This window comes from Diorhabda carinulata, chromosome 10 (genome assembly GCF_026250575.1).
Source record: "Diorhabda carinulata isolate Delta chromosome 10, icDioCari1.1, whole genome shotgun sequence".
Lineage (NCBI taxonomy): Eukaryota > Metazoa > Arthropoda > Insecta > Coleoptera > Chrysomelidae > Diorhabda > Diorhabda carinulata.
In genome coordinates, this window is record NC_079469.1 from 4119200 (window position 1) to 4223860 (window position 104661).

Consider the following 104661-nt stretch of genomic DNA (forward strand, 5'->3'; position numbering starts at 1 on the left):
TTCACTATATTTAATTATAGTAAAGACGATTGTTTTCTAAATATTTTGATTTATTTTGAAGTATACTTTAAGCAATATACAATTAATTATATTTCTCGTAAGAGTCTTATACTTTTTGAAGAATTTGGCAACGTGCTGCTACAAAAGTATTCTTCTTCTCTGCGTTGCTGGGCTAAATTCGTAGACTATCTACCCAGGTAAGTAACAAAAGTATTAATAGTTGAAATTGGTTTTAATATATAACAATTAACTAGATAAAATTTATTGATAATGAACACATGAAATTTTTAATTTTAATAAATAATGATTTGCCGCCTCCACACTGTATAGACCATTATTTTAAATCGTTATTTTATGCTCACCAATCCCTAGCAGTACAACTCTGACCCCAATAATTTAAATTAATGCTTCGATTCGACACAAAATTGTAAACTATTATGAAAAAAGGCGATTGTTCAATAATATGGTAATAAATAGCATTTGTACTGAATTACATCTTAAGCATATTAAAATTATTGTTGCATTATAAAAGTAATTTTGTGAATGTCTATCGTACACTATAGGCAACCAGTAATACAATACCAAACTACCTGCTACTTTTAAGGTCTAGACCAAATTTATTATAAAAAAAAGACGAAGAAAAAACGCATCGTTTACTTCCAAAGAAAGACGTTAACAACTTTGTTAAAAACTAAAAATGGTAAAACTAACTGCAGAAATTATTCAAAATTCTATGCAATACATAAATCCAGTTAAAGATAGAGAACTAGATTTAAGAGGTAAGTTTAGATGTTACTATATCTTTTTAAGGTTATAAATTCGTAAATTCGTATTTGCTTGTTTTAGGATACAGAATACCTGAAATTGAAAATTTAGGTGCTACTGGTGATCAATATGATACAATAGATTTTTCCGATAATGATATCAGGAAATTAGATGGTTTTCCTTTTCTACAACGATTAAAGTGTTTACTTTTGAACAATAACCGCATTGTGTAAGTTATTCCAGTTTTTTCTGTAAATTATGGTATTGTTGACTTTTTTTTGTAAATTTCGGTATTGTTGGCCTTTTTTTTGTAAAATATACTGTTGCCTATTTCTGGATATTCGGAGTTCAGTATTTAATAGATTCATTATCACATATATACAGGTTTTTTGATTTTTTGCATTTCTAATATATGTATTTTCAATGTAAAGTGGTTTCCACAATAAGTTATTGTCAAACTATCAATTTTAGTCGTATAGGGGAACATCTAGAAGAGTATATACCAAATTTGGAAAGTTTAATATTGACTGGAAATCAAATTGAAGATTTGGGTGATATTGATCCTTTAGTTACTTTAGAGCAACTTTCTACCTTAAGTTTAATGTTCAACCCTATTACATCTAAGCAGCACTATAGGTCATATGTCATATACAAACTTCCTCAGTTAAAATTGCTTGATTTTCGAAAAATTAAATTGAAAGAAAGAGAAGAAGCTAAAGCTTTGTTTAAAAGTAAAAAAGGAAAGGATATACAGAAAGAGATTGCTAAAAAAGCAAAAACATTTGTACCTGGAGGTTCTGTTAACAATGTAGCTAGGAATAAAGGTGAGTTATATTATCAAAAATAATTTATGTATCATTTTAATTAGATTTTTCGGGATTAAGGTAAGAGCACCAGTGGCAGATACTTTAATGAGGTTCTTTAAAAAAATTTCAAATAAAAAAAAGAAGAATAACTTCCATTTTGAATGAAGGGCTATTAGGTAGTTTTTATTTCTTTCGATATGCATTTTTTATTTACAAGTGCAAATGGACCTATACTAGAATTAGGGTGGGCAAAAAAACTATTTTTATGCTACTATGAAAATGTTCAAGATGATGAAAAAAATTCTGGTAAAGTTTGAGCTCTTAATATCAATATTTAAGGTGCCGCGTCGTGTTTTTTGATTCCCCATTTAGATTACACAAGAATTTTTTATTTTTTTTGGATTTTTAATGTATTTCAAGGAATTATTGTGTAGTAAAAAGAAATAGATATTTTTGTAAGAAATTGAATGGCCTACAAAAAATGTCTTAAATTTGTTGCTAAGTCAACTTGATTAAAAGTTATTTGCAGCTAACGATATGTTCTACTCTACAAGCCTAAATTTTAGGCATTTTTCAAACTAACGTAAAAAAAATTAAAAAATCAGAATTTCAACAAATTACAGTCTGGTAAAGTGGGAACTACAAAAATATGGTTGTCATGATTTTTAACTCGAATAGCAAAATAAAATTGATTTTTTAAAAGATTAGCGTTGATTTTGAATTTGTATTTAGGTTTGAATGATGAAGAAATCAAAATGATAAGAGAAGCTATCAATAAAGCCAGTTCGTTACAAGAAGTAGAAAGGTTACAGAAAATACTACAATCTGGTCAAATTCCTGGAAACATTTTTGATTCACGTAAGATAACCGAAATACATTTTTTTTTAATATAAATACCAACCCTTTCAGACATATAGCATACATATAATTTTAAATATTCCTTTCTCTCAGTCTATCATTAGTTTGAATGTCCGGGTACTAAACACACCAACCAGGATATAATGTGACGGAGGTATGTTAGTTTAGCGTTTTCAAGATTGTTGAATCCATTTCAAGTATTAGTCAGATTATCTGACATTATGTAGGGAGACCCTCTCAAAAGGCAAATTTCAACTCTGAATCAATGATATGTGGAAATATTGAAAACTATTCAATATTTCTACATATTGTGCTCTGTACTTAAACTTTCATAAGGAACTGCTTGATCCTTAATTTTGGATATAAACCAGTGATCTGTGATATGCGTGGAAAGACTCAATAGTGTAGTTGTTGTAATAGTGAAAAACTAGTTTTGATTTCAACGTACCTCGTATATTTCAACTTGGGAAGTAGTATGTGTCTGAAATGGTTCGGAAGTAAAAATTTGTGTTAAGATAGAAGTTACGTTTTGATAAATTTCCAGGAAATCAAAATGGAGGGACCTCGATGGATTACGAATAATTATTTTTTTTCTAGGATTTACTGATTCAATTTTTGTTTGGTATTCAAACTGATAAGAACTTTGTACACACTGCGGCGATAAAATAAAACAAATTATAACAAAAAAGGTTGAGAAGCGATTTTTTTTTTCAATTTTTCCACAGATATAATTTTTCTACTTCATCTGTCACAACATATGACAAAATTAACAAATCCATATATTTTAGGTTTATTAATGTCAAATGACATTTAAAACATAACCTCTAATATCACTTCAACTTCTATAACTACAATTCCCCCCACTGTTAATACTTCTGTCATTTTTCCCATATATTATAATGTATTTATGTCATGTACTTCTTTTCAAACTTTGCATTTTTTCTTATTTTCCTCATATTTTTATCCTATAATTGGGATTAAATGCGATTTTTCTGGAATTCTTCTTTTTCATTACGTTTGATATTTACAGTCATTAACCTAACTTTATTTTTTTAAATGGAATAGTACCACATTTTGTTTGTTAAGGGTCGTAACAATATTTGAAAATAGTTTCTTTTGTAGGTTAATATTTCTTCTTCTTTTCCTCCTAATTTTCATCCAATAAATATGACGGCGATTTTTTTGCATTTCCTATTTATTATTACGTTTCACGTTGACAGCTATACAGTTATATAACTTCTGTTATAAATGTGATTATGTTTAATTAGGGTCGTAACATATTTTGTGTGATTAAAAAAGCTTTCAGAAACATCAAAATTTTTGATTGGTATTTTAATTACCAAAGTAAACATTTGATTTGGTATGAGTATAAATCGAGTGAATATTTAGATAGTTCGTAAAATATTAACAAGGTTTTTTACAACAATTCTGAATAGAGATATAAAGAATAATCTAGATTATAACAATTTAAGTGTTTTTCTTCTTCCTTTTCCTTTTACTCCTAAAACTTATTTGATACTTTAAACTGTTTCCAACATTTTTAGGGTCACTGATTTGAATTTGATATCGAAATTAAAAAACCTTCCCCTTTACCCTCATAAAAACCACCATCTTGGGGGTTGGAAACAATCAAGTTACGTATCAATCAATCAATCAAGGTTTTTGATATTACGAATTTGATGTCTAATTTACAAAAACTCAACCCTTTAATCTCCCAATAACTTTTCCCTTACATTTTAACCCAAAACTTCAAAAAGAAATAAAGTCATATATTAATATTGAGGTTTTCGGGGTAGCTGATTACGAATTTCATATCAAATTTACGAAAACTTACCCCTTTCAGTCTGATGGATTTATTTTAGTAGTAGTATGCTTTGTCGAAAAGTCCTTGAATGAAAGTGACGTACGGCTATAGATAATCTTAAAGTACGGAGTGACTAGTTCTCGTGGTAATGGTGAATTTTTAAGATTTTTTTTTGTCATTTTGGCAACATCTCACGAGAACCGATAAATAAAAAAATTTCAGTATCAACAATGACATCACTTATTGTTATAGTCTTCATTTTTTGGCAACGAAAACGTTGTAAACCCGACACGAATACAAAGGTGATGACCAACATACTTCGGATAAAGTTAACAGGTGTATATTTCGGAATATAAACATAAATAACAATTCAATCAATCATAAATGATTAAAAAGTAAAATTACGAATATTGATAGAAAATATACAATCGTTATAGAAATAATTCATTTCAAACGTTGATTTTTATAAAAAAATCATCAACCGCACATATTGTTACGTTTTTCTTTTCATGATAACTGATAATAATCCATATATTTGCCCATGTACGTCTTGTATTTTCGTATTTGGATGTTGGTATTCCCAACTAAAAATAAATAATATAAAAGTTAACGTTCAGTCAGTTTCTAAATGATGAAATAAAAGTTTTTAGTAGATCGAGTTTCAAATTTGAAATTTCCACCGAAAATTGAACGCGTTGTTCAGAACCTTTGATATAAACCTCGTTATGGTTCAGCATTCAAAATTAGGTGATAAGACTCAAGATTATAATTTTTTAAAAGCTCTTATGACTTTTATATTGTTCAAAATGAAAAAGAAAACAAAAATATGAAATATAATCCTTCTAAAAAACAGATTTTATAATTTGAATTGTTGATTTCGGGATGTGGATACCAATTTATACTTATTTCTAAGTCAAGCACTAAATAATTTAATTATTTCTTAAAATAGATCTATAACTCTTGAATTTATATTGTGGTTGAAAATTTTAAAATCCATAATTTCATCTAGAATTTTACTTTTATTGTTCTTTTAAAGAATTAATCAATTCAAATGTTTGTGCTTAGTTCAATTAATATAATTGAAGTTGGTTTGAACATGGCCCATTAGCTCAGTTGGTTAGAGCGTCGTGCTAATAACGCGAAGGTCGCGGGTTCGATCCCCCCATGGGCCAATTTTTTTAACAATTAAAAACTTTAATAAAATCCAAATGTGTGTTCATATTATTATACTACGAAGTATGATAAAAAAAACGTCTTAACTTTTCAAATTACGGTCTGGTAACGAGAGTATTGGGGTGTTTTCATTTCTCGGGTGCTAAGTTACCTCACTCCTTGTAAGAGCAAATGTCAGAGTCAAGTTAAATTTTGATAAAAAACGGAAATGTTGATATTTTTACCTTTTATGAATAAATTAATTTTTTAACAAAAGAGACCTATCATTGAGATAATTTATCATTAAAAACGTACAAAAAAATTTAATAAATTTATAAATGAAATATTCAATTGATTGAAGAAACTTCTAAATTTTATGTGTATGTATAATATAATCCGATATGGTCTAGTGGCTAGGATACCTGGCTTTCACCCAGGAGGCTCGGGTTCGATTCCCGGTATCGGAATTATTTTTTAACCTTAAAAAACACTTTTTAACCCAAAAATCTATAATTTCAAACGTATTTTGTTAAAATGTATTCTTACTAACAACTAATTTGGACAAACTTGTGTATGATTATTCACATTTTTATGAAGTATAAGAAATCTAAATTGAGAAATTATAATCAAAACACAAATATTTCAATTATATCATCATATTATAACCACATCGAGGCTCAATTATTTATTAATATATATAAAAAATTAACATAAAACTTTCTATTTCAAATGTTTTCTAAAATGAATTTATCAATTCTCTTTACCCCTTGTTGTATGTTGCTTATATAATCAATCCGAGCCTCTATACTCCTCAAAAACGTTTTATATTGCAATACTCACTTCAAAATATTCAATAACTGTGCAACTATATAGGCGAAGACCACGTTACGAAAAAAAGAATAACCTATTCATCCTCGTGATATCGTTTCATAAATATAACATTATTTCTTGGTAGATAATTCGTTTTGATTTCCTGCCTCTTCTGATTAAGATTTACTTTTTGAAAATGGTGAAAATATTTTAGTTTTTCTAAATAAATTAAAAGATAAGTTGAAGTTTTGCATCTATATTCGCTACATTTTATTAATCCGGTATGGTCTAGTGGCTAGGATACCTGGCTCTCACCCAGGAGGCTCGGGTTCGATTCCCGGTACCGGAAGTTTTTTTATTACATATACTTACCTGTTACCGTACATGTCCCGTACTATAACATTATTAAAAAATATTTTTGGCACATTTTTAGTATCATTATTCGACATTTCATATTCTTCCAAATTTAAATAACTGAATCTAGCCATAATTTCGTTTACATTTTTATTTAGAGTATTATGTTCCGCTACACCAAGGCCATATATGATTTTTTCATAAATATCTGTCGTTTTGTATCTACAAAAAAGGCTAAATGTATTATATATATGATAAACATATATAAATTCATTCTTTTTTATTATATTATTAAAGATAGAGAGAGTGAAGTATCGAAGCCCGTTCAATAGACAACCGGAACGTGACGTCACGGCCGTCATATTGTTATAGTTCACTTTCCAAACAAAATTTGTAATGAAAATACGAAAAAATCACCAAACATATACATAAACGATCGTCAATGCTGTTAAAACTTTCTAAAATGATCACTGACCTGTCTCGGTGTGTGACATTAGCATTTCTATATCCAATTGGGCCCGAAGTGCTGATAGAAAGAGAAAGGGCATCGATATATAACGTAAAACAAGGATAGCTACCAACTATATACATTTAAAAGTGCAACGGAAGTAGCATTCTTAAAAACCTAAATATATGATTTTATTTTGGTTGTTCGGGAGCACGGTTTGTTTTTGTGAATTTTAATTATTTTCAAAGTTGTGTGACAATTGACATTTTTGACATTAGAACCTACTCTATTCTGGTATCCTGATTGGATAACCATGACGTCAAAGCTTCGAGTGGTGGGAAAACCAGAAGAGGAAAATAATAAGTTTTGATTTTATAAGCGAATAGGATAAAGGTAAACCGTTACTCTCTCTTCCAATAGTATAATTATCACTCTGTCTATCTTTAGTATTAACATTTTGAGATTGAGTCATCTGGCAGGCGACCATTGAGAACCCGGAATTAAAACGGATACGGATACTACTTACTCGCAATTGAATTGAAATACCACGGAATTGTTTTCATAATTGAGCTGTAATTGGAGTATACCTTTTAATACTTCATTTTTATTAGATAACTCTATTTGGGCTTGAAGTTGAGTTCCTATAATAATTGTAAAGAATATTCTTTTTTATTTAATAACCCTAGAAATGTTAGACAACTAGAAGTACTTATAATACTAGTCACTTGAATAGGCAGTAATAGATTTGTGAGGTTATATTAATTACATACCGCAATATTGACTCTCACTTCTAGTAGACAAGAACATAACTCCTTCTCCTTTTGCCTCTTCACCGATATTACCTATATCGGTTCTATACGATGGATCTAAAGTTGTAGAATTTCTATCGTGAGATATTTGCGGAAAACAACTCCCTTCTTCGAAGGATATTCTTCCTCTGGGGCAATAGTAAGCTGTCATTTCGCAGATATTCGTATTTCCCTTTTTTCTCTCTACCATGTTTTCAATAGATTCTCTAAATAGATGGAAAGCCCTTATGTGACTACATACTAATTCCGAAGAAAGTCCTCTTTCTAAACGGAAATAAAATATTTTTTAAATATTAATATGTACCCAAAAAGCAATAAAATGTTCAATACGTTAAGTGACTGTTTCATATCAAATCCTCGGTAGTATAGTGGTAAGTATCCCCGCCTGTCACGCGGGAGACCGGGGTTCGATTCCCCGCCGGGGAGATACATTTTTCGTTTTTTTTTTATTTTCTCTTTTATATTCAATTTATTTGAGAAAAAAGTTTTTACACACACTATAAAATTCAAATAAATAAATTATTTGGTACATTCTATTTTTTAATTTACTTTTATTAATTTCGTAATTTATAGTAGGGGTGGCCAGGGAACATTTAATTATGAAGTTTTTTGCAAAAAAATATCACAAATTCCTTATTGCAACGGCTAAAATGGTTTGGTGGTCGAAGATTTTTTGAGGAGTTTGACGATTATTATTATAAAAAGATAAATATATATTTTTCCAAAATTTTTGTGTTTTTTTGTTGGATAACGTACATCTGGGGCAATCCTCGTAAAACTGTAACTACTAAAACAAAATGTTTTCGAAGAGATGTCTAATGTGTGTTTTGTGTTAATTTTGATATTTGTGGTTCCCAAAATGAAGTCTAATGGGCAGTAATTAATGAATTTACACATAGGCCCGTGAGGCCAAGAGTAACAATTTTTTTGAAGTGTAAAAATATTTGAGACGAAAAAAAAAATTAAGATAATCTATTCTATTAGTTCAAATTAGTTTTAAAAAATTCTTTAGAATATACACTGGAAAAACAGTTAACTCCACTCAAGAAAAAAACTGAATTAAAAAAATTATTCCTTTGAGTAAATTTTTTAGATCAAATATTTTTTAAAAAAGTGATTTTTGTGAGTTTAATAATTCAATCATTCAAAAAAAGTTTAAAAAGTAAACCTCCCCGGCGGGGAATCGAACCCCGGTCTCCCGCGTGACAGGCGGGGATACTTACCACTATACTACCGAGGAATATACAAATCAGCCTTTAATACCACTTTACATGTAATTTCCACTCTATTGAAAATCTAAAAAATTTTTTTTTCATAGAAAATCAATTTAAATTGACAAGTGAAAATTGACAATTTCACCTATTTTGGTCTTTATCAAAAAATTACTAGACATTTTGATAAGTGGAAACGCCAAATTTTGCTTGCTAGTTTAAAAATTTTATTTACCAAAATGAGAAACGACAATAGAATCTTTGACGTCATTACATCCCGGCTGATCTTGTCCGCCATTAGGAAAAAAATCGACATGCCCTATTGGATCCCATAATCCAAACCCGTCAGTCAAATACTGAAAATATAATTGAAGAAAATTGTAAATTCAACACAAAATACTAAATTCACCCTCAAAACTTTCAATCATATGATAACTCACAGGACTCGAATCGGTATGAACGACATCAACAAATTCAGCGTCACTCCTATCTAATTTTTTGTACTTTTCTCTTAAATAATTGTTCCTAAAAAGGGGACTAGCTGGATCAAGACCTAAAATAAAAAGTATACCCTGTTTCTTAAATTTACAATTAAATGATCCAATATATCGTACCTAACCTAATATTCTCTACTACATACCGGTAATACGACCAATTAGGTGACCCTCATTCTTCAAACTCTCCGATGCAGTACCACAAACGTGCGCCCCCAATGAAAATCCAATTAAATGAATTTTCCTTGGTTCCAAACCATTTTTTACCATATTAGTTAATAGAATACCCAATTGTCGTCCTACTACTTCGGTATTTGCTGCTGCCACTGGATACTGAGGTCCCCTTGCTCCGATATGCCAATCCATCAATATCACATTATAATCAAACTAAAGTAAAACGTAATAAACAAATAGAAATCGTTTTTTTTTAGATATACAACAACGTAAATTCCTTTTCGTTTGGAGTGGGTTGTAACCTCTGACTAGTTTCGACGTTTTCGCGTCTCATCAGAGCGCGTAACAGCCTCCAATTCGAAGACCACACCCGCCAGCGCTGCTATTTGGTTCAATCCTCTCAGTTAGAAGTGAGGATGGCGCCAGAAAGCGTCTACTACACGAACCAAATAGCAGCTCTGGCTGGTGTTGTCTTCAATTTACAATTTGTTACACCGCTCGGATAAGGCGCAATAACGTCGAAACTAGTAGTCACCTCTCCTCCTCTTATTGCAGTTTCCAACCAGAAAAGTAGTTGTTTTCTTCTTTGTATAACCTTATTTTAAAAATATTCAATTTCGAAAGTGGGACAAACAAAAAACGGTTGCAAGTCAGTGTATTACATAACATAATTTGGATGATGTCAGAATCTTCGTTCTTACGACTGGAATTTATGCATTCAGATGGAAGGCAAGGTTTATTTATGTGTATTTAGCACAGTTATATCTATTTGAAATAATAAAAATAAAATTGACTAATTAATTTGTTCATCTCAATTTGACCTCGACAAAATAATCGGTTTTAAAAAATTATGTAATTGATGAAATCGTTCTTCTAATCATGCATATAAAACTTTCTCTTAATATATATCAAAATATATAGATAATATATCAAAAACTCTGTTTTAGAAGTCCATTTTGGTTACCGAACAAAAAATAAAGCTATACAAAAAAGTTTTTAGTTAAACCTATTTTTTTGGTTGTTATAACCCAAAATATACCAAGAAGTCAAATTAGAAACCATTTGGAGTCGCTCACTCACATACTTCGAGGAAATTAGGTTAGATATTTTGTGTCGTATAAAAATTTATATAACCTTTTTCGTAGAGATTTATATGAGCCGTATTTTTTGTACCAAACTTTTTTTGTAAAATCAATATTTTCCGAAATATTAAGTAAAACTTTGGAGAGAACTGGAGGACAAACGAAGCTTCCAAGAAAGTAATTAGAAGGAGTTTGCAATTGAATTTTGTTAATTAAAATTATAACGCAACATTTAGGGCCATGTCGGTCCTGCCCGCTTTGTATCCACATATGTAATACGGAAAAAAACGTTACGGTGCCGACAATATTCATTTTCTCTCTCGTTCGAGACACTTTATCTTTACTGCGCGTGCTTGAGATTGCGCAGAACCGAGCTGAAACCTCGGAGGATAGGGAAATCGTTATCATTCTGTCTTTTTTAGTCGGAACAGCTTCCACTTACGGAAACACCTCTCCTCCCGTCTTTCTCACTAGGAGTACAGAGCAGGCAGGACCGGCATGGCTCTAAATGATAGATGTGTTATGAATTATTGAATATTTATGAAAATCGATGTAACCTAGATGTCGTTCTGGTAACAACAACAATTCTTACCATTTTCAAATAGGATTTCATAATAATCAATGATCCTTTCTCGTTCCATTTACTCACGTACCCGTGCACGATAACTTTCAAAGGATTAGATAAATTAAACGAAGATCTTTTCAATGATTCACCCCCATCGTCGTAAAATAAAATTTCTGGTTTTGCTAAATCAGTTGATCTAGTGAATAAATAAAATTTCGTATCAAGCATTTTAGGATCTTCTGGATGTTTTTGTAAAGGAGAATTTTTATGGGGGAGTTTGAAACATCCCACAATATCTGAAACAAAAATTGTGCTACTTTATTTAAATATAAATATAAATGTTATAGAAACGTGTAGGAAGCCCCAATTTAGATCAGGTTGGCTGAAAGATTCGTTTGTAGTGACACATAGATGGGGATACTAGTATTAAATATGAATTCTTCAGTTAGCCCCAATCTTCGAAGGATACGTGTAGTAATTTGACGGTTGTACAATTTGCACTAGGAAAATCCACCATCAAGGCGTGGTTTGTTAAGTTTAAACGAGACTGAATGATTACCGAGGACGATGCACTCAGCGAACTCTTCAAAGAGACTATCTCCGACGAAAACATCGAACAAGTCTACAAATTAATTGTGAAGCGGAGCTGATTGAGATGATTAAGTCCTCGAAGGAATGTGTTGGACATATCGTAACATCTCACACCGGAGTTCAATTGACAGTAATATGAATGGACCGAGTAGAGAGACTCAAAAGTCGGCTGTCGAAAGTTATGGCATTGGTATTTTAGAATGCGCATGGTATAATAACCATCGAATATCTTAAAGAATGGAAAACCATAAACGGCTTCTTTTCAAAATGTACCATATTACTATTCAATGGAAATGTTAACAAAATTGCAAGGATTTGACTTTGAATCGCTTCCATACCCACCATATTCTCCAGATCTGAGCCTCAGCTACTTTTGCCTGTTCTCATAGTATACTCGCTGGACAAGATTAAGAAGTTAAACCTATTTTTAGGCTAAAGAAAAATCGTATTATTAAAAAGGTTTTTTTATTGAAAAAGATTTTTTTTTATGATAATTAACGAACTTTTTGACTTTTTTCCAAGAAAATGGAATATCTCAAAAACGACTAAAGCTAGTATATGAAACCTCATTTTAAATTTTTGATGTAGAATTGAAAAATGCGATCAAATACAGGGCGTTTCATTTATTTAACTACTTTTACGACATCTTGTATGGTTGGAAATAATTCACCCTATATATTAAATAAGGAATCTGAGTAAATCTCTAGCTATTTAATATACTTTTCTAATTTTATTCCTAGGGGTTGAAAATGGAATAAACAAAAATATAATTAAACTTTCTCTTATAACCTACCATAACACACAGACTGCGTATTTCTCTCCCTGAAGCGCTTGATTCTCTCTGAAATACTATTCTTTAAATTAATAGCAGTTTTTATATTCATAATTTGTTCTTGAAGTCGTTTCCTCAAGCGTATTTTTGACCAAATTTGTGCCTCAACCGTAATGCTTAACAAAACTATAACAATAAAACACTTCATTAACCACATTATTTACATATTTATGTTCACAACTGTTTCAAACTGGTGAATGCGTGCCGGCATAAACAAAATATTCTTAAAACTTTCACTTTTTATATCGTAACCATAAAAATGTGGCAAACGAATGAAGAGTATAAGACAAGAAAAAGTAGGGATTTATTTTATTATTTTGCTTTAACTAGGAAGAAAACTAGACAAACAGCCACCGAATCGGACTAAATAAGAATTCTCACTTGTACAAATTCTTTTAGAGTAACAATCTAAACATGAAATTAATCAGCAACATTATGCGTGAAAACATTCTACGAGATTAGGTAAAAATTAGGAATTCAAACTAAACAGAAACTGTACAACATTTAAGAAGATCGGCGAACTCATCAAATGGTTCCAGAACCCATTCTTGTTGTAGTTAAAAGTGTTACTATCACGTGTCTCAACGGTCTGCTTACAAGACGGGCATGGCGGAAAACGTTGACATATAAATATGCTCGAAATCTGACTAGTGACTGGACTTTTAACCAAAAACGGTCTGCTGAAACGCCATCTTCAAACGAAGGCCATCAAAGATGATCCGAAGTGACGCTGGTACATGGAAGAGGATGAAAATGTAGACCACGTCATCCGTGAACACGAGCGCGGCTCAAACACTTGACTAAGCCTCACGGCTTGCCTAATGACATCAAACGGTTGAAGCCAATGCACGTGGGAGCCTATCAGAAGACCTATGGGCTTAAAGGCACTTGACCGTCCACAAATCTTCTATGAACTATAAACATTTAAAAGATATTTCCACAAATGGAAGCATCAAGTGGTTGTGGAAATATTATAAGAGTGATATAGTCCTAGATTTGGACAGTGTCCGTTGAAAATACCACTAACTTTTCTTATCTCATCTTTTCTAAATGTGATGGACCAATTGGTGGTATAATATTGGATTCTTCCAAACCTGGGGTCTCTCTCCATGTTTCTGTTATTTTTTTGTTTACTTTTCATGACTATTACTTTTTGAGAAACCTATAAAAAGTTGCGGTCCTATCAATGGAGCCAGCTCACCTTTTTTCGTTAAGTGATAAGCTTATTCATTACCGTGCCCTCCTTTGTAATCAGGTACCTACGTTAGAGTAACTTTGTTGTCCATTTCCATACTTTGACTCAATTTTATACGTATCAAGTGCTTGGAAGGAAGCTCAATGAGCTGAGCCCACAGATTTCGGGCCATATATTCCTGATCCTACTAATCCATATATACGAACCTCGTGGGACCCCTTGATTTCAATTTGTAGCGGCGACTTCATAGTTTCTGATAAGACATGGCATCCTTGATTGATGGACTCCTTGCATTCTTTTAGAATCCTTAGAAGCCTAGTCAATTGGTCGGTCTTCATGTTCTGTTACTTGTGTGCTTTTATTGCATATATCATCATCAAGTCTAAGACGTCGTGGGGCTTGATCATGAAGCAAAGCACGCAGTTTATCTAGAGTTGTTTCCCCAATGTGAATTTTTGTTTTTGTACATCATATGAAATGATGACACTGCTCATGATAGGTCGTACAACGGATTTGTACATTCAGTTCATTAATTTTGGGTTCTACGTTCACAAATCACCATTCGGCAGCAGTTCTAGTCCTAGTATGATTTCTGCATTAAAAGTTCAGATTTCCATATGTTTCTTTATGGTTTAAGTTTAAATCGCGTTGATTTCAACATTAAGGAAATAGGTTAGAAAATGAAACTGAATATTATCTCTCAACTGAATATTTTATTCGTAATTTCAAGTACATATTAGGAGGGTCTAGCCATTTGAAAAGCTATCTTAAATACTGACATTTTTAACATCTATATCTTTTTATATTTTCAAGAAATATTTTCACAAAATTTTACTACTAAACAAAATTAATTTTTTAATCATATTTACTTTTATACTTCACATCTTTTGTGATTATTGTCTTTTAAAAATTGCTGGATATTCCAAGCCGTAAATTAAATGCTTCAAGGATATCCAAAGTTTGTTGAAAAAAGTAATGAAATTCAACCGAAATCTATTACGAGAAGATTCTAAATAATTTTATTTTGACATCTGTCATATTCTAATTTAGTTTGGAAGCTCAGAATTCAAATGAATAATTCATCTAACATTAAAAAAGATAAAGTGGATTTAAATATGCCAGCAAACGTTTCCTGGGATAATAATCTGACGTATCAACTATTGTTTATACACATTTCAAATGTATGTTAATTTGAACTTATATTAAAAAATACAGGTTTGATATTTGGTCTCTACATAGACCGTGAAGCCGGTCATGTCCTTATACGAGAGTTGCCGTTCAAGTTTTTACAACCGAGCAAAATGTGGCGTTAATGACGACGTGGCATCACTGTATTTATGAACATTGATTTTTGTTATTTCCAAACCACTTGACTTAAGTAGTTGTTGATGGCGAACGTTTAAAAGAAGCTTATGTGTGTAAAAATGGAAATCAACAGTCAAGGCTTATTTTTTTAAATAAAGAAAAGGCTTTAATTAACAAGATGTAATTAACAGATAGATACAAAAGTCTCTAAGGATATTGTAGACTGCAATACAATCAATTTTATACATTTAAATGTGAGAAATCAAATCATCGCCCGTATTATTGTTTTTCAAAACCATGTTTCTACGATATAAGCTTCAGAGTGGAAAATTTTGGTTGGAGCCTGTGCAAAAATGTATAGACCTTAATGGTGAATATTTCGAAAAGAAATACTTTGTTTCTAACCTGTTCATTGCACTTTCACTTTGTAAAAATTGAAAAGGCAACCCTCTTGGCGTTGAATCAACTCATCCAAGTAAACATATTATCATTTTATCGAAATTAAAGAGGCTATCACGAGATTTCAAGAATTCGAATGTTCGAGAAGGTGGTTTTATATATAAAGCGTCTAGCAGCCGTTATTCAACAATTTGATGGCATAGTGGATGGGTCAGGACAGTGTCAAGTGAATATTTACACACCATTTAGTATTTAAAATAAATTAAATTCTGTTGCCATCCAAATACTTCGTCAAAATTTGATAATTTTCATTCTATGGTATGAAAAAAAACTTTTCTCGCATGTTTACTTTTCGTTACGAGCAATTGAAAAATATTTATACAAAAAAAAACTCAGATTTTGTTAAAATGGGAACTGAATAAAATTTTGTGATAATATTGAAAAAAAAAATATGTATACATAACAATTTAATAGTCTATACAGGGGAAGGAATTGATATAAATTAACATTGTAAAATATTGGAAACTTTAAATTGGAATATTAAAATAGTCAATAAATTTTTAATTTAAAACAGTTTTGGAAATATTTGACTCTATTCATAATACTATTCCGGACTCGTCCACCAATATAGACCGTGAAACCGGTCCTGTTCGAATAAGTTGTCGAAGCTAAAGTTTGGTGGACGCGCGGGGTATTTCTTGCTTATTTTTTGTGACCAATCCACACGTTTATGTTTTCGTGACAATTTCTAAGAAGGTCTTTTTGTTGGTTTACGGTATAGTAGAGATTTCGAGGAAACTAAGATTCAAGAATGTGATGATAGTACATAAAACGAATCTCTAGCTGCCAACGGAGTCAGTCAACAATTAACTCAAGGTGATAACGTGTGACGAATCAAACTGCAATAAAAGAAACAAAATTTGAGTCTGTTGAAAATTCTGAAAACAGACAGAAAAAGACTTCCTGCATTGTCTCGAACAATGGAAGATTCGTAGATATAAGGACAGATGAGGATATAAAAGTCGGAAATCAAAAATGTAACAAGACTTAGAAATTCCAGACGAAATTACAGAAAAAGTTGAAAAAGCAATTAAAGGCAGAAACTTATATGGCAAAGAATAAGAAGTGGTTGAAAATATGGTAACAATTAATGAAAACAATAACCCCTCAAAATTTTTATATTGTTCTGAGATTGACAGAAATTGATAGAGCAGATGGAGCCAGCTGGTATACAGATGGCTCCAGGAGGAATGGCTTGGTCAGAGCAGGTTTCTGCGGAGGACACCACAAAATAAGCATTGCTTGGTGAGCTGCTATAACGGCTGAAAAGGCGTGCTCTAGACTAGGAGTGGAGTGCTAGAGAGTCCTATAGAATCTGGTGAGTGATGGCTTCAAAATCCAGGCATCCAAAGTGGATCACAACTAGCTGTGTGGAAAATAAAAACAAAAAAACATATTACGTTTCAAGGTCATTTTAGAATATAGTTTTTCTAGGAATCCGCCTCTTCTAGAGGATGCGGAAAACATACACCTAACAAGCAATAGCCAGGATTCTGAAATGAGGGGATTTACCATAGATTTTGGCGCTCTTTCCACTCTCACTATCAGTAAAGAATAAATAATAGTAACTAGTTAATACCAAAATGTTCTTTTCACTATTAGTGTTCATTTTCCTGGCAGTTAAAACCACCTGTCATCTTTCCTGCTATAAAACAAAGTTCATTCTATGTGGCTCCAAATAAAACTCATTCAGTACATCAATTGGTGTGATAACAATCATTGAGTAAAGCCAGAACTCAATTGATGTATTTTTATGGCAGGAAATGACCTTTCACTTGTTAGAGTAGTTTTGGGGCCTCTTTGACTGGTTCAAAGGGGAGTTGTTGCTGGAAAACTCCTCCCATGACTGCCAACAGAAACATCGAAACTGAATAAAGAAAAGAAATAGGAAATAGAAAGTACAAAAGAGCAACAAGAAGACTGACCCCATCGAATGACATGAGTGGTTAAAGAAAAATTTTTCGGGTCTCTGATGCTTCTGTACGGGATATGTATGAATTAGTGTGTGTGTGTGTATGTGTGTGTGTGGGTGTGTGTGTGTGTGTGTGTATACAGCTAGAGGAATTCAAAGCAATAAATTGTTTGTTGCCAAACATGTTTCCAATATTATACAATTACTTTTAGCTAGATAAATATATAATAAATGGTCAAGGTTTTACGTTATTATTGTACACACTTCAGCCGTCATGTATAGGAAAGTATAAATTCTATAATGATATGTGCATACAACATTTTTACATACGCAATTTTTTTTAATATGATCAAATTTTCGTATAGAACTTCAACAACCAAAAACGAATAATTTCTAGATAGTATTTATACATTATTTTGTGACAAATAACTGGTTTCCTAATTTTATTACATATTTTTTTCATTATATAGTCCAGGAGCTGTCCAAATGAAAAGAACTTCGGTACAACCGATTATGAAGATCTAAGAAAGCCTTATTTAATTAGATACATTAAATTTCTTTAGCTTCAAAGATACTCCTGAGCCTTTATACAACTCTCCTTTTTTTTTTCTAAAAAAGAACAAAAATGCCTATCAAATATATTGGAGACAACTATTTAGTGCGCCAGCTCTTGTACTAACAGTATTGTAATAAATTACTAGCTTTTCCTATTCTTTCAAAGAAGTCAAGGTCATTTGCAGTATTAAATATTATCCCTCATCAAAATTGTCTTAAGAATATCAGGCTAAAAAATTTGATTAACGCATTTATTTATGAAAGAGATTGAAATTGCCTGCCTTTCCGTCTAAACAATTGATTTTCACATTTTTTTCCTGAAAAATAACGAAATTACCTCTCAAATATATTGCAGACAACTATTTGGAGAGTTAGCTCCTGAACTAACAGTATTATAACATATTATCAGTGTTCCCTTTTGTTTCAAGCAAATCAAGGTCATTTGCACTACTGAGTATTATCCCTCATCAAAATTTGTCTTATTTTCTGATTTGATTGAAGCGTTTTTTTCTTATAAAGAACGAAATTGCCTATCAAATATATTACAGACAACTATTTAGAGCGCCAGCTCCTGAACTAAGGGTATTGTAACTAATTACCAGCTTTCCATATTCTTTTATACAAATCAAGATCAGTTGCAGTATTAAATATTATCCCTCATCAAGGTTTGTCTGTTTTTCTGGCTAAAAAAATTGAATTTTTATCTAAATAAGAACGAAATTTTTTATCACATATTGCAGACAATTATTTGAAACTTTTAGAGCGCCAGCTCCTGGACTAACAATATTGTAACATATTACAAACGTTCCCTCTTCTTCTTTTAAACGATTCAAGGTCGGTGAAATGTTAAATATTTCCCTAGTATTTAATCAGAAGAATTGGGTAAATGGAATTATATAATTAATTTTTAAATAACGAATTTCTTACTTGTATATAATGTTGTTATGATGACAAAATAATTTGAATAGTTAATTTATACTTTTTATACTAAATAAAAAATGATATTACATAACCTAAAACAAGTTAATTCACAATTTAACTGTAACATGTTGTTACATACAATTTCGACCATTTTGTTTCAAGAAATTAATGTATTTGTTTAAAAAAACAACTGTTAATGTCATTTCTAAACAATTGTATCGGAAATTTTCGTGATTACTTCTCCTATAGATACATTGTATATATTCGTTCTTAGTTGTTAAATTCTTTTTTACCCAGTGCTTGCATAATCTAATAATAATAAATTCAACTACTCATCTCTAAAATTGACTAAACTTAAAATTGACTAGAGTATCTCTCTCCACAGCACACAGTCTCTAACATAATAAATATACATTTTTTTGTTTAATTTATTTAGCCACATTTACTACTTTAGGCGAGAAGATACCGACCAAATATATTTTGTAGATAGTGGAAAAATAGCCAAAATTATTTATTCAATGTTTCTTGCTAAATTTACATAAATGTTTATTTTTACGTCATTGGAGAAACGTTACAGATCCCTTTATTTACATCAGCTTTCTTACCTACAGATGGCGATAACTTCTCTATTCACTTTTATTTCGATAAATTTATAATATGATTGACAGATGGCGGTGCAAATACAGAACCTATCTATTTTTATTTCTTACTGTATTCTAGATATGATATTTTTTATTATATTTTCATTTTAATATGTTATATTCATGAGTATGATATATCATAAGAGGTAAAAATAAAGATCTGGATTGTACGCATCACTGCTCGATATTGAAACGTAGATAACTATATAGGGACTTTTAAAAAGTTGTTACAAAAGGTTTTACCCCCATCTGACATTTGTAAAACGGAATTTTTACTCAAATTCAGTTCCCACTAACTTATTTTTTGCATATCTAAAAGAATGTCACAGAACTAATGAATATATAAAATATAGGTTATGTATTGTCTTCATTATATGGAGAACATTTTCACTTTTGGTAAATTCGTTTTTTATCCTTAACACTATGGAAACTCCTATCGCCATTTTTCATTCAATTCAAATTATAATCTGAATGAATCAAATTTTACCTAAATGTAAAAACATTTTTTCTAATTTTCCTCTATCCACCGTACTAATATGACCTTGGTACCTCTTTTAATTTGTGTATGCATTCAACATCAAAACCTAATGACTGCTCTCTAGCACCGCAAAGTAAGTACAAAAATGCAAAAAATTATTTGGGATTCACGTTTAGTTTTTGCACAATTTCAAACATCCACAAGACAAAACGAATAACAAAACCAATTTCTTTATAGGGAATGTTTATAACTCAAATTTTATAATTTCAAATAGGTTTTCAGTTTCGATCATTTAGAGATTTGTTTGGGGATTACAAAATGAGGGATTCATAATAACGTTAACACTTCATTCAATGGTGCATTAACCCTCGAACCGGAAACTAAATATACACAAAAGCACGAACAACAATGGCCACTATTCCTTTCGTTACAGTTTCCTGCGGTACGGAGAAATAATTGACGTTTAGAATTTGCTGTAAAGATGGCGTAACCGACAGCATTTTAGTTATATTCCTGGTATATAATTTATTGGAGTTAATTAGTTATTTGTTGTTCGTTTTGCTTTACGAGATTATAATTATACAATTGTTTATTACATAGTGCTAAGCAGACGTTCCATTTTTTATAATATTTATATGTACAATTAGAATATTATCCCACATATACATACCATAATATTTAAAACCAATTTTTTTATATAGAATATATAAAATAAAATATTTAGTGAAGAAATCGAAATTATAGTTAAGTAGAAGTTAATTCTACTTGGTTATTATAAAATATGAATTTGTAAATTGTAAATTTGTAAATATAAATAAACACCCTATTTTTGGTAGAGAAAAATAGTAAAAATTGAAATTTTCAATAATTTTATTCTCATTTTGTCCATTTTTTGACGCACTTAATTCAATATCAGGTCTAATTCCGAAAACCAAAATTTCAGCACTTTTTTGACTAATGAAAAAATAAAACAACGTACATAACAAGAACGAACAATTTGAAAAAAAAAACAACAATTAAATATAATTGTTTAAACAATTTTTTCAAATTATCAAAGAGTTTGAAAATCAAATTATACACTAATTAAATAATTTTGAAATTCACGTATTATTACAAAGAATGCATGAAGCTTAAATGGATTCTAACCTAACTTAAAAACATTAATTTTTAATTTATCATGACCAAAAATAAGGTGAAATAGTATTTATTCTATATTATTAAAAAAATGTTATATTTTATGAAGATTGATCTTATTTTTATTGCTTTTCACAATGAAGGAAAGGACTATAAGATCTTTAAAATATTTCCACGAATCATTTAGCAACAATTTTTGAGCCATAACCTGAAAGCAAAAATTATAATCTAAAAATTTCAACTTTTTATATTTTGTTTTCTGGGCATGTATGAATTTAGGTCGATATTCTATAAAACGAACGATTCTCAGCTGGTTCTGGACAAGGGCCTAGAGGTAAGTAATTGGAAGAAGCGTGTATGGAACGTCCATATCGTTAGATACACTTTCAAAGATATTCGTTTTTATTGCCATACAAATATTTAAATAGCAGAACTTTCTATCATGCAATGTCGATAATATATACACAAAAAACATTTATAATAAATATTTCATAACAAAAACGATATATTATATGTAGAAACAATCGATTACAATTTTTTTTTATATACCCGGAAATGTTTGCATGGCAATTAACATAATAAATAAAACAAATACTGTACATATAACAATTAAGTGCAAATTAAATAGTTTGAAACGATTCACGATTTTTTTTCAGTTGTTCCTACTATATACATGTTTTAAAATGTACAGAGATCAGACCATCTTAAGCGGTTAGGATATTATGAAAAATTACAAATTCTAGAAAAAGAATCAATCACAAACTCTACAAATATTTTTTTTATAATCGCGTACAAATTTTTTCGCTATAGATACTAGATGGAAATCTGCCTACAATACGTTATATGGCAGTGACGTTTTTATTTTATAGATAAGTATTTATTTTGTGCACATATTTCAAATTATTAAAATTATGCATTCTCCGCTATTGATGATAATTTCCATTTCCCAGTTCATAGAGCATGTTCAGTTCACAGATGTATATAGAGATGAGAATTTCTACTAACATCTTCAGTTAAAAAATAACAGTCAAAGCTCGACATAACATCCAGCAATTCTTCGTCTGGATAGGAAAGCACTACATAGAAGTTAATTATGTCCAAAATTATAAAAATAATTGAAATAAACAATACAATGCACGCAAAGAAAAATTTTCTGATAATAATAAAAATCGCAATAATCTACCACGGACTAAAATTCTGTCGGTTATTTTCAAACTGACAAAATGTGAACTAAATATTACCACCTTTATACTGGTAGTGAATGGTATTCAACATTTTCCTGCAATACGGTTTAATAATTGACATGTAGGTTCGCTGTTACATGGAGAGATGGCGTAATTGTTTTAATTTAGACTTCGTTTCTTTAGTTACTTACCCTATTAAGAAAGTCACGTGATTGTATGGTAATTAAAAAGATTTTCGTATGTGTATTGAAATGGGAGTGAAAAATCGAGAAAATCATATAAATATATAACATTATTTAAATATTCCTGAACAAAAAACGACAAATAAATACAAATTTTTGAAAACAACATTAGAAAGAAGAAAAATTCGTATTAAATACATAAAAAAGAGGAGACAATTAATTATAATAAAACTCTATTATACTAAAGATAAGATAAGAAAATTTATATTGGGGGTTACAGCTCTTATCAACGCTTGGCGTGATTCGTTGAATTCTGTGGTCATAATCAGTGTAGCCACACTAATTAGAATTGACGTACGAATGTATCACCGCAGAATAATAAAACACTTCCAGTATAGATGTCAGTAAAATATTCACACACATCACCGTAGGTATAAATTACAAAACAATTTTAAAATGTTCACATAACTCAAGTAGCAAAAACGTTTATTATGAATGTGATGAGCTGGCAACGTTGAACGTAGAAAAAAAATAGAATAATGCTTTTAATGGTAGTGACTATGCAACAGATTGACTATTACAACAAAATAATTAATTTAAAGATGTACGACAAAAAATTATTGGCATTTTGGAAGAAGCTTTATTTAAAAAAAACAATACTATTATGTGCAGAATTCCGTAGTTGGTACCATTTTAATTAGTTATAAGTGGAGAGGTGGTAAAAATGCAGGTAAAGGCAATGGCTACAATCACGTGACTTTGTTGGCATAGATACTTTGCTTTCAACGAAATTTATTTTGGGTTTTCTATTATTTTTATTGTACTTATGCCAATTAAACACGATCTATTGATGAAATCTCTTTCAACTGGGAGTAATTACTTTTTAATTGAAATTATCCTCGAAAATAGCATCGATAATGAAAAAATAAGCAAAAAACCTCCATTCCAAATTCAAACCAACATGTTATTCCAAAAAATATATATATTTTTTCTATTCCGGGCTATTTTTGGCAAATAGTTTGTGATTTGTTAATAGATAAATGCAAATAGTTACTAAGGGTGTCATATAAGATAATATATTTAATGTTAAGGTTACTAAATATTAAATTTTGAATTCAAAAACAATTAGTAGTGTTTTCAGTATTTATTGATTTAAAAAAATCGTTCGACGAACAAAAATTATCATACGTCACAAACATTAACACTTTAATTCTGAATATAAAAAAATAATCGTATTTATATGACCCCTTTTTACCCTGTTTATATGTAGAGTTTGTTGGGCATGTTGGTAATATGGAACGTATTTTTATGGATAGTAATAACATCTAATGAATATCACACTTTAAAAAAAATCAACAGAAAAAATAAGTTGTGTGTAACACCCAACAGTTATATTTTCTATCCCATTTAGTTAATACTCTATCATTTTATAAATATTTATTTATCTATTAAACTAAAATTATATAAATTTAAATATTAGATAACAATGATTCTATTGTTTTAATTTGATTTCTAGTAAGCAAATATACACAATTCGTGTTCGATTCAATTTAAGTCGTATTATTTTCTGATATTTATTTCATCTAAACTTAAATAATTTGTTTTCAATGCTGTTATTAAAATGTTTATAGGATTGTATTTATATCGTAAAGAAAATGGCAACGCTGTACTACATAAACTACATCATTAACAATACGATCGGATCGTGTGTAATAAGCGAGATTACACCAGTGGTGCCAGCCGTCTGAATTCTTTCCTCCTAAATTCGAAAACATTTTCATGGAAAAAAATAACAAGTTAAATTTTTTTGATAAAGAAGGATGAAACATCAAACTTTTACCAGTTATTCTAAACCGATTTTCTATGAAAAGAGATCTAAAATCAAAATAAATCCTCACGACAAAAATATTAAAAAATCGAAGTAGTTAAAAGTTGAAGAAAAAAATTATTTGACGTTTTGAATCATTTTTAAACCATCACTAGGTACATCTTTCTATAATACATATTTTTTTGATAAAATTTTTTTCCTTAAATTTAAAGTGAAAATCTGCAAGTTGGCATCATTGGTATATATTCTATCTAGACGTATTGACTACGCTCTCTTTGCATTGCATTATAACGACAAATTTTACTGCAGAGGAACTTTGATAATCGAATTTTATTTATAATGATCTCAGACATTACATCTCGTAGCGTTTAGTAAAAAATTCATTACGATAATTTACGTTCGCTGCTTGAACCAACGCCATTAAAAAATGTGTTTTATGGAACCGCGATGCAAATGAATTTTTTTTTCGTTTGGAATGTATCCATTGAAAAGATCATGGAAAATTATTTGACCTAGGGTATTAAAATTGCGTTTGTAATGTGTAGACACAAAAAATGTAAATATATCGAATAAACCCCACAAAAATGAAAATATTTCAAATAATTTTCATAGGAATCGAGTCTAAATTAAAATTAATACTCACTGGTACAAAGAATTCATAGTCTTTGAAGAAATTTATTAATAGTGAACAAATTATGTATTAGAGACTATTTTTCGGCCTCAATGTTTTACTATAAAAAATACTTTGTCAACATTTTATAAATGAATGACAGATTTATTCACTCGACTGGTGACAGTTTATTTTACATAGTAATATTTGTTTGGGATATCTAGCTCTTCACATACTAACAAATCAGCTTATTGACAAATATCCACCGACAGAAAGTTTCAATAATTCGATTGGATTCGTTATAAAAATGAAACTAACTCACCGAGAGCCTTCTTCCTTTTTCTATAAACAGGAACTTTTTTAACATTCTATCTCTCTATGAGTTTTTTTGCAATTTTCTTGGTTTTTCCTTCCTTGCATGGTTTATTTAATTCTCTAGTTGTATCGTTAACCATGAGGACAATGAATATACAAAACAGTTCAAAACACACAAATACCACTGAATTTTTGCACAAATAAATAATAATATAAATCAGAGTTAGAGAAAGGAGAATAAACTCGACGACTGCGCATCCTAATTTCGATGGACACCGTGGAGCATCGATTTTGATCGACAGTTGTTTGAGTTGTCAAGTGTCTGTTATGAAATTATGGCGCGTAAGTGTTAAAATGTTCAGATTCTCACAAAAATTATGTTAAAACACATTGACATTGTTGTCATAAAATAGTGCTATAATAAATAATACCATTATTTAAGAATGATAACTTTACGTTGAAATGGTGATTATACGTCAACAATGCTATTGTGTTTGTTGTTACAGCAAATTTGGTGTTAATTATTATTTTCTAATGCAACGTGCTTGTGTTTTCGTAGTTTTGGTAACATATAACGTAGTTTTAGTTTATAAGTGTCAGTTATTGAACACTGTAGTCGTCGTGTTCGGTTTTATTAATGAGAACGATGTAGTGAGAGATGAAAAAGTGTAAAAACGTTAAAAAGTTCAAACCTGAAGGTATTTTCTTTCACCAGTAAGTAGACCTATATTATATCTTGATGTACGGCCCATACAGAGTTCTCTCATTTTCTTTATTTTACAGTGTTGCTTATTTTAATATTGTTATAATAGTTATTTACGTTATAAGCCCGGGAAGTGATTTAGTACGGTACGAGATAGATGTTTATGGACGAGGCCACGAAGGAGCAGAGTTAATAATATCTAATCACGGCCGTATATCGTAATATGTTTTTTGTACTGTTTTCGGTTTAAATAAAAAGCAAAATTATATTAAAATATAAAATGTCATATTTTACAATTTTACTATTTAAAAAAATATTGAATTTTTGGAAATAAAAATATTTCAAACGGGATTGGGAGAATTTAAGAGTACTGTAAAGTACAAGGATACCGTAAATTACAATTTTCCGGACTCAAATTAGTACTGTAAAGTCGACTTTACAGTACAGTATAAAAAAATGTTTTGAAAAATCACAATTTTCATGCTAGACGTTGGCGTTTACTTGAAATGTTTCAGACCATTCATTGACACAACGCATTCGTTTACGTTTTTCCCAATAAGAAAAACTCTTCGTTATTTCTCATAATATCGTCTATAAATATAGGATTACTAACAAAAAATCAAAAATATCACAAAAATAAGAACCTGTACACACATCAAAAAGAATAACAAAATTTTTAGGTTAACGGTAGCCACGTCAAGTTTATGAATAGGATGTAGAATTTGCTACGAACGTCAAACGGCAATCGTCACCTGACGTCGCCTCTCTGTTATAATTTGATATACATATATGCTACACGGTGAACGGTCAGCTGACGCGAGCTAAAAACGCTGCCATATTGGCTGTTCTGCCATGCGCTTATCACTTTATCCCTACTCCGCGTCCAGCTGTAAAGCGATAAATAAACGAAAAATATTGCGACAATGTAAAAAAGAAGTTTCACTTCAAAAAAATTAGTAAATAAATTAAAATTTTCAATCTAAATACTTGACTTTATGAATGTATTAAAAATAATTTCCGTAAAAGAACGCCGAAGTTGGTGACGATTCAATAAAATAATCTTATATATAAAATATGGCGCTCCTCTTGTCTCGGTTTACCTCGAAACGTCTACTTCCATCATATTTCGAATGTTGCCAAACTTATATTGAAATAATACTTGAAATGATGAAATAAATTATTTAAAAAAGTTGTAGAACAAAATACAGGAGAAAAAGGATTGAAAATTGAAAGGGTGGGGTTTTTAGTTATGCACAGTCGATCTAAAATATTTAGAGCCTCCTATAATTTTGAGTTATACCAAAAGTAAACTTCACAATCCCCTTTTCTCTATATAAAAAAATTTATTTTTGGATAAAACAAGTTTTTTTAAATTCAAATATTAAAGTGATAATCTATCGACTCAAATTGAATAACATCGTATATAAATAATAATTTTTTTCATATTGATGAAGACAGTATAATGGTTACATACAACGAAGATGAATGATTTTCTATGTTGGAAATCTTAAATCTAATACTTATTTGTGCTGCCATAAGTAAATAATGATTGGGCCCTCGCCGCGTTGTTTCAGTCACTCTGTTCTCCATCTCCTTCTACGTCTTTTTCTCCCACTTCCCTAGTATTACTGTCTTCGGTTTCTATACTACTGGTAGGCGTTGGGGTTTCTTCGACGTTTAATAACCCGGAAGTTGAGCTACTGGACTGTGTTACGTTTGGACTTGGGCTCGTGTCATACGTTACGTTCTTACCCGCACTGTATTTATTCATTTCGTTCGAATATGTAGTATTTAAATAATTTTTATCCAAAAAACGACTGCTTATACCGTTAGTTTTATCGGAGGAATATAAATAATCGGAATCGTAAGAGCTTTTCGTATTCAATGTCGAATATTTATTGACATCGCTGGTATAGGAATCAAAAAACGATTTAACTTCTTTCGAAGGACCGATAGTATTGAATTTTTCAGTAAAAGAAGAATCTCCGGGAGTGTAACTCATATAAGATCCCGTTAAAAATGGATTGGTACTAGCGTAAGTCGTCGGTTGAGTATAAGTAGAAGACTGAGAATAATTCCAACCGTAACCTCCAGTAGAAGTAACTGTTATGGGTAGGTTAGTATAAGTAGAAGTGAATGAAGGAGTCGTCGTCCCTAACGTGACGTTAAGTCCCGCTGAACTCGCTTGCATAGCCGGCGAACTGGATCTCGACACCTGATTCAAAACAGAAGGCGAAACTCTACTCAAACTCGAAATAGAGGGAGAATTTCTAGGACCCGGAGACGCTCCGGATACGGAGCTTGTAATCGAAGGAGAATGTCTCAAACCCGGTGAACTGATAGTTACCGACGGAGACGATCGTAAATTTGTTTGAGATGAGGGAGATGCGCGGATGACGGGAGAACTGACGCGGCTGGGCAGGCAGTGTTTAACTGATTCTGATCCCGATTGTGAGTCACTACTGCTGCTTGGAGATCCTGGCGAAGAGACTATCACTTGCCGCGGTCGAAGCGCTCCTGCCGAGGTAGTGGCTTGAGGTCCTACCCGAGGAGATAGTGGACGGTAAGGACCTTTGCTTGCTGATGATGGGCCCTGAAAAAATAATAATAAAATAAAATAAATCATTATGTTTCTAAATCTTCTTGATTTCAGGTCTCTTCTGTTTCAAAATTAGTTTTTTTTTTAATAATTTTTGAAAGATTGCTAAAATTGACGTTTCGACTTTTCTTTAAGTCTGACAATTTCCGTATTTATATTAATTGATTAATTAATTAATTCTTCTTATTAGAACTATGTTCTAGTTTGATTTTATTCATATTTTGATATTCATGATGAAGGTGATCTATTGATCAATATGAATACGCAAATTGTCAGTATCAATATCATATTTAGATAAAGACTCAAAGAAAAGTCGAAACGTCAATTTTATTTAAAAAAAAAACTAATTTTGAAACAGAAGAGTCTTAGAAATAAGAAATTATAGAAATAAATCGTTATTATATTAAGGAATTATATAGCTGTCACTTCGTAACTGTCAAACGTCACAAATTAAATTTTTATACATAAGTGACTTTGTTCCGTTGAATTTGTTCAGAATTCGAATTCGTTGTACTAACTTTCAATATAAATGAAATTAGCAAGATATAAAAATTTGTTCTCAAAAAAACTAATAGTAAAATATTCATTTAGATTGTTATAAAGATATAGTTAAATTTATTTTATATTATTCCACACTTGTAATCCTCGGTAGTATAGTGGTAAGTATCCCCGCCTGTCACGCGGGAGACCGGGGTTCGATTCCCCGCCGGGGAGAATCTTTTTTTTCTATTATTTAAATAAGTAATTTCAATTATATAGCTAGAAATCATGGACAAAGAATTTTTTGTATCAAAAATTAACTTGAGGAACTTGAGGAAAAAAATTGTCAGTAATAACGGTTCCAAGAAAGATCCAGATTAGTTGGTTGGAACAAACCTATTACGAACAGATGTTTAGCGTCGTTGCCACGTTGTATCTCTCATAAGAAGATATTGTATAAATATATACAAATAAAAAGTGAAATTTTGGTAATTGGAGGTTTGTGTGTACTTCAATAACGTTACAATTTGACTTTTGGAAAACTATACAAAAAAAAACAAGAATAAAATTGCATGATTCGGACGTAAATAAATCTTCTGACAATATCAAAGACAAATAAAACACGCCTGCCAACGTTTAGAATTGAATTTCCTCTGATATATGAGCAACAATTTTTCCGTTGTTAAATTTTAAATTGTTTCCATATCGTTACAAGTTGATGTAACGAAATATCAACTACAATTAATTTAATATCAGTAAAAGTAATACTGGATTTTCCCCGCTAGACACAGCGAGGTATTTGAGCCCCGAATCGCTAATAGAGAGAGTAAAAATCGGTATTATTCGTTCACTATCTCTCTTTACTCTCTTTTGATTGGATGGCTATTACGTCGAAGTTTCGAGTGGTGGAAACGTCAAATAAGATTAACAATCTGTAACTTGAATGGCGAGTAAACAGAGATAGAGAATCTTTTTATTAAAGTAGTACAATTCCACTTACATACTGCTCTCTCTATCTTCAATATTAATTCTATGATTTTCCCTCTTAAGTTTGACTAAGCATCTGTATCTTTCTAACCATGTTGCCAATGTGAACATACATATTGAACGTATGCTGAACAGAATGAACGCGAACATGATGCTGGTTCGCTAGTAAACATACTCTTAAAAGTTTAAACGGCCATGGACTTTTTTTTACTGTATGAAATGTGTGAATTATACAAACCGTTATTTGACACGGCGTTGGTGGGTGAATAGAAATATCTACAGTTACTTTACTACAATATATCTTAAAATGAAAGTCAATTAACTTCGACTTGGTGAACAAGGTGAATTAACTTTGACATTTATGAACGTCTACGGCGCATCATGTTCGCGTTCATTCTATCTACTGGAATGTAAAACTTTCGGACGTGGCTGTTTGGAAAGATATACGAATACCAGTATAATTCTAACGCCTTGGCAACAGTGGAATCTCGTTGCGTGATCAATTTATTTTTATAATTTTAGTTGTTATTCAATTAAATAACTACATTAGGATATAATTTATTGCAAATACAAAATTAATAAGAAGACTTTGAGAAAAATTGTTTTTAAATATTTTATAATTTTATTTATTATGATTGTCATGTAACAAACTTAGAGTGTAACGACGAAAAGGATTAAATTTCGAATTTTTTTGTAAACTATATTCTAATCTACAAATAAAGCCCACGGAAATACCAAATAGCACTAATATAAAAAGCTGTTGTCTCGTCAAATTTATAACTTGTAGTTACTAAGATATACTTACTAGTATCTGGTGTAATGGGACCTGTGGCTGTGGGCCTCGCGGGCCCGAGACTGCTGAGCGAGGAGGAGGAGGAAACGGAGCCGCTGAGAGCCGAGACGGCTCTCGTGCCCCCGCCGATGATTGTAGAGCCGCTACCGCCGCTCCCTGAGGAGGACACGCACTGCGATTGTCTCCACGCGGCCCGGATGGCCTGCCGCGCCGACCTGTCTGGAAAGGCCCCCTCTAAATACCAACAACACCCCCACACATCGATATACAAACTACGCAGGCTACTTGATAGTCGATCGCAGGTTCAAATTAAAAAAGATTCATAGTACTAAGGAACTTTACTCAGAAATTATTCAATTGCTGCGAAAATAATGAATGAATATTGAGGAAATTGATTATGGTGTTTCGGATGAAATTACTGGTGGTGGTACCAAAGAAAAATCAATTTAAAACGCGATAAATACTTCCATAAATAGATTTTATCGAAGTTATGTATTTTAGAAAAGTTATATTATGATGGAGATCGTTCAAACCTGGATCTATTCTCGCGTTGCCTCTACTGAAAGTTTTCTGAACTACAATTTCACAAAAACACATCTACCATGAGTTATTTGGTACTAATGTTATTATTTGGTTCATGGTTCCGATGTATTTCGTCGTTGATGATATGTGGGTGTTGTAATTAAATGCGTCTGACTAATACTATAACTAAAATGTACGTAAAAAGCCATCTAAAAAATTTTTATGCACCGTACCGAAAAATTTGATGGGTATCATGGCTGAGATGAGACTGATAAACATTTAGATAAGTATATTGATAATACCAGAAAAATATGAAAACATATTCAACAAAGATTCTTGGAAAGAGGTAATGGAAACAATAGGTAGAATAAAAAGGCTTAGAAAATTATAAAATGGAAAGAATAGATGAAAAAGAATGAATAAGAGGATCAGACAGAATACAGAATATGAAAATAGGCGTTGTGAAAAGTAATAAGAAGTAATAAAAATATAATGAAAATAATGGAGAATTTGAAATGATATAAAACAATGGAAAGAATAGAAATATTAAAAGAAAAAAGAGAAATAAAAAGTATACGAAACTTAAAATGAAGAATGGGAATAACTATGTGAATTGGATGTTTAAAGAATAGGAATAATAGGAGATAAGAAAGAAAATGAATAATATAAAAAAGATTTAAAGGGATGGCTGGAATAGAATGACTTAGAAGAATGTAAAGAAGAGAGATAATTGGAAAAAGATAGAACAAAAACAAGGAATAAACTTATTAGGACGAATACGTAATATAAGAATAGGAATCATCAAAACTATAAAAAGACAATAGATAAAAAGAATTATAAGGAGAAAAGAAAATTGTGAGGAAAATATAATGAGAATAATGTATAGAACGTAATAGAGAATAAATCAATAGGAAAAATAGAAAAAGTTGGAATAATATAAAGAATGAGAATATTCAAAGAAAAAAGAATGAAATATACGAAACATAAAAGGAAGAATGGGAATAATAGAGAAAATTGAATAAGTTGGATGGATGAAAAAGAGAATGAAAAATATAAAAAAGATTCAAAGGGATAGGTAGAATAGAATGACTTTAAAGAATATAAAGAAGAGAGAAGAAGGGAAAATAAAAAAAGGAATAAAACGATCAGAAGTAATACAAAATATGAATAGGCAATAGTTAAAAGGGAGGAAGAATGAGAATAATATAAAGAACGTGATAAATAGAGAATAAATCAATAGAAATAATGTAAAAATAGAAAGAATAGTGTATTAAGAGAAATAGGAAAAGTACAAATAAAAATATACGAAATATAAAATAAAGAATGGGAGAAGTAGAAAAATTATATGAATTGGATGGGGAGAGAAAATAGGAATAATAGAAGAACTGAAAGATGAAACAGAAAATGGAAGTGAAAGGAATAGGCAAAATTGATATGAAGAATAAGAAAAACGAAAAGAATAGAGAGAATAAAGGAAACGAAATAACAACGAGAATGTATAGATTCGAAATAAAATAGATGGAAATAGAAAGTATAATAAAAAATAATATAAAGAATAGGAACAAAATGAAATAGTAAGAAAACAGAAAATAAGGAGAATAGGAAAAGTAATAAGCCTGAAAGATATAAAGAAAATAAATAGACACAATAATAGAAAGAACATAGAAAAGTAGCAGGAATAGTAATGGAAGGCTTGAAGGAATAAAAATTAATATAATATAAAAATAAAAAGAAAGAAAACAAAAGAATTAAAGATGATATATACAACAAATAATAGGAAGAATATGAAACCAACAGAGAAGGAAGAAGTAGGAGACATATTAAAAGGAATAACACGAATAAAATGGTAGTCGTAAGAAAAAAAAGAAGGAATACAGAAAATGGGACGAATATAAAGAATGGAATGAATAGAAAGGTCAAAAGAGGGGATTGATAAAATGGTGAGAGTGAAACGAGTAAATAAAAAAAAATTATACTGGGAACATGAGAGACGGGAACAAAAAAGAGAAAGGGAGACTATTAAGAGGAATAAAATTAATGAAATGATAGATAATGATCGAGAAAGAAAAAAGAAAGAACGGATAAATTGGGATGAATACGAAGAATGGAATGAATAGAAAGTTCAAAAGAGAGGATTGATGAACTAGTAAGAATAGAAGGAAATATAATAAATAATATAATAATAATATAAGGGCGATATAGAAAATCGAAATATCGAAGAAAGTGAATAAAAGGAAATACTAAGAAGAATTAAAGTGATAAAATAACTGAAAATAATGGAAAAAAAACAAGAAAAGTACGAAGAATAGAGAGAGAATGTTGGAGAGAAAGAAGAAATAGTATGAGTAATGAAATGAATAAGAAGATCAAAATGAGGAATGTAGAAAATAGGAGATTAAAAGGAGAAAGGAGACAATAAATAATAGAGAATTATAGAGTAAACATAGAAAAGACAAACAACAGAAAAAGTGGATAGAAGGGTTATATTAAAAATAGTGGAAAGAAATAAAAAATAAGAAGAGTACGAGGAATGGAATGATTAGAAAAACAAGAAAGATTATAAATTACAGAATCAATAGAAAGATTAAAATAGGAAATGTAGGAAATAGAATAAATAAAAAGAAAAAAAAGACAATAAATAATAGGAATTAGAAGTAAAATAGAAAGTAGTAGAAAATTGAGAGGATTGAATGGAATTGATTGATGAAAAATAATGAAAAATGAAGAGAAGATAGGGAAAAAGAAAATGGGAGAACAGAGGGAAAAGAAAAAAAATTGAATAAATTGGATGGATGTGGAGGAAATAGTAATAAGAGATGAGCTGAAAGATGAAAAAGAAAATGAAGAATATAAAAAAGATTCAAAGGGATAGGTAGAATAGAATGATTTTAAAGAATATAAAGAAGAGAGAAAAAAGGAAAAATAAAAAAAGGAACAAAAGGACCAGAATTAATAGAAATTATAAAATGGAAATATGGATAGAGAATAAATCAATAGAAAGACTGGAAATATTGAAAAGAAAACTTTATGAAAAAAAATAGGAAATGTAGGAAAAAGAATAAATAAAAAGAAAAAGAAGACAATAAATAATAGGAATTAGAAGTAGAATAGAAAATAGAAAGTAGTAGAAAATTGAAAGTATTTAATGAAATTGATTGATGAAAAATCATAAAAAATGAAGAGAAGATAGGAATGAAGGAAATGGGAGAAAAGAGGGAAAAGAAAAAAATAATTATTAATATTTAGTTACAAGGCACTGTAAATATTAAGGAATCTTGTAACTCAGAAAATAATAATTTTGATTAAAAAAAAAAAATGAATCATTATAACAATCTAGTATTTCATTATACTTAACTTCGTTCTAATTAAGCACTTGGACTAGATGAGGAAGACAACTAAACATTACCTGAGTGATGGTGTTTGGGTGTAGGCCAAATTTGCAGAAGATATTTCAACACGCTTATCGGTTGTTGGTAGTCGATTTCGTGGGGTTTGGCGGTTGTCGTTGGGGTAACGGAATCGCTAGTTTGTAATATTAACGGGGGAGCTAGGGCGGTCGCTAAATTTTGGGCAGACATCTTGTTACGATCCGAAGACGATACGACTAAAGCGAGATGATCCATTAAAAATATTAACGTGGCCTGAAAATACAAAATCCCATCGGTTTTTTTTTTCTAATCGCTCCGATTTGATAATCGCTAATTACCCTATTAATTCTAGGTAAACAATCCAATATGGAGAACATAAGTTTAGCGTTACCCTCGGGATCGTCGGGTAAGCAAACGCTTAGGGCGTCTACCATCATTTGGTAGAGGCATTTGGTGAATAGAGGCTCTGGCAATTCTCTGAGATAGTCTTTGAGTACGCCTGTGATGACGTTAATGTCCGGAACGTTATCCGGGCTCAAATCCACGGATCTGCTATTTCTTTCGAATGCCTCTCGGAGGATACGTTTTTTGGTAGCAGAACCGCACAATCGGTACAGACCTATGACGTTGCAAATACAAAATTATGACTTTTATTATCAAATTTTTTTAAAAAAAATTGTGATATACCAAATTATTCGCTTCAACTGAAACCTAAGATGGGTCTAATTTTCCTTAATCGTATTTTAATAAATATTATCAAGAACTCGCCCATTGATGATATAGACCGTGATGCGGGTCCTGTTCTAATACAGGGTTTGTTCTACAAGTTGTAAAAAGTAAAAACGATTAGAATTTTTTACGATAGCACCCTTCCGCATCTACACGTTGCTTTTAACGAGTTTTCCATTTTTGTACTCCTCCAGGAACGCCGGGATCAAAATGGACCGCCTCTACCGTGATTCTTCCCCTTGAGTGCGAGTTGAAAAATGTCAGGTGGGTCCAAGAAGATTCTAGCAGATCGCTTGGTTGGCTGTTTGCTCCTCTGACAACACTCGCGCCATCAACTTCACGCACACTTTCTCCATGACTAAGTTTTAAATCAAAAACTCGTGTTCGTTCGATGATTTTCGATGACGAGACTTCTCGTAAGGTATTCACAGTACAGATCTGCTTTCCTGAACGCCGATAGCTGTCTGTCTATTTTTTGCGCATTCTCATTCATGTTCGCGCAAACTGCTTCTCATCTGTACATTCGCTGATGAAAATACCAGTCCTACGACTTTCAGAACAGACCTTGTATGTTATCGAAGCTAAAATTTGGCTGATTTTCCTTTTTTTGATCGTTTTTTTATGTAAAAAGTTTCTAAGAAGGATTTTTGTTTGTTCACGGCACTCTGGAGATTTCAAGAATTTGAAAATACGAGAAGGCATTTTTAATATATAAAGCGAAAGTATAAAAGTCGTAAGTCATTCAACAATTAGATGACAAACGTCGAGACAGTGACAAGTAAAAAGAAAAGTGTATATATCGATTATTAATGATGAATTCAGCGTTTAAATGAACGTATCATATACTGTGTGTATAAAAACATTCCCCCTGTTTAATGTTCGGATAACTAGTACATTGTTGATTTAGAACAAACATTTCATTCTTCAAAAATTAATATTTGTTTTGTATTTATCTTTTTGAGACACACTATATCGAAGAAGCAAGTGGTTGAAGTAGAAATTTGTTAAATTTTTCAAAATCCTCGGTTTTTGGAAATGTCTCAATTAACAACAGAATTTCGAAAAAGTTATTTCACGACAGTTTCACAGCTTTGTAATGAATAGAAAAATTAATATTTGAAAATATTTTTTGTATGATTTTCGATGTACTCACCAATTATATCCAACCCTCTTCTTTCTACTTCTTCAACACATCTTTTTATTATAATAGGAATGTTGTGTTGACTACTGGATACTAAACCCGTGGCTACTCCTCCGGGTACACCACCAGTCTTACTTTCTCGATTTACCTTTAAGACATCACCAATTTTGTATTATGTTACATTTTTTAGAAGTTTTTTCGTATACCTCGTAGGAAATATATAACGAAAAAGCCGCGAAAAATTCGAAACAATATTGAAATAATTTGAATTTTATAGTACGGTGATTGAGCAACGCGAAAAACTGCCTTACTTAAGACTTCTAATCGTCGAACAACGTAAGAAACTGCCTTAATCTGACGTGTCAAGCAGCGATATCAACCGACTGTCATATTTAAAAAAAAATATGAGTATCACGATCTAATAATTACAAACAGCGTCTCTTATTATGATAATTTGAATATAATGAATGAATAATTTGAAATAACGTTAAAAGTTTCTGAAAAATTAGTCTAATCTTATTATACGGTGTCCGAGCTACGCGAAAAACTGCCTATGTAAGACATAGGATTCAGCAGTGACAATCAATTGAAATAATTTGAGGTTTTCAAGATTAATCGTGAATTAATGCAAGAAAATACCTTAAATTGAAATATCACGCAGTGATATCAATCGACTGTCATATTTCTTAAAAAAATTATAGGTTTCACGATCTATTAATTTTAGATAGTAACTCTAATCATGCCCTGTTATTCGAAAGTATAAAATTCTCCGTTAATTAAACGAAATATTCACTAATAATTTGAAATAACGTCAAAAAACGTTACAAAAAACAAGATTTTTCGATTAATCGATTTTGCCCGCCCCTAGTAGTGACATGTAGTTGGAGTTTTTTGACGTTTTTACTACTAATCGTCGAACAACGCAAGAAAATGCATTCGTCTGACGCGCCACTGTCATTTTTAAAAACATTATGCTTCATAGGATCTAATTTTAGAATGTGACTCTGTGTCCTGACATTAGAACAGATATAAACCTCTGATAAATAAACGAAAAACCCACGATAATTAGAAATGACGTCAGAATTACTCTGACGGATATCGAATCCCACGGTATCCCAGCCACGCGAAAAACTGCCTACGTCCGATGTGTCATGCAGTGATGCCAAACCGATTGTTATTTTCAAAAATAAAATTAGTGAACTGAAAAAAGTATATTTTCAAGATCTAATTTCAGAAAGCTTATTATGCCCTTTTATTAAAATAAAATTGTATAATTTGAAATTACGTCACGATTACCGAAAAATGTATGTAATTTGACGGTACATGATCGATCAACGCGAGAAACTGCCTGTGTCTGACGTCAAACGAACGCTATGAGAAATATAATTGATAAACTTACCACAGTTTCTAAATCAACACCAAAAAGCGGCGTCGTTCTAGATAGAGGTAACGTTGAAAGAGATCTTCTACGATACAAAGTCTGGGAATCGGTATGTCTCAGTCTCAAATATAATGTGCCTAAGAAAAATTAAACTTTTAGTCCTTTTTGACCAAAAGAAATATTCATTGTGAAAATAATTGTTCAAAAATTGGGATAATAATGAAAGAAATCACAATTTACCTCTCGGTTCAATTTTAAGTGCTAATTGGTGTATAGGACCGGACTTGAGCAGAGTGGGCAAATAAACGGAACCCTTATAGCACAATTTGTGCCTGTATTGAGGATCCCAAGAATAAATCAACAAATCCAATTCCCTATTATTAACTAAATCGAGCTCGAAACTTTCGTCCCAGTCGAAAACTAAATCTCCAGTTCGTACCTGAAAATAAAATATAATATACATTTATTTTCGGTCTCTGAAGAGGATAACTTGGGTATCGAAACGCGCGTCAAACAGTATTTATATGTATCTGACCTGAAGTTGATAATAACGCAATCTGAAAAGTTGTCAAGGTCACAATTATGAGAAATTACTAATAAAAACAATTTTTAGATTTCCGCTGTATAATTTAATATTAACAAATTTTCATCATGAACTTTCAAATAATCATTCGAAACTAAAAATATTTATGTATTTAATATAAAAGTCATCAGTACGCCACTGCTCAGCCATGATGGCAGTTTTTAAAAGCGTTACGTTACTACGCTCGTGACAATTCCAGCAATCATGGAATGTCTAAAGTATTTATAAATGTAATGTTTCCTCTATTTCTATTGAATAATATATCATAAAAAAATCACACTTTCATTATTTTGTTCATAATGAATTTATGGTAAATTGGACGCTAACAATAGTAAATACACAAAATTGAAGAATGTTGCAAATCTTTCTCTATAATGTTCCTATAAACATCAGTATAAGAGGTTATTAATACTTCACATACAGTGTTGCCACCAACTTGTTTCAATTACGAAGGGAGCTTGTGACTAAGACATTTCGGTTATTTGAATAAAACCTTTTTCATTAAAGCTTCAAACTAAGGTTATTCGACTTTTCTTGTAAAAATCATAAATCATCCATTTTGAAATATGTTGAAATTGCTATATACAGAGTGACCAAGAGTTCGAGTTTCTATATGTATCTATCACTCTACGTCAATAATTTAAATTCCTATATACCAACCACAAAATAGACCTGATTAGTTCTATGCTTGGAACCGTCCATTTATAGAAGAAAATTTCTGTGACCATAATAAAAATCATAATAAAATTTTTGGTAAAAAAGTAAATTCAAATTTTTAGAATAAGCAGGTAGAAAATTCTAATCAGACATTATATTTATGTTATATAAATCCATATAGGATCAAAGAATTATTAATAAATTTATAGATGTTTAAATTGATGGATATATTGTCAACAGGAGTTCGTATATTATGGGAAAGAATCATATCAGGAGTAGTTAGAAATAATTCCTTTGAATAACTTGTGGCAACGTTGCTCACATTTGATATTTGGAAGAGGTTATTGAGTTAAGACGGACGGAGTACTAAATGAACGAATAGAACTTTGAACAAAAAAAGTTTATATAAATTAAATTAATTAGTTAATTAGTGGATTATTTTTTGATTTAATTGAATTGATCATGCATTCTCATTAGAAGCGCGTTAGTATGCAAAATTTCAAGTCAAAAGACAGAGAAAATTATATACAGGGTGGGAAATTGAATATCAACTTACCACTGTTCTAGCTTTATGTACACGATCGCATTCCAAAACACAGTATAGATCTCGTATAGCTGTTGGTCCTTGAATAAATTATAATAATTATATTAACCTCAAAATCTATTATTCAGAAGAAAAGTTCACCTGTGATAGCTGTTGGTGCACCTCCACTAGGTGTAACAGGAGTAGTTGCCGTTGAAGTACCCGTAGAAGGACGTAATCCTCTTCCTGCAAGCAAATGGACCCAAAGCATACCGCTGATGGGCTCGTCGGAAGCTAAACCTACAGATCCTGCTGCTAGTTGAGATAGACCTACAAGAAGTTACTCGATGAAGACAGATTAAGAACTTTTTTATTATTTGGCTGAAAATTTTTTCTATAGCCGATATCGCGGATTTATTAATCGATATATTTTCGAAAAAAACCTTTTAACCGTACCAACCTGTTATTGAGGTCCCTCCGACCATTCCCGTCGGCTTATCGATTTTATATTTTAAAAATTCAGCAGGGTTGATGTCAAGTTGTCTTTGACCTCGAGGAAGTGTACCACTAGGTGTCGGCACCGGACTGGGAGCTCCAGTTCTTACGGAATCTAGGTCGAGAAGTTGTCTCATACGACGCATCGAAGGAGATCTCGTATTACTAAGAGCTAATTCAATAAAAATAAAAATATAATAGAAGAAATATTTATTATCCTGTATAAAATATAAACAGTCTACTTGATGTTACATGATCAATTGTTTCTATGTATTTCTAAAGCTAACTGTCGAGCAAAATGAACGAGGCTATTCAGAGATAAAAAAGAAGAAGTCATATTTATACTTCATAATGTTATATTTAAGATAATTATTCTTGTAGTAACAGATTAATAGGAAATTTCACAATTACAACAACAATATTATAATGTAAATGACATCAATAGAAATACTGAAAGGCACAATGCAACAATAACGTCCGTTAAACGCGTAATTTTCCGGTTATAATAATATTACAATTAAGGTACGGGCTTTCGAATCGGCCTTGAAATTGCTTAGAGGTGGGACAATCATTTGAGACGGAACAGTTTTAATTTTTATTCCCGTATTATATAAATGATTCTCATATATATATATATATATATATATATATATATATATATATATATATATATATATATATATATATATATATATATATATATATATGTATATATATATATATACAGGGTGTTTCTAAAAATTTTATATATCAAACAGTTTTACGCGTTATGGAAAATACTATTTTTACCTGGTGTTGACGTGATATGTTGGATTGATAAAGACCTCGCTGGTATATTAGATGTTTGGGATCTATTAAAATGTCGATCAAGTGTTGCAGTTGCTCCCGGACGACCGTATCCACTGTACAAACCGCTTTCCATCTAAACACAATAACAAAATAAAATTTTCGTAATTTTCTACATCGCTAATTATCCACTTACATTTTTCAAAGCGTCATGTATATTTTCAGCGCTATATGTGAATCTGGCAGCTCGTTGTTGATTCAAAACATCTCTAGAAGCTCTTATTTGCTCATAGATGGCGGAAGTTGATGGCGTTCGACTCAACCATTGCCTGTACTCATCTGAAGAGAATACACTAGTTGACTGTATCCCTCCTTTAGTTATGAAAATTAATAATAGTTTTGCCTATTATGGTATACAGAGTGTAACAAAGTGGTAAATCGAATATTGAATCAATTATAAATCTATTGAGGATGAATTATTTCAATGCAAACGTGTGCGCAAAATCTCAATAACGTACCTAACCTATTTTTGTCCATATCTTAACTCCATTGACTTTAATTTGTGATTTTAATGAAGAAGAAAGTGAATTCTGTTCAAATAATATTAACAAACAGCAATATTCGCATAGACTAAAGTGTAAATAGATTCCGTTAGAAGCCAGCGATGTTTCAAACAATTTTCATTTTGAAAACGGTTTAGAATGTGTATTTTCGAAAATAGGTACCATTGTGAACATTAGAACGCAATCGGCTTTTCGAAAAAGTCTCAAAATTAGAAAAATTATCAAGTTTTCACAATCCTTATTTGATTGTAAGGTATAGAAAAATTTGAAGGGTGATATGGGTTCAAAACCCACTCAAACCCGTATTGTTTCGTAGATTTTCAGGTTATATATGAAAATTGCTATCACCACATCTCTTTTCTTTGTTTATATACGATTAGTAGAAGACATTTCGCATCTTCATACTTCATAATTAATATTAAACCTATTGATGACCATGAGTGCAGCTATCAAATGTTGCGTTTTGAAAATGAATAAAATGTACTTGCGGAGTTGCCAAATTTATTATTTATAATGGAAATCTAAGTATTCCTGGGCAAAAAATTCGGGTGTGAATAAATGACATAAAAAATTCTCATTCGACTCCTTGTTTCTGAGTTATAGGTCTTTAAAGTTAGACACTTTCGGAGTTCTCAGAGGATATTTCTTTGAATTTGGAAGAGCATTCCAAGATTCTGCCAAGCTTTTAAGATATCCCCAAAAACATGAATTCATTGTATTTAATTTAGGAGAACGTCTGTAGAAGTTTTATGTTGACCAACTAGATTTTTTTACATTTAAATTTTTTTCCTGTGTAAGTAACACGATATTCGATAGTATGCAAGTCAATTAGACATGTTTGACTGTGTTTTAATACCTTCTGTAAGTATTTTCAATAAATAATTACAATTTATGATAATTTTCTTCAGAATGTATCTTTATGGTGAACGGTTTCCATGGCATGTGAACCGACTTAAAAATCTACATATCTCTTAAATCATAATTTTTATTCAGTTTAACAAAAGTAAATTTGTGTTAAAACATCGATTAAACCAACTTTAGATTGTACAGTTTGTCCCTGTAAAAGTTACGGATTGTTAACCATTGGGCATGAGCCGCCCCTGGCCTTCAGATAATAGTGTTTATTTACTTATTCCGTCAAACACACAACATGGACGTACTTAATCATCCAATGAAGATACATAATGTTCAAATGTATAATTTAGAATAAATAGTTAAATATAAGTTCTGATTTTGTAGTCCTATAACTCAGAAACGACGGGGGGATTTTTTGCATCAAGTCGACGATTTATGACAACTGGGTATAATTAAATATGGCGATTAAAATTTTAAGAAAATATGTAAAAAAAGTAGGATTTCTTTAGTTTTAATACGGTTTACTTTATTTATCTGTGGGTTATGATGTCTATAATAGATCTGTCATGGTTGTCACAAATGTCACTGTCACAAGTGTCAATTTTGATTTATGTATCTGTGGGTGATGATGCCTGTGATATATCTGTCATGGATGTCACAAATGTCACTGTCACAAGTGTCAATTTTGATTGATTAGTTGAAGAAATAAACATTAAATGTCGTTTTCTAGGTGAAATATAGTTATATAATATAAAATAGTTTATTAATCATTATCATTCATGTGATGCATTTGTCATAAAAATAAAATCTTTGTTTCTTAGAGCAACACATGTGTTTATTTCAATTAATTTGAAAATCATCTTATAAATATATCGACGAAACACCTCTGGGAGAGGTTATTGAATTCTCAGCTGAGATAATGACATAACCTAAAAATATTAATCGTGTAAGTTTTCTGAGCAATGGAGCTGAAAATTTGATTATCAATTGATTAAAAAGAACTTAATATGTTCACTAAACATTATTCACAATTTAATAACCATACATTTTATCATTATAATTCAGTTGTATGTTTCTGTAAATAAAAAACAATTTTTTCACGCTTACCTCTATCTCTTCGTATGGAGGAAGGCATTTCGGGTGCTGAAAGTGCCCCGTCAGCTTCGTCTTGAATAAGCGACACGCTTCTATCACCGAATCTTTTATTCATTGCCAATCTAGTGGGGAAAAAGTATTTCGAAATAATTTTTGTTCACTTCATACAATATAACTTTTCAAACTGCTCGTTTTCAAGTTCAAACTACATCAAACACTAAGAAAAAGCATGTAAAACGTAGATAATCACAGTTTTAAATATTGTATAGATGTTGCCACTTCCTGACGGGAACCAACGTCGTAGTTAAGCGATTCCATATGTCCCTTAGACACTTGAAGTTTCATCAACTTAACAGATTGCTTCCCCTTATTTTTCTATTGATGTGTTATTGATAGTTTCAACTTCTAACGAGTACAGTAGTCCGATTATCGAAAACCTCTTCATTTATTTATATTTTAGGTAATTTATTTCCTCAAATATTGAATCAAAAACTTTTAAGGGTTTTTGATTTGAATAAAATATTAAATTAAATATAATCTTACCTTGTTGCCGCCCTGGTGTCTCGAGGTAAAGAATTAAATTTAGTGGTAATATCTTGAGATGTTAGAGAATTTTGACGTCCCAATGTTGGAATTGTACTATGCGGGATACCTCCTGCAGCTCCCTGATTACGACTTGAAACAAGAAATTGCACTTAATGCTTCGTTGACGCTTATTACATCTTCGAGTATAATTAATTTAAACTAAGGTCACGTTCCTAGTTGGAAACAAAGTCTATCGGATTATAAGAGGACAGGTTTACCCGTTATAAATTACCCACCCCTTATCAGCTTTATTATTCTCTATTATATAAAAAAGTTTTGAGGTTATGTCTGAAAGCTGTTAAAATATTCTTTAAATAATTTTCTACTGAAATTTGACTTGAAAAAATTGAGAAAAAAAAACAAAAAAAGTTCCTACAATTGGAATAAGCTCTACGCCGAGTTTTACTTTGGGGATATTCAAAAAGGAAAAGAGAAACCACTTGGATTAGATATTTTGTAGCCGAAGATTGTACGAAAGGAGTTATACATTACAATGAGCAAAAAACCACGGCATTAAGGGTGTATAGCTACCTATTTTAAGCCTCAACAAGAAGAAAAACCCTCCTGGATTCCCCCATAGAACTGGGAGGAGAGAAACGAGATTACAGGCGAAATCTTACAGCAAAACACGATGGAGACCTGTCGGGATGACAGGGGGTAGTGGAATGTCGTATGACGAGGCACACCAAACATTCACTTTTGGAAATGAAAATAAGTTGCATTAAGATTCTTCATCTTCAAATGAAAATACATTTTAACGTCTAAGAAGGAATTTTTGGAACCGTTGGTGATATTCAAACTGAGCACACTGTTTACACTAAAACCAACACTCACAATTACACTGTTTGACACGCGTTTCGATAAACAAGTTGTCGTTTTCAGAGACTAAAACCTTTTAACTTGAATCCACCAGTCAACCCTTTTCCTCGAACAATAATTGCGGGTACATCCCGTTTGATTCTTAACAGTTATGATAAGAGAATTGGTTAATTATCCGTCACAGGTTTAAAAAATCTCTATTTGGAAACATCTTTTTCCAAAATCAAAATGAAAAACAAGAGAAATTTGCTCTGGCACATTTCCTTCTTGTTTATACAAAGAGATTGAATGGAATTTTTATCAGAGTGGGTCATAAATTTGTTTACAAGTCCTACTATATCACGAAACATACCCAATAAGAAGGTCAACTTGTATGTAAATTTCGGCAACACAAATTTAGTTCTACCACTTACCAATCATGGAGCCAGCGCAATAGAAATGTGACGTAACTGTCAATGTCAATTGTCGTGATAAATAAACATTTTTTTTCAATTTTTCAAATGCTTTCCTGTTATTAATATATTTTGTTTTGTTCTAATACTACTTTCTCTATTTATAAGATTATTCGAATGTTCTCAGATTCGCCATTTTATATATACAAGGCTATACGTTCTATTGAGAATTGTAGCCGCTCAAATAGAGCTCTTTTGACCCAGTATTTTTTGTGGGTTATTTCGCAGCCTCGACTACAATTTAGCATAGTCATTTTCACGAAACGAATCAACTTTTGGGGTACTTGTAATTTTTCCATGTCCTTTATAATCGTCCTCATTTTCATACTGTCGAATGCTTGTTTGATGTCGATGAAAAGCATTTGCATATTAATTTTGTTCTCATAGCTTTTTCGAACACTAATTTTATAGTATGTACGGCATCTACTGTTGATTTTCCTTGTCCTAAACCTTTTTGATACTCCTCTATATCCATAACCTGTTTCAGTCTTTCATTTATTAATCTTGTTAGTATTTTGTATACGGTATTAGACCTCAATCCATATGTTGGGATTTCCTCCCTTCAATATTATATTAGACCAAATTTAGTCAGCTGTATATTGGGCAGACTAAGAGATCCGTTGATGTGAAGTTTAAAGAGCACACAGCTTATTGCCGATCACGCTGCCAATCATAATCATCAAATTACATCTGAATTATGAAAAAAACAGTTAAAAAATGTATCCAATAATAAATTGTCGGATGGTTTTAGTCCACTTTCAGTCTCTGTAGACGATAACTTGGTTATAGAAACGAGCGTCAGAAAGTGGTAGTATAAACAGTGTGTTCAGTAGATACTATTAACTCCCATAAGTAAATAAATAAAGTAATCGATGATAAGCATACAAGTAATATACTCTGGAAAGCTCGAAAAATTTTATTTATTATAATAAATATTGGCTTGTACTGCAACGCCATATCCGCAGAGGAAACTGAGTGTTTTTGTATTCGGTTAGAAAGTTTACCAAATGCAGATGTAAAAGGAAGTAGATAATTAATCACGGCATACGTTTTAATGCCCTTAAACAAGCTCTGTATTCTCTAAACGAAGAAACTTTAATCATTTCCATTTATTTAGAAATAACCGCATACGTTAAGAATTATTCTGTTTTAGTTTTCGTATTTTATCACATTATAATAATCTCTGACTTATGAATAGAAATTTAGAATGAATAACGACTTACTTGTAATAATAATATCCAGCTCTAGATCCCGAAGTAGCTTCCGTATCACTGGAATAATCCAGACTACCTCGGGTTCTACGCATAGTACCAGTTGCTGCATATTGAGACCCGGTAGTACCGTATTTCGATTGGGCGATTTGAGCTGCGACGGCTGCTTGGTCGACAAAACGTTGATTATACCTGAAAGGATACGTATATCGTTTATAATTATCCAATTTCCTCGAATATTCATACTCAATATCACCTGCTTAGCGTTGATCCTGATTTAAGGCTGCTTCTTAGCAGACTATGTCTTCCGGCCGGAGTGATGCTTGTGTAGTCTGAGTACTCCGTTTGCGGTAGATGTTGATCGGAACCTGATCTTGGCATGATACGTCGAGATCCCGTACCAGAATGTTGCACGTAATAGTGCGAGGAAGGACTTTGTTGAGAAGATATCCTGTAATAACCATAAGTAAACCAGACCAGCGCTGATACAAAAATTACGCGCCAAAATTGTTGAAGATAAGTATTGGTGGTACGATTGTTGATTCTATAGGATTTGACAAAGAACGTGTGCGGCAAATTTTGAATGAAAACTTTAAAATGCGATCAGTTTGTGCAAAACTGATGCCTGAAGTATGTACAACATCCCAGAGCTAGATCACCCACATTATTCGACGGAGTTTACACCGTGCGACTTTTACTTTTTTTCGAAGTTGAAGTCTGCATTAAAAGGAACAAGTCTTTTGAAGCTGTGGACCTATTTTCCATGGATACAATTCTAAAACAATCTGCACTCTTCGCTCTTAACAGTTTATAAGATGGAGCATCGGCTTATACGTTTTGGCTAACTCGGAGCTAAGTATGTGTAGAATATTCTCCCTTATTATGGGTAGTACTACCTCCGATATGGAAGCAACAGTGATAGATAAAAAGGAAGAAAGGAAAACCATATTCTGACAAAATATTATAGAAGATAGAAAGAGAAGATTGGAGAAAAGAAGAATTAGAAGGAGAACCGAGAAGAAAACATTCATTAAGGTATATAAAAGCACAAAGACTAAACTGGACAGGACACATAAGGAGAAGGATAACAAAATGGATACCTCTATGGCCAAGAGACAGAGGCAGACCAAGAAATACCTGGAGAAACCAAATTGAAGAAGATACCAGAATCCTAGGAATGAAAATACTGTAACGAAAAAAACAAGGGGATTAATCCACACCAATGAAGGGTTTTTAATGTCGAACGTACCAGATGTTACCATATGTATACAGATAGATATTGAACTAGCATTGTACTGGGGGAGGAATTGCCACGAATGAAATGCCATCTAACATGGTGGTTACGCTTAACTATAATCCAAAGAATGGTTGATCGCGCGAATCAATAGGTACGCGTCATTACATTGTTTTAAGGGGCGGAGGAAAAAGTTCTTTTGAATAATGGAGATGTGTGCCATGAAAGCGTTTCATACAAGTTTATGGAGAAAATCTGATGCGAAAAACCACTGTCCCATTTGAAGTTATTAGTCGGTCAACTCGTAGGTGAGTTTCGTAAAAGATCGATCAAGACCTTCCACTTCAACACATATAACAAGATTGGGAAAAACCGCAGATATTGCGAAAAGGCAAGAGAAAAGATTGTCCTGTGTGTTTTAATAGACAGGAAACCATGAATGCATATGGGTAATTGTTTTGAAAGATATCAACTAAATGGTTTATCTCAATCTTCTGGCGCTTCTCCCGTCTTCTATACTTTGTCCATTATGATAAAAACTGTCTGTTTCTGCTACTTTTACCATGTCTGTAGTTATTTAATCTATTCCATACGCCTCCCGCTAATCCTTTCTGATGTTATTAATCAAAATTGTGCATAAATTTGAGAAATAAATAAGTATTATTACTATAGATAAAAGAGTGATGACGAAACATCATTTTCTACGTAGAAACAATTGAAAAAAACCGAAGAAAAGTTACGTAAATATTATATTAAATGTTCTAATGATGTTGAACGTTAGAGACAGTCATTTACCGCAGTTACTCGAAATGGATTATAAAAAACGAATAGTAACTGATCAAATTTTTAATAATGTAATTACCTTGTGCCGATAGGTTGTCCTCCCGCCGACATTCTTCTGCTCATACCGAACGAGTGTACTTTTTCTGCAAGACTCTCCAGCGTATTAGGATAACTCCTTTCGTACGGTTGAAAATGTTGCATATTCGATTTAGGTTGTTCAGTAATGACAGGAGGAGGTGGTTGATAGCCCCAATTAGCGTCGGGCGGTCGGCTGTTATAAAACAAATCCAAACCGTTTGAATCTACCGACTGTTGCGTCGAATGTCGCGAATCTAACGACGAAAGACCCAATCCCAATCTGGATCTCGATTCTGACATTTCTCTACCGTCGCCCGTGTGCCTCTGACGAATAGAATCTCTGCAAAAAATTTTTAAAACTACTTCCGATTCTATTGATTATAATGAGTGACAATGAAAGCCTATTATTTGTTTTTTCCACCAGGATATTCTACCATAATTGGTCTTCTCGTTTTGGAGGTTTAGATCCTATGCAACCTCGTCGTAGCGGTTGTTTCCTCGTCGTTTATTTTCGTTGTCTTGGTTAGAACGTTTGTTAAGTAGGAAAATCTCTAATCCGAATAGTAATTCGCTTTCTCTCAAGCTGTCTTCCTGGCAAACCACTCGATAGAAACATCCTCACGATGTTATTTTTGTTCCATTGTGAGCAAACGCGGTTCTCATTTTATGCACAGTTTTCTCATGTTCAAATTTTGGAGATATTTTGCGCCGTACCGCACTTTTTGAAAAGTCTAATATGTCTAGTATCTCGTGCACTTGTCACCTCTTAGACTCGTGGATTATTTTACGAATTATTAGATCATTCTTTCCAGCACTCTCTTGTGTATTCAATATGTATGAAAATTCTCGTCAACCCACATTTAGTTTCCTTTTTATGTCCTAACAGTTTTAAAAATAAAAAGTAACTCGAAAAGAGAGGAGTTTCGACCCTTTTTTGGTTACTAAGATTCTTTTTTTATTTAAAATAAAACTGACGTTCACTAGATTATTATATAGTCCAGTGAACAAAGGTTTTTACCTCAGATTTCCACCAAGACGCATCGATTTGCTTGAAATTTTAACAGTAGATAGAAAAGACTTAAAAAAGCAAAAAGTGTGCTTCATGTTGTACCAAGGTAGGATAAAAAGTGCCACCAACTATTTAGTGTGTACTACCGCTTTTTATAGATTGTATGAAGTAGTAAAATATTATGTGTAAATAACAAAAACGTCGAATGAAAAGTATTTATTGGAAAAGAAATACAATTAGAAAAGATAATTTTCATTTCAATGATAAATACATACTTCTAAACAAATTGAAGAACATTTCAATTACAATTTTTTACGTGAGACTTTTGGGAATGAATCCCACAAGAAAAACGTTTACATTTGCTACAAATTATTGTAGTTTTTTGAATTTTTTTTTTTTTTTGGTGGTTCCTGCCTCTGGAGCTGCATTCGAATGTTGTTCAGAACGATTTCGCAACTTTTTACCAAGTATTGGCTCCATTCCCAATTATGTACGTAGGAATTCCATTTATATCTTCTGATATTTGCTCAACTAATGGTTTTACAAGGCTTAGTCCTTGTTTTTCTAAGTAGATTAGCCTCCAATTTGTTTTGTTGTTATACCAAGTTGGTATGCTTCCAATAAACAATGTGTAGGCGTTCAATGACGCAATATCAATTATCAGCATTGATTTTTGCGTCGGAATGTTGAGTAGATAAAAAATAAGCACCTTTTTTGGTTTTTCACAAAGGATGTTTGATACTAATTGTAACGGGTGGTTGCCTTGATGCAGGATCAGTAAACGCAAAAACTTTTGAATTTAGTTTGCGTTTTTTGGTTAATTTTAACTCCCCTGGGATTCGTTTTCGGTTTTTCTGTATGGTGTCTACAAGTGTAATGCCAAAATTTTGGTACAAGTCTTCTGCTAATTTGACAGATGCATAAAACCGGTCAGTGGTCAAGTTGCGCCCTGTATTTTTTAGTGGTTCTATTAATCTCTTTACAATCGCTGTTGGACCTCTTGACGCGGATGTAGTGTCTTCAGATTTTCCACCATATACCTCATTCGCAAAACATATCTTTTTACACAATCTGCCAACATTCTAATGAGAATTACGTCTTTGCCTGGCTTCTCTTTCATGAAGACTTTGAACGGGCATCGGGCAACATTTGATCCCGGAACAATAAAATCGAAAAGCAATGCGCTTAACTTTTCGAAAACATTGCGAATTGGGGCAAATTTGTCGGTTTTTCTGCGCTCTTCGTATATGTCTTTATCATCAAATCATAAGTCGAACAAATCGTTTACGGGACTTTGTACAGGGTCCGGCAGTTTTTCGCTACACTGTAGTGATTAGAAATTTTGTTGTAAAAGAAGTAAAAATCTCATTGAATACAGATTTTAAATGTCCACCATTAAACTCAAATACATTTTTCAATATTTTCTCGGACGTGGTTCATAACTGCGCCTCGAAGGCTTCCATCAATTCTTCTTATCTCCTCAGTTATGTTGTTCTTTAGCTCATCCAGTGTGCGAAGCTTGTTTAGATACACTTTAGACTTTAAGTAAGCACATAAGAAACAATCTGGAGCCGTTATGTCAGGAGAACGTGCTGGCCATGCAAGGTCTCCATTTCGGGAAATTAATCTCCCAGGAAACTTATTCCTTAAAAACTGCATAACTATTCTAGAGGTATGACTAGTTGCCCCATTCTGTTGAAACCATATTTCGTGATTTTCAACTCTCAATCTACTTAATTCGGCAGTAAGAAATGTTTGTAGCATTTGCAAATATCGCTCCGAGGTAACGGTTACAGTTCGATTGTTCTCTTCAAAAAAACACGGTCCAATAATCCCAAGGGTTGCAATACCGCACCAAACCGTAATTTTTTCAGCATGTAAACGTTTCTCACGCAACTGCATTGATTGTTCTGTACACCAATATCGAAAGTTTTGTTTATTAACAAAACCCGAGCTTCATCCGACATAATTAAATTATCCATCAGATCTCCTCCTTCGCCCAACAATCTTACGAATTCCCTACAAAATGCAAGTCTGTTAGATGCATCTTGTGGGGATAATTTATGCACAATCTGTATTTTACACGGATGAAACTTGAGATCATCATGCACTGTACGATCTGATAAGTTTAGAGCCCCTGCAGAACGGAAAGAAACAGCAAACTTATCGCAGACAGTTCCATCCGCTTTCCACTTCTTAAACCATTGCAAAATAATGTTCCGCGATGGAATGCGACCACGTCTTGGGTTATTAAACTCAACCCGAAATCGTTTTTGGACCGTAATAACGACTTCGTTTCAATGTAAGCCGTTACGGCGAACACGCGTTGATTTACCGGCCAATTCTCCATAGCTACTAACAGGGCGTGTGCACTGGAATAGGAGAAGTTCAGGACGATTTTCAACGCCATCTATGGTTTACATCTAAAAGCTTACTTTTTGGTGTTTTTATTTTTGAATGTTTGTCAATCTGGATTCTGAAACTAAGTTGCAATCATGCAAAGGTGTTTTATATTGTTTGTTTATTAGCTATTAGCATTTTTGTTCATTTGAAAGTTATTATTTGTTACGAATTGCGTTTACTTACTCAATATGAGTAAACGAGTAAAGGCCTGCTGTGTACCAGGATGCATGAATAAGCAAGCGATAAGGTGAGAGTCATATTTACTATTTATCAACATGAAAATATTTAAATTGAAATTGAAATCAAGTTTATATCTATACGAGAATAACTCCTTTCTTCCTAACTTCATTAATTTGTATTTAGGAAATCAATTTGTTGAATGGTTAAATATGTTGAATGATTTTATTCTGATTTTACTTTTTTATAGACATTCAATTCGTACAAATAAAGACGTTTACAGAATTTGGTTGCAAAGAATAAATAACTCCAAGTTAATAATAGCAGATAGAACATCACATAGAATATGTGATATTCATTTTGAATCAATTTGTAGAAACCACAATAGCAGGTTAAAAAAACTTTCACTGCCAACTCTACATTTACCTAGTAAGTACTTATATTTACTGTGACAATAAAGCTCTTATGAATCCTAGTGAAAAGTTATGCAGAGGAAAAGAATTGCCATTTTCGTTTGTAGGTTACGAAAAAGGTGAAAATGATATTTTTTGAATACAGAAGCAACCATCTTCATTTTCAACTCCAAAAAGGCTGATATGTAGGTATGAATTGTACTATATTATTTCCACAAAAATCTGCCAGTTAATTCTTCTAGTCATGTAATCAAGATGCTAAATTGTTCGAATCATTGTACATTTTGGGTATAGACATGACTTTATGGCAGTTATAAGCAGGTAGTTATTTGAAAACAAAGAGAAATGGATTGATGTGTTTAACATCTGGGGAATAGGCTTCATGTTTTTACTTCATATTAATAACTAAAAGGATTAATCAATAATAATTTAGGTGAAAGATAAATGTCATTGAATATTTTCTATAAAGTAGTTGTCCAATTGTTTATTTTTGCTTACTGATTTCCTTTTTCTATTGAGATTAATTGAGAAATTTTTTAGAATCAATTGCAAGGACTAGTTCCTCTATCAGCACCTTTACTGGTAACAGCCCAATAGAGGGAACAAAAAACCTGTTAAGGTGTATACAAGGAAGCGATTATTTCAAGCCCTTGTTGAAGAACCTTGTAAGTATTATGTCACTTGTGCAAAAATATAATACTGTCAAACGAATTAATTAAGGCAAATTCATTAATATATTCTAGGGAACATAAAAAAATATTTTATGTGCGCCTTCAGCAAAATTCTGTGATATTTTTAAAAGTTTTTCTGATAAAATCTTCGAAAGATTGCCCCAGTTAATCAATTCGTTAGGCATAAAGAAACAAATATTTCGTTTGGAGGATTTGACCGCCATTTTCTCAATATTTTGTTCAGATAATAAGGATTATGTAAATATGTTTGTAAATATTAGTTTCAACATATGCATCTTTCATTACATAGGTATTATTAATAAAATTTTTAAGGGAAAAATTCTACAATATAAAGACTACGATGTTGTGATGAATATGGCATATGTTAAATATAGAAAAAGCTGCAAGAAAGACAACGGTAATCATTAATTATCCATGGTTATAAAATCAGTTTTTTATATACCATTGTATATACCATGTACAAACAGAAACATTTTTTAAACACGCCAACATCTCCTGTCCTAATCTTGCTAAAGTGTGAAGGAAAATTTTTTATTTGTGGATATAGTTATAAAATGTCAAAAACAAAATAAAAATTATAATTATCATCCTGTGTTACAATATTCCATCTACTTATATCTTATATAAACCATTTAATTGTGAAATTTAGGTGGTCGGACTTGGTTGTTACATAATTTCAGATATTTATATTTTCTTGGGAAACAACATTTGAATTTGAAATGTTAGCAAAATAAAAGTATTTTGCATAAAACTTTTGTTTCATTCACAATTTGATGCGACAACTAGCTTCGAGCATTTAAAATTACTCGAGATATTTTTAAATTTCCGGCAAAATTAGTATGAATATAAACCTTAGATCAAATCTTTGATTATAGAAATCTTTTTTCTTGGTACTAAACCTATTTGAGATATATTGCTAGGATCCAACTTTGTCATCAAATTTTTATACAGAGTGGCAGATGTATCGAGTATATAATCAAGACCAAAGATCGCGATAGTCCATTTTGGTGTCATCATTAGCGCCCATCAGAATCAAAATCTCAATAAAAGCGTACATCTCGGTAGTACTCTTGATAGGAATTATTTGTCGAATTGCTTCTTCGTTAGTGTGCATGAAGATAACACTCATAATTTCGTTCGTAAAAAATTTTTGAAATTATTCTAATATAGTTGTCTGACGATAAATATGGAGCCACTTCTTCTTCACATACTTCACTAACATGATCTTCCTCATCACTAGCACTTGAGGATTCGTCGCACTTGAAGAATTGTATAAAAAACAAACTATTATTACTATTATTCCAAAATTTGCTACCCAATAATGAGTTAGCAAAACGCACAGGTGGATTTCAAGTTGAAAACTGAACAGAACTTACGAAAACAAAAGAATCAGCTGACGACTTTGCGAGGGAGCGTGTTGGACCGAGGCATGGCCCTTTTTAGCCAACCGATTTTGAGTTTAATTGAAAAGGTACGACCTTGTTCTACGCAGTTCATGTTCACGTGGTAGAAACAGTATTTTTTTCTTGGAAATTTAAAGAAGATACAAAAAAAAATGTCTCAAGGTGGCGCTAAGTACAACAAATGTTTTTTTTTTTTAACTTTCTGAATGCTTTAAATTGAATTTTGACAATAAGGGGTTAGGTTTCCATACCCTACAGTAATTCGCACATATTGGCTAAGGGTAGATTTTGAAGTGAAGGGTAAATAGAACTTAATTCTAGAATTTCACGCAAATCCCCATGGGTCTTGATGGAATTCTGAGGTGATACCATATTTTTACCGTTGTTCACTGGACTAATGGACTCTATATTTTGTGCAGTTTTACACTGTATAATATTGAGATAATTGGTAGTTTATTACCCTCTTATATCCATCATAAATATGTTTTTTCAAACAAGTTTAACACGATATTTCAGCTTCTTCATCCCTTTAAAACCTGGAATTACTGTGGAATTATCTCTATGCTTGTTTATCGTCCGTTATAGCCCAGTTTCTTAAGGACGTTTTTCGAGCAAATCAAAATTGATTTAGCGACATTTTCCCTTTTATATTTCCGCGTGGAAAACTATCATTTTGATGTTTGATGGATAAATAAATATTTATCTATCTGTTGCTTCGTGGTTTGTAAAGTTTTCTTCTTCTTTTACCAATAAAAAACTTATGTTAATGTTTGGAGAATTCTGCTTCTAACTTTTACGAACTGTGTTTTATATGAAGGGCACGTACACCAAACTTAAGAGATGGCTTAAAATTAAGTTTAATGTTGAAAATTACGTCGTCTAAGTTTGAAACTAAAGTTCGGTTGATTTTCGTATAATATATTGACTTTTATTTCTCTTTTTTTTATTTTATAACTTGATATATGTTTTTAGAATAGAGATTCTGCGTGAAATTTTCTGACAGAGAAAAAATGGGAGTACCTGTGATCGAGATCCCCGTCATCAGTCTCGTCGTCTCTCAATTCTCTTTTAATAACGACTACGGGAGGGGGTTTGTGCTCCACTCGGGGCTGAACATTCGGCGAACTCTGTCCCCCTTTGCTTGCTTTTCGTTGTCTCGTTGCTAAAACCAGTCGTCTTGGTATTGACATTATTATGACGACGTCGTCTAAACTCATCCTCGTCACGTCGACCAAATTTACGGCTAAAATTTCGTCTCCAACCTGAAAGTAAAAATTCAGGTATTGGAATTACATTAACAGAAAATCGTTGATGAAATTTGATTTTTTTGGAAAAGAAAAGAGAAAGTTTCGAATTTATTTAGAAGCAAATTTATGGTATCTAATACTAACAAGATTATTTGATCATTGGACTCGCGTTCCTCATTAAAAAAAAGTAATTTCATCGTATATACGAAATCATGGTTAGGAAATCATTTTGATTTATTTTTTTTTAATTTATTGTCGCATCAACAATAAAGGTTATTAGCGACATGTCAGTAGAAGTAGAAATTTTGGTGTTTGGAAAGTTGTTAGTCTTTTGTTTTTGTACTTTTGACAGTTTTGACACATTTGTCTTCTTCTCCGTTTCCTGGGATGCCTTTGTATAAAGGGATCCAAATAATTGATACGTTTGCCTTGGATTGGTGGATAAAGTGTTTGGGAAAATGTTGAGTGGTTTGTATTGAACTCATGGTGTGTTATTTTTTTCTATTTTAAAGCAAATCATGTTGACGTTGATAGTGGCAATAGGGATTGTCCAAGAAGGGGAGATATTTACGTTGGCTGGAAAGAAACCCGGTAATTCAAGAGCTGGGGTGTTTGCGTATTGGCGAATTCTTTAAAAGAAAGGAATAGGTGTTTAAAGCGATCTGTGTTAATTTTTTTAATAACAGGATTATTTTTAATTGACAGGACTGATGTTGCTTAGTTCATACTTAGTTGAATTCTTCGGAGTCGGAGGGACGATACTCCGGTGAGACAGTGAAGGCTTTCAATCGGTGTGCAGTACTTTGCAGTGTCTCACATGATGCATGAATGGCTGGCTATTGTTGGTTTTGCTAATGTTTTGTTTCCATGTAAGGTGATGCCCAGAAACTTAATACTTTCCACAAATTCTAAATTTTTACCTTTCGAGATTAATACGGGCATTTCTTGTATGTATTTTCTGGAAAAGTTAATACACTCTGTTTTTGATTCAGAGAATTTCAATCCGCTAGTGTTAAACCAGTTACTTATTCCGTCTAGTACAGTTTGTATATGTGTTTGAGTAGTAGTCAAGTTTTTACTTTTTGCAAACAGTATCAGATCATCGGCGTACAATCTTCCTTTGACTAACGGAGATCATAAAGAAAGAACTCATGTAGATCCTTGTGGAATTCCATTCTTCTGTATATTTTTAGCAGAGAGGTTTGTATACATTCTTACTTGGAAGTATCGGTAAGAAAAATGTTTCCTCTTAGGCCACAGTGATGTAATTTTGAGATTATGCGTTCTTGTTTGTTGGCCAATCCTTCGCTTATTTCAGATTCGAGATCTATCAGATTATCGGTTGTGCATCTGTGTTGGCAAAATCCACTTTGTTCTGGTATTAATAAATTATTCTATTCTAGTACCCAGAGTAGTCTACGATCGATCGTTTTTTCCATGACTTTGCATAGAAAGTTAGTTGAAGATATTGGTCGATATGAGTGTGGTTTGGTTCTAGTTTTTTCGGGTTTCAAAAGTGAAATTATCACGGCTTCGCGCCGACTTGAAGGGAAGATTTTATTAACCGAAATGTTTATTTTTTGGTGGTGATTGAGAGTTTTTGTTGGAATATTACAGGTATTTGGTCTGGACCAGGAGCTGTCTCTTTTTGTAATCTCAGAGCTTCGTAAATTTCTGTTTTGTTGAAAGGGTAATTGATGGGATTTATTACAGTTTCGGTCAAATCTATTAACTTTTCTTTCTTGTATTTTGTATAAATGTCGGATCGTACTTTTAATCACTAGGCTAATGTTTCTGCTATTTCACTCGGTTTTGTGATAAGGGTATTATATATATTTGATATCAATACACTTTACGTGCTGTTCAAAAACATTTCGTTAGAAGTGATGTGTGAAATATGGTATAGAATGGTTCATCTTTTGCTATTGGTTTCCCTGATTTCTTTGACAAACAAATCATTCAGAATTTACCGTTTTACGTTGCTCTAATGAAACATGCTTCAAAATGCTTCGAACGCGAACAACTTTTGTTGGATTCGGCTCGTCTTGAAAGACCCATATAGTCGATTACTATTTTGTTAGGATCCATATGCATAGATCCATGATGATCTTATAGACGTCCTTCGAAGCACCGCGATTGAATTTTTTTCAGCATTTCTTTGCATCAATCGACACGAGCTTTCTGTGGAGCGATTATCAAATTATGCAATACCCAACGCGAACAAACCTTTTGACAGCCAAATGTTCATGCAATATTGTAAATATGCGAATGGAACTAATGCCCAAGTATGCCTCAAACTCACTGTATGACAGTTTACGCACAGCATCGATGTTTTCTGACACAACAGTCGATTCTGTATTCGGAAAATCAATTAAACACAGTGGTTCAAGATGGTGCTTCATCACCAAAAGTCGAAGCGAGTTGATCCTCACACTGCTGTTGGTTTAATCCACGCCCAAAGTCATTGAAAATAAAAGGAAACCCAATGAAATTGGGTGTAAATACCACTTGGAGGGCTATGGAGGTTAGAGGGCAATTTCCACATCTGTGACGTTAGATCGTTGGCATCAAATTCGTCCATGGTAAAATCGATTCGGTTTTTTATTCATTTATTTCGTACTTTTACCTAAACAAGAGGTTCATTTGTTGTGGTATTTTGCGGTCTGCGGTCTGATTTTGCTCCAAAGAACGGATCGGTGAACACAAATGTTCCGTTTTTTTTTCCGATTTCCAGCTCCAGCTCGATACATTCGCCAATCTGGATTCAATTAGAAATTCTGTGCTCAAAATTCCAGCAACTCTGATTAAGTCATGTTGGGACTTTGTTTTAGAACAGGAACGTGAAGAAAATCGGAGAAATTCAATTCCATAGCAACTTCTTTCTAGATTATGTCTTTGTAGTTGACTGTACGGTACTGCTCGATTGTCTGGTCACACAGTACTGGATACTTCCTCTTTACTTCAAAAAGTTCTTTCGGTTTTACACCAGACATAATTACAAATTCCAACCGACACGCGTCCTGCAGCCGTTAAACGATTTCATGATCGGAATCATGTAGGGGTGGGATTGGACACGTGTCGGGAAGGTGTGATCTCTGTTCGAATCTATTTCGAATCCACCGTTTTATATTAGGGCGGTTCGATGAGTACTAAACAAAATTGACAATCAATTGTTCAGTAAAGTGTTTTTTTTTAGTCTGATAGCTCAAACATAACTCTAATAGTGGTCTTAACGTCTCAACTTTTTCATAATGTGCTGCACGCTCTTGCGATACTGATACTCTGAGGGTGAATACTTATCGGACTGCGCTCGTATAATGAAAAACCATAATGATACTTTCCAAATGAATACAAAACATGAATTTTCTTTTGATAAAATCTGGTCTAGACATTATAATCACATTAAAGTATATAAAATCGTTAAAGCGAGTTTTTTAAAAACCGAAATTTGTATCTGAAAGAATCTACAATAATGCTCGACCTTTATCAAAACTTATTAGGGCAATATATCAAAATATAACAAAAAAACAACACGGCATTGTTCGTGACTATACCCCAAGAATGATTTTGACTACGAACCATTAACAACAATAGGGTGAATTCCATTAAGTTTTTTATTTACATGGCGGTTTTTTTTTGACGAAATTTTTATTAAAAATGATCGTTGAACGATTTATTTTTAGAAATTGTAAAATGCATATATAATATCGAGTCAAAAATAGAGCTACCTCCGCTTAGTATCAATATATTTTAATGCAGAACGTTTCTTTTATTTTGCCAAACAACTTCTGAAGGCAGCTTAAGAAAGTGCAAGTTTCTCGCCACTGCGTCTTGGCTGACAAAAATTCCATTGGTAAATCAAACAAATTTATAACGTCAAATTTTATTTAATATTTTGAGAACGGTTTAAAAATGAAAATAACGAGTTTAAGTGAAATGATCAAGAAAAAAGTGAATAAATGGCAATAATATCTGCTGCTGCCTCGCTTTTGAAGCCGGACGGGCAAAATTGCGATTTGCAAAGTTTTTTTTCAACACATAAAACGTGAAATTAAATCTAAAATGTTCAGTACGTGGCACAGCATATGGAATGCAATACAAAATAATCTGAAAGAAAACAAAACAATCAGTAATTTTTGGCCAACCAACATCAAACATGAAAACATCGTAAACATAAATGTATATCTATCGGCTAAAGCTGTCGGAAGGCGTATGTACACAATTTCTTCGAAATATTCCTGCCAGAGACGGTCTGCGATAAGCAGTGGCGTCGTTTGGTGAGGCAAGCAAGAAAAAAATCGAAATAAGGTTAGATTCGATTCGATTAGGTCGAATTGATTAGTTTCGCGATAGTCATCTGATATGAAACTGACATTTGATTGATTGTTAAACCGAAAGTAACTAGATTTCTCCCTAGAACTGCAACTTGCACGATATAAAAACGGCATCGAACCGATAAAGACCGCTTGATATAATGCAATACAACGAGCAAGAATTTGCATGCAAATTTCTGTAAACAGTAAAAGTAAACAAATTCCTAACCTCAAATTTTACCTAATACCAGCTGATCTGTCATGCCAAATGTAACTAGATTGCAACTTATATGCAATAAAAACGGCACAAAACCGATAATGTCAAGATCTTGCATGAACCAATCAGATGAACTTCATTTGCGCATGCTTTTGATCAAGAAATATTACATCTTGCATTACATTGCACGTTGTATTGCATCTTGTGAAGCGGCCTTGACAGTTCATCTAGTTTTTGCTTCTGAAAGAAATCTACTTAAAATGCATCACTGAGTTGCTGCACAATTGAATCTTCGAATAATTAAGTTCATGGTCACACCTTGGCAAATCAATCATCATTATCAAATTTCACTAGTAGAGAACCAATTAGTCGACTCACCTTCAAACATCCACTGTTATACACTGCCGATTCCAAAGCTATCCTCGATATGAAAACTCCATCGCTTCTATCAATTCCGTTACCTTCTCTGATATATAATCCCAGCGTTTGACCGGGCCTCTTCACTATCTCCACAAACTGGACCGTGTGTTTAGCATCCTGCATGGCCGTAAACCGTTTCACGGCATCGTTGGCTGTTCTGCTAAGGTGACGTGCTTCCAAGATGCGAACTATCATCTCACCGCGTCTTTCCACGTGCTGAAAAACAGTGTTTTCTAAATACACACAAGTGTACTTCATAATTCATCCATTAAATTTCAAAATAACTTTAACTTTAACAAATTCATCTTTCGTACAACAAGTACCCGGCTGATTTGTTTATTATTATTCAACTGTTAATTATTTCTTTGGTGTTTATGATTGTAGTTTAGTCCCTTTGAAAGGCAAAGCCATGCTGAGGCTCATACTTTTTGGACCAAGACACCTTTTTGTGAATTGTCGTACTTGTAAGTTTTAAAATAGGTAAAACCAAGAAATTATAGGTTGGAGCTAGTCCATGAATCGCAAGTCTAGGTAAAACTAACCGTTCCATAGCTCGTAGTACGTGGAAAAAATTCGCCGAAGATGAACGTATTGTATTGATCAGTAAACTTGATCGACGACTCACGGGTCCAGAGATAGCAGCTCAGATCAATGAATGTACAGATATGCCTTTCAGTACTTCTACAGGTGATTGAGAGAGAGTTTTATGGAGTGATGAGTTGAAGTTTTTAAGTTTGAGGAAAGAGTGTTTGTGCGCAGGTCAAAGAAAGAACGTATCCATGTTTAATGACGACTGTAAAGAACAGCGGAGGCTTGATGATGGTTAGGAGATATTTTGGAGGAAGGGCTACTGGAGGTCTGTAAAAATTGAAGTGATTTTGAAGAACGAGGACAATCAAAAAAATGAAGGAGAATTTAGTACGTTCTGGACAGCAGTACAGCACGACAACGATCCCAAGCATACTTCGAGGCTGTGCAAAGAGTATTTGGAAGAATTGGGAATAAAGAATGTACTGAAAGTAAAGATTTCGTCGTCATAATCGCCCGACCTTAATCCAATCGAGTTGTTGTAAGACAAATTGCACAGTGCTTTCTTTGTTGGGCCAGATACTTTTGGGAGCATCTTCGTATTGAAAATTCAATCAATTGGTCCTAAATTCGGCTGCGAGTGCAGAATGAAATTGTTAATCGTTGATGCTACTGTTTTTTTTTGGAATAATATCAATAGTTATAGTATAATTATAGGTGTGATTAGGTATTTGAAAAAAGAGAGATTAACTGATTATATCGCAAACTAGTATAAATCAGTACACTTGGCAACGCGGTATCGATGCGTTATTTACAGATCTCTGTATTTTAAACTACATTTTATCGTTTCGGAGTGACAATTGTAGATGTAGTCGCTTATTTTATATCGCAATCTTTTTATAGAATTTCAAAAAAAGTGAGTGGAAATAATTTCTTAAATTAAGGTATAGTCGATGCAGTTGAAAAACCGGACTTGCAACAACTAAAAGAAGAATTGACAGTACAAAAAGCCGATAATAAAAGGGCCCTAAAAGGAAAGGAGATATTTTCGAAAATATTATCGAACCAAATAGACCACGATTATTTGTTGCGATTTTTGCCAAAAATTAGCACCGAAATAATAAAAAACGATTAATTAAAAATATAAATATCAAAATCGATCGTATTGTTTTCACTATAGGGTGGGCAAAAACTTTGGTACACGCTAGTGTATATTAAAAAAATCTATCGAATTATCGCATATTCAATCTGTTTAAACGTATATATTCAATATTTTTTCATTTATGATGATTATAATAGTTGAAAGGTAATGGTTGGAGCCTAATTGAAGTTTTGTATCATTAAAAAAAAACATAAATGGTAATTTTATTGGTATTCTGTTCATAGCTATCATACTATTCGCGATTTAATGTATTTATTATAGATTTATCTAAATTAACGCAAAATTATTGAACAATACTAATCAAAGAGGTTAAAATTTTTATTATGTTAAATTCAATGCATTGTAATCAAGTTTAAACTTCTATTAGATAGAGAAAATGTGAAAAAATTAAAATTCTAAATATTATATCCCCAATGGAAGTACAAAAACAAATTTAGGGGTTAATTTCCACGAAATTTTCGACATTTGTTGGATGACCACCCACGCTGGATGAAAGAAAACTCAAAAAAAAATGAATATTTCGATAGGGATTGTAGAAAATTAAGTTTTCTTAACTTCCGGATTTCCTTTAACGAAAACTGATGTAATATTACAAAATTTTACATAAATCTTATACTCGTTTAACTGTTTTTATTGTTAGTCACTTACATCCAAAGCAGCAGCCGTCGAAGCATCATGATCATTTTCTACAGTTTCTATCTGCTTAAAAATTTCACTGCTAATACCCGACACCTGTAAAAAATAACAAACAACGTAAATTTACTTACAAATTAGTGAATTAACATTGAATTGATTAATTATGAGGACGCGTTAAAGTATTTGAGGTTTTACTCATCAAGTGACCGATGAATTCTCTTTGTATCACGTAAATTTCGCTAAAGGATCTCTCGTCATTATATCGAGCGAACCAACATTAAATTTATTTATTGAACGAAAGCTTTATCTCGACTGAACCAAGTTATAAATCACTAACGAGCTTAAAGCTCTTCAAACAATGTCGAAACAACTAAGGATTGCTAACCATGTTGTAACACAGGTACGTAGAGTTTAAACTGAACTGAATTCACTTCAAAGTTATTATACAGAGTGTTCTTTCATTTTATCAAATAAAAACCAAAAAAAAACTATTATTCTATCGCCATTTTGTTCCTTGTGTTTACCGGTGCTGCATATACCAAGCTTTTAAGATATCTCCTAAAAAATGACTATTTCAAGGTATGCGTGGACAGTATGAATTTCAATTAGAAATGTTTCAATACCTCCTGTAAATATTTTTAATAAATAATTACATTTTATGATAATTTTCTTTAGAATGTCTCTTTATGGCGAACGGTTTACTTGACTTGTACAACGATCTAAAAATCTATACATCTCCTAAACCATAAATTTTATGTTAAACAAAGAGTACCTTTTTGTTAAAAAATCGATTGAAAAATTCATTTTTGCCATCTTTAGATTATACAGGTTGTCCCTTTAAAAGTTACGGATGGTTAATTGTTCTAATTTCGCGAATTTAAATGCCTATATCTCAGAAACAGAAGATCGTACGAGAAAATTTTCTTCCTCCCAAATTTTTCGTATCAAGTCCTGGAACACCTTGTATAGTTAAATTTAATGGCAGCAACATCTCTTTTCGAGATTCATTATTCATGAACTATCCTGTATAATGTAATGCCGTAACGAAGAAGAAACGTGCATACCAGGTGAATAACAAGCAAAGAAACTCCTTCTGGTAATGAATTCATTTCCGACTTTGATTAGCCATCCATTATACGAATTTAGTCCTTCTGATACCTCTCAAAAAAACCAGAATCACGTGGTTTCCTATCCAGACTCATAGCAAAACTTTATCCACATCCTACCACCATTACCTAAAAAAAAACAATCCTAATTCACCCCCTCGCTCCGTGGAGAGCTTGAACGCCAATTACGTGGAGTTACCTGATAACCTGTAACCCTTCAATTGAAGTACAACTTTAGCTTATCCAATTCATTAAAAATCTCTGTCGAAATTCACCTATATAACGATAACAAGTCTTGTTTTCTCAGCCACTTGAATCCTCCACTCCATCTCCTCCTAGGACAAGGAGGATCAGAAATATCCATACTTCCACATCCAAAACCTAAACTAATGAGCTGCCTCGACCCATCCAAAATTCCTAACTATCCAGTCATCTAAACAACTTTAAACTACCAACAACCCTCCGTCATCCAGCTAACGAAAAACCCAGCCTTGTTTCCTCACGAAACGTTGGCAAGGAGAAAATCGTCATCAACTCATCAAGTCCTATCCAATGTACACCCAGATCCTCTTCAAATCTTTTTCCATGGTTTGCAAGAAATCTTTGAATTTCCCAGTTATAAAGTCTTGATGGATCATAGCCGGATTTCCAAACCGCCCCACCATAATTTTTATGATTTTCACACTTGTTAGTGTTTAATGCCGAATTTTCCGCTTCTTTTGTTTATATTTCAGATAAAAATGTGTAAAGTCAAACTTCATCCCAGGCACAACTTCATCCGCCATGTTCTCTTGCTGTCTGTCTATGATGCAATCAAAAGCGTATAAATGGCATCCAAGAGTACATAAAGACGTTTGAAAGCCTCGGCTACAATGTGAACATAGCATAACGTGCTCTATTCCAAAACTACAGTTTTTTTTTCAAATATATATACTAAAAATTTCGGTTCAGTAATAGGAAATTAGAATTAAATATTTTGCACCTTTCTGAAATCACCCTGTATAACCATAGGCGGAGGGTGTGTCGTTCTAGAATTAGGCGCCGCCGCTGGTGCTCGCAGTGGAGATGCTGTGAGATCCAAAGCCTCTCGCCCATTATCCTGTAATAATAAAAAAAATTTAAAATCGCATAGATTTCTAATTTTTAAGTACATAAGAAGACGATTCTCATTGGTTTTCAGTTGTAACCTCATATGTTTAATAAAAACATTAAGCAGTTGTCTGCTTGATGATCACGAGGTTATCGTTGCCGGCAACGTAACGTGTGCTATCATAATACAGTTTTTATTTATTAATTACGTATAAATAAAACATTTTTCTATGTATAAAAGTAAAGTGAATAAAACTTTTATAGGTTAAATTCTTATATTATTACATAATCACGTTAAAAATTAAAAGCATAATAAACTCATCAGCTTCGTCAATGGCAATATCATGTGCCATTTAGTTTCTATGAAAATGAAATGTTTAAACTACTTAAAAGATTTTTATATTTTCAATAATTTTTCTCTCTATAAATATTGATCAAAGAATTGAAAAAAATTATAATAAAAGCTGTATATAAACTATCCAAAACAATTTTTTTCTCAAACCATACAAGTACCCTATTCTAAATCAAAGTTTAATAATAACGCTTGTTTTAGAATAACCTTTGTATACTTTGTATCATATGTCAAGTGTTTTTTATACCTATGACGTCACGCGATATGGCGGCCTTACTGAAATGTTTAAACTACCTACAAAATTTTTGAATTTACAATTATTTTTTTCTCTATAAATATTGATGAAAGAAAAAATGTAATAAACTATCAAAAACTGTTTTTTTCTCAAACCATGCAAGTACTATATTCTTCTTCTTGCCTAATCAAGTTATTACAGGGGAAAGAAGAATAACCAACAAATCTAATGTTGAAGTAATTATCCGATTTAAATTTTTTGGAATAATTATGTGAAGGAATCTTAAAAATAGGAGTAGTTTAGGAATATGTTTATCAAAAGAACGCAATAAATACAAAAGAAAACTTTTATTTTTTATTATTGTTTAAACTACCTACAAAATTTTTGAATTTTCAAAATTTTTTTTCATCTCTCTATTCGTTGTTTTGATAATCAAAATGAAATGTTGAAACTACCTATAAAATTTTTTAAATTTTCCATAAATTTTTTCTGTCTATCTAGAGAAATATCCGTTGTTTTGATAATCACATAGTTATCACCCTTGAACGTTTTGTCAATTTTAAAATTTTTACTTAGAAAGGCAATCGCCACCCCTGCTATATTATCTGTAATCCATCCTTTTGTCATTATCATTTGCTATCTTAGACCTGCCCAAGTTCAATTGATTCTATCAAAATGAAATGTTGAAACTACCTATAAAATTTTTGAATTTTCTATAATTTTTTTCTCTATAAATATTGATCAAAGAATTAAGAAAAAATTATAATAAAAGTTGTAAAACTTAGCACAGAAACGTATTGTTTTCCGATCCATTGTAACAATCAAAAATTTATAGTCCACCCTACTTAATCGCTTCTTATTCCCCACTTATTATTATTCTTGTTTGTTAAACATTCCATAACAATATTCGAAACAAAAAAAAAAATTATTGTATGCGGAACATATTTTCCAGGACACTTTTAATGCAATCGATAAAATCGTACGAAAGCTCCGGCTCCGTGTTCTATTTAATTATTATTCAGGGAAGGAAGTGGTAAGTCTCTCAGAATTCCATAGGTAAAATGGGGTGTGATATTCTTGAACGTATCATGCTATAGCTCGATAGAAATTTTGAGGAAGACGAATTACTAAATAAGAAACTTTAACGTTGTGTCACAAATTAATTACTAGCAATATTCAAGATATAAAAAAGCTTTATTGTCAAAAAAATGTTACAATTTGTAAACAAAAGCTTGTAAAATATAACAAAAACCAAATAAAGATACAAATAGAATAAAATCCCATTATACATAAGAAAATCACAATGAGTAACAATATTATAGGTTAAAATTAGTAGAATTAGAGTAAAAGGCACTTTCCAGATGATATCGATTTGATTTCAATTGGCAAGTGATTATGCATTTTTTTGCATTGTAAAATATTGAGCCCTTAACTAATCCTGAACGTGAAGTGGAGATGCGGCTCAATATTTAAGACGGAAAGATATTTGAAACAGGACTTTTTATTTCCGGTTAACTTTAAAATAAGTTTTAATGGGAAAACAATGAATGCCAAGTGTTCAAACTTCGAGATGAATTCTTGTGAACCGAAATTGAATGCTACTTCATCTTATTTTCAAAACTCGTAGCAGTCTATTGAACAAAATTATCACCATTCCAAAGATGATTAATTTTCTTGTAATTCCGCAAAAATCGATCCTACTTTTTACTGAATATATACGCCTAGAAATTATTTCCGCTCGCTTGATTCCAAGAATAATTCCACAGGAGAAAGAGATGGAAAAGAGAATGGAGGAATTTCATGTAGTTGTGGCCTCTTTAGAAATTCATTTAGATTCTAAATTTTCTTTGAGATCGTGAAGAGTAGAAGTTATTGCGATTCTTTAGTGAAGGAATAATGCGGAAAATGCAAAATCTTTTATACGATCTAGTCGATCACGTTATGCATAGTTTACCCTGGAAAAACAAATGAATAAAAAATATGTTTGTAAACGTTAATATTGAAGTAATAATTAATATTTTTTGAAATAAATCAAAAAATCTTTTTGTGGCCCTCGGATTAACCCAAATATCATCAGGGTTGCTACTTAAGGTTTAGATATGGCAACACTAATTTAAATATGTCAAATCTGACATTTCCACCATAAAGTTTGACAGTTTGAATGGTGACGTTTTGTTATACGAGTGCTATGTGAGTTGTTCACTTGTAAGTGCATCCAACTTTCAAGTGGAAAACGATTTTGGCGATCCCCAGACTGTACCACGAGATTATGACTGCAAAGTGATCTTGAGGATGAAGTGGTCATGAAATTTGCGTCAACGTATTAGTCACTTTCCAATTAACTTCTACTTTACGTCGTTTGTTGATGGGAAAAAATGGTGGACCTCAAGTTTTTGCCATTTTCGAAAGAAATGATTTTCACAACTGATGTAACGTTTTTCTTATTCATCCAAACTATTTCTAACGATAAGGTGAATTATACACACTGTTTCTTACTAATTTAATTTATTTATTCACTAGACAATATAATAATTAACTTATTAATCACTGTTTTTATGATTTAGTTAAATTTACAGGTTACTTATTTGTATGACTTAGAATTATAAACTCTCGCTGCCAAACAAGCACGAATTTATACTATAAAGGAATTTCTAGAATTCTAAAAAGTAAATAAACAAACAAATAAATAAAAAGGCTTCCTTGGTAATTGGTTCTAAACAGTATAAACAAATAGCCGCTTTGATAAAAACACGTAAACAGTCTTTGTGAAAACGCTTACACCAAATTTTAGACTCTCATTATAACCGAACAGGACCGACTTCACGATCAATGTCATGGACGAATTCGTAACAATATTAGCACCGGCACGACTATAGTAACTATATAAAATAATTGAATACGCATCATTGGGCATTGGGCCACATTTACCACTTTCAAGTGACTTATTTAATGGAAATCACTGTTTTCGACACCATAGTTCAGTTTTGATCACTACTTAAGTACTTACACGTTAATCTGAATAAGTTAATACTTTGTTTTATTTACTAATTGTTCATTTTTCTAGTTGTTTTCTTTTGAAGCATTTTAATAATCAAGTTTTTAATCAAAATCAAACGACGAGTTATCCAGATAAAGTCTACAATGTATTCTGTTTCAAATAATTGGTAGTGTCAAAATAAAGATGAAGATAATACGTTCAGTCCAGATTTATTTTCTCAAAATAAACTCAGTGATTCAATACATAACCTCAATTTATCAAAAGGATAATCACACCCGTTAGCCTGAAGATTGAATTTATTAACCTTTAGGAAGAGACTAAATACACTATATGCCATTGTGAATATAATATTATAGAAGAATAAACGAGAGCATTTCAACGAGCATTCTAGCGAGCTTTTCGCCGAACCGAGCAATGTGAACTTGTCTACGTTCTGATACAATTATAAAATATGATATGTTCGTGAAGAAAACGTTTTGACGAGAGTAGACTAAATCGTTCTCTAGAAGGATCATGGAAATATTCGTAACGATATTTGTCTCTGGTTAGTAGATCAGTTCGGCCAAATTAAAAACGGTAAATACTCGATGCCTTGTTATAGATAAATACTCAGAGTTACGGACCTGGAAACTATTGAACTTTTATAAAATAACCAATTGTAAACTCGGCATTTATTTTATTGTATATACTTGAATCTTAGATTCAGACTACAATTTTGGTAAAGATTTTTGGTGTAGATTTTTAGTACAGATTTTGTTAAGATAACTCTCTGTTCAGTTAATATTGTATTAATAAAGTTGTTATTTGTTTTTTTCATCGTGGAAAAACGTAATTTCGGTTAAATTATAACCTTAAATCGAACACAAACATCGTCAACGTGTAAAAAGCATAATTGGTGGCTGTACACGGCGAATCCTCCGTAATTTACAAATGGTAAGTATTAATTGGATACCAAAAATACTGAATGTATATAAATATGTTAATCTACCTTTTTTAAACCAAAAAAGTGTTGACAGAAATATTTTATCTCTGGATTTAATATATCGAGTAGAAAGCATAAACCTCAAGGGTCCGTAGGTTATTGGGATTGCAGAGGCCTTCACAAAATACTGTTGTTTTCTTTGTTTGTGGGCAGTAGATCCCAATAACATCATTCTACCCCTTTAAATTGGGGCTCATGGAAAATTTTTTGAAAATTTTAAGGCGCTTGACAAAAACTGTGATGTTTTCCGGTATTTGCCGGGCGAATCAGCTCTTGATAATGGATTATCAATTCAAGAAGAAATACGTCGGTCAATGTATGAAGAATGTATAAGAATTGTCGTCAATCAATAATATTTTCCAAATTATTGAAACAAAGTTTATGCTAGAAGCTTCTAATGATGCTCTGGCTGTAGCAGTTGACAATCTGGTACAAATTTATGGTGAATTTGAGCGAGTTTTCCAAGAAATAAAAAGGTATCGCAGGCATGTAAAAACCACCGATAAGATTATGGACGTTGCTGTAAATGGAGAGCCCAAGAAATCCTTCAATTTATAATAAAATCTAATTTCAGTGTATATCGCTTTTACTTCAATACTTTTTGACCATTTGCATATCGGTTGCATCATGCGAGAGGAGTTTTTCCTAATTTACATATTTCTCTACAAAATGAAATCCAATCACAGGCAGGGGTTGCTGTTATCGAAAACTCTTCCATGATTTTTCTTGATGAAATTGACGACAATAAATAAAAATTATAAATAAACTGTATGTAGAATCATCCCTTATTTTATTTACCGTCGACCATTTCATCAAGAAAAAAACCATGAAAGAGTTTTCGATAACAGCAACCTCTGCCTGTGATTGGATTTCATTTTGTAAAGAAGTATGTATCATTCCAATTATTTGATTCTTTAAACGCAAAAAAGTACCTGAAGGGATGATTTCCGCGCCCTATATATATTAAAATTACAATTTACAATGGGTCAATAGAAAGAAAAATCTCTAAAAAACAGGCCGTCACATGGGATGACCCCCTTAAGTCGAATTCAAATTTTTTAACGAAATAAACATACCAATGTGAACTGGATGAAAAGCTAGTAAAACTACATTTTTTAAAGATGGAGGGCATCATTCAGCTTTGCCGCCCCGAGCCTCTGACGGGCTTAGTCCGCCACTGGAATTCACTAACCTTCTGATTAAAATTAAATAAAATTGTTTCCCTAGGTTGCGGATAAACATCTTTCCTCCAAATAATTGAGGAAATCTGGAATCAATCGACAAAAGAGCGTCGCTAACTTCTTTTCCACTTTTATATGTTTGTCTATTTTTCCCTGTGGTAACTATCTAATGTTTTATAGAAACCATAGATATTGACACAATCATAAAGTTTCCATTTAAAATTATATATAACTAAGTTTTACCCGTGGCTTCGCTTGCATCGAATCCATTAAATAAGTATCAGAAATCATTATAATAGAAATATATCGATATGATAACTTTATTTTATTGCTTGGTTAGTATTATCGATTTTTAAAAATTACTACATACAATGAAGTTTCGAAACATTTGTTGGATCTGACGAATTTTTAGATAATGTAGATTCACGCTTCCGAGCCATTTTTAGACATACGCTTTCAGTGACAGTTGAAAATAACAATGGTACCTAACCTCAAAAATTCCAAACAGCTGAAACTATAGTCAATTGAGTATGTTAGATGGCGCTGAAGTAGCTAAATGTTGATATTTGTCGACAATTTTTTTTTATTTTTGTGAAAAATCTTTTTTCAATAAAAAGTATACTATGTTACTTCTAGTACCTCCCAGAATATGTGTACAAAGTTTCATGATGATTAGTCAAGTAGTTTTTGCGTGAAATCGTAACAAACATCCAGGTTTTCATATTTATAATATTATAGTAAGGATTATTTTGATTCATTGTCCCTCTAACTAAATTTAACATATATGTAACCCTCCTTATTCATATTTTCTTTCATTGAACATAACCAATAAACTTGTTTTTTCTTCTTTCCATCCAAATTCTGACAGCGAGTTAAAGATAGGAAAATATCAATTCCTGTTTTTAGGTTATGTCAATTTGACGTTAAATAATTTTATAATGACATATTATTTATATCTTGAAAATTTACCTTATTTATCATTTATTTGATTTATCTTATTATATATACATATATTTATTATTTGTAATGAAATTATCGATAGATAATGTAAATATATAATATTAATAATAAATTTAAAAATAAGGTGTGAAACGAAACTGTGTAGTTTGAGTAATTTAGAGGAATTTTCAAAATACATGTTCATGAATTTTCACCTTTCTAAGGCTGATCCGTTTAATTATCGTTGCACCCCCTCAATACGCTCTACCGATTACACTAAGTATCTTCATTGACTACCTATGAAACATGAAAGGAAATTGTCGGGTCGAGTTCAAAAAATCACGTAGAAATAATAATCCCATAAGGACTTTAAGGAATCATCACTACATCAACGTAGGGTGAAATAAATCCAACTGCCACTTGATACATTTTACCCCGATAGGCATAAATTCACTATTTGGCAACGTCTACGTGACGTTTTTTCGAGTTTTACCAACGAAATTCCAGTAAACGAACATATTATAGGTTATATAAATGAATTTGAACATGCTTTTCATTTACCTTTCTAGTGAAAAAACAGCCATTTCCATTTTTATCACACATAAAACTAAAATCGTGAAATTGGTCGGCGCCAACTTGGATTTTCTACCCGGTTATTGATCTCTGAACGACGTAGGTTGCTAGTAGAAGTGCGCGCGCATTTACTATACGCTATTTGATTGGAGATACAGCGTACGCGCCAAATCTCTTATGTCAATTCACGTTAAGTCGCGGCACGACTGTAGCGTGGACATGCGAGCTTGATAGATCGCCGTGGAAAATTTAATTGATGGGAAAATTTTATGCAGGCTTATGTATGTTTGTACCATGAAAGTTTGGTGAGTGGTGGATATAGACCAGGAATATTTTATGAATTTAATGCATACGTAAAACTGTTTGACGGTAACAAAATCGCTTGATTGCTGTGAAATGTTCTACGTGATTCTTTACGCGCGTCCAACAATACGAGGGGAGATTAAAATTAAAGACTAGGAAAAGCCGGGATCTAGTATTTTTAATACTCCGCAGTAAATCGACAATTTGATTTATCCACTTACCTTCTAATTCACGTTGTATTCATCTACGTGTTATGCGCGCTCTTTCCATTACCTAAGATAATATGACTTAAATGTAACTGGAGAAGTTCGCTGAATTCAACGCGTGATACACAGTGGGTTAGATTCCGAGTACTTATGTTTTATTTTAACTCAATAACAATATACTATAATAGTGTTAGGGCGCCCTAGACGGGTGGGGTAAAAAACCAGTAGTATTTGTGCAGTAGCGGCTTGGAACGAACGTGTTAGTGCTATAAATTGTTGCAAGAGGTCTGTGGGGACAATTCTCTATCTTGTGCGCGAGTTTTTGAGTTGTGTAAGCGCTTTATTGAGGGCCGAGAGAGCACTGAAGATGACCTGCGCCCGGGTAGCCCTAACTCCGGAAACAGTGACCAAAATCAACCAAATTGTGAGTGCAGATCGTCCAATGAGCATCCGAATGATTGCCGAGGCTGTAAACGTCAATAAATAAAAATTTTACACGATATTGGTGCCAAAAAATCCTACTCCTGGCCAAAAGCTTTTGCGTCAACGGGTTTGCTCAGATTTCGAAGAAAATATTCCATTCCTGAATATTATTATAGAAAAAACTGTGAGAATTGCCTCAAAAATTGTGTGCTAAAACAAACTACCACCCAGTCTGCCTGAAGTTGAATCATCGACGCCATAAATAGAATTTCAACAGCGAGATGTAGCAGAATCTTCTCAAAGGCATCAGCAGATGAACTAATAAGTCTTATAAAAGAGCTTTCTTCTTTGCAGATTGTAAACTTGCTGGGATTCAAACCATATTAGAAAAGGGAAAAAACGGTTCCTTACTCCGTCCGAGTGCTTTAGTCCCTCCCAATGTCATGGAAAAAGTCTTTAACCAGCTAATCTTGAGATATCTTGTCATATGGGGAATCCAAAGCAATCGCACTGGACATATCGAAGGCTTTTTACAGAGCTTAGCATACTAATCTTCTAAATAAACTAAGATCCTAAGTTTCCTAACTTGTCGACTGGTTCAGTAGTAGTACTAGGTCATCTCGAATCATTAAAAAACCATGTGAGGCTAGATCTTTGAAGGGAAATATTCACTTGACATTTCGTCGTTTCCTCAGTCATTAAGGTGTTGAATGTCTCTATTCCTTCTTTTATTTTATTCTTCCATATTTCTCGATCTTCAGTAACGAATGAAGTGACTGGTCTGTGATCTGATTGATTCGATCAGACCTCTATTGAAAGATTGCAGCGCTTTTTTCAAATATAATAATGGTAGTTTGGTGGTTATCGAAACGACTTATTAATCGCAGTCCAGGAAATTCTAAACAATCTCCTGGAGCACCACATCCAAATGAATCAACCATAATATGTAAAGCTGTTTACCCTTTTGAGATTGTCAAGTCGATGGATTCTGTTTACCATGCTAGCTTTATCCACTATCCACTGTTTATAGTTAGACCAAACTTCCTACTCTCCCTGGTGAAGAATATATGGCTGGAAATTAGTTGTGGGTCTATTGGTTGAATCTGTTTAAGCTGTTGATGATATTTCAGAAAGTAGGCAACGAGAGAGAAACCTACTGAACTTCTGAATTCATTTGCTGTGGTTCAGAAAAAATAAAACTAAACACAAAAATGACGTTCGTATAGATGCGAGTGCTGGCAACTAACGGATAGACAGGAGAAAACTAGAGAGGTTGTGGAAATGGACTATTTGAGAAGACCGTGCAGGATATATGATGAATAACAGGTCGAGTATACACGATTTCAGAGGGAAAACGGATTAAACAATTGTTCTGATATGGACATATGCTGAAAATGGAGCCGAGCAGAGTTGATGTATCAACCGCAGAATAGAAGAAGACCAGGAAGATCCTCAAGGACTCGGAAAGATGTGATTGAACAGATCCATGAAAAAGAGTGGATAGATAGACGAAGGGAGTAGTGCTTTTTTGTGGACGCGTTGTAAATAACCTAAGATGACACTTGGATCGAATTCCACAAGGATGTCATCTCATTTATAAATATGTCTGCTTAGTTATCATGAATTTTGATTATACATTTTAATATTCAAAAGTTACTTCTCCAATAATTAAATGAAGTTTGTTGTGAATACGAATGACCGCAAAAGCGACTTGAATCCGTACAAAACGAAAATAATTAAAAGTTTTCAAAGCGAACCGGAAAATGTACTCATAATACGTTAAATAAAAAAAATATTTCACCGCTGTATGTTGTAACGTTATTACGTTAGATTTTTTCATTTAGCGGCAGTTGAAAGTATTAAAATTTCAAGAAACTTCATCTGAAATGTAACACTCAGAAGTTAGTAACAGGGCTGCTACTTAAGTTTTGAGATATGGCAACACTGGTGTTAATATGTCAAGTTTGGCATGTGAAACACCAATCGTATGTAGCCGCCGTTGAATTAGAGTAACTTAGAACGTTCCATTCTGAATGGAACATCAGCATTTGTTCACTAGAAGTTTTTGAGAAAATCGTGGAAACTAATAGCGGGAGTTAAATCATTCTCCTCCATGACAAATACGTTTTTGAACTGTCAAAACTCAAGTTGATCGGTCATCCGCCTTATTTGGCAGCCCATGATTTCTTATTATCCCCGCAGATCAAAAATTTTGCGAGGTTAACATTTTTCTACACTTAAAGACGCAGTGGATGCAATCGGAACGGAAAAAATGCTTCGATAGTTGGTTGAAACGCATGAAAAAGTGATTAATTTTAATGGAGAATACAAATTAAAAAATTTGTTTGATGATTCTTGTTTGCACAATCTCGCGGTTCCTTCTAGATACCGCATTCGAAGTATATGACGTAAATACCGCAAAACTTCGAATAACTCTTGGTATTAAATACAAGTTCCGAAACGTCGGCGCTATTAAACAGATGACCCTTTCGTGGCAGCTACCATTAAACGCAGATTCAAAGTTTTCGAGTCTTTGAAATCGTTCTTGAGGTTATTTATTCTGGTAGCTTTTGACTAAGTTTGATATATGTCTTGTTTGGATCGCGTATTCGGTCCTTGTCAACATCTCCCTAGGTTCCATCACTCATTGGTGGAGATATATTTCTCCCCAACACATTTCTAACAATTTTATCCTAAGTAAAAATAAAATTTTCTGTATGTTTTGGAATAAATTAGGACGTGCTGGGTAAAACGCTTGGACACGTCTACTCGTATTTTCAAATGTATATTTTTTTTAAAAAACATACCAACTATCTTATTTAAAAAGAAAACATTAATTTTGCTCCAAATACTTACCGGCAACATGCTAACTTGGTATAGAACGTTCTTAACATCTCAGGCGCGATTAATCTAATCGCAAACTTGATTCATCGTTTTAAGTCATCTGAGTTGAGAGGTTCAAGTTTTGTATACAATACTTTCAACATATACCCACAAAAAGGAGTCTAATGGTGTCAGATTAGGAGATTGTGCGGGCCAATGTGTCAATCTGCGCTTTCCTATCCATCGATTTCGAAAAATTTGAATCAGGTACATTTATTTGGTTAATATTGTTGAAACCATATTATCTCCGTTCAAGGGAGCTACGATATGTTTCCAACAAATAACTTTTTCAGGATATTCTTTTGTAAATTTATCTGTTGTGCCCATTGCACCCTTTAAATGTCGTATTTATTGGTGGTATGTAGGAAACTAAGGTTAAAATTTTCTTTAAAGGTTACATGCTAAAAAATTCCTTCTCATATTTTGCTAGAATTAGTTCTTTTGGAACATGAAGTTTATGTTTACGCAGTTTACCGTACAAAGGTTTTTATCTAGAAGCTCGTTGGCTAGCTTAATACTGATAGAAGTTTCCTGTAGATAAATGGTTTACCAGGTCCATGACTACCCTTCGTCTTTGGGCTTTCTCTGGTTTGTTTCCTAGTTTATCTAAATAAGGTTGGATATTTGCTGTATATGCCGCATTATAATCAGCCAAAGACCAAATTTTTAAGCCGATACTCTTCAAGTAAACGCGAAAAGAAGCCTTCTTACTTTTTGATACGAAACAATCATAATTGTCGAATCTTAGAGAGCACATAAAGCTGGATCTTGGCTCTATAGTTCATATATTGGTTCTTAACCACATCGATAATAAAATAAGTTCAAAATCTTCTTTAATGGTGAAAAATTGGGATCTACATCTGGTCAGATCTATTGAAACCTTTTGAATATTACATTTTCTTTCGTTTATTCTTGAAGTCAATGAAATTTTTGCCCACATACGACCATCTTTAGAAGAATAAGCTGAATGATGAGTATCAAATTTTACTGACGGATCTACTTCATCTGTCATCTGTCATTGAGTTCCAGTCACCATGTCATTCTCTGCCATTTGAACCATAACCATCTTTTCTAGTATCGCCATTAGATCTTCCTCAGCTGACTTATTTTCATTCCGAAATTTCCGTGGTCCACTCATTTTTACAGGCACGTACTCGACGTGACTACACATAAGTACTACAGAACGTTGTTATTAAATATATTGGAAACCCCCGAGAGAATTGACGCCTGGAAACGGGGAATCCTCGTCGTTTGACCGAAATATCCCCTAAAATTCATGTTTTCTACATTAATAAACATTTTTTTTTTGGAACTATTAGCTTTTTCCTTATAGTTGGTATCCTTTTGGAGGCTTCAACAGTAGTTTGCAAGCGTGGGCATCTAGCCTGTTAAAGCTTCTCACACTCCACAATTTCTTGATGAAATCTTTCATCGTTTTCATCACTTACCGAACCTATTTTATCGCGCAGGAAAAAGTCATTGTGCGAAAGCACTTTTTCAAACCAACTTTTTAGCTTTTTAGAATCAAAATAAAAAAATTGCTTCAGGATTCTAATTTAACAACACAATTATCTATAATTAACCAAATATCGAGATTTAAACTGAAAATAAATCACACTTTCTGATATACGAACTTCAAGTACAGAAATGATTGATGATGAAGCCATTTCGTGTCGGTTCAGGACTATAAAAATTTGAAATACGAAACAAAAATCACATCACAGGCGTAATTCATTCAACGGACATAACATGATGGAAATTTGGAAAAATTGCTCCTTTGTGTGGTATCTCGGAATATCCGATATTCGTTCGTTTTGAAGTTAATCGGTTCAAATGATTAATAAAAACATAGTCATCACATTTGTTGATTGAAAAATTACATTACTTTATATACCTTCCTTGTATAAGTAGTGTGCGCCATTAGAGACTTTGAGACACTATTTTGAAGGTTTATTATCGTTTTCAAGTCATACTTTATAAATATTATAAAATAATATCAATAATTAAAAAAGTTATGACAGTTTGAGGGGAGGAACAATATTTTAAGTATACAATTCTACAGAAATCGAAGAAGGCGTGGCAAGCCGATGTCATGACACATGACACGTGAACTGTGACGTCATATACTTTACAAAATTAATAGTTACAATCAAATTTATCAAATATGTAAAAGTTTTCATCCTCCAAATTATCGTTTAAAATATCGAATATTAAACGAAGATATTCGATGAGACTTGTCAACGTTGTAAACAGCTGTAATGAAAATTTATTCGCATGCAATCAACAAAATGAACGTGAATACACCCGAGGTGTGATATGACGCCGTTCATTGAAATACTTTTTTTTTGTAGCTTTATTATGAATGTATAAACGTCACGTGAGCACGATCGCGTACAAATGTCATAGTCATTAAAATTCTACAACTGTTACTTGCAACGTTGCCGGCGATGTTAAAAATCTAACAACGAAATTCATACAAATAACACTTGGAATTAAAAAATAGAACTCTGTGTGTTGTAGAATTCAACTAGTTATTCACTTGTTTTGTTTTATTAATTCATATTTATTAGATATAACCTACAATTCATCCTTCATCACGTTTATTAATGTATCCTAATCAATCCTAACTAGCTTCTCAATTTAAGGTTAAGTTCTTAACTTGTCGTTAAAGTTCAACGTTTATATCCACGAATACAATCGAGAAAGCCTTATTTATCATAGATCTTTATCACAAACTGTTCTGTCGTTTGGAAACGTTCCTCAATTAATGATCATTCTGGATGTCAGTGCACATAATACATTATGGTTTGCCTCGCCATATCTTAATTACGTCTTAGCAATCTTAAGACTCGGATCAACGAAAGGTACTTCGTCTTTTCGAAAAGATCTGATTGAAAGTGTTTGCCGGAGGGTTTGAAGATTTATTTCTATAGACGTCTGCACTTTTTACACTCCGTTACACACTATGAAATATGTTGTAAAACGCACAGTGTTTGGATTGTTTTGTCCTATTGATTTTGACATTCTGATAAATGTCTAAATCGACTCATTTTATAATAATTATTGATAAATGTCAAAATTTGACGTCCTACTCGCGTTAAATTCAATGGAAATTAATATGATGGAATCTTTAGTATGTGTTTTTACTGTCAATAGAAAGAGATAGAATGTTGAAAGTCAGTTTTAGAAATATAGATAGATAGAAAGAGATAGTCTGTTTATTCATGCTAGATGAAGATCAATATGTTGGACTCACCTTTCTGCGGCCACAGCAGAGCATGTTGCGCGTACGTGACCGACCGGATGTGATCTTCGAGCGCGCCAATTTCCGCCACTGCATACCAGATCAGCGCTGGGTTGTCTCTCTGGAATAACATACGAAAAACCAATTTAGAAACTTCATTTAATGGAAAATATTTACTTGAAATTTCACGTGTGTTATAAAGACGTAGTACTACGAAACTAATAGCGCCATCTTTTATCACTAAACTTAATAAACAGCTGGTTATATTGTAATTGTGGGGATTGAAATTTTAGGAATATTCACAAGACTTTAGGCATTGAATTCTTCTTTTATTAAAATCAGTAGAAAAAAACATTAAAATATCTCAAAAACATTAAAAGATATCAAAAAAATGTAGAGACTAGGTTCAAAGCGTTTTAGTCTGCGCACTTCACCTTGATTATTATCAAACAGTCCTTCCTCCTATTATGATGTGCATCTACACGATCATTGTACCTGCTGCTGTTCCATTTTTTGATAACTTCTTTCACTTAAGGTACTTGAAGGTCTTTCTCTACATATGCTGATGTAATATTCCACGGGGAATTTACGGTAGTTCTGCTGCAGTATTTCTAGGCTGAAATTGCTTGCAGTCCCCTACAGATGGATGCCGTAAGTCCAAATTGGTCTAAGTAAAGCCTGGTACAACAGCAGTTTGTTTTCCAAAGTCAAATTCAATGCAAAGTTTCTTCTTTTATATAATTACAAGTTTTTGCCAAGTCAAACGTCTGTCAAGATGAATACCCAAGTACTTTGTATCGTTTAACTGGGTTAATTCTGTATCATTAAGTGTGACTGGTTAGGTTAGGTCGTTTTAATCCTCCATTTTGTCAGCCATTTATCCATTTTGTTTAGGGTATCTTGTAGGTACCTTGATGGAACTGTAGGATTATGATATAGAGCCAATACTGAGCAGTCATCTGCGAATTTTGTATGATTGCTCGCTGGAAGACCGGATGTATGAAGGAGATTTAGAGTAGAATACCTTGAGGAACCCCAACTTTGATCGAATATCGAATTTATATGAACAATCTTTTTTTATGTACTTGTTTATCATAGATCATTTACAAAATTGCATTTTCGTATGTCTCGGAACTTGAAAAAATACTTTATCGGATGTCCTTCTATTGTCTATTGTCTTCTTCAAAATTACGTGAAACTATACAAAAAAATTTATCATAAGACAATCAAAGCTGGCAAAGATATTTATTGTAGAAGGAGACTTGCCAATTCTGGTAAGCCCAATAATTACTTTGTGAATGTAACCAAAAATTTATGAAATTCTATAACTTCTTCTAACTTATACAGTTTCTTCTTTATCCCCATAGTTTGAACAGAGCTTCGCAGTACATCAAAAATAAATATTCTTCTGGTACTAATGGATGTTAATTGCAGTACTTCGATTTTAGGGGGACACCTCTCGCATGATTTAAGTCATACCTTATAAACAGAAGGATTAATACAACGATGTCTTCTTGCAAGCTAATAGAATGTGGAGTGTGCCCCAAGGCTCAGTACTACGCCCTATTTTGCTCCTTCTGCCTATTTGCAGAAGACACTAGTCTTTCTTGGTGCAATCCTGATCGGACGCCACTTCATAGAACCATATCTAGTGTCCTAATCACCCTTAAATCATGGTGCCATTTCTAATCTTCTCTGTCTTAACGTTTCTAAAACTAAAGTTTTTTTTTATTAAATAACACCACCATTTAGGGCTTGATGTGGACAATTCCTTGAAATGGGAGTTACATATGGTTAAGTTCCAATGAACTGGACTTATCCATCTCCTTAACAGTTTATTTATGCCCTTAGTTTTTACAAGCTTTTGCTTACAAATTTTTGACAATAAAGCATTTCTCTCTTGGACTTTTACACTCTGGTATAATTCAATATTTGAAATGAAACTGTTTAACTTTTTCCATGACTTTTATCGATATCATAACCTAAAATTTGGTTAAAGTAACTATCACACTTGAAGTAAACAAATACTGAACGAAGCAAAGATTATTAGGACTCTCCTGATAGAAAATATATTTCTATCGAGTTATAACTTCATTTTTTGGCGAAACCTGGAACGAGAACCACTGTATTAACCATATTTGGCTCCCTATGACTTTTTCCTCGTCTCTAAGCCCAAAAATTCGCTTCGGATAACACGCCATAACATAAGTCATAAAAAAATAAAGGCTATCCCAGCCGAGGTCTACAAAAAGTGTATTAAGCATCGTAATTTTTGTATTGGTTCACAAATAGCTTATTTTGAAGGCTATAATAAAAAATTTCTCGTTTTAAAATTCGATGATACATCGTAGATCGATTTTGACTAATATTAAAGGGGATGTATCATTATCAACACCCACACTTCGAGAAACTAATTTTCAAAACACAGAAGGATTCTAAAACTATATTAACCCATTAGTAATAAACGTTTTTGATAACTAATTTTATTGAGAACATTCCCGTCATTGTTATGTAATGTTCCGAGTATCAAATTACCCCTTTATCACAAGTTGTAACAAAATAGGCGAGACACGCAACCCTTTCGAGTAACACCTATTATACCGTTCGGAAACAAAAAAGGTCAAAAGGGTTCTGTGATCATAAAAAAAAATGAAGTACGGAAGGGGGAAAGAACAATGCCTGAAGAAAATTAGGATTCTTTTCGTTTGGGAAATAAACCATACATAAATTTGAATGATTCAATATATTTACATATATAGAATGTGTAAGATGATAGATGTGAATAAAATCAGTTAAAGGGATAGAGTAAATAACAAAAAAGAAAACAACTAATAAAAAGTGATAGATCAATCAATGAAATTATCATTTTTTCAATTTAGTTTTAGTTATAAAAGTTTTGTTAATCTTTTATCTTGGAATTATGACTTGAAAAGTTTATGTTTCAATTTACGTGACCAATTTTCAAGGGCTGATCCCTTTACACACATATAACTTTACGAAATATATGTTCTCCAAGTTTTGGAAACAAATAGTAATCGCCCGAGGTTAAATCTGCTTAATACGGTGGACTTTCAACTAATCCGAAACCTGCTTGAGCTATCGTTGTATCTAAAAATATGCTTAGCAGCCTTTCCCCCTCGGTTAACATTTCAATTACCGAAAATATGTACCAGGTATTACTTTCCAAAATTGTTCGTCCCTGAGAAATGGCAGTTTCTAATAAAAAATCGTATTTCAAAAATGGCAGCTTGTAATAATAAATGACGATTTGTATTTTTGAAAAAAGGCAGTTTCTATTTGTCGGTTCGTTTTTGAAAAAAGAGTTTCTAAAGGTGGTTGTTTTATGGAAAACACGATTTTTAAAGACAAATGTCAGTTAATTTTTGAAAAAGGTAGTCTCTAAGACAAGTGTTAATTTGTTTTTCGAAAAAGGTAGTCTGTGTAGGAAACTGTAGTTTTTTAAGGCAAGTGTCGGTTTGATTTAAAAAAAAACTGTCTCTAAAGACAAACATCGATTTATTTTTGGAAAAGACCGTCTCTGAAGACAAATATCGGTTTATTTTTGGAAAAGACAATCTTTAAAAACTATTGTTTTCAAAAAAACAAAAATTCTAAGGACAGATATTGGTTGATTTTTGAAAAAGGTAGTCTCTACAAGAAAATGTCGTTTTGTTTTCAAAAAAACACAGTTTCTCAAGGCAAATGTCGGTTGGATTTAAACAAAAACTGTCTCTAAAGACAAATATCGGTTTATTTTTGGAAAAGACAGTCTTTAAAGATTATTGTCGATTTGCTTTTGAAAAAACATAGTTTCTCAAGGCAAATTTCGGTTGGATTTAAACAAAAACTGTCTCTAAATACAAATATCGGTTTATTTTTGGAAAAGACAATCTTTAAAAACTATTGTCGATTTGTTTTCAAAAAACAAAAATTCTAAGGACAGATATCGGTTGATTTTTGAAAAAGGTAGTCTCTACAGGAAAATGTCGTTTTGTTTTCAAAAAAACACTGTTTCTCAAGGCAAATGTCGGTTGGATTTAAACAAAAATTGTTTCTAAAGACAAATATCGGTTTATTTTTAAAAAAGACAGTATTTAAAGAAATATGTCGGTTGGTTTGTGAAGAAGACAGTCTTTGAAGACTATTGTCGATTTGTTTTCAAAAAAACAAAAATTCTAAGGACAGATATCGGTTGATTTTTGAAAAAGACAGTCTTTAAAGATTATTGTCGATTTCCTTTTGAAAAAACATAGTTTCTCAAGGCAAATGTCGGTTGGATTTAAACAAAAACTGTCTCTAAAGACAAATATCGGTTTATTTTTGGAAAAGACAGTCTTTAAAGATTATTGTCGATTTGCTTTTGAAAAAACATAGTTTCTCAAGGCAAATTTCGGTTGGATTTAAACAAAAACTGTCTCTAAATACAAATATCGGTTTATTTTTGGAAAAGACAATCTTTAAAAACTATTGTCGATTTGTTTTCAAAAAACAAAAATTCTAAGGACAGATATCGGTTGATTTTTGAAAAAGGTAGTCTCTACAGGAAAATGTCGTTTTGTTTTCAAAAAAACACTGTTTCTCAAGGCAAATGTCGGTTGGATTTAAACAAAAATTGTTTCTAAAGACAAATATCGGTTTATTTTTAAAAAAGACAGTATTTAAAGAAATATGTCGGTTGGTTTGTGAAGAAGACAGTCTTTGAAGACTATTGTCGATTTGTTTTCAAAAAAACAAAAATTCTAAGGACAGATATCGGTTGATTTTTGAAAAAGACAGTCTTTAAAGATTATTGTCGATTTCCTTTTGAAAAAACATAGTTTCTCAAGGCAAATGTCGGTTGGATTTAAACAAAAACTGTCTCTAAAGACAAATATCGGTTGATTTTTGAAAAAGACAGTCTTTAAAGATTATTGTCGATTTGCTTTTGAAAAAACACAAATTCTAAGGACAAATATCGGTTTATTTTTGGAAAAGACAGTCTTTAAAGATTATTGTCGATTTGCTTTTGAAAAAACACAAATTCTAAGGACAAATATCGGTTTATTTTTGGAAAAGACAGTCTTTAAAGATTATTGTCGATTTGCTTTTGAAAAAACACAAATTCTAAGGACAAATATCGGTTTATTTTTGGAAAAGACAGTCTTTAAAGATTATTGTCGATTTGCTTTTGAAAAAACACAAATTCTAAGGACAAATATCGGTTTATTTTTGGAAAAGACAGTCTTTAAAGATTATTGTCGATTTGCTTTTGAAAAAACACAAATTCTAAGGACAAATATCGGTTTATTTTTGGAAAAGACAGTCTTTAAAGATTATTGTCGATTTGCTTTTGAAAAAACACAAATTCTAAGGACAAATATCGGTTTATTTTTGGAAAAGACAGTCTTTAAAGATTATTGTCGATTTGCTTTTGAAAAAACACAAATTCTAAGGACAAATATCGGTTTATTTTTGGAAAAGACAGTCTTTAAAGATTATTGTCGATTTGCTTTTGAAAAAACATAGTTTCTCAAGGCAAATGTCGGTTGGATTTAAACAAAAACTGTCTCTAAAGACAAATATCGGTTGATTTTTGAAAAAGACAGTCTTTAAAGATTATTGTCGATTTCCTTTTGAAAAAACATAGTTTCTCAAGGCAAATGTCGGTTGGATTTAAACAAAAACTGTCTCTAAAGACAAATATCGGTTGATTTTTGAAAAAGACAGTCTTTAAAGATTATTGTCGATTTGCTTTTGAAAAAACACAAATTCTAAGGACAAATATCGGTTTATTTTTGGAAAAGACAGTCTTTAAAGATTATTGTCGATTTGCTTTTGAAAAAACACAAATTCTAAGGACAAATATCGGTTTATTTTTGGAAAAGACAGTCTTTAAAGATTATTGTCGATTTGCTTTTGAAAAAACACAAATTCTAAGGACAAATATCGGTTTATTTTTGGAAAAGACAGTCTTTAAAGATTATTGTCGATTTGCTTTTGAAAAAACACAAATTCTAAGGACAAATATCGGTTTATTTTTGGAAAAGACAGTCTTTAAAGATTATTGTCGATTTGCTTTTGAAAAAACACAAATTTTAAAGGCATATGTTGGTTGATTCTTGAAAAAGGTAGTCTCTACAGGGAAGTACCTATTTGTTTTCAAAAAAACTGACTTTTAAGGCAAATGTTGGTTAAATGTCGGTTGGTTTGTGTGGAGAGAGACAGTCTTTAAACACTAGTGTGGATATTTTTTTGAAAAAACACAAATTCCAAGGTTATATGTCGGTTTTACTGTGAAAAAACTGTCTCTAAAGACAAATTTAGATTAATTCAAAAAAAAACACTCTGCAAACACAAATGACAGTTAGTTTTTTAAAAGAAAGTCCCTAAAGACATATAATATTTTTCTTTATTGGTAAAAGAATCCGAGCTATCAAATGTAAATTGTAAATTTTTGACTAACGGTGTACCCCGTATACTTCCAATCAACTCAATCAAATAGTCCGAACTATTATTAAAAAAAAAACTGGCATTCTACATTTTTTATGTTATTTATAACAAAAATGAAAATATAAATTACATAACTTTGGGAAGACTTTGTGTATAAATTTATGATACGAGATAAATATGAAGATTTTTTTATACCAACGTAACATTTATGTATTTAACGATAAGAAAGAATCGATATGAAGCTCGAATTTATTACCTCAAAAGCCACGATCAACGCAAAAAAATAAATTAATATTCAATTGAATCACACTCACCTATATACATACATGATCACCTATTTTTAAAAATTCTTCCAAAACATTTCTGGTGCTTTACGTTGATCCGGATTCGCTGCATTTTAGCCTAATTTTATCAACGGCTCCGTAATAGTAGGTTGTAGATCGTACAAACCAATCAATAATTCCGGCCGAGACTTTTCTTAATACAATTACTTGGAATAAAAAATAAAACACGTCCCCCGATCAGAATTCGATTAATCGGTATTCTTGAAGTTATTGTCACTTCACCATCAACAACGAATAATTGTCTACGAGAAGATAATTTCCCCGAGGTGAAAAAATGGCGTTATAAACCCCGAAGGTGTTTTCTCGACGTCGTCAAACTTTACTTCAATGTTGGACGGGTTTAACGAACCTCACTAACACTCATGGCTTTCTAATCGCCTTCTAATTAGTTAATAATTAAGTAAAATACGTTTAAAACGTCTACGTTCAAATTTGGAGCAGCCCCGATGGCTTGACTGTTCGGCCCCCTCCCAGCACGAGCTCTGGCGAACGGTGCCGAGGCGGCCGGGAAAATCGGGAAAATAGCGCGTGCGTCGTGCGTGTAGGTCAAAAGGGGGATGAAACACGAGCGCTGCTCCTGCGAGGTTTTTCTTTAGGGGAGCAACGGAGGTCGACTGGAAGAGACGGTTAGCTTGCTATTTCTTATAAGTAGCTCTATAGGGTGGTTCACCTACGGGTTTTCATTAATTTACACGTAAATCAAAAAGTTTTTAAAACAATAATTTTCAACAACTGACGACTAAGCTATACGAAATTTATCGTCAAAAAACGTATAAAAGTTGCATAATAACTTTCTTTTTACAATTATTCCGGTACTACAAGTCTTCAGTTTTCATACTATTCAATTGCCGTTTCGTTTCTAACTTGTTGGCTTCCATTTCTTTCTTTAAGTGCCGTCCCCGAAGCACCATTTTACGGTTTGGAAGTCACAAGGGGCTAAAACGGATGCTCTGTTACTGTGATTGAGCTTCAGGTTCCTGTGAACGTGCGAATTATCGTGATGAAGGATCCACGCGACCCCTTGTGCCAAATCGAGTCGAACTCGGGCCACACCAGCTCTGAGACTTCTCGAAACTTTAACATAAAAATTTCCTTTCACTCTCTGGCCGGAAGAGACAAATTTCTTGTGAACATTACCCCTAGGATGAAAGAAAGTAATCAACATTGTCTTCGTTTTGGACCTTGATTTTCGCGACTTTCTTGTTCTCGGTTTCCCTGCTAGCTTTAATTCCTTGCTTTGAGATTTGAGCTCAACATCGAATTCTTAAAACCAGAACTTGTCTCTAGTGATGACTCGGTCGAAAAAGTCCCCTCTTTCCTCTACTTTTGCATACTATTTTCTAAATTCAAATTTTTATATGAGAATTTCGTGGAAGATTGTATTGGGGATTGACAGCTGTCATTTTGACTGTCAATCTACGATCATTAAGAACACAAGCCCGAATTCACGGCCATTTTTGCCTATATTTGAAAGAAAATTGATGTTGCTTAATCAGAGAGAGCTCCATGTTGACGACAGGTGGAAAAGGGTAACTGTCAACAAGCAGACACTCACCCCAACTTACACGCAGAGCGCTCTGACTCGAACTAAGCTACAGCAGCAGTGCAACCTATCGGCGCCTGCAATCTGTAAGGTAACGTTATTATTCAACTTTTTTACGTATTTTGCGAGCAAACCTCGTATTGTTGTCTAGTACCAAGTGATTTCTATCGGCGTTTTTATTAGATTTACGACAATTTTCGACATTTTCAGTCTTTCTATAACTCTTGATAATGTTGGAAACCGTTGATATGTTATTAATTCTTTTTAAGACTACCCTATATATTTTATTTCAACACATATACTTCTATAGCAACCATTTAAACTTATAATCTAACCCTGTATAATATGTACCTACATTTTAAAATAGAATATAAAAAATAAAATCGTGAAAAGGTGGTTGCATATATTACAATAAAAATAATTATTGTATATCTTCCTGATTGTCAAAAAATATCCAGAATTTAATGCTACCATAATTAAATTCAATTAATTTTCTATATTCTGTGTAAATTTTTAAATAATTTAGATATACTCGTAAACGCAGTTTAATAAAAATTTATTTGCTTACTAATTAAAAAAAAAAACATTTTTTCAATAACAAAATCTGTGTCACTGTTAAGGTATGAGTTAGTTACGTAAAATGAGATGAAAATAATCATCAATTTGCGTGGGATCGGTCTTCAGATATTGCGAGGGCGTGACCTTTCATATGAGTGTCACATTATATCAAAAAATATTTTCGTCTGTATCCCCCGAGGCTCGTGAAAAGTCTGGGAATGACAAAATATAATAGAGATATGGTATATCGAAGTTTAAACAGGTAGGAGAAGGGAAGTAGATGTATAGGAATTAGCCAAAGGCGTCGTAAAAAATTGTACGTACGAGAGGATAGAAAAATAATAAAATTGCCTGGCGTTTGCCTCTATTAATCTCAAAACCGGTAATGATTTGTAAATTTGGTTGCCTATCTTGTAAAAAATTAACGATTCTGACTTTTGAAAAGATATTGAAGAATATTTAATCAACTGAAAACACAAGAGCTTTTTTTTAACGAAATAATTTTGCCAATCAGTTATTTTACGAGAAAAACTGACGTGACAAAATCGCGAGACCGAAGGTCGAGTCGAGATGATTGAACAACAACAATTATTGATACAATTAAATTATTTAAATGAACATATTGTTATGTTTCAGTATCAATTATCCACAATACTTAAATAAATGACGGGGCACATTGTGACAAGTGACGTAAGTATACTAGATGTAGACGCTTAAGAAGAATAGGCGTTTTTATTGGTGATAAAAAACGATGCACCGATGAACAGTCATATTCAAATGACATATTTTATATAGGAGTTAATTTATCAATATAAACATTGAATAAAATTAATATAAGACGATAATAGAAATGACAAAAATAAAAAATAAAAGTAACCTATATAGATATCTCAATTGGTAGAGTTTATAAACATAAAAAAGAAGAAGTGTTAGTTGAATATGTAAAATTAAATAATGATTATAAATTCATACAAATTCGTGTAATATGAGTTACATTTGGAAACCAAACAATGTCGTCGACAAAAAAGAAAACCAAAAGCCACTTGTGAGAGGAAGTTTTCCAATTATATAGACGGAAAATTAGTATTATTAAATTTTTAGAACATACACTAGAGAGCAGAAAATTGTCGCCGCAGTTTGGTATCATGAGAAACAGTACACGGGTCTTACAGGCGAACAAATACGTACAAATTTTTTTATAAGGTTTAAGACGAAACTTCCTCGTTGGGAAACAGTTAGAGAATGGGAAAGAACCTTATTTGAAAACAACCAGTTTAGTAAAAAGTCAAGAATATCCAAAAAGAAAGTAATGTATAGGTAAGTAACATTATTTTACGTAAGTACATTAATTGAATTTTTTTATTTGAATTTTAAGGTTAGCTTACATTCCATATATAAAAGAATCTTTTCAAAAATATCCTAATTTATCACTCAATAATAGAGCACATATGGTTGGTATCTCTACAGGGACTCTTAATTGTATATTAAAACATGATTTTTTGCCTGAAGATTTGGAGGAAATCAAAAAGTATTCTACAAAAGATCAGATATCAAATCAAAATATGGGAAACAGTGAAGAATGTTCGATAGAGAGCTCAAACGAAAATAGTAACACAGAACCTAATAAAGAAGATTGATTTAATTGAATGTGATGAACAATAATAAAAAAATAAAACTCAACTTTTATATTTATTGAGTTCTTTTAATTAGAATATAATAAAAAACATAAAAATTTGATTCTGATAATTACTTCAATATTAGCTTTGTTGGTTATTCTTTTTCCCTGTAATAACTTGGTCTTTACTAATACAATTAATCAGTTATTGAACATCCTGGAGTGTTTAAAAAATCTGCTAGAATATGATACTTGCATGGTTTGAGTAAAAAATAGCCTATAGTTTATATACAACTTTTATTACAATATTTTTTAAGTCTCTGATCAATATGTATAGAGAAAAAATAATAGAAAATTTAAAAATTTTGTAGGTAGTTTAAGCATTTCAGTAAGGTCGTCGTAAATACAATAGTTATTCTAAAATAAACGCTATTATTAAATTTTTGATACATTTGAAAAATAGTATTTAAATCGTGTTTTGTGCTAGGATGTGAAAATACCACGACTAAAACACCTAAAAAAGTTTTTATTTATGATGCCAAAAAATACGAATATACTACAACAAAAATGGTTTGAAAGTGTGTTTGTCATTTTAACGTGATTATGTAATAAGGTAAGAACTTAACTTATAAAAGGTTTATTCTCTTTATTCTTAAACATAGAAAAATGTTTTATTTATACGTAACTAATAATGAAAACTATTATAACAACACACGCTAGTGGAACACACAAGTGGAAGAAGAAAAAAAACATTAATTAATAGCAGACATAACTCTAAAAGTATTTTAAAAACAAAATATATCATTTTTTCGTTTATTTTTGGTTGAAAAAATTCCGATCACACAAATGTGGAAGAAAGTTTTAGATATGGAGGGTAGAGAGAAGGAGTTATGGGAAAAAAGTCGAAAAAATATTCAGCTAGATGCGATAAATGACAAATCAAAAACCTATCAGAATGATTGTAACAATTTTATATATAAATTAAAGTATTTGAGATAAAACAATTTAATATCATAGTGCATTATTCAAAATTTCAACAACTTGCGTTGCAAAAAAGTGTGAAAAGTTATCCAAGGCATAAATAATATTTATCACTTTCTTCAAAATTTACTATAATGCTAATGTGGCGCCACAGTTATATAACTCATTTCGACGGACACTTTTCATGTACTCAGATTGTTCTTCTTCTCTCCATACAATAAATATCAAATAAAATCAAGCCGTAACCCACAAAACAAAACAATTCCATAAATGTGAATAGGTAATGTTACAAAATACCCTTATAAATGGGAGCGATATAACTAGAATAAAACAAGATTCTGTAGATATAAATCTAAGGAAATGTCTGTAATTAGTAATGTGAGGTCACCTATAATAATTTATTCTTCAAATTAAATTTTAAAAAATCTGTCAAACGAAAATAACTTATGAAAATGTCTATCTTTATTTTAAGTACCTATATAAGATTTGTAATGTTTAATATCCGTAAAGAATTTACAAAAACTTCGAACAAAGTTAAAGAAAATTTAGATATAGTGGTTTTTCTTCTATGTCTTTATTCTACAGTGCCTAAGTGGTCACAATAACAAAGAATCATAAATTAAAATGAATTCGGATTCTGAACGAAAATCAAATTAATGAAAGAATAGTATTTAACGAATATTTATTATTTTCTAAAAAATGTATTGAATGAAAAATATTTTGACGTGAAAAAGTTTTAGTTTATTTTCTATTTTAATCGTTAACCACCCCACCCCCAGATAACAAGTTTCCACGACTGTCAAATATCTAATTCTTGTGTTGATTTAAAATTTGAAGATGGAAAAGTAAACAACATGGCGTCGGTTTTGTCAGAGGATTCTGTCGACAATTTTTCAGATTATTCCCAATTTTCAATAGTTTGGGATGAAAACCTTAGTGAAAAAAGTGATAATAATGATATTCCCTCATTACCAATAGAAAAAACTGAAAATTTAGTTAATAATGTATTAAATAGACAGGTAAAAACACAGCATAACCTCCAAATTGTCAAATCGAATACATATTGTATATTTTCCAGTTGTACGGTCGATTTTCCAAAAATCCCAAAGCGAAAACTGAAAGAATATTTAATAGTATTCATCAGAAATGTAGATATGCGTTAAGCTCATTAATAAAAGACCCGGATTCTTTGTAAGTATTAATTTTTATATTAAAAATAGTTTGTTATTATTATTTGTTTTAGTAATCACATTTACATGGGGTTTACTATGTGCGGGCAGTATTTTATAAGTTATACAGAGAAATTATGTGAAGAATTAGGTCCTCTACATTTTGTCACTTCATATGAATATGAATTATTCTTGTGGAGATTTGTTCCTGGGAAAAAACTTCAGTTTATATCGAAACATAAAATATTTAAACATTTAAAAGGTTCAGACGCTGTCGATAAGATAATGTTCATGCAATTTCCCAGAGATTTATATAAAATAGTTTGTTATGGACTCACGTATGTTGATTTCATCAAATCTAGTACATTATATGTTTATCAAAGTTTATTTCAGTGCAACCAATCCTGATTTAGTTCACATTACGATTTTGACTTTGCCTGCACCAAAAAATTGCAAACATTGTTCCAGAATATTTTCTCCAATAGATGGTAAGTGTAATATTTAATTTTTTTATCATTTAGCTTGTTATAATTTCGTCATTTCATTTTATATCATTATATTTTTTTAGAACTTCATTCATTTAATCTAAATTCCCTATAAATAAAAACTTACCTTAGTTGATATGGAGATTTCAGTGAGCTAAAAAACTAGTCATTTCTTTATATATTTATGGGATTCTTCATGTTTTTACTTAGATGAAGTCTTTGATTGTTCACTTTGCTACTTTAGGTTGACTTTAGCTTCTATCAGATTAAATTTAGTTGAAATTTGATTGTGTTAGTTCAATTACTTAAGCTTAGATTAGGTTGAATTTACTTTAACTTAGATCAAGTTTTGTCTACTTTATCTTCCATTGGGTTAGGTATACTTTAGCTTCTATTTGGTTATGTTCACTTTAGCTTCCATTAGGTTAGGTTTAGATTAGCTTAGGCTAAGTTTTCTTCTTGCTTTCTGTTGCATATTTTTGATTCTATACTATAATAGCCCTTTTGTGTATACTATTTCCCTCTGTTGATAGTTAAATTTTTCTTAAATTCATCTTAAACCTAAATCTATGCAAGATATTTAGTTTTTTCTCAATTGGTTGGCCATTTTTCCTTATCTCATTCTCTTTTTCCTATTTCCTCCTATCTCTAAATGTACTTCTAAGACTTATTCTTCTTTTTTCTTATACGTAGTGCTTCTATTATGTTGCTTTATTGTTTTATAATTTTTATAAATGATCTTTCTACTGCTGTTATTGGAGGGTTTTCATATAATGGTATTATTCATCTTCCACTTTTTTCTTCACATATATGACTACATATCTTCCTTTTCCACTTGAGCTTGGAAAACATATTGTATACGGAATCAAGTGGAGCAATTCTTCTACAGCTAGGGGCTCTTCTATTTGTACCCTTTTGTGGATACTATTTCCCTCTTTTGATAATAATTTTTTTTGTATTCATCTTAAACCTGAATCTATGTAAAATATTAACTTTTGTCTCATTTGGTTGTCTATTTTTCCTTATTTCCTCTTATCCTTAGTGGTCCAAATGCACCCCCAGGAGCCTACGGGAAGCTCTACAACAGGAGTGTACTTGAATTTCCTTAGTTAGATGGTGTTAATGTATCAACTGAAACTCTTAATAAGTATTTTGAAGTTGGTTTACAAGGAAGAAAAGTTTGGGAACTTCTGGTGTAGATGTCCAATAATTATAAGTTTTCATAATTCTTGTTCTACCTATTTTTTTCATACCTAGAATTTAGTAAAAAATAATAATTAATATTTATTACTTTGAAATTATAATTTATTTATATGTTTATTGTAGTGTATGTTGAAAATTGAGACTTCAATATCCGCCCGGTTTAGCTTCATGATAAAAACAGGTTAGTTTAACGTTTTCAAGATTTTAGAATCCATTTATCCTAGATATCACTTCAATTTTGGACTTTTTGAACTGAATTTATGAAAGGTTTTATTTTTTGGAGGGGAAAACTATTTTTAAAAAAATGGGGGCTTGATTGAAGAGGGAAAATATGTACAGTACAGTAAAATGATTGTTTAATCACGTTTTTGTTTATTACACTTTTATTTACATTCGACATGGGAATTGAACGGATCAAATTTCTAGGTTATGTTTATTGTAGCTTCTATAAGGTTAGGTCTACCCTAGTTTCGATTAGGTTAGATTTACTTCAACTTCTATTATATCAGTTTAGATTAGGTTAGGTCTACTTTGTAGGGGAAAGTCGCCCGTCATTGCACATCCCGCCGCGTATTTTGGCATAAGCTTCTACCCTACCTCATAGGACAAAAAAAATTCTTGGTCTACTTTAGCGTCGATTAGATTAGGTTTAATTTAACTCCAATTACTTTAGATGAGAATAGGTTATGTATAATTTAGTCTCGATTAGGTCAAGTTTACTTTAGCTTGGATTAGGTTAGGTTTAATTTGACTTTGATTACTTTAGCTGAGATTAGATTATGTTTACTTTAGTCTCGATTAGGTTACGTTTACTTTAGTCTCGATTAGGTCAAGTTTACTTTAGGTTCGATTAGTTTAGGTTTAATTTAACTTCGATTACTCCAGCTTAGATTAGGTTAGGTCTACTTTAGCTTCGATTAGATTAGATATAATTTAACTTCGATTACTTTACACTTAATATGACGTTGATTACTTCAGCTTAGATTAAATTGGATCTACTTTAGCTCCGGTTAGATTAGGTTCAATTTAACTTCGATTACTTTATCTGAGATTAGATTACATTTACTTTAGTCTCGATTAGGACAAGTTTACTTTAGCTTTGATTAAGTTAGATCTAATCTAACTCCGATTACTAAAGCTAAGATTTAGTTAGGTCAACTTTAGCGCCGATTAGAATAGGTTTAATTCAACTTCGACTACTTTAGCTTCGAGTAGATCAAGTTTGATTTGACTCTGATTACTTTAGCTTCGATTTTCTATGAAATACAGTGCGTTTTTATAACCAAGAAGAATTCAAAAATCCAATTTTAAAAGTCGAACCGGACGTATTAATTTTCTACATCAAGGATCACGATAAGTGGATTCTACGACGTCGAAAACGCTAAACTAACTTTTTTTATTGGGATTTTTACCCGGGTAGATACGCAAGTCCAAATTTAATTTTTTTTTTTCGTGATTTCAGAATCCGTTAATCAGGGTTGGTGTACAAAACACGGATTCGTAGTCCATTATATGATTTCAATGTCTCAACCGACTCCACCTTTCGATCCCAACATTTCCTTGGCCTATCCCAATCATCTAGTTATAAATACCGGTCATCACATCCACATACTCAACGTCACAACTTCAGAACCGCCCCAACTCACAATTTCCCTGTTGAATTTAACGAAAGACGACGACAAAATCACCAACACCCCGACGCACACTTTTAACGATACCCTAAGCGAAGTTTCCGAAACTCCCAGCGAACATTTCGGTACTAGTAGCATAGTAGACGCCATATTAGAAGATTTTAGCGAATACGATTTGGAATCGAACGAATGTAATAAACCTTTTCACGAGCTGAACATCAGCTGCGAACCATTGAATGTTACCGGAAAAAGTTATCACAATACGTTAGTTCAAAATATCGTCGATCCGAGAGTGAAACGTTTACAGACCAACAACAAAGATTATTTATTTTCTATACCCCAAACATCGAATACGCAAAAAAGTACGGAAAAATCGAAGATCGATAAGAAAATAGCGGAAAAGGCGTACGAATTCATAGAAGAAAACGAAAAATACGAAAAGATCAGTTCGTTCAGAAAGAAGCGTCTGGCAGAAAAGAAATACGAATTTTCTGAGGATAACAGCGAAAATATAGTTCCTTTTAATTCGTTACGAAGGGAACGTAGATACCTTTATAGATCTCAAAATAAATGTATCCGATCGCCGGATTTTAATTCGTTATTTTTGAGTCCGAAATCTAGCGGTCTAAGGTCCCCTATGCAATCGCCCAAATCTAGAAACGGTCAATTTTCGCCGAGCGGCGCTCGTAACCTTTACTGTCCTTCGTTACGTAACTCGCCTCATCATTCCAAATCTCCCATCAGTCCCAAAGAGTCTGCCAGGAAATTTTACGTCTATTCGCCGAGTTTGGACAGCGATTGTTCCGATTCGGATTCGAGGCTTATTATGAGAATGTCCGGAAACGTTTCTACGGCGGGCGATAGTAAATTTAGTAATACCGGATTGTTGATTGTCGATCCTAAAGTCGAAACGCCGAAATGGATTAAGAAAGTCGTTAGGAGGTACTCGAATGGTGATTTCGAAAACGGGTCGTTGGTGTCCGGTCAGAGTAGAGGTGAGAAAAAAAAATTATTCAAAAGATGTAAATTTGTTTCGTTTTTATTTTCTGGTAAAAAATGTTTTTTTTTTGGCACCAAAACGTTGAAGGGGGGGATGGGTAATAGTGACAAATGACACAAAACGTTAATTTCTTTCTGATTTGAATTTAAGTTGGTAATTGTGTGGATCTTTGATTGGATAAATAGCAGCGAAAGTAAAAGTAACTGTATTCGTTGCGTTTAAATTTTTTTCGTGATGAATAGTTTTGATTTCAGGTCTCTTATGATGAAAATATTTTATTTTAAACTGATTTTTTATCTAAAGAGACCTAGAGTCAAGACTTTGCGTCTCGAAAAAGGTCTGGGAAGTGCCAAATTGAAGAAAATTAAAAATAATTTAGCATTTTGAGGTTATGTTTCTGATTTACATTGTATAATTCACTCATGATGATTATAATTTAACCGGAAACGCTCGATATATAGAAAAAAATTCGTGGTTATAATTTCGACTTCCACTTTATACTAAACTTATAATTAGTATAAATTAATCGGAAATGTTCAAAACATAGAAAAAAAGTTGCTTTTAGAGGGTATATTTCTGATTTCCACTGTATACTATATTGATAATAAGCGTCATTTTACCGGAAAAGTTCAAAACGTAGAAAAAAATTTCGTATTTCGTGGTTATATTTCTGACTTCCACTGTATAGTATACTGATAATGACAATCAATCATTAACCGGAAATGATCAATACAAAAAAAATTGTATTCCGACTTTCACTGTACACTTCTAAAATGATAATGAGCATTATTAAACCGGAAATACTTGAAACGTAGGTAGTAGTTCGTATTTCGAGGTTATAATTCCGACTTCCACTGTATACTGATAACTAAAATCAATTATTAACCGGAAATGCCCAAAACGCAGAAAAACAATTTGCTTTCCGAGGTTATATTTCCGACATTCACTGTATACTAAACTGATAATGAACATCATTTAACCGGAAATGTTAATAACATAGAATAAAATTTCTTATTTTGAGATTATAATTTCGACTTCCACTATATACTAAAATCATAATGAATATAATTTAACCGGAAAAGTTCAAAACGTAGAAAAAAATTTCGTATTTCGAGGTTATATTTCTGACTTCCACTGTATAGTATACTGATAATGACAATCAATCATTAACCGGAAATGATCAATACAAAAAAAATTGTATTTCGAGGTTGTAATTCCGACCTCCACTGTACACTACTAAACTGATAATGAGCATTATTAAACCGGAAATATTTGAAACGTAGGTAGTAGTTCGTATTTCGAGGTTATAATTCCGACGTCCACTGTATACTATACTGTTAATGAAAATCAATTATTAACTGGAAATGCTCAAAAAATAAAAATTATATATCGCATTTCGAGGTTATGTTTTCGACCCCACCAGTATTGTTCTCTTTATAGCCCACGTATTTTAGCTAATTGTTCAAAAAATTTGTAAAAAGGAGTGAAAAAATTTATGTCAAAACTTAATTTTCTATAAATTTCCTTTGAAAAATCATTTTTGACCCGTTATAGTCAGGTAGTTGAAATTACAGAAGATGGATGACAACGGGGGCGTTCCCGACCAGAAAAGCGACAGTTGCTAGAGTTGGCTGTCCAAGCGGAGACATTGTTCTCTCTGGTCTTTTGCAGTTGAAGTCATATGCAAACTTTAAGATCATAAGAGTACGTCGCATGGCTATGACTATAGCTGTCAACAGTGGAAAGCATAGAATATTGGCATTACTTATAATTGCCACAAAGCCGATCTAAAAACACGTACTGACGATAACTGATGAAAGTGATTGTCAAAGAAAATTGCTTGAAAATCAAGTTTTGACAACTCCAGAAAAAAAATTCTGCCGTACTATTTTACTAATTTTGTGATTTTCTGTAAGAGCATGAAATTACAAATCCTGCAAATTTAGTAAAAAGACGTTATTTTTTTTACTTACTATGGTTTTTTTAGCTAAAATTCCTATACCTACTATACAATTTTAATTTGATTTTTCTTGTGTTCCCTTTCTAGTTCGTTTTTTGGGAAATTGACTTAAATTATTCTCTTCAAAATTGTCTTATTTATTGATAACTTTGTATGTACAAAAATGAAGACAAACTTAGGAAATTATCAAAAAGTAGTTTAAAAATGTTAATAACGAATTTTAAAAGCAAAGTTACTAAAAATTATCATATTTTTTGCATTATTTTACAGATATTTAGCATGAATTAGTTAACTTTTGTTTATTGTAACTACCTACGTCCTTGTATTAGTTCATTTATATCTAAAAAACCTTTTGTTTGGTGAAAAACAATTAAATATTGTCATCTTCATACTCCAGTATCCAATTGTATCGCAACAATATAAAAATAAACGTATAAAAACAACTTTTCGAAAACTTTAAAACGATGTGTAAACGAACTAAGTAATATCACGAACATAACCTAAAAATAATCTTTGATCAAGCACTTGCTAATTGACTCCAATTAATTATGACTAGTATGTCGTTTAGAAACAGTTTCAATGATTTCTTGAACAATTTCTCCTCATATAAAAATGTACCAAAGTTTCAACTCTTATTATGATTCTGAATGAAACTATGGGCATAATTAAACACAGTTGCCACTTTTATCAGTATAAAATGGATAGAATATATTTAATATTGTCATTAGTATTCGGTATTATCAAAAATGTACGATTACGTCAGAATTAGTTGTCTTTGTGCCATTTCTCATTATATAAATAATTAATTGATATTTCAGATAGATCCAATAGTTTTCTCAACTATATAAGAGACTATCTAACATAGTAAAAAAATTATATCTTGTGTAAAAAATACAACATGGCAACAATATAAAACATCTGTCATATATCGTTGCAAACTTCATAGTTGTTTACTATTGTTTGATTATTTTTTGAGAGTTAATAAATTTATGCGAAATATTGTTATTTTAGATGACTATAATATTCCTATAGAAATACCTCTGTTAGTTCAAAATCTTACCGAACAACATTTAGATTTAGTGCCGGATTTTACGGAACATCTGACTGAAGTACAATTAATTGTAACGCAAAGATCGTTCGATTGCGAACAATTCGTCCAACGCCGAGCTCAGAAACTGTGTTCAGAAGCACAGCTAGATTTTATGCATTGCGAAGACTACGATATTAAAATTATACATGTGAGTAAATATAATTTTTATTTATCGTCAATTGGGTTCACTTTGTCTTCTGAGGTAGTTTTTCCCAGTTTTGAAAAAACAGAAGTCACTAAAATATTCATCCTAAATATCTACGAAATATTCCATAGTTTGCAATGCATTTTCATTTATATTTCATAACTTAATTTTACATGATTCGTTAATTATATAACTAATAAACGTAACATCCCCAATTGACAGTATATTAATTTAATAAATCTCGTATTTGTTAAGGAATCTTTTATGTTGGTTACGAGAATGGTTCCAGAAATACCCAAGAAGACGCCACGTTGTTTAGTATTTAGTTTGACAGCTATCAATGGTGAATGTTTTCAGTTATTTTGTAAATATCAGAAAATAAGTCATCTTTTTATGATACAATACTTTTATTTGTATTTCTGGGATCATCCTCGTATATCTGTATCGAGTTTCCAGTTTTTGGTAAAAATGGATTTTTGTTTAAGATTTGTCCAATCAACGGCCATATAATTTGTCATGCCATAATAAAAATAGGTGCTGTTAAAAATCCGAGCGGGAAACTGGAACATTTTTCCGCTAATTTCCTATTCACTTGGAGTATAGAAAGTGACGCTTTCGATATTATAGATCACAAAGAACCAACGAAATTATTACCAGCAGACGAATTGATCGATACTCCAGACTACGATATACCCAGGTAAATTATCATTATTTATAAACCCCGTGACAAAATTAACGCACCACTTTAATTAATCTAAATATTAACACAAAATAAAACCAAGTTACATTGAAATAATGAATACCTACAAATTAGTTGAATATGACTTTAACATAACCTTATTTTTTCCATGAAAGTTTGTTTTTGCTGGAAAGGCATGAATAAGTTCATCATACCTCCAAATTTAAAAAAAAATCAGTGAAAGCGAATAAATGTATATATGTCAACCTTAAAACCTCATAGGCCTTCCTCTACTTCTTATCACTACATTCATGCTTCAATGTTCAACAAAAGCTTGCGGTATATTCTCCCATTCTCCAAAAGCGACCTCTATGAGTTGGTGGTGATTAGAAACAGGGGAACTATGACTTTTTTTTGGGATAGTCTCATAGATGTTCTATAAGATTCTTATCCGAACTGTTAGGTGGCCACTCTAATAAAGGGATCCTGTTAGTAGCCAATAACCTGTCTAGCGGGGACGAGCGTTTTCCTGCACGAATAAAATATTAGGCCCAAAAAATGGAGCAGAAGATTCGACAATAATATTGTCGAAGTAATATTGGGTATTCATGGACCTCGTACGTATAGTGACCGATTTTAGAGCCACCACCAAAAAGCGCTTTAGGAGAGATATTACAGCTGGTAAACTTTGTGTTCTCTGGTAAGCAAAGGTTTTTTGGCTGGTCTTCTGTTTCTGGTGACTCTCTTGTTTCTGAAAGCACGTGGTCTCAAAAAACGATCATCGATTGAATAAATGCTACGTTTTCGCCCTTGTCCTGGTCTTTGATGGTACGAACCCGTTTTATTATGTCGCCTCACCATGCGCCAGAAGCTGGAATATCCTTCAGTCAGGAGAGTCGACGCTCACACTGCCTCCTTCATCGACAAATTTTCTTGAAGGTTAATTTTTTGCTTGATATACTCCCAAATGAACAGTTTTAGTCTAAAACGAGGTTTAATACGAATTACTGTCAAAATAAGATGGCGTCATATTATAGTAAACTTGAATAACAACTATCACTGTCAAACAAGATCCGTGGCCTACTTGTTGTATAGTAGGTAAGAGAAAAATGTGAGTGGGGCGTTAATTATGTCATATTAAGACATACTAAGTGTTGATTATTGTTGTTTTTTAGATGTAAAGAAGTACTTGTTATGGATTATTGTTATGCCGCCTCTAAAACGAGTCTCAGGGATTTAAATAATTATTACGAAATTTGTTTGGGTTCGACGCATATCGCTATTAGGTCGCATGCTTTCGTGACGCAAGGATATTCGAGCGATAGCGATTGATTTATTTGTTAAACAGTCTGGAGATGAAAATCGATTTGTATAGGGTGAAGTTTGGAGGAAAAAAATTAAATTTCAAACAGGTAAACTAATTTTTCTTTGTTTATATTCGATCATTGCATTTGTAATTGGTTCGAATTTTCGTTTTGAATTGGAATATGCTTCATTCATTCAAGTATCTAGATATTTAATTTAATTTTTTTACTAAAAAATTTTGGCAGCTTCTCTTCGAGAATGTATTAACACATCGACTGCCAACACAATTTTTATAAATTTAATTGAATCGTATTAAATCGATATAAATACTGCCCTTTACTTATTTAATTTATTAAAACACTTTACACTACACTTAAATTTATTTAAATTCTTCGGTTACTTTTCTATTTCCGTTTACTATGATTATTTATTATAAACTAACTCCGCTAAACATGCTCGGTTTATATAGCAGAAAAGATATTTCTAGAATTCTAGAAAATAAACAAATGAATGACAAGACCTTACTAGAAATTAGTTCAAAAAAAACGTACCATAAACAACTCAACGCTGTTTATAAAAAGATATACACAAACGATTTGGAGTATTCGCCAAATTTTAAAATTCCATCATAACCGGACAGGACAGGCTTCACGATCTACGTCGTGGACTTATTCGTAACAATACTCAATATGCATCATGTTTTTCCATTTATTTTTTTGATAGTAGGTGAGTGCTTGAAATAAAACAAAAAAATTAATTATAATAACATAAAATCAATTCTTGTTTAACACCTAGTGATGGATAAATACTATACAACATAAAAATAACTTTAAATGTAAAAATTAATAAGATTACTTTTTATGGCACTCGTTGCACAGTCCAATGAACTAAGTGGCTTAAAAACGCCTCTGGTGATGCATCATTTTTATAGTGTTCCAGGCATCAAACAAAAAATCATGAAACCATCTGACATGTTATTGATTTCAAAATTAATTTTTGTTTTTTTTATTGCACCCTGGGTTTAGGCGTTCGTGTGTATTTCACACTTATGCACATATGGTAGTTTTTCTTAGTTTGATTAGGGAAGGGGGGCATAAAATATGTTATTTCGTGGTTGGCAGTCAACGTGTTAGTTTCAAATACGTATACGTGTAACTTTATATGGACAATTATTGTAATTTAAAAAAAAAGTTGCAATTCTATATGAAATTTAGGTATAAATAATCTCGTCCTGAAAGTTTTTCTTCTCCAGTCTGCAGTACTAAACCAATCTCAGTTTTATAAAGAAATATCATCGAAAAGTAATCATTAAATTTAACACACTGTATATTTCACCATAATAAACAGTAAATTTTGTTTTAAATATACTTAATTGTAATTATCAAAAGTAAATATTAATTTAAAAGTTTGTATCTGTTGAAATTAGTGTTTTTTGACACTTACACTTCCTCTAACAAATCAAAATATTATTTTCCTGCTCAGGTAACGCAAATTGGTGTTAATTTTTGGTAAAAAAATGTTTTACTAGGATGATATTTCTTATTTATAGTACTCGATTAATTTATTGATATTTTTAATATTTTTTTAAAAAATTAAATTTTTTTATATAATTAATCGTGACGCCATTCGAAATTTTATGTATATTTATGTATCCTAAGTTACTAAATAGTAATAAGTTGAACTGTGATTTTACGATTGTGAAGTTTTAAAATAAAAAATAATTAAATATTTATTTTTTTGGCATTTTTTTATTATAAAACACCCCCTATACCTCTTGAAAAAGGTTAAACCATTTACAATGTACCTACAATGTATCTGGTTATAAAAAACGACAAAAAAAATTAATTATTATTAAACGTATGATCGTACTCTTAGTCATAACCAGTAATTCAAGCAGTACTACTTTTCCTATACCTACAATGTGATAGATTAAAAAAAACAATTATTATTAAACGTATGGTGGTACTCTTAGTTATATCCAGTAATTCAATTTGCAGTAGGAGAATAATCTCTCTCCTACCTGAATGAATCATTTAAAAAAACTACTTTCCCTACGCTTACAAAGTGTTAGATTAAAATAGATCAATTATTATTAAACGTATGGTCCTACTCTTAGTTATATCCAGTAATTCAAGTTGTAGCATAACAATAACTTCTCTCAACAATTGCTGCTGTTACCCCAGTTAACGCAGTTAAGGACAAGAAATTCATCAATTTTGTTTTTATTGTTGTTTTTTACTAGATCATTTCCTCTCAATTCCACTACCGACTGAGTACTCTACATCTAAAAAATATGATCTATAATATGTGCAAATACATATGTTCCAGAAGTTATTCAAAATATTTTTGCTCCTCTCGAGTTAGTATTGAACAAGAACTTACTATAAATACAATGTTTTGGATGAAAAAAAAACGACACAAAAATATTATTAGTAGACGTATGGTCGTACCATTAGACATATCTGAAAATCAAATTGTAGAAAGGGTACAGCGC

At 32.0% G+C, this 104661-nt stretch overlaps 5 protein-coding genes and 6 non-coding genes across 17 annotated transcripts; 8 read left to right on the forward strand and 3 right to left on the reverse strand.

Moving 5' to 3' along the window:
- The first annotated feature begins 617 nt into the window (after window positions 1–617).
- Window positions 618–3893, forward strand: LOC130899095 (U2 small nuclear ribonucleoprotein A'). Its single transcript, XM_057808844.1, has 5 exons — window positions 618–779; window positions 847–994; window positions 1237–1589; window positions 2304–2429; window positions 2974–3893. The coding sequence occupies exons 1-5, from the start codon at window positions 698–700 to the stop codon at window positions 3009–3011; spliced, it is 747 nt and encodes a 248-aa protein (XP_057664827.1). The 5' UTR covers window positions 618–697; the 3' UTR covers window positions 3012–3893.
- Window positions 3894–4557: 664 nt separating this feature from the next.
- LOC130899093 (pancreatic lipase-related protein 2-like) lies at window positions 4558–26600 on the reverse strand. The gene is made up of 10 exons (XM_057808842.1): window positions 25482–26600; window positions 12717–12881; window positions 11360–11628; window positions 9658–9898; window positions 9458–9570; window positions 9253–9373; window positions 7768–8070; window positions 7524–7638; window positions 6568–6771; window positions 4558–4817 (listed from the first exon to the last, which is right to left on the reverse strand). The coding sequence occupies exons 2-10, from the start codon at window positions 12805–12807 to the stop codon at window positions 4727–4729; spliced, it is 1548 nt and encodes a 515-aa protein (XP_057664825.1). The 5' UTR covers window positions 12808–12881; window positions 25482–26600; the 3' UTR covers window positions 4558–4726.
- Window positions 5332–5405, forward strand: Trnai-aau (transfer RNA isoleucine (anticodon AAU)). Its single transcript has one exon. It is a non-coding gene; the product is annotated as a tRNA-Ile (tRNA).
- Window positions 5781–5852, forward strand: Trnae-uuc (transfer RNA glutamic acid (anticodon UUC)). The gene has a single exon. It is a non-coding gene; the product is annotated as a tRNA-Glu (tRNA).
- Window positions 6473–6544, forward strand: Trnae-cuc (transfer RNA glutamic acid (anticodon CUC)). The gene has a single exon. It is a non-coding gene; the product is annotated as a tRNA-Glu (tRNA).
- Trnad-guc (transfer RNA aspartic acid (anticodon GUC)) lies at window positions 8161–8232 on the forward strand. The gene has a single exon. It is a non-coding gene; the product is annotated as a tRNA-Asp (tRNA).
- On the reverse strand, window positions 8975–9046 carry Trnad-guc (transfer RNA aspartic acid (anticodon GUC)). Its single transcript has one exon. It is a non-coding gene; the product is annotated as a tRNA-Asp (tRNA).
- LOC130899090 (rho GTPase-activating protein 100F) lies at window positions 14644–93401 on the reverse strand. Of its 7 annotated transcripts, none has more exons than XM_057808835.1 (23): window positions 93282–93401; window positions 80043–80151; window positions 65605–65721; window positions 63529–63612; window positions 61149–61406; window positions 56014–56255; window positions 48898–49236; window positions 47058–47252; window positions 46814–46993; window positions 44278–44409; window positions 43747–43856; window positions 41418–41593; window positions 41225–41357; window positions 40401–40607; window positions 40103–40270; window positions 39974–40041; window positions 38418–38616; window positions 38196–38314; window positions 36809–36944; window positions 35265–35545; window positions 34965–35199; window positions 31049–31251; window positions 14644–28770 (listed from the first exon to the last, which is right to left on the reverse strand). In XM_057808835.1, exons 2-23 carry the CDS (start codon window positions 80124–80126, stop codon window positions 27748–27750), a joined length of 4689 nt encoding a protein of 1562 aa, XP_057664818.1. In that variant the 5' UTR covers window positions 80127–80151; window positions 93282–93401; the 3' UTR covers window positions 14644–27747. The 7 variants fall into 7 exon arrangements, with proteins under 7 accessions (XP_057664818.1, XP_057664821.1, XP_057664817.1 ...); XM_057808838.1 differs by lacking the exon at window positions 93282–93401 and adding an exon at window positions 86774–87287 and having other exon boundaries at window positions 41418–41560; XM_057808834.1 differs by lacking the exon at window positions 93282–93401 and adding an exon at window positions 86774–87287.
- On the forward strand, window positions 29419–29490 carry Trnad-guc (transfer RNA aspartic acid (anticodon GUC)). Its single transcript has one exon. It is a non-coding gene; the product is annotated as a tRNA-Asp (tRNA).
- Window positions 89831–90596, forward strand: LOC130899096 (uncharacterized). The gene is made up of 3 exons (XM_057808845.1): window positions 89831–89949; window positions 90006–90221; window positions 90280–90596. The coding sequence occupies exons 1-3, from the start codon at window positions 89915–89917 to the stop codon at window positions 90539–90541; spliced, it is 513 nt and encodes a 170-aa protein (XP_057664828.1). The 5' UTR covers window positions 89831–89914; the 3' UTR covers window positions 90542–90596.
- Window positions 92323–103899, forward strand: LOC130899092 (uncharacterized). Its single transcript, XM_057808841.1, has 8 exons — window positions 92323–92519; window positions 92579–92691; window positions 92744–93007; window positions 93063–93157; window positions 95820–96983; window positions 99960–100186; window positions 100669–100880; window positions 102038–103899. The coding sequence occupies exons 1-8, from the start codon at window positions 92355–92357 to the stop codon at window positions 102192–102194; spliced, it is 2397 nt and encodes a 798-aa protein (XP_057664824.1). The 5' UTR covers window positions 92323–92354; the 3' UTR covers window positions 102195–103899.
- Window positions 103900–104661: the final 762 nt, after the last annotated feature.

Excerpts from the sequence above, each read along its gene's own strand:
- LOC130899093 (XM_057808842.1), bottom strand. The coding sequence starts at position 12,807 with ATGAATATAAAAACTGCTATTAATTTAAAGAATAGTATTTCAGAGAGA. Across the intron at positions 9,571-9,657 it reads CCTAATTGGTCGTATTACCG|GTCTTGATCCAGCTAGTCCC; the intron begins GTATGTAGTAGA and ends TTTTTATTTTAG. Across the intron at positions 6,772-7,523 it reads GTATTTCAATTCAATTGCGA|ATACAAAACGACAGATATTT; the intron begins GTAAGTAGTATC and ends CCTTTTTTGTAG.
- LOC130899096 (XM_057808845.1), top strand. The coding sequence starts at position 89,915 with ATGTCGTCGACAAAAAAGAAAACCAAAAGCCACTT. Across the intron at positions 89,950-90,005 it reads AAGAAAACCAAAAGCCACTT|AACATACACTAGAGAGCAGA; the intron begins GTGAGAGGAAGT and ends TTAAATTTTTAG. Across the intron at positions 90,222-90,279 it reads AAAAAGAAAGTAATGTATAG|GTTAGCTTACATTCCATATA; the intron begins GTAAGTAACATT and ends TTGAATTTTAAG.
- LOC130899095 (XM_057808844.1), top strand. The coding sequence starts at position 698 with ATGGTAAAACTAACTGCAGAAATTATTCAAAATTCTATGCAATACATA. Across the intron at positions 1,590-2,303 it reads CAATGTAGCTAGGAATAAAG|GTTTGAATGATGAAGAAATC; the intron begins GTGAGTTATATT and ends ATTTGTATTTAG. Across the intron at positions 2,430-2,973 it reads TGGAAACATTTTTGATTCAC|GAAATCAAAATGGAGGGACC; the intron begins GTAAGATAACCG and ends ATAAATTTCCAG.
- LOC130899090 (XM_057808835.1), bottom strand. The coding sequence starts at position 80,126 with ATGCAGTGGCGGAAATTGGCGCGCTCGAAGATCACATCCGGTCGGTCA. Across the intron at positions 49,237-56,013 it reads GACGGGGATCTCGATCACAG|AGATTCTATTCGTCAGAGGC; the intron begins GTACTCCCATTT and ends AATTTTTTGCAG. Across the intron at positions 41,594-43,746 it reads CTCCATACGAAGAGATAGAG|GAGGGATACAGTCAACTAGT; the intron begins GTAAGCGTGAAA and ends TCATAACTAAAG.
- LOC130899092 (XM_057808841.1), top strand. The coding sequence starts at position 92,355 with ATGGCGTCGGTTTTGTCAGAGGATTCTGTCGACAATTTTTCAGATTAT. Across the intron at positions 93,008-93,062 it reads ATAGTTTGTTATGGACTCAC|TGCAACCAATCCTGATTTAG; the intron begins GTATGTTGATTT and ends AGTTTATTTCAG. Across the intron at positions 100,881-102,037 it reads CCAGACTACGATATACCCAG|ATGTAAAGAAGTACTTGTTA; the intron begins GTAAATTATCAT and ends GTTGTTTTTTAG.